Here is a 144,179-nt window from a genome sequence, read left to right as displayed (position 1 = left end):
CTATTAGGAGCTAAGTCATTATGTTTCATGGCTTCAGGATCTTGATACTGTCAAGAAAAATTTTCTTACTGCACTTAGAAATGTTAGTACTGAAAACGTGCGACCAATAGTGTTCGTACTGAACTACGGTCACATCTATTTAGGAAAGATGGTAAGATTTCTACTATTTGTCCTCAGTTATCTTTTGCATACATTATTTTTTAAGCTAAACTTCATTGCTAAGTATGTTACTATACGATGTTGTTCAACAGGGACTCCCGAAGAATGTTGTGCCTGATTGGATCGAGACTAAAGGTACCATGAATATTGTTAGCTTATGGCCAAGATATCCTATAATGCACTTTAGTGCATTCAAGATTTCTAATAGCAAGGAATGCTTAATAGTGAAAGACTGGAGCAAAATTGTGAATGATCACAGAGAAGTACTAGGGGGCAGCAATCAGAAGCGTAGCCCACGATTAGGAGACATGTTCATATGCATGCTCTAACTTGATGAAGGAGGAGTGTTATACATGTTTTATGTTATTTTACCTGAGAGAGAGCAGCAACAGGAGTGATTAGCTAGCTAGAAATAAGTTTGAAGATGATGATGTGCTACACTATGACTATGATTTTTCAATAGCTAGTGTTCATGGTAATGACTATGATGATTATTATTAGCTAGTGTTGGTGGTGATTAGCTAGCTAGAATGAGTTTGAAGATGATGATGTGCTACACTATGACTATGGCGATTAAATAAATACTGTTGGTGGTAATGACTATGATGATGATTAAATAGCTTGTGTTGGCGGATTAGATTCAAGTGGAGGCAACATGTGGTGCACATCTAAAGTACTACTAGTCCAAACTAGAACAAGTTTGGATTAGTAGTATACTTTTGACATGCACCACATATTGCCTCCACTTGAACCTAATCCACCTTCATTTGACACACTGTTATGGACATAATGATATAAACCTCATAATTGCTATTGTACCAAAATTTGTATAATGGCGTATAAATACACTAAAAATGAAAAAAAGTGTACTAGTAGCGATGGATAAAAAAACGCTACAACTAGCTAGATTAGCAGCAGCGCGGGACAGAACAAGCGCTGCCGCTATGTGTCTTAGCAGTAGCGCTTGTCGCACGCGCTACTGCTAAGTAATAGTTGTAGTGCCTTATTGGTAGCGCGGCTGCCCGTGCTACTAGTGGGCTTTAAACCCGCGCTACAACTAGGGTTTTCCCTAGTAGTGTATCATCACAATGAGTAGTAGGAGCAACATCATTTGAGAGGGATGCCTTTTTACCTTTGCTTCTCCGTCTTTTCTTTTTCTTCTCCACATCATGTGTGGGTTTAACCCTCTTTTTGGAGCTCCTTATTAATGAGATTGGTTGAATAGAAAGCTCCTCCTCGTTACCTGATTCATCATAAGAAATAATAGGAGGATATTGGGAAGTCTCTTCCCTTTCATTAGTATTCTCTTCATCTTCTATTTGTTTTCTTGTTTTTATGTAATTGGCAATATAAGGATTTTCAATGCAATTCACCACACAATACATATAAATTTCCTCTAGATCAAAATCAAGAACTTTATCAAGGGCAAATTCCGGAATATCCTTAGTTATACGTTTCATTTCTTCATAACCCAGAAGCAAACTAAGTTCATTATGATGCGCAAGGGAAATCAAGTCATCACAATTTTTGGACACGATTCGATCATGAAACAATTTGCATTGGATATTTAAATGATCACGTTCATTGCAAAGTTCACAAGGATGGAAACGAAATTTTAAATCTTTAGCACAAGCATCTAGCCTTTCCTGCAACCATTTAATTTCTAAATACTTATGCCTCTTGCAAAATCTACCTTCCCTATTTGGTGTGTACTTGCAAACTCTATGCACTCCACAAAAATTGGCGTGCTTATATGAGATATCTTCATCATGACTAGTGCAATCATCATTAGTACTATGGATATTCAAAGAGTTCATACTAACAACATTGCAATCATGCTCATCATTCAAAGATTTAGTGCTAAACATTTTAATGCATTCTTCTTCTAGCATTTTGGCACAATTATCGGAATCCTTACTTTCATGAAAGACATTAAAAAGATGAAGCATATGAGGTACCCTCAATTACATTTTTTTGTAATTTTGTTTTATAAACTAAACTAGTGATAAAACAAGAAACAAAAAGATTCGATTGCAAGCTCTAAAGATATACCTTCAAGCACTAACCTCCCCGGCAATGGCGCCAGAAAAGAGCTTGATGTCTACTACACAACCTTCTTCTTGTAGATGTTGTTGGGCCTCCAAGTGCAGAGGTTTTTAGGACAATAGCAAATTTCCCTCAAGTGGATGACCTAAGGTTTATCAGTCCGTGGGAGGCATAGGATGAAGATGGTCTCTCTCAAACAACCCTGCAACCAAATAGCAAAGAGTCTCTTGTGTCCCCAACACACCCAATACAATGGTAAATTGTATAGGTGCACTAGTTCAGCGAAGAGATCGTTATACAAGTGCAATATGGATGGTAGATATAGGTTTTTGTAATCTGAAAATATAAAAACAGCAATGTAACTAATGATAAAAAATGAGTGTAAACGGTATTGCAATGCTAGGAAACAAGGCCTAGGGTTCATACTTTCACTAGTGCAAGTTCTCTCAACAATAATAATATAATTGGATCATATGACAATCCCTCAACATGCAACAAAGAGTCACTGCAAAGTTGATAATAGCGGAGAACAAACGAAGAGATTATTGTAGGGTACGAAACCACCTCAAAGTATTATTCTTTCTAATCAATTTGTTCAAGAGTTCGTACTAGAATAACACCTTAAGACACAAATCAACCAAAACCCTAATGTCACCAAGATACTCCAATGTCACCTCAAGTATCTGTGGGCATGATTATAAGATATCCATCACACAATTTCATATTCATCTATTCAACCAACACAAAGAGCTTCAAAGAGTGCCCCAAAGTTTCTATCGGAAAGTCAAGATGAAAACGTGTGCCAACCCCTATGCATAAGTTCACGAGGTCACGGAACTCACAAGTTGATCACCAAAACATACATCAAGTGGATCACATGATATCCCATTGTCACCACAGATAAGCACATGCAAGAAATACATCAAGTGTTCTAAAATCCTTAAAGACTCAATCCGATAAGATAACTTCAAAGGGAAAACTCAATTCATCACAAGAGAGTAGAGGGGAAGAAACATCATAAGATCCAACTATAATAGCAAAGCTCGCGATACATCAAGATCATGCCAAATCAAGAACACGAGAGAGAGAGAGATCAAACACATAGCTACTAGTACATACCCTCAGCTCCGAGGGAGAACTACTCCCTCCTCGTCATGGAGAGCGCCGGGATGATGAAGATGGCCACCGAAGAGGGATTTCCCCCTCCGGCAGGGTACCAGAACGGGTCGAGATTGGTTTTTGGTGGCTACGGAGGCTTCTGGCGGCGGAACTCCCGATCTAGGTTATGTTCTGGAGGTTTCAGTATATATAAGAGGTTTTGGCATCGAGAACAAGTCAAGGGTGGCTCCGGGCTGTCCACGAGATAGGGAGGCGCGCCCAGGGAGGTTGGCGCGCCCCCACCCTCGTGGGCAGCCCGGGACTCTTCTAGCCCAATTCTTTTACTCCATGTCCTTCTTCTGGTCCAAAAATAAGTTCCGTGAAGTTTCAGGTCAATTGGACTCCGTTTGGTTTTCCTTTTCTGCGAAATTCAAAAACAAGGAAAAAATAGAAACTGGCACTGGTCTCTAGGTTAATAGGTTAGTCCCAAAAAGCATATAAAAAACCATATAAATGCATATAAAACATCCTAGATGGATAATATAATAACATGGAACAATCAAAAATTATAGATACTTTGGAGACGTATCAGTTACCATATTTTCTTTCACAATCCTACCATTTTTTGCAGCGTGTCCCTTGCTATGCAATAGAATCTATAGTGCACAATCTTTCCCTTTACATAAATCAAGACTGCAGTGATGTCATACTGAACACAAACCATGGATTTACAATCGTTGCTACTATAAGTCTTGATGAAAGTGGTGAGTCCCATTTTGGCACTTGCCTCTGGAAAGAAATTTCTAAGTTTTATGTACTGAAAGTTGGCACTATAATTGCACTGCACATAAATGGCCTGTTCATGAGATATATGCTAACTTTCCTGACGATATCATTGATACGTCTCCAACGTATCTATAATTTTTTATTATTCCATGCTATTATATTATCCATCTAGGATGTTTATATGCATTTATATGCTATTTTATATGATTTTTGGGACTAACCTATAAACCTAGAGCACAGTGCCAGTTTCTAGTTTTTCCTTGTTTTTGAGTATCGCAGAAAAGGAATATCAAACGGAGTCCAATTGACGTGCCATTTTTTGATGATTTTTATGGACCAAAAGAAGCCCCCGGAGTAAAAGAGTTGGGCCAGAAGAGTCCCGGGCCGTCCACAAGGTTGGGGGCGTGACCTACCCCCCCCCCCCCCCCGGGCGCGTCGCCCTATCTCGTGGACGACTCTGGGACCCCCTGACTTGTTCCCGACGCTAAAAATTCCTATAAATACAGAAACCTCCAGAGAATAACCTATATCGGGAGTTCCGCCGCCCCAAGCCTTCGTAGCCACTAAAAACCAATCTAGACCCGTTCCTGCACCCTGCCGGAGGGGGAACCCCTCTCCGGTGTCCATCATCATCATCCCGGCGCTCTCCATGATGAGGAGGGAGTAGTTCACCCTCGGGGCTGAGGGTATGTACCAGTAGCTATGTGTTTGATCTCTCGTGTTCTTGATTCGGCACGATCTTGATGTATTGCGAGCTTTACTATTATAGTTGTATCTTATGATGTTTCTCCCCCTCTACTCTCTTGTAATGGATTGAGTTTTCCCTTTGAAGTTATCTTATCGGATTGAGTCTTTAAGGATTTGAGAACACTTGATGTACGTCTTGCATGTGCTTATCTGTGGTGACAATGGGATATTCACGTGATCCACTTGATGTATGTTTTGGTGATCAACTTGCGAGTTACGTGACCTCATGAACTTATGCATAGGGGTTGGCACACGTTTTTGTCTTGATTCTCCAGTAGAAACTTTGGGGCACTCTTTGAAGTTCTTTGTGTTGGTTGAATAGATGATTTTGAGATTGTGTGATGCATATTGTATAATCATACCCAAGGATACTTGAGGTGACATTGGAGTATCTAGGTGACATTAGGGTTTTGGTTGAGTTGTGTCTTAAGGTGTTATTCTAGTACGGACTCTAGGATAGATCGAACGGAAAGTATAGCTTCGTGTTATTTTACTACGGACTCTTGAATAGATCGATCAGAAAGGATAACTTTGAGGTGGTTTCGTACCCTACAATAAGAGCATCTCCAGCCGCGCCCCCAACAAGGCCCCACAAGTGATTTTTTGGCCGCCAACGCTGAAAAATCGGCCCAGTCGCGCCCCTAAAGGCCCAATTTTCGCCGGCTCCGGCCGAAATTGGCGCCGGCGGAACCAGGCCGAACCCGGCGCGCCGCGGGCGCTTGGGGGCACCGTCCGAATCGTTTTTGGCACGAAAGTCGGTGGGCCTTCCTTGGCAGCGACTCGGCTCTTCCCGCGGCGAATCAATGCCAAAGCTGCCGCACGCTGCCATGCCGGTCAACCTCCTCCATTGATGCCTCACGGGCGGCGCAGTGAAGACCAGACAATGCGCGTCCCTCTCCCGCCACGCGTAACACGGAGGCCACATGTACCCACGGCGCCTCCGCCTATATAAGCCGCCCCCAGCGCGCCGGTGATGCACAAACTCTCCACCGCCGACACCCCATTCCTCCACCGTCCCTCCCTCTCCTCTCGCCATTCCAGTTCAACCATGGCCGAGCGCTTCCCAGGCGACGGCGCGGCGGTGAAAGGCTTCGGCCGACGCCACCTCCACGAGGATGAAGCTCGGCTCCTCTATGAGGCCAATTACCCGGTCCCGCCGGACATGTGGGTGCCCAGGGCATGGAGGATCAGCGCCGGCGGGGTCCCGGTGCCACCACCGCCCACTGGGGCGGCGCGGCGCATGGAGATTGCGCGTATCCGCACCTCTCTGCCGCAAGCGGCGATGGAAGGCCTGCAGTACGTCCCCGACAGCCCATTTGGGAGCCCTACTTTCATCGCCGTCACGCCGAGCAGCTCGAAGCCACCAACGGCGTATTGCCCTTCGAGACGCTCGACTCCGAAGGCCACCGCCGATGGTGGGGCATGCCCGGCCGCACGCTCGAGGCCGTCCTTGATTACATCATGGGCCGCAACATGCCCAAGCTGGAGTTCCCCGCTCCCCCGTCCTTCTCCCGCCGACGTGGGAGCTCGTGGGCACCGACGCGCATGGACCCTGGGGCGTCCTCCTCCTCGTCCATCCACTCGTCCGGCTCTCCCTGCCTCCGCCCATCAAGCCAGAGCCCCAGGACATGCCGGTCAGCCACCGCACCCGCAGCTCCGGCGTCCGCATCGCCGACTCCTCCCCCGCCTCTGGTTGCCTGGAGCCCAGCCTACCCACGGAGTATGAGGATATAGCCCGGCGCGGCTTATCTGACAAGGAGGCCCTACAGTGGGCGCGGGACGACTACCTCCACGACGAGATGGTCCGACAGCGCCGGGCCCTGGAGGACATAGCCGCCCGCAAGCGCGGGCGTGAGGACGAGCACGGCGTGGTGATCCTCGACAGCGACAAGGAGGAGGACGCCCCCGGACCGTCCAACCCATCACGCTAACCTGGGGAGGGGTGCAGCAGGGACGGCGGCCGCGGAGGAGGCGACGACGACGACCACGACGACGGCGGCGACTACACGAATTTCTACAGGCTCCTCGGCATGTAGAGCTTCAAGAGCGAGGAGCGGCGAGGAGCGGCGAGGCTGACGGTGGGCCTAGTAGCTTTTTTTTCCTTTTTTGTAAAATATTTTAAATATGTATGAACTCGCCGAAGTTTGGTTGAATTTGCGCCTAGTTTGCGAAGATTGGTTAAATTCGCGCCTAGTTTGTGCTTTTCAAAAAAATGTGTGGGCGCCGCGACTGGGGGGCATCACGCCCCCAACATGCGGTTTTCGCCGGTGCGCCCCTAGGGGCGAGTTTTAGCGCCTCTTGGGGGGCCAACGGCTGGAGATGCTCTAATCTCTTCGTTTGTTCTTCGCTATTAGTGACTTTGGAGTGACTCTTTGTTGCATGTTGATCGATAGTTATATGATCCATTTATGTTATTATTGTTGAGAGAACTTGCACTAGTGAAAGTATGAACCCTAGGCCTTGTTTCGAAGCATTGCAATACCGTTCTCGCTCACTTTTATCATTAGTTACCATGCTATTTTTATATTTTCTGATTACAAAAATCTATATCTACCATCCATATTGCACTTGTATCACCATCTCTTCGCTGAACTAGTGCACCTATACAATTTACCATTGCATTGGGTGTGTTGGGGACACAAGAGACTCTTTGTTATTTGGTTGCAGGGTTGCTTGAGAGAGACCATCTTCATCCTACGCCTCCCACAGACTAATAAACCTTAGGTCATCCACTTGAGGGAAATTTGCTACTGTCATACAAACTCTGCACTTGGAGGCCCAACAACGTCTACAAGAAGAAAGTTGTGTAGTAGACATCAAGCTCTTTTCTGGCGACATTGCCGGGAAGGTTAGCACTTGAAGGTATATCTTTAGATCTTGCAATAGAATCTTTTACTTTCTTGTTTTATCACTAGTTTAGTCTATAAAAGAAAACTACAAAAAATGGAATTGAGGGTGCCTCATATGCTTCATCTTTTTAATGTCTTTCGTGAGAATAAGGATTCAGATAATTCATTGTGCTCAGGTGCTAGAAGAAGAAATCTATAAAATGTTTGGCACTAAATCTTTGTATGATGAGGATCATTGCAATGTTGTTAGTATGAATTCCTTGAATACCCATGATGCTAATTATATGCAAAGCCACAAGCTTGGGGATTCTATGTTTGATGAAGATGATATTTTTTGTCCCCCAAGTTTTGATGAGCAAATTTATTATGATGATAGCATGCCTCCTATTTATGATTATTATATTGATGGAAGTGGGTTTGGAAGAGTGTCAACTTTAGGAAGTAATGATCCCACTATTTTGGAGAATGTTGAATCTTATTGTGATAATTATGAAAGTGGATTTGGAGAGGTCATGACTTTATTTGGTGATGAATCCACTATTTCGGAAGAGGTTCCAATTGATTATGAGAACAAAGTTGCTATCTATGATGATTATTGTGGTGACATGTATGCTATAAAGAATAATTATAACCATGAAACTTGTCATCATGATTTTAATTTTCAATTGGATTATGCCTCATATGATAGTTATTTTGTTGAGTTTGCTCCCACTATTCTGAATTAGAAGAATTGTGCTTATGTGGAGAGTAGTAAAATTCTATGCTTGTGCATCATGACAATAATACTTTATGTGATGGTTATATTGTTGAATTCATTCATGATGCTACTGAAAATTATTATGAGAAAGGAACATATGCTTTTACATATTGCAATAATATCAGGTTTCCTCTCTATGTGTTGAAAATCTTTAAGTTATCCTTATTTTACCTTCCTATGCAAGTTGATTCTTGTTCCCATAAATTGTTTGCTCACAAAATCCCTATGGATAGGAAGTGGGTTAGACTTAAATATGTTTGTCATATTCTTCATGATGCTCCCGTTATGTTTCAATTCTTATCTTTTATGTGAGCATCATTGAAATCATCATGCCTAGCTAGCGGCGTTAAACGATAGCGCTTGTTGAGAGGAAACCCAATTTTATTTTTGTCCTTTACTTTTTGTTCCTATTTAGTAATAAATAATTCATCTAGCCTCTGTTATGATTGTGTTTTTTATGTTTTAATTAGTGCTTGTGCCAAGTAAAGCCTTTAGGATCTTCTTGGGTGATTATTGTTTGATCTTGCTGATAAAAACAGAAAGTATGCGCTCACGAAAATAATTTTCATTTTTTATCAGAGAGCAATAAAATACCAATTCCAACTGCAGTAGATCACTATACAAATTATTTAGGTCATCCTAATTTTTCAGAAGTTTTGGAGTTACAGAAGTATTCAAAATCTCCAGATTACTACAGATTGTTCTGTTTTTTGACAGATTCTGTTTTCATTGTGTTGTTTGCTTATTTTGATGAATCTATGAGTAGTATCGGAGGGTATGAACCATAGATAAGTTGGAATAAATTAGATATTACACCAATATGAATTTAGAATGAGTTCACAATAGTACCTAAGTGGTGATTTGTTTTCTTATACTAACGGAGCTTACGAGTTTTCTGTTAAGTTTTGTGTTGTGAAGTTTTCAAGTTTTGGGTAAAGATTCGATGGACTATGCAATAAGGAGTGGAAAGAGCCTAAGCTTGGGGATTCCCAAGGAACCCCAAGGTAATATTCAAGGACAACCAAGAGCCTAAGCTTGGGGATGCCCTGGATGGCATCCCCTCTTTCGTCTTCGTTCATCGGTAATTTTACTTGGAGCTATATTTTTATTCACCACATGATATGTGTTTTGCTTGGAGCATCATTTTATTTTATTTAGTTTTGCTTGCTGTTTGAATAATATCCCAAGATCTGAAATTCTTAAATGTTAGAAAGTCTTCACATAGTTACATAATTATTCGACTACTCATTGATCTTCACTTATATCTTTCGGAGTAGTTTGTCATTTGCTCTAGTGCTTCACTTATATCCTTTTAGAGCTTGGCGGTGGTTTTATTTTGAAGAAATAGATGAACTCTCGTGCTTCACTTCTATTATTTTGAGACTTTAGAACAACATGGTAGTTTTCTTTGGTTATGAAACTAGTCCTAATATGATGGGCATCCAAGATGGGTATAATGAAAACTTTCATATAGAGTGCATTGAATACTATGAGAAGTTTGATACTTGATAATTTTTTTGAGATATAAAGATGGTGATATTAGAGTCATGCTAGTTGAGTAATTGAAATTGAGAAATACTTGTGTTGAGGTTTGCAAGTCCCGTAGCATGCACATATGGTAACCGTTGTGTGACAAATTTGGAGCATGAGGTGTTCTTTGATTGCAATTCTGAGTGGCGGTCGGGGACGAGCGATGGTCTTTTCCTACCAATCTATCCTTGATGACTTGTAGATTTTTGCGATAAGTATGTGAGTTCTTTATGACTAATGTTGAGTCCATGGATTATACGCACTCTCACCTTTCCATCATTGCTAGCCTCTTCGGTACCGTGCATTGCCCTTTCTCACCTCGAGAGTTGGTGCAAACTTCGCCGGTGCATCCAAACCCCGTGATATGATACGCTGTATCACACATAAGCCTCCTTATATCTTCCTCAAAACAGCCACCATACCTACCTATTATGGCATTTCCATGGCCATTCCGAGATATACTGCCATGCAACTTTCCACAGTTCCGTTTATTATGACACGATCCATCATTGTAATATTGCTTTGCATGATGATGAAGTTGACATAGTATTTGTGGAAAAGCCACCTTCATAATTCTTTCATACATGTCACTCTTGATTCATTGCACATCCCGGTACACCGCCGGAGGCATTCACATAGAGTCATATTTTGTTCTAAGTATCGAATTGTAATTCTTGAGTTGTAGGTAAATAAAAGTGTGATGATTTTCATTATTAGAGCATTGTCCCATGTGAGTAAAGGATGATGGACACTATGATTCCCCCACAAGTCGGAATGAGATTCCGGATGAAAACTAAAAAATAAAAAAGGGGCCAAAAAAGAAGAGAAAAAAGGCCCAAATAAAAAATGAGAGAAAAAGAGAGAAGGGGCAATGTTACTATCCTTTTTCCACACTTGTGCTTCAAAGTAGCACCATGATCTTCATGATACAGAGTCTCTTATGTTGTCACTTTCATATACTAGTGGGAATTTTTCATTATAGAACTTGGCTTGTATATTCCAATGATGTGCTTCCTCAAAATGCCCTAGGTCTTCGTGAGCAAGAAAGTTGGATGCACACCCACTTAGTTTATTTTGTTGAGCTTTCATATATTTATAGCTCTAGTGCATCCGTTGCATGACAATCCCTACTCCTTGCATTGACATCAATTGATGGGCATCTCCATAGCCCGTTGATTTGTCGTGTCAATGTGAGACTTCTCCTTTTTTGTCTTCTCCACACAACCTCCATCATCATATTCTATTCCACCCATAGTGTTATGTCCATGGCTCGCGCTCATATATTGCGTGAAAGTTGAAAGAGTTTGAGAATACTAAAGTATGAAACAATTTCTTGGCTTGTCATCAGGGTTGTGCATGATGGGAGCATTTTGTGTGACGAAAATGAAGCATGGCCAAACTATATGATTTTGTAGGGATGAGCTTTCTTTGGCTATTTTATTTTGAGAGGACATAATTGCTTGGTTAGTATGCTCGATTCATTTACCTACCCGAGGACGAGCAGGAATTAGGCTTAGGGTTGCTTGATACGTCTCCAATGTATCTATAATTTTTTATTGTTCCACGCTATTATATTATCCATCTAGGATGTTTTATATGCATTTATATGCTATTTTATATGATTTTTGGGACTAACCTATTAACCTAGAGCCCAGTGTCAGTTCCTGTTTTTTCTTCTTTTTTGAGTATCGCAGAAAAGGAATATCAAATGAAGTCCAATTGACATGCCAATTTCGATGATTTTTTATGGACCAAAAGAAGCCCCCAGAGTAAAAGAGTTGGTCCAGAAGAGTCTCGGGCCGTCCACGAGGGTGGGGGTGCGCCCTACCCCCCCCCCCCCCGGCATGCCGGCTTATCTCATGGACGACTCGGGGACCCCCTGACTTGTTCCCGACGCAAAAAATTCCTATAAATATAGAAACCTCCAGAAAATAACCTAGATCGGGAGTTCCGCCGCCGCAAGCCTTCGTAGCCACCGAAAACCAATCTAGACCCGTTCCGGCACCCTGCTGGAGGGGGGAATCCCTCTCCGGTGGCCATCTTCATCATTCCGGCGCTCTCCATGTTGAGAAGGGAGTAGTTCACCCTCGGGGCTGAGGGTATGTACAAGTAGCTATGTGTTTGATCTCTCTCTCTCTCTCTCATGTTCTTGATTCGGCACGATCTTGATGTATTGCGAGCTTTGCTATTGTAGTTGGATCTTATGATGTTTCTCCCCCTCTACTCTCTTGTAATGGAGTGAGTTTTCCCTTTGAAGTTATCTTATCGGATTGAGTCTTTAAGGATTTGAGAACACTTGATGTACGTCTTTCATGTGCTTATCTGTGGTGAAAATGGGATATTCACGTGATCCACTTGATGTTTGTTTTGGTGATCAACTAGCGAGTTCCGTGACCTCGTGAACCTATGCATAGGGGTTGGCACATGTTTTCGTCTTTATTCTCCGGTAGAAACTTTGGGGCACTCTTTGAAGTTCTTTGTGTGGTTGAATAGATGATTCTGAGATTGTGGGATGCATATCGTATAATCATACCCACGGATTCTTGAGGTGACATTGGAGTATCTAGGTGACATTAGGGGTTTGGTTGATTTGTGTCTTAAGGTGTTATTCTAGTACGAACTCTAGGATAGATCGAACGGAAATAATAGCTTCCTGTTATTTTACTACAAACTCTTGAATAGATCGATCAGAAAGGATAACTTTGAGGTGGTTTCGGACCCTACAATAATCTCTTCGTTTGTTCTCTGCTATTAGTGACTTTGGAGTGACTCTTTGTTGCATGTTGAGGGATAGTTATATGATCCAATTATGTTATTATTGTTGAGAGAATTTGCACTAGTGAAAGTATGAACCTTAGGCCTTGTTTCGAAGCATTGCAATACCGTTTTCGCTCACTTTTATCATTAGTTACCTTGTTGTTTTTATATTTTCAGATTACAAAAAACCTATATCTAGCACCCATGTTGCACTTGTATCACCATCTCTTCGCCGAACTAGTGCACCTATACAATTTATCATTGTATTGGGTGTGTTGGGGACACACGAGACTCTTTGTTATTTGGTTGCAGGGTTGCTTGAGAGAGACCATCTTCATCCTACGCCTCCCACGGATTGATAAACCTTAGGTCATCCACTTGAGGGAAATTTGCTACTGTCCTACAAACCTCTGCACTTGGAGGCCCAACAACGTCTACAAGAAGAAGGTTGTGTAGTAGACATCAATCATCCATCCAGACATTGTTCGAAGTAAGTTTTCTTTTCAAGTATCTGCATGTTGACTTACCCAGCAATATCAAATGAATCATGTAGTATTTAAGCAACCAATTGTTATTCCTTTTTCTTACTATATTCCTACCTAATAACTTCTAGTTACCAATTGTCCTGTTTTAACTAAATATTCCCTGTACTCGCACTTCTATCAGAAAGCGCCGCTGACAAGGTGACTCCGGAGGTGGAGAACGGGGCTGCCAACAAGCGGAGGTGGGGCGAGTAAGAACCGCAAGCGACTCCAGCAGGCCTAGACATCATCAGCAGCCTCCCTGATGATATGTTGACAGTCATCATCTCCCTCCTCCCAATCAAATATGGGGCGTGGACAACCATCATTTCCCGGCGGTGGCGCCCCCTATGGAACTCCACCCCTCTCGACCTCATCGACAACCACGAGCTCTGCATGGTTATCGCAAAAGCTTGGATGCGTTCTCCAAGATCCTCGGCAGTCACCTTGGCCCAACCAAAGGCCTTAGAATGGGCAAGTTTTGTTCCAACGGCAAAGACTGATCCAAGCTTGACGACTGGTTCCGATCCATTGCCCTAGATCAGCTCAAGGAGCTCACTTTTGATGATGGGCATATGTGCTCCCTGACAACGTCCGCGCTCTGCCTCGCGCCCACACTGCACATCACCAAGTTCAGGAACTGCCATCCCCCTTAATGACGCGCCCACTCTTATTCTACCACGACTGAAGCACCTCGAGCTTATCACCGTCTGCCTCCCAAATAGTGACATGGAGCGCCTGCTCCATGGCTGTACTGCACTCGAGTACCATCGTCTTCAGGAGAACAATGGGTTGAGTAGCTTCCACATCACCTCCATGACTCTCCAGACTATTTATGTGTGTTGCTGGTGCAACAGGAAGACATCACAAGATGTGTACCACAGTATTGTCATTGAGGACACACATGCACTTGAGAGATTACTTGTAGTTGATCAAGAAGGTCCAACAAGAATCAATGTCATTTTCCGCGCCGAAATTGACAGTGGTGGGCTACTCGTCTGACAAATACTCCGAACTTGTTATTGGATCCACATCCGTTCAGGTACAATAGTCGCCTTCTACCTCTCCTTCTACACATTAACAATATTTCTAATTTTGAAGATGTTTGTTCGTCTGTCATCCAGAAAATGATTCCGACAAGCTTGACCCCGAAACTGCGCAGAGTAAAGGTCTTGGCACTAGAATCTATCGGCCCCAACCTGGAGCAAGTTGTCAGTTTCCTGAGATGCTTTCCGTGCCTGGAGAAGCTATATATCGAGGTGATGTTCCTTTGCTGTTAAATGTTAACCATAAGGGAGTTTAATTTGTGACACCTTTTTCCAAGTTTACAATGACAATGTACTACAATTTTTAAAGGATTCTTTTGGAGGATTTCAGTACATACACGCCCCCCCATATTGGTTGCTTGAACCATATGGTTACAATCCATAAGCATTTCTCCTTTGGATTCATCTATATTAGTTTTCTCAGGGAACTTTTCATCCACTCCAACCTCTTGTGAAGAAGGCTACATTTTTCTAGAATGTAATCAAATGTCCATGTTAATCATGTTAGGTCGAAGATGGCATGTTAGTGCATTTTACAAATCCTGCAAACCAAATAGGCATGTAGTAGTGTTCAAAACTGCATGTAAGCACTAACACGTTTTTTCTTTTGAGATAAGATTAGGCCCAATGGTGGACAATGTGATACAGTATAACAATCACGTCGAATGCCTAGATCTAAATCTCTCGGAAATTACTTTGAACTCCTACCGAGGGACCTTACCGGAGATTATATTCGCCAGGTTCTTTGTTGTCAGAGCAAGGGTGTTGAAGGTAATGAGGTTTGCCCTACATTTATTTCGCAAAAATGAATGGTTTGTTGATCAGTGCCGGTGCCTGTGGCAGAATGGAATAGGCTCCGAAAATGTTGAATTTCATTTTGGAACTTCAGATGATAGAGTAATCGGAAGTCATCGTGTCAACCCCATACATGACTTCTTAGTGGCTGACCCCTTTGCAAAAATTATGAGGTTTCGAAACCAGACTTAGAAGTGGTAATATTAGTTTGAACCTCTCTGATATCCATGTTCAGCGGATCAGCACGGGCGTTTGCAGCTGATGAGCTGAATTTCATTTCTAATATCAGTTTGAACCTTGTAATCTTCGAACTTGAGCCATATAACTCTGGAATTTGAACCTTGTAACATTTCAAGCTTTTGTGGTACAATATATTGTTGAAATGGCATCGTATGAGACTCGTATATTGGTAGCACTAGTTTGATCTTAATATGCAATGGTCTTAGATTTTATTAACCATTCTCGAATCTGTTTACCTTGTCGGTCTCACAACACACGATCTGTATAGCTAACTCGACTGCGATCTTCGACATTATTGCACACAGTTGGTTTCTTCAACCATGTGCCTTGTAGAGCGCAGAATTAATTCTCGCACTCGAGTGTCCATCATCACCCTTCTGTGTAACTTTGACCTCATCACCCACAGGTAAAATTATGACCGAAGTCATTCCACACACTTCGCTTTTACAAAGCTTTTTGCCAATAAACACCCACAATTTGTCCCTCTTCTAGCCGAGGCATGGCCAAACTAGCCGAGCGGGAAGCTAGCGCTGTAAACTATGCAGTAGCGCGGGAACAAGCTCGGATGATACATTTGGTGCCTCTTCAAGCCCACGCGTGGTCAAACGAAACGTGCGCGATGTGGTGTTGTCAAGCGTGCCCTGGAATCTGCCACTATGAACGCCGTGAATAGACATGACGATTACAGGCTGTTCGACCCCCATTTATTACATCAACCATTTAACCCTTGTGTCAACCTTTAGATCGCGCCCCACCGTTTCAAGAAGCACACCCACCATGAGAAATTCTTAGAGGGTATCCTGCGCGGCTCCAATGGCGCTCCGAGCGGCTGCCGACGATGAGCAGCAGTTCACCATGCATGCCGTGGTGGACACCCACAGAAGGTTCACGGACCTCTCGGTGGTGTACACCAACGACCTGGTCTGGGTGGAGCACTCCATCCACATCATGGAGCCGTTGCTTGCCAAGGAGAAGTACAAGGTGGTCTGGTTCAACCTCGAATACACCCGCGCTCATGCCGGGTCTCGTCCCAAGGTCGTCGTCGCCCAGATGTGCTTGCGCCACCACGTCCTCATCTACCACTACTACCTGGGCACAAGGCCTTGCGAGCATTTCGCCAGGTATGTCAATAGCCCCTACTACATGTTCGCTACGGTGGACATCACCAACGATGTAAAGGCGCTAGAGAATTCGGGCATCACCTGCCAGAATCTTGTCGACATCCAGGGCCAATACAAGATCTGGGAGAGCAAGGAGCATGAGAAGGACTCACTGGTTCACCTCGCCGAGGCCATCATTGACCCCTACTACAGAGACATGAAGGATTCCTACAACAAGGACAAGCGTGCCTGGCAGTCGGCCTGCATGGAGATACTCGACAAAGCTCAAGTCGTGTACATGGCCAAGGAGGCGTACACGGGCTACGACATGTACAGGCGGATCGTTGATATGAGGAAGTGCCTCCTTCCCCAAAACGGCCAGGGATCCAGCCGGAAGCAGAGCAATGTCAAGCGTCATCGCAACAATAAGTAGATGATTAGATCCTCGTTTCTCCTAGTTTAGTATGCATGTAATTGCTTACTTTGGTGTGTGGAAATGTTATGTGTGTAGTAACTTGTGTAATTGTATTCTTAATTTGGTTATGCAATGCTATCTTTTTAAGTATATATGTTGATGCTCTGTAGACAGAGCGTACATGTTGTGCAGACAAATAAAATCACATCACACACGGACTAAACAATGGAACCCGTCGGTGATGTTTTCATTAATCACTCACAATTGTATACTAGCAATCGTTTGCTCACAACACACATGACTTGTTAGCAGGAATCGTCTGTGTTGTTATAGGTCTTCCCACATGTTTCCGATTATAGACTTGTTTGCCACGTATCACCCACATCTTGTTATATTGAATCATTTCTGTTCTCCTGGCTCAAAGCAAACAGTTCATCCGAGTGAACCGCATGCCGTATATCGCACACACCTTGATCTGACTGACTATTTTTTTGTGTTGCCTAATCACAAACAGTGCATCCAAGTGAACCGTATGTTGTATATCGCACACACCTTCATCTGGTTGTCCATTTCTTTTGTTCCTCCTCATCACAAATAGTTAATTGAACTGAACTGTATGCCTTGCATCGCACACGCAACTAAAATATGAACCATGTTTGATGCATCTGCCATCGGAAACGTTTTGCACCTTTTTGACGGTTTTTTACACCACGGTTTGCGATTATTGCATCGCACACAGTTTCGCCTAAGGTTCTGTGATCGTAGTGTCGCGTTAGTAGCATCCTGTAGTTGTGTACTACTACCAATCCTATACTCCTTTGCCAGGAACCATTTTTGCTCTATTCAGTCATAGTTCTTAGATGGGATTTGGACAGTGCAGCTCCATCCAAACCTCTCCCACACAGCCGAGCATGAGCTTCTCTTGCTGCATCAGCTCGTCGCGGATACAGTTCCTGATGGCATACACAAGGACACGCGCACCCCCTCCGTGTTCGCTAAACAGATCAGCACATGCTACTTCTACCGGCTGCTGACATTCCGAGGAGTCAACCGCGTTTTCCATAGTTGGGTATGGGATGCGTTGATCCCCTTGAAACACAAAACATTTCTCTGGCTGGCCTTTTGGGGCCGTCTCAACACTAGGGATAATATGGTCAAGAAACATTGGTCTACGATTGCCCTGTACGCGGACTGCGATATTTGCTCTGTAGTGGAATCATTTCATCACTTAGTGCTGCACTATCGAGCGGCAACTGCCCTATGGCATCGGTTGCTCCTGGCCCCTTTGGCATGCCGATTACCTGGCATCATATCTTTTGTTCAACAAGCCGCCTCTCACCTAAGGTTCAAACGTAAATGAAATGTGGATTTTGCCACTTGTGCTATCACTCTCTAGCATGCACGAAATGACTGAGTTTTCAACTCATGCTCATGGACATATTCCTCCATCAGGTTCTATGCAGCGGATCTGATCCTCCTTTGGCGCTGCAAAGCTATAAAGCAGTAGGATAAGGACGATCTCATGTTCTAGGGCAACTTAATCGCTGGATAGTATTTTCTATGTAACTTTCTCCCTTCCTCCTCACTTCTATCCACTCTCTTTTGTTTGCTTTTGTGGCCTTGCACCAAGGTGCATCCCACAAGCTTCATGTAACTGCTACATTGTTCATCAGGCTTCAGCCTGCTTTGAAATATAAGGTTGGCACTGTGCCATCTTTTTATTTTCAAAAAAATGTGCCTCCCAGGATCTAATGGAATAGCAGCTTTGGCCAAAACATGTGCTTCAACATTGAACTCATGCTTCTGATGGACTATATGCACTCCTTGAAAGCCTTGCATCTTCTTCTAGATTTCCTTTATAATCATTTCCGACATCCCTCCAGGCATCCCTTTGTGAACTCCTTGTACATTCTCAATAGTAGCTACACAATCCGTTGATAATACAACCTGCCGGCAAGCTAAGTCAGCTACTAAAGACAAACCCTCGCTGCAGGCTAGCGCTTCAAGGATCTCGGGTGGGTTAAATATGCAAAACGTACTGCTGAAGATCCCAAGTATTCTTCATGCTCACTTCGACTCACAGCCGCAATGGCTCCCTTGTCTCCATGACTGCCCACTACTGCATCAACATGGATTTTCACTGAACCCTGGCTTGGAGCAGTCCATCTACGACCAACATGTGAAGGGAACACATCACACGAACCATGCTGCCTTCCTCCTTGGTCCTTCTCTTTATCTCTTATGGGTCGCTAGGGGCTTCCTTGAGGAAGTGAAAAAAAGATAATCACTTGGGGGATCAAATTCAAGCCCTCCCCAATGAAAAGCCACAACAACCAACATTGTTGATTTCTCAAAAAAAAAGCAGCCAACATTGTTGCTCCCGTCCAATTGCAGCTTGTTTACCGAAGTCTTTGGACTATTTCTTCTAACAGAGATTGATACAATGATGAAGGTGTTTCCAAGAGATTTTATTGTAATTCTTAGCTATAGGAGTTACTTTGTATTTTCTTGGATCTTAGATCCGAATCAGTGTACTTGTAATTGTTATGAGTATGAAAAAAATTACAGGTGTTTCAAAAAAAGCCAACCGAGCTAGCATCTGATTGTGAGGTTGTATTGATATTTTCTGTTGAATAATCCCAACTTGCCCCTTAACCCAATTCCCACAAGTTTATATACGTTCGCAAATTGTTGGGGCAGCCGACGAACTTATGTTGAGCAAATTCTACAAAATTGTATTTCATTTGCTTCTTTGAGTTTGCATCATGCATCATCATGAGTAACTTCAGTAATCTAGTTTTATATAAGTTTATACAAAATTTTGCTTGATCGTCATGTGCAGAGGTAATTCTACATTTTGAAGGAAGTTTTTCGCTTGGGAAACAAAGGTAGTTGATTTTGATCGAAATATATTTCTTTTTCTCAATTCCTTGTGTAATCTATGGACACGGCATATATTTGATCAATAATCTGGTGAAAACTGTATACATATCTAAACAATATCATTTTTTGTATTTTAAAGATCAACATTGTAACCCAGCAGTTTCACATCAATGAAAAGATAAGAAAGGCACGAGCAGATGTAGTATGCATGCCGGCAGGTAAACTCTCGAGTGCCACACAAGGCCTCAAATTTATTTTATAATATTCATTGCAACACATGAGATCTTTTGCACGCACAATTATAATGAACAACATATGTGTTTTACACTAATAAACATTCATCTTTTTCAGTTGCAACTTGCAACGCACGGACATTTGAGCTAGTAAAAACTAATTCTATTAATTTTGTTTAGCACTCAAACAACACCCCTGTAATGGAGAAACAGACTCCTACACGAACGCACAGAGTATTTTTTTTCTAAGCGGTCAAACGAGTGCCCCTCCACGACTCTATTACGTTGATGGCCTAAGTAGACAGGTTGAAAGAAAAAGATGCGAGTACCCCTTCATACGTGCTACTCGTGGGCTCTCAGCTAGGGTTTTCTCCGTCTCTCGCCGGCGTCGCCGCCGGTCCGCCTCTTCTCCTATGGTCCTAGGACCATGGAGGCACACTGGATCATGTCTCATGTCAGCGAGATAGCTCCATTTTAGGTGTTTCTTTCAGTTTTGTTAGGGTTTGTACCATGGTCAGGAAGACGATACATAAGCGACTTCTTAAAGATGGAATAAGGTTGTTCCCGCCTAGCACCTGTTTCGAGAACGCTTCTAGTGTCGTCGGAGGATGTGTGGAGGTATGTCTCCAGTGGATCTCTGGGATTTGACCGGCGTTTGTCTTTGCTGGATCCAATCTTCGTTCGTCTGTGTCCGTGTGTCTGCAGGTCAGATCCTTCTGATCTACTCTTCTTCTTATCAGCAGCAGTTGTTGTTCTGGTGTGCTAATCTGATACGTCCATTTTGCATCATGCTTTTATATCAATATTTATTGCATTATGGGCTGTTATTACACATTATGTCACAATACTTATGCCTATTCTCTCTTATTTTACAAGGTTTACATAAAGAGGGAGAATGCCGGCAGCTGGAATTCTGGGCTGGAAAAGGAGCAAATATTAGAGACCTATTCTGCACAGCTCCAAAAGTCCCGAAACTTCATGGATGATGTTTTCCAAATATATAAAAAACATTGAGCGCAAGAACTTCACCAGGGGGGCACACCCTGCCCACGAGGGTGGGGGCGCGCCTGTAACGCCCTTGATGCGGCTATATCTCCCATGTGTCGAAGCACGACTTAGAGGCATAACCGCATTGAAAGCAATGTCGCAAGTGAGGTAATCTTCACACAACCCATGTAATACATAAGGGAAAGAGATACATAGTTGGCTTACAATCACCACTTCACACAATACATGAATAAAACATTACATCAACCAGATACAATCAAGGTCCGACTACAGAACCAAAATAAAAGAAGACTACCACAAATGCTACACAGATCCCCGATTGTCCCAACTGGGCTCCACTACTGATCAACTGGAAACTGAACAACATAACAAACATGATCTTCATCGAGCTCCTCCTTGAGCTCGGTTGCGTCACCTGCACGGTATCATCGGCACCTGCAAGCTGGTTTTGGAAGTATCTGTGAGTCACGGGGACTCAACAATCTCACACCCTCGCGATCAAGACTATTTAAGCTTATAGGAAGGGTAAAGGTATGAGGTGGAGCTGCAGCAAGCGACTAGCATTTTGGTGGCTAACATGCGCAAAGAGAGCGAGAAGAGAAGGCAAAGGCACAAGCGACAAACTATGATCAAGAAGTGATCCTAGAACAACCTACGTCAAGCATTACTCCAACACTGTATTCACTTCCCAGACTCCGCCGGAAAGAGACCATCACGGTTACACACGCGGTTGATGTATTTTAAATTAAGATAAGTTTCAGGTTTTCTACAACCGGACATTAACAAATTCCCATCTGCCCATAACCGCGGGCATGGCTTTCGAAAGTTCAAATCCCTGCATGGGTGTCCCAACTTAGCCCATCACAAGCTCTCACGGTCAACGAAGGATATTCCTTCTCCCAAGACAATCCGATCAGACTCGGCATCCCGGTTACAAGACATCCTCGACAATGGTAAAACAAGTCCAGCAAAGCCGCCCGAATGTGCTGACAAATACTGATAGGAGCTGCACATAACTCGTTCTCAGGGCACACTCAGATGAGACATCCTACGAGTAAAACCAACCCTCAAGTTGCCCCGAGGTGGCCCCGCAGTCCACTCGGTTCGGACCAACACATAGAGAAGCATTGGCCCGGGGGGTTGGGGGGTTAAAATAAAGATGACTCTTGAGTCCGCGAAACCCAAGGGAAAAGGCTAGGTTGTTAGTGCAAATGGTAAAACCAAGGTTGGGCCTTGCTGGAGGAGTTTTATTCAAAGCAAACTATCAAGGGGTTCCCATTATAACCCAACCGTGTAAGGAACACAAAATCCGGGAACATAACACCGATATGACGGAAACTAGGGCGGCAAGAGTGGAACAAAACACTAGGCACAAGGCCGAGCCTTCCACCCTTTACCAAGTATATAGATGCATTAATTAAATAAGAGATATTGTGATATCCCAACAAAATATCCATGTTTCGACATGCAACAAACTCCAATCTTCACCTGCAACTAACAACGCTATAAGAGGGGCTGAGCAAAGCGGTAACATAGCCAAACAACGGTTTGCTAGGACAAGGTGGGTTAGAGGCTTGGCTTAACAATATGGGAGGCATGATAAGCAAGTGGTAGGTATCACAACATAGGCATAGCAAAAGAGCGAGCAACTAGCAAGCAAAGATAGAAGTGATTTCGAGGGTATGGTCATCTTGCCTGCAAAGTTCTCCGAGAAGACGAAAGCTTGATCCTCGTAAACGTACTCAATGGGTCCTCGAACACGAACTCGTCTCCCAGCTCTACTCAAGCAAGAACACAAGCAAAAGGAACACAATCAACCACGTGCAATGCTCAAACAACATGATGCAACCATGGTATGATATGCGGGATGCGATATGTGATGCATATGCATGATTTGGAAAGGAATGATTGAACCTGGCCTCAACTTGGAAAACCAAGAGTGCCACTGGAAAGGGGTGGTGATTTCGGTTGAAATCGATATAAAGATCACCGGAATCGGATGCACGGTTTGGAAATGGCAAGCAAAACAAATATGGCACCGGTCTGCGATTAACAGCACGAGGCCATCTAAATGCATGAAGAATAACATGCTAAAGCACTCCAACATGACAACAAAATACATGGCACGGATCCACTCATGATGCTTGACAAAAGATGAACACTGAGCTACGGCTAATTCACTCATTAACAGGTTCAAAAACGCATGGCAAAAGTGCAAAAGATAACAGGTTTCAGACAGTGAAATTAACAGCATGTCGGGAATTTATCAGCAGGAAGCAATGTTTAGAGCACGAAAACTATATGCTACAGGAACATATCATGGCAAAGCAAGGCATGTCATGAAGCTACTCAAAGCATACAACAAAAGTCCCTTAGTGACCATAAGCCAAAAGGGATAAGAAATACAATTGCAAGCATGTGAACATAGCAAAAACATAAACAGATTCAGACGTAGTGAAAAACTGGAGCATGGCAAAATAGATAACGAGTAGGCATGTTTACGAGCTCGATGCACTCACTACGAGGCATTGCATGACAAACTAAGCATACACCCAGCAAATAGACATGGCATAGAAGCTAGACATGGCAAGAACAACATCATAGCATGCACGGATCAACAACAACAAGCTCGGCAAAATTGCTAAACATGTTAACAATCTGCCAGGAACATTTTATAGCAAAAGAAGAGCTCGATTGACTGAAGCTAGGGTGCTCCATAATTGCAAACAAAGACATGGACGGATAGAGCACAACATTATCTACACAACATCCTTACTGATCATGGTCAAAAGAGGCACAGATCACTAGGAATCAATATGGACATATGGCATAAAAATAATGACAGGGCAAGGACTTTGTGAAATTCTAAGTCCCTGAAAACAGCATCATTGAGTAATCTACTTTGCATGCTTGTGCTAGTCACCACCAAGATCACAAATATACATGGCATACACCGCTGTAAAGATGGCATGGCATTCTTTAAAACATATGTAGAGCTCAGGATGATAGCATGCACACATTAATCATGGCAAAAATGACAAAAGTGCATTTGCTGAAACAGATCTGAAACTATCATCACATAGCCCTCTTCCAACAGCATTTCGGGCATCAAGATGAGCTCAAATGAAAATGATGCAATGATATGAAATGATGTACTCTTCGAGACGAACATTTTGATATGCTACACGCACGAATCGGAGCAACGGTGATGAAGTTATGACATGATGAAGATGCCCAAAAAATACTGGGGACTTAGTGGAAATATACCCTCGCGAAAAGTCAACCCGGGACGGAACGAAGCAGGATGACGAGATCCGGGCGGAGGGAGGCTTTTGGATGGCAGGGTTGGTGGATCTGGTCCCGATCCACGGGATCTCGCCAGAGTGGAGGAAGACGCCGGCGATGACGAGGTCGCCGGAGCTCGGCAGCTCGGTGTCGGGCCGCACGGTGCCGTGGCGGTGCGGCACAGAGGGCGAGTGGCGGCGCGGGCGCGGCGGTGGCGGCGTGCGGCTGCGCCGGCGATGGTGGCCCGCGGTGGCGAGGGCGCATGGCAGCGGGGAAGCCGGCGGCCAGGCAGGCGGGAGCGCCGGCGAGCAGGCACGGGCAGAGCTGCGCGCCGGCGAGCGGGCGCACTCGGGCGGAGGCGGCGAAGCGGTTCGGGCCCGGGCGGGCCTGCCCTATGCCCGGCGGGTTGCGGCGGCGGGGAGGAGAGAGAGGAGGAGGCGCGGGATGAGGTGGCGCGCACTGATTGGAGGAGAGTGGCGGCGGGGCGACGTGGCGGATGCTGATTCGCCGGAGTGAGGTGGCCGGCTGGGGTGGACGCGCCCGGCGCGGACGGACATGTCCGACAGCGCGGAGGGAGATGGATCTAGGGTTTGATCTGCGCGAGATTTTAGGAGGGAGACACATATTTATAGGTAGAGGGAGCTAGGAGAGTCCAAATGAGATGCGGTTTTCGGCCACGCGATCGTGATCGAACGACCTAGATGATGGAGGAGGTTTAGGTGGGTTTCGGGCCACTTTGGAAGGGTGTTGGGCTGCAACACACACGAGGCCTTTTCTGTCCCTCGGTTAACCGTTGGAGTATCAAACGAAGTCCAAATGGCACGAAACTTGACAGGCGGTCTACCAGTGGTAAACCAAGGCCGCATGGAAAGTCTCGGTCCAATCCGATAATGTTAAACACCCGCACACGAAAAGAGGTAGAAAGGGACACCGGAGGACATAGGAGCGCCGGAATGCAAAACAGACAACGGGGAAAATGCTCGGAAGCCTGAGACGAACATGTATGCAAATGCGATGCACATGATGACATAATATGAGATGCATGACACGCAAGAAATGACAAGGAAACACCAGCGAATAACTGGAAGACACCTGGCACATCGGTCTCGGGGCGTTACAACACTCCACCACTACGAGAGGATCTCGTTCCGAGATCTAGAATGGCACCGGAGGGAAAAATGGAGGAAGAAGATAAGCGGGAAAACTAAGTTGCTTCTTTGACAAATGAGTGAAACCACGAACCTTGAAAGGTTAAGCCATTTCGAGAAAAGAATACAATGGAGATGAACGAAGTTGAAAACACTCCGTTAGGAAAGAGGAACAGGGAAGAACAACTTCGGGCAGCACTCCGATTGAAAAGAAAAGGAATTGAATAAGAACTTGATAAGATGAGAAGATACTTGATGAAATCACAACACTCTGCCTCCGGAACTAAAGAATAGAAGATAGATAATTGAAATAGGAGAATGGAGAAGAAAATGCCAACTTCTGCCACAAAAGAGTTTGAAAAGGCATCTTTAGGAGAAGGGTCCAACGGAGTTATTGGAAACCCAACAACGAAAAGATAGGCTTGAAGTGGGCTTATGGAAAACATCTGGAAATCTTGAGGTGAAATTCTGCCACTCACGGAAAAACAATAGATTGGCTTGATATCAAAAATGAGACGAGAAACTTATTCACCGTAAGGATAAAAGACGAACTTGGGTCCTTTATGAGCACCATAAATAGCAACAATCCTTAGGGAAGGCTTTAGGTGAAATATAACCCAAGATAACTCCAACGAAGAGGATGATGGATTTAAAATATCTCATTCTTAACAACATGTGAATCATGAAACATGAACTCAAATTATCAAGAATGACATAATACAACCTCCAAAGATACGGACGAAAGAATAGCACTCGGATTGCAAGATGAAGAATGCATGAGCTCATCTGAAAAGAATCTCGATGAACACTTCGAAAATGAAATAAATCCTTAATGAAACATCATGTAGAACCTCCATGAAGAACTTCGGTAAACAAAAGAATGATCAAACGAAAGGAAAGAGAAGTTGAAAACACAAGGTGAATCCTTGTAATGATTTAGATGAATCCCCGTGGTGATATGATTGAGAGAGGTTGGAACTCCGGGAAAAAGAGAAGATGAAACAATTGAAATCAGGAATTTGATGAGCCTCTGGAATAGGGAATTGAGTTCACTCGATGAAACAAGAATAAGAATTACATTATGCTTATCCTTCACCAATTAAATTGATGACAATCAACGGATTTGGCATACTACTTATTCTCGTAGAAAGGATTAAGATAGATATAGCGTCAACTTGAGAAGGTCTTCGACGAACCACCGGTAGGATTGGAAAGAATGAGTGAATTGATATGATAACAAAGGAAGGGAAATCTTGAACGAACCACCATAAGAATTGGAAATGAATAAAATAAAGGGATGAATCACCGGGTAAGAATTATGAAATGAACGAAGATATTTGAGACAATCTAGATACATGAGAACGAAGCGATCATGAACAGAATAGCGAATATATGAGCGATGCACCGGTAAGATTTAGAGAAAGAGAGCTGAAAGCTGAGAATGAATAAACCTGAATTGATGGACTCTGGATAATCAAACTGAAAAGGACTCCTGAATTTCTTCGGATGGGTGAAAAAGTTCTCACAGTCGAAAACAATTATGAGAGGATGGTATCAAGCTTGAACTACGCATCTCTGAGAGAATGGATAAGATTGAAGAGAAATTCTTCTTTGGTCTTCAAATGATGAGAATGACGACGAGAAACACCACCAAGAATTGTTGAGATACTCCGGGATGAAAATTAGAAAGGTTGAACCAACGATGAAAGAATTTGAAAGGTCTTGGAGAAAGACATTTGACTGGTGATAATTCATTCTTACGTCAAACTTCGAAAAGAATTTGGGAGTAACTCCGGGAAAATAGAAGAGTCAGGTAAGATCCTGGGGAAAGACAAGTGGGTTAGGACCCACTCAAGAGAAAACACCGTTGAACGATTTAAAAGAGAGAATGCACCGGTTGAATTAAATGGCTTGAATGAGATAACAATCTCGAAAGAGCTTGAATGAATGAGAGTAAGCAGTAGCATCTTCTGAGATATCTTTAGCACTCCGGAACAAATGAATAGTGAGAAGTGAATTATTATGCGGTGCACCGGCATGAGAACACATTTGAAACAAGGAAAAAGGGATATGATCAACAAAGCTTGAATTGAAACCACCGGAGAAGAAAAAGAACGAAGAAACTTCACATCCATAAGATGGATACTTGATAAAGAAAACCGAGTCCTTGAAGAACCAAGGGTGGGAGGGAGAGACAACAAAGACAACTTGGGATGGATGAAACAAGCACCGTTGACGAAACTGAGATTGGATCTTGCAAATGTTGAAATGATCGGATCCAATTGAAGAGAGACACGTTGGTTGAAAAGGATTGACATGACAATCTCGATTATCATGAAGGATTGGTATCCACATAGAAATATGAGAACACCACTTAGAAAAGGTATGGAATCAACATTTGACTTCGAAGCAACTTGAATACCACAACTCAAAACAAATCAAAGGATTGGCTTGCAGAATAAGCCGGAACAAATATATGATAGAGATTTCGTCCGAAGTTTTCGTGGTGGGGCCTACACGGGCTCGATCGTACAGCACCATCATGTACAAGGCAGTGCACATGGCATACGAAGCGTCCCAGAGTCAGCATAGCCAAGGACTCTTTAAGACACAACGAGACCACTGTAAAACCAACCGTGAATAGGCGGACCACTAGACGTCGAACCCCAATTTCGTATCATACATCTGTCGAAAAGATATCCTAAGAGCTACTTGAATTCCCACTTATAAACTCCCGAAACTTTCCGGTATGCAATCAGGTGTTGGGGATACAGGGGAAGCATAATATCTCACCCAAAACTAGCAAATCCTACATCCAGCTGTATCCATCCTTCAACACATAACCAAGAAACCTTCGGAAATCATTTACCTCAACCTTCGAAAAGCATCTGTTATACGAGTTATGGCAATACTCCCGAACTCCCGCCCCAGTACTGGGTGGCGTCAAGGTTATCTCACCAACAACTGCATAAAAGAGATTTTCGATGTCGGCAAAACTCAGGTAGTCCAGAATCTCAATGATAAAATTGTGACGACAACACCTCAGAGCTCAACTCCCCGGGACACTGCCACAACCCCTAAATGTCAGGAGGTACCAAGAACAATGTTCTTGTCACAAAACCATCGGAACGATTCCAAGATACCCGCGTGAACATAAATTTTTTTTAGTGAAATTTGGGAAGAGAAGAGTCAAAACTCTACGTCAGGATGCCTCACCAGAGCGACAAAGGGACTGAGGAGTAAAAAGAATCCTACTCTCCGATATATATAATCCTAAATGACTCAGAACATTTTTCAAGACTCAACAACGCCAATGATTCAATCAAGTAGGGGGCTCCTAAGGTCGGGGAAAGCTCTGATTACCAACTTGTAATGCCCTCGATGCGGCTATATCTCCCACGTGTCGAAGCACGACTTAGAGGCATAACCGCATTGAAAGCAATGTCCCAAGTGAGGTAATCTTCACACAACCCATGTAATACATAAGGGAAAGAGATACATAGTTGGCTTACAATCGCCACTTCACACAATACATGAATAAAACATTACGTCAACCAGATACAATCAAGGTCCGACTGCGGAACCAAAATAAAAGAAGACTACCCCAAATGCTACATAGATCCCCGACCGTCCCAACTAGGCTTCACTACTGATCAACTGGAAACTGAACAACATAACGAACACGATATTCGAGCTCCTCCTTGAGCTCGGTTGCGTCACCTGCACGGTATCATCGGCACCTGTAAGCTGGTTTTCGAAGTATCTGTGAGTCACGGGGACTCAACAATCTCACACCCTCGCGATCAAGACTATTTAAGCTTATAGGAAGGGTCAAGGTATGATGTGGAACTGCAGCAAGCGACTAGCATTTTTTGTGGCTAACATGTGCGCAAAAGAGAGCGAGAAGAGAAGGCAAAGGCACGAGCGACAAACTATGATCAAGAAGTGATCCTAGAACAACCTACGTCAAGCATTACTCCAACACCGTGTTCACTTCCCGGACTCCGCCGGAAAGAGACCATCACGGTTACACACGCGGTTGATGTATTTTAAATTAAGATAAGTTTCAAGTTTTCTACAACCGGACATTAACAAATTCCCATTTGCCCATAACCGCGGGCAAGGCTTTCGAAAGTTCAAATCCCTGCAGGGGTGTCCCAACTTAGCCCATCACAAGCTCTCATGGTCAACGAAGGATATTCCTTCTCCCAAGACAATCCGATCAGACTCGGCATCCCGGTTACAAGACATCCTCGACAATGGTAAAACAAGTCCAGCAAAGCCACCCGAATGTGCCAACAAATCCCGATAGGAGCTGCACATAACTCGTTCTCAGGGCACACTCAGATGAGACATCCTACGAGTAAAACCAACCCTCAAGTTGCCCCGAGGTGGCCCTGCAGTCTACTCGGTTCGGGCCAACACTTAGAGAAGCACTGGCCTGGGGGGTTAAAATAAAGATGACCCTTGAGTCCACGAAACCCAAGGGAAAAGTCTAGGTTGTTAGTGCAAATAGTAAAACCAAGGTTGGGCCTTGCTGGATTGTTTTATTCAAAGCGAACTGTCAAGGGGTTCCCATTATAACCCAACCATGTAAGGAACGCAAAATCCGGGAACATAACACCGATATGACGGAAACTAGGGCGACAAGAGTGGAACAAAACACTAGGCATAAGGCCGAGCCTTCCACCCTTTACCAAGTATATAGATGCATTAATTAAATAAGAGATATTGTGATATCCCAACAAAATATCCATGTTTCGACATGGAACAAACTCCAATCTTCACCTGCAACTAACAACGCTATAAGAGGGGCTGAGCAAAGCGGTAACATAGCCAAACAATAGTTTGCTAGGACAAGGTGGGTTAGAGGCTTGGATTAACAATATGGGAGGCATGATAAGCAAGTGTTAGGTATCGCAACATAAGCATAGCAAAAGAGCGAGCAACTAGCAAGCAAAGATACAAGTGATTTCGAGGGTATGGTCATCTTGCCTGCAAAGTTCTCCGAGAAGATGAAAGCTTGATCCTCGTAAACGTACTCAATGGGTCCTCGAACACGAACTCATCTCCCAGCTCTACTCAAGCAAGAACACAAGCAAAAGGAACACAATCAACCACGTGCAATTCTCAAACAACATGATGCAACCATGGTATGATATGCGGGATGCGATATGTGATGCATATGCATGATTTGGAAAGGAATGATTTAACCTTGCCTCAACTTGTAAAACCAAGAGTTCCACTAGAAAGGGGAGGTGATTTCGGTTGAAATCGATATAAAGATCACCGGAATCGGATGCACGGTTTGGAAATGGCAAGCAAAACAAATATGGCACTGGTCTGTGATTAACAGCATGAGGCCATCTAAATGCATCAAGAACAACATGCTACATCACTCCAACATGATAACAAAATATATGGCAGGGATCCACTCATGATGCTTGACAAAAGATGAACACTGAGCTACGGCTAATTCACTCATTAATAGGTTCAAACAAGCATAGCAAAAGTGCAAAAGATAACAGGTTTCAGACTTGGTGAAATTAACAGCATGTCGGGAATTTATCAGCAGGAAGCAATGTTTAGAGCACGAAAACTATATGCTACAGGAACATATCATGGCAAAGCAAGGCATGTCATGAAGCTACTCAAAGCATACAACAAAAGTCCCTTAGTGACCATAAGCCAAAAGGGATAAGAAATACAATTGCAAGCATGTGAACATAGCAAAAACATAAACAGATTCAGACGTAGTGAAAAACTGGAGCATGGCAAAACAGCTAACGAGTAGGCATGTTTACGAGCTCGATGCACTCACTACGAGGCATTGCATGACAAACTAAGCATACACCCAGCAAATAGACATGGCAAGAACAATATCATAGCATGCACGGATCAACAACAACAAGCTCAGCAAAATTGCTAAACATGTTAACAATCTGCCAGGAACATTTTATAGCAAAAGTAGAGCTTGATTGACTCAAGCTAGGGTGCTCCATAATTGCAAACAAAGACATGGATGGATAGAGCACAACATTATCTACAAAACATCCTTATTGATCATGCTCAAAAGAGGCACGGATCACTAGGAATCAACATGAACATATGGCATAAAGATAATGATAGGGCAAGGACTTAGTGAATTTCTAAATCCCTGAAAACAACATCATTGAGTAAGCTACTTTGCATGCTTGTGCTAGTCACCACAAAGATCACAAATATACATGGCATACACCCCTATAAAGATGGCATGGCATTCTTCAAAACATATGTAGAGCTCAGGATCATAGCATGCACACATTAATCATGGCAAAAATGACAAAAGTGCATTTGCTGAAACAGATCTAAAACTATCATCACATAGCCCTCTTACAATAGCATTTCGGGCATCAAGATGAGCTCAGATGAAAATGATGCAATGATATGAAATGATGTACTCTTCGAGAAGAACATTTTGATATGCAACACGCACGAGTCGGAGCAACGGTGATGAAGTTATGACATGATGAAGATGCCCAAAAAATACTGGGGACTTAGTGGAAATATACCCTCGTGAAAAGTCAACCCGGGACGAAATGAAGCGGGATGACGAGATCCAGGGAGGATGGAGGCGTTTGGATGGCGGGGTTGGTGGATCTGGTCCCGATCCACAGGATCTCGCCGGAGTGGAGGAAGACGCCGGCGATGGCGAGGTCGCCGGAGCTCGGCGGCTCGGTGTTGGGAGGCGCGATGCCGTGGCGGTGCGGCACTGAGGGCGAGTGGTGGCACGGGCACAGCGGTGGCGCGCTGCGGCGGCGTGCGGCTGCGCTGGCGATGGTGGCCCGCGGCGGAGAGGGCGCATGGCGGGGGGGAAGCCGGCGGCGAGGCGGGCGGGAGCGCCGGCAAGCAGGCGGCAGCGGAGCTGCGCGCCGGCGAGCGGGCGCACTAGGGCAGAGGCGGCGGAGCGGTTCGTGCCCGGGCGGACCTGCCATGGGCCCGGCGGGCCGCGGCGGCAGGGAGGAGAGAGAGGAGGTGGCGCAGGATGAGGTGGCGCGCGCTGATTGGAGGAGAGCGGCGGCGGGGCGACGTGGCGGATGCTGATTCACCGGAGTGAGGTGGCCGGCTAGGGTGGACGCGCCCGGCGAGGACAGACTTGTCCGGCGGCGCGGAGGGAGTTGGATCTAGGGTTTGATCTGCGCGAGATTTTAGGAGGGAGACACATATTTATAGGTAGAGGGAGCTAGGAGAGTCCAAATGAGGTGCGGTTTTCGGCCATGCGATTGTGATTGAACAACCTAGATGATGGAGGAGGTTTAGGTGGGTTTTGGGCCACTTTGGAAGGGTGTTGGGCTGCAACACACACGAGGCCTTTTCGGTCCCTCGGTTAACCGTTGGAGTATCAAACGAAGTCCAAATGGCATGAAACTTGACAGGCGGTCTACCAGTGGTAAACCAAGGCCGCATGGCAAGTCTCGGTCCAATCCGATAATGTTTAACACCCGCACATGAAAATAGGTAGAAAGGGACACCGGAGGACATAGGAGCGCCGGAATGCAAAACGGACAACGGGGAAAAAGCTCGTAAGCCTGAGATGAACATGTATGCAAATGCGATGCACATGATGACATAATATGAGATGCATGACACGCATGCAATGACAAGGCCACAACAGCAAATAACTGGAAGACACCTGGCACATCGGTCTCGGGGCGTTACAGCGCCCTACCCCCCTGGGCGCGCCCCCTACCTCGTGGGCCCCCTGGTGGCCCTCTGGTGACCATCTTTTGCTATATGGACTCTTTCCATGGAAAACAAATCATAAGCCATCTTCTCGGACAAAACTCCACCCCCACGAGGCAGAACCTTGGCGGAACCAACCTAGGGTTCTGGTGGGGCTGTTTTGCCGGGGAAACTTCCCTCCCGGAGGGGGAAATCATCGCCATCGTCATCACCAACTCTCCTCTCATCAGGAGAAGGCAATCTCCATCAGCATCTTCATTAGCACCATCTCATCTCAAAACCCTAGTTCATATCTTGTATCCAATTCTTGTCTCCAAGTCCGGGATTGGTGCTAGTAGGTTGCTATTAGTGTTAACTACTCCTTGTAGTTGATGCTAGTTGGTTTAATTGGTGGAAGATCATATGTTCAGATCCTATATGCACATTAATACCCCTCTGATTATGAACATGTTTATGCTTTGTGAGTAGTTACTTTTGTTCCTAACGACATGGGAGAAGTCTTGCTATTAGTAGTCATGTGAATTTGGTATTCATTTGATATTTTGATGAGATGTATGTTGTCTCTCCTCTAGTGGTGTTATGTGAACATCGACTACATGACACTCCACCATTATTTGGGACTAGAGGAAGGCATTGGGGAGTAATAAGTAGATGATGGGTTGCTAGAGTGACAGAAGCTTAAACCCTAGTTTATGCGTTTCTTTGTAAGGGGCTGATTTGAATCCATATGTTTCATGCTATGGTTAGGTTTACCTTAATACTTTTATTGTAGTTGCGGATGCTTGCAATAGAGGTTAATCATAAGTGGGATGCTTGTCCAAGTAAGGGCAGTACCCAAGCACCGGTCCACCCACATACCAAATTATCAAAGTACCGAACGTGAATCATATGAATGTGATGAAAACTAGCTTGACGATGTTCCCATGTGTCCTTGGGAGCGCTTTACATCATATGAGAATTTGTCCAGGCTTGTCCTTTGCTATAAAAAGGATTGGGCCACCTTGCTGTACCTTATTTACTTTTGTTACTTGTTGCTCCTTACAAATTATCTTATCACAAAACTATTTATTACCACTTATTTCAGTACTTGCAGAGAATACCTTGCTGGAAACCACTTATCATTTCCTTCTACTCCTTGTTGGATTCGACACTCTTACTTATCGAAAGGACTATGATAGATCCCCTATACTTGTGGGTCATCAAGACTCTTTTCTGGCGCCGTTGCCGGGGAGTGAAGCGCCTTTGGTAGGTGGAATTTGGTAAGGAAAAATTTATATAGTGTGCTGAAATTTACTGTCACTTGTTACTATGGAAAGTAATCCTCTAAGGGGCTTGTTCGGGGTATCTTCACCCTGACCAGTAGAGCAAAGAGTTGCTCCTCAACCTACGGAACCTACTGAAAATGAAAATGCTTGCTTTGAAATTCCTTTGGGTATGCTAGAAAAACTGCTAGCTAATCCTTTTTTAGGAGATGGAACAAAACATCCTAATGAGCATCTAATATATGTGGATGAAGTTTGTGGATTATTTAAGCTTGCAGGTGTACCTGGAGATGTTGTTAAGAAGAAGGTCTTCCCTTTATCTTTGAGGGGAGATGCATCGACATGGTATAGGCTATGTGATGATATGGTGTCTTGGAACTGCAAACGATTGAAATTGGAATTTCATCAAAAGTTTTATCCTATGCATCTTGTTCATCGTGATCGCAATTATATATATAATTTTTGGCCTCGCGAAGGAGAAAGCATCGCTCAAGCTTGGGGAGGCTTAAATCAATGTTATATTCATGCCCCAATCATGAGCTCTCAAGAGAAATGATTATTCAAAAATTTATGCTCGACTTTCTGGTAACAATCGCACCATGCTTGATACTTCTTGTGCTGGCTCTTTTATGATGAAGACTATTGAATTCAAATGGGATTTATTGGAAAGAATTAAACGCAACTCTGAAGATTGGGACCTCGACAATGGTAAGGAGTCAGGTATGACACCTAGTTTTGATTGTGTTAAATCTTTTATGGATACCGATATTTTCCGTAAATTTAGCACTAAATATGGACTTGACTATGAGATAGTAGCTTCTTTCTGTGAATCTTTTGCTGCTTATGTTGATCTCCCCAAGGAGAAGTGGTTTAAATATCATCCTCCCATAGAAGTAAAAGTAGTTGCACCTATTAAAGTTGAAGAAAATACTATTACTTATAATGATCCTATTGTTCCTACTTCTTATGTTGAGAAACCACCTTTCCCTGTTAGGATAAAGGATCATGCTAAAGCTTCAACTGTGGTTCGTAAAAGCAATATTAAAACATATACACCTCCTGAGCAAGTTAAAGTTGAACCTAATATTGCTATTGTTAAATATCTCTTGTTTGATAATATAGATGGCCATGTTATTTATTTCTATAATGAAACTGCTAGAATAGCTTAACCCCGTGATACAGATAAACCTAGACCTGTGGTAGGCATGCCTATTATTTCTGTTAAAATAGGAGATCATTGTTATCACGGATTATGTGATATGGGTCCCAGTGCTAGTGCAATACCTCATTCCTTATACAAAGAAATTATGCATGATTGCACCGGTTGAGTTAGAAGATATTGATGTTACAATTAAACTTGCTAATAGAGATACTATTTCACCAATGGGAATTGTTAGAGATGTTGAAGTCTTGTGTGGGAAAACTAAATATCCTGCTGATTTTCTTGTTCTTGGTTCCCCACAAGATAGTTTTTGTCCCATTATATTTGGTAGACCCTTCTTAAATACTGTTTATGCTACCATGGATTGCACAAGAGATGTTGTTACTGTCGGTTTAGATGATATGACTCATGAATTTAATTTCTCTAAATTTAGTAGACAACACCATGAAGAAGAATCACCTAGTAAGGATGAAATTATTGGTCTTGCTTCTATTGTCGTACCTCCTAGTGATCCTTTAGAACAATATTTGCTAGACCATGAAAATGATATGTTTATGAATGAAAGAAGGGAATTAGATGAAGTATTCTTTAAACAGGAACCTATTCTGAAAAACAATTTACCTGTTGAAATCCTAGGGGATCCTCCTCCACCCAAGGGTGATCCCGTGTTTGAGCTTAAACCGTTACCTGATACTCTTAAATATGCTTATCTTGATGAGAAAAAGATATACCCCGTTATTATTAGTGCTAACCTTTCAGAACATGAAGAAGAGAGATTATTGAAAATTCTGAAGAAGCACCGTGCTGCTATTGGGTATACTCTTGATGATCTTAAGGGCATTAGTCCCACTCTATGTTAACATAAAATTAATTTGGAAGAAGATGCTAAACTAGTCTGTGATCATCAACGCCGTCTGAATCCTAAAATGAAAGAAGTGGTAAGAAAGGAGATACTAAAGCTCCTTGAGGCAGGTATAATTTATCCCGTTGCTGATAGTAAGTGGGTAAGTCATGTCCATTGTGTCCCTAAGAAGGGAGGTATTACTGTTGTTCCTAATGATAAAGATGAATTGATTCCTCAAAGAATTATTACTGGTTATAGGATGGTAATTGATTTCCGCAAATTAAATAAGGCTACTAAAAAGATCATTACCCCTTACCTTTTATCGATCAAATGCTAGAAAGATTATCCAAACATACACATTTTTGCTTTCTAGATGGTTATTCTGGTTTCTCTCAAATACCTGTGTCAGCCAAAGATCAATCAAAGACTACTTTTACATGCCCTTTTGGTACTTTTGCTTATAGACGTATGCCTTTTGGTTTATGTAATGCACCTGCTACCTTTCAAAGATGCATGATGGCTATATTCTCTGACTTTTGTGAAAAGATTTGTGAGGTTTTCATGGACGACTTTTCCGTCTATGGATCTTCTTTTGATGATTGCTTGAGCAACCTTGATCGAGTTTTGCAGAGATGTGAAGAAACTAATCTTGTCTTGAATTGGGAAAAGTGCCACTTTATGGTTAATGAAGGTATTGTCTTGGGGCATAAAGTTTCTGAAAGAGGTATTGAAGTTGATAAAGCCAAGGTTGATGCTATTGAAAAGATGCCATGTCCCAAGGACATCAAAGGTATAAGAAGTTTCCTTGGTCATGCCGGTTTTTATAGGAGGTTCATTAAGGACTTCTCAAAAATCTCTCGGCCTCTGACTAATTTATTACAAAAAGATATACCATTTGTCTTTGATGATGATTGTGTAGAAGCATTTGAAATACTTAAGAAAGCATTGATCTCTGCACCTATTGTTCAGCCACCTGATTGGAATTTACCCTTTGAAATTATGTGTGATGCTAGTGATTATGCTGTAGGTGCTGTTCTAGGACAAAGAGTTGATAAGAAACTAAATGTTATTCAATATGCTAGTAAAACTCTAGACAATGCTCAAAGAAATTATGCTACTACTGAAAAAGAATTCTTAGCAGTTGTATTTGCTTGTGATAAGTTTAGACCTTATATTGTTGATTCTAAAGTAACTATTCACACTGATCATGCTGCTATTAAATATCTTATGGAAAAGAAAGATGCTAAACCTAGACTTATTAGATGGGTTCTCTTGCTACAAGAATTTGATTTACATATTGTTGATAGAAAAGGAGCTGAGAACCCCGTTGCAGACAACTTGTCTAGGTTAGAAAATGTGCTTGATGACCCACTACCTATTGATGATAGCTTTCCTGATGAGCAATTAAATGTCATAAATGCTTCTCATACTGCTCCATGGTATGCTGATTATGCTAATTACATTGTTGCTAAGTTTATACCACCTAGTTTCACATACCAGCAAAAGAAAAAGTTCTTCTATGATTTGAGGCATTACTTTTGGGATGACCCACATCTTTATAAAGAAGGAGTAGATGGTGTTATTAGACGTTGTGTACCTGAGCATGAACAGGAACAGATCCTACGCAAGTGTCACTCCGAAGCTTATGGAGGACACCATGCTGGAGATAGAACTGCACATAAGGTACTGCAATCTGGTTTTTATTGGCCTACTCTCTTCAAGGATGCCCGTAAGTTTGTCTTATCTTGTGATGAATGTCAAAGAATTGGTAATATTAGTAGACGTCAAGAAATGCCTATGAATTATTCACTTGTTATTGAACCATTTGATGTTTGGGGCTTTGACTATATGAGACCTTTTCCTTCCTCTAATGGATATACACATATTTTAGTTGCTGTTGATTACGTTACTAAGTGGGTAGAAGCTATTCCAACTAGTAGTGCTGATCATAACACTTCTATTAAAATGCTTAAAGAAGTTATTTTTCCAAGGTTTGGAGTCCCTAGATATTTAATGACTGATGGTGGTTCACATTTTATTCATGGTGCTTTCCGTAAAATGCTTACTAAATATGATGTTAATCATAGAATTGCATCCCCTTATCACCCTCAGTCTAGTGGTCAAGTAGAATTGAGTAATAGAGAACTCAAATTAATTTTGCAAAAGACTGTTAATAGGTCCAGAAAGAATTGGTCCAAGAAACTTGATGATGCACTATGGGCCTATAAAACTGCATATAAAAATCCTATGGGTATGTCTCCGTATAAAATGGACTATGGAAAAGCATGTCGTTTACCTCTCGAACTAGAACACAAGGCTTATTGGGCTATTAAAGAACTTAATTATGATTTTAAACTTGCCGGTGAGAAGAGGTTATTTGATATTAGCTCACTTGATGAATGGAGAACCCAAGCCTACGAAAATGCCAAGTTGTTTAAAGAAAAAGTTAAAAGATGGCATGACAAAAGGATACAAAAGCGTGAGTTTAACGTAGGTGATTGTGTATTGCTATACAACTCTCGTTTAAGATTTTTTGCAGGAAAACTTCTCTCTAAATGGGACGGTCCTAACGTTATTGAGGAGATCCACCGTTCCGGTGCCATAAAAATCAACAACTTCGAAGGCACAAATCCGAAGGTGGTGAACGGTCAAACCATCAAACACTATATCTCAGGTAATCCCATAAATGTTGAAACCAATGTTATTGAAACCGTAACCCCAGAGGAATACATAAGGGACACTTTCCGGAACGTTTCAGACTTCGAAAAGGAATAGGTATGTGGTACGGTAAGTCAATCGACTCTAAAACAGTTTTAAGGTAATATTTCTCCGTTTTGGAATATTTAGAAAAATAGAAAAATAAGCAGTAGTCCGGAAAGGACACGAGGGCTCCACGAGGGTGGAGGGCGCACCCTACCCCCCTGGGCGCGCCCCCCTACCTCATGGGCGCCTCGTGCGCTTTCTGGACTCCATTTTCTTACAGGACACGTATTTTGGTCAGTAAAAATTCATTATATAACCTCCCGGGGGTTTTGACTCCCGTATCACGCAAAAATATCTTGTCTTTGTTTTGAGCTGTCCTGCTGCGGACAGAGCAACATGTCATCCCAGGATTTGGAAGGAGAAAGCTATGTGGTTGATTACCTTGCAGACCCTAAGGTCTATGGGGATGTGGAGCATTATGGTTGGACTACGGAAGAGGAAGAAGACTATGAACCTAAAGGAAAGGAGGAGACGAGCTTAGATGAAGATGAAGTCCCACTACCTCAACCTGGGGACATGCATGTGGAGTTCAAAAAGTCAAGCCTCCCGGATAGAGTAAAGAAACCTAAGATCGAGTTTATCCCTTTTCGCCTCTTGTAGGAAAACAAGCAGGAACTATGCAAAAAGATACGGAGCCTGGAACAGGAAATTGAGGACCTAACGGACCAAAATTCTGTCCTCAAACACAAATTAAGGAAGAAGCCTACGCCATCAACAAAATCACCACTGTCTCCTCCAACAAAGAAGAATTGAGTATCTGGTATGGGCACTCCACTTGGCGACTGCCAAGCTTGGGGGAGTGCCCCGGTATCGTATCACCATCACTTTTATCTTTACCATTTTTCTTAGTTCGATCCTTTTGGTAATATCTTGATCTAGTAGAATGAAAGTTCTTAGTATGAACTAGTTGTGAGTTTTTCTTTAGTATCCTCCTATGTAATCGAGTCCGTGAGCTATATAATAAAGATTAGTGTTGAGTCAAGGGCTTGATTATTTTGCCATGATCCTAAGTGAATAAAAGAATAGAGAAAGAAATAAAAAGAAACAAAGAGATCATGTGACTCTTATGGAGAGTAATGATGAATAAAAGTTATTGAGGGTTGACAAACATAGTTTTGGTCATCGTTGCAATTAATAGGAAGTAATAAAGAAAGAGAGCTCTTCACATATAAATATACTATCTTGGACATCTTTTATGATTGTGAGCACTCATTAAAATATGGCATGCTAAAGAGTTGACATTGGACAAGGAAGACAACATAATGGGTTATGTTTTCTTACATCTGAGACAAATTATATTGTCTTGGATCCTCCAACATGTTGAGCTTGCCTTTCCCCCTCATGCTACCCAAATTCATTGCACCAAGTAGAGATACTACTTGTGCTTCCAAATACCCTTAAACTAGTTTGGCCATGAGAGTCCACCATATCTACCTATGGATTGAGTAAGATCCATCAAGTAAGTTGTCATCGGTGCATGCAATAAAAATTGCTCTCTAAATATGTATGATTGATTGGTGTGGGAGAAATAAGCTTTATACGATCGTGTGATAAGGAAGTAATAAAAGCGACAGACTGCATAATAAAGGTCCATATCAAAAGTGGCAATATAAAGTGACGTTATTTCACATTAGGATTTTGTGCATCCAACCATAAAAGCGCATGACAACCTTTGCTTCCCTCTGGGAAGGGCCTATCTTTTACTTTTATCTCCTATACTGCAAAAGAGTCATGGTGATCTTCACCCTTCCTTTTTACATTTTATCCTTTGGAAAGCACAATATGTTGGAAAGATCTTGGTATATATGGCTAATTGGATGTAATTTTTCATGAACTATTACTGTTGACATTACCATTGAGGTAAAACGTTGGGAGGCAAAACTATAAGCCCCTATCTTTCTCTGTGTCCGATTAAAACTCCATACCCATAAGTATTGTGTGAGTGTCAGCAATTGTGAAAGACTATATGATAGTTGAGTATGTGGACTTGCTGAAAAGCTCTTATACATTGACTCTTTCCTATGTTATGATAAATTGCAATTGCTTCAATGACTGAGATTATAGTTTGGCAGTTTTCAATGAAGTTTACGATTCATACTTGATATTGTGATTGAATTATTACTCTAGCATAAGAAATCATATGATAAGAATTATATAAGTTGCTGCTCTAAGAATGATCATGATTCCCTCATGTCTGTATTTTATTTTTATCGACACCTTCATCTCTAAACATGTGGACATATTTTTCGATTTCGGCTTTTCGCTTGAGGACAAGCGAGGTCTAAGCTTGGGGAAGTTGATATGTCCATTTTGCATCATGCTTTTATATCAATATTTATTGCATTATGGGCTATTCTTACACATTATGTCACAATACTTATGCCTAATCTCTCTTATTTTACAAGGTTTACATAAAGAGGGAGAATGCCGGCAACTGGAATTCTGGGCTGGAAAAGGAGCAAATATTAGAGACCTATTCTGCACAGCTCCAAAAGTCTTGAAACTTCACGGATGATGTTTTCCAAATATATAAAAAACATTGAGCGCAAGAAGTTCACAAGGGGGGCCACACCTTGCCCACGAGGGTGGGGGCGCCCTACCCCCCTGGGCGCGCCCCCTACCTCGTGGGCCCCCTGGTGGCCCTCCGGTGACCATCTTCTGTTATATGGACTCTTTTGATGGGAAAAAATCATAAGCCATTTTCTCGGATGAAACTCTGCCGCCACGAGGCGGAACCTTGGCGGAACCAATCTAGGGTTCTGGCGGGGCTGTTTTGCCGGGGAAACTTCCCTCCCGGAGGGGGAAATCATCGCCATCGTCATCACCAACACTCCTCTCATCAGGAGAGGGCAATCTCCATCAACATCTTCATCAGCACCATCTCATCTCAAAACCCTAGTTCATCTCTTGTGTCCAATTCTTGTCTCCAAGTCCGGGATTGGTGCTAGTAGGTTGCTAGTAGTGTTAATTACTCCTTGTAGTTGATGCTAGTTGGTTTAATTGGTGGAAGATCATATGTTTAGATCCTATATGCACATTAATACCCCTCTGATTATGAACATGTTTATGCTTTGTGAGTAGTTACTTTTGTTCCTGAGGACATGGGAGAAGTCTTGCTATTAGTAGTCATGTGAATTTGGTATCCGTTCGATATTTTGATGAGATGTATGTTGTCTCTCCTCTAGTGGTGTTATGTGAACGTCGACTACATGACACTTCACCATTATTTGGGCCTAGAGGAAGGCATTGGGAAGTAATAAGTAGATGATGGGTTGCTAGAGTGACAGAAGCTTAAACCCTAGTTTATGTGTTGCTTCGTAAGGGGCTGATTTGGATCCATATGTTTCATGCTATGGTTAGGTTTACCTTAATACTTTTGTTGTAGTTGCGGATGCTTGCAATAGAGGTTAATCATAAGTGGGATGCTTGTCCAAGTAAGGGCAGTACCCAAGCACCGGTCCACCCACATACCAAATTATCAAAGTACCGAACGCGAATCATATGAATGTGATGAAAACTAGCTTGACGATATTCCCATGTGTCCTCGGGAGCGCTTTACATCATATAAGAGTTTGTCCAGGCTTGTCCTTTGCTATAAAAAGGATTGGGCCACCTTGATGCACCTTATTTACTTTTGTTACTTGTTGCTCGTTACAAATTATCTTATCACAAAACTATTTGTTACCACTTATTTCAGTACTTGCAGAGAATACCTTGCTGGAAACCGCTTATCATTTCCTTCTGCTCCTCGTTGGGTTCGACACTCTTACTTATCGATAGGACTATGATAGATCCCCTATACTTGTGGGTCATCATGGTCCTATGAGGCCTTAGCACGACAACTTCCCGACTGTCTACTACAATAATGTTTGCCTGACTCCGAATGAGGGAGGGATGATGACGGCGCCACGCCTTCGACTCGCTCCAGTGTTTGTAGGACGTGTTTGGTAGGCTGCATATACCTCAGCCAGGCCTGAGCGGGAAGAAAATGGCCCGTTAGGTTACCCCATTCACTATTGGGTCTACATGGCACGACCATTAAAGCACCTCTGGCCCTGCATCCAGAGGAACACTCAAATCGGCCATTTTTGCGGAGCTAGGCCCGCGCGATGCAACCCAAGGCACGTGGGTGTGGGCGGTTGCACGCGTGGATGCGGTCCCGAGAGGTCACGTTGTTTTCAAATGCGTCAACATAAATTACCCTCACTGCTCTCTCCCCTCTTCCCCACTCACACTGGCAGCGGCGACCACCGGAGCTCTAGTGCGAATCGATCCAAGATGGCGGCAACCACCGGAGCGACTGTAGACCTCCACCGGAGCGCATCGTCCATGGCGGTAAGTCCTCGTCCTCTCTGTAGATTAATTGCTTTTGACTCAGGCTAGATTAGATTAGAGCACGTGATTGAAGAGTTAGGGAGGGTGTCGGTATCAAAACCAGCGGATCTCGGGTAGGGGGTCCCGAATTGTGCATCTAAGGCGGATGGTAACAGGAGGCAGGGGACATGATGTTTTACCCAGGTTCGGGCCCTCTTGATGGAGGTAAAACCCTACGTCCTGCTTGATTATTCTTGATAATATGAGTAGTACAAGAGTTGATCTACCACGAGATCAGAGAGGCTAAACCCTAGAAGCTAGCCTATGGTATGATTGTATGTTGTCCTACGGACTAAAACCCTCCGGTTTATATAGACACTGGAGGGGGCTAGGGTTACACAGAGTCGGTTACAAGGAAAGAGATCTACATATCCGTATTGCCAAGCTTGCCTTCCACGCCAAGGAGAGTCCCATCCGGACACGGGACGAAGTCTTCAATCTTGTATTTTCATAGTCCAACAGTCCGGCCAAAGGATATAATCCGGCTGTCCGGATACCCCCTAATCCAAGACTCCCTCAGTAGCCCCCGAACCAGGCTTCAATGACGTCAAGTCCGACACGCAGTATTGTCTTCGGCATTGCAAGGCGGGTTCTTCTCCAAATTTTGAATGTTTGTTAAGCGGTGTCCGGCCCCATAAATGTTGGACCTCTTGGCTTCTGTGCCCAATAAGGGCTACCTCCCATGCGTCGAATGAATACGAGGAGCCAGGGCATTTTTACATTCGCCCCCCTAGCCAGATAAATAAATTGTCTATTAAAGGGATGGGGATTCTTAGATCCAATCCATATCATCCTCCCCCAGCGAGAATCCATCGGAGCGCGCTTCGGAAAAATCCACTCCAGCATGACCGACCTCCGCAGCTCCTCCTCCCGCCCCCGTAGCCCTAAGTCCGGTGATTGGGAGAGGTGTTCTGTCCCACACAGTCGATTAGTCGAACTGCAGACTAAGGGATTTCTCCCTCCAGCGTATATGGTTCCCGTCCGAGCCGGGCTCGCCACCTACAATGGCGGGGAGCAAGCGGAGAGCTTCCCCAGCCCCTCTATGGGGGAGCGGGTATGCCTTGTTCCTTACTTATTAAGGGGGCTCAGATTTCCAATTCATCTGTTCCTCCATGGGCTCCTGGAGTTTTACGGCCTCCAACTGCATAATTTCACCCCTGCTTCCATATTACACATCGCCGGCTATGTTGCCCTCTGCAAGTTATTCCTGGGTTGTGAGGCTCATTTCGAGCTGTGGAAAAGGTTATTTTGCCTCGTCCCCCACACACAGGAGGGATCACTTTATCAAGTGGGCGGAGCCGAAATATGGCGCATCGCCGAAACCGGATATCTGTCCGGTACTCCGAAGAAGACGTCCGAGGACTAGCCTTTGGAATGGTTTTATATGGAGGGTGTCCCCCTTCCGGAACCTGTTCGGCGGGGTCTTCCTAAGTTCAACAATGCTCCTCTGAAGAAACGCCGAAGCTGGCACCCACGGAGCCCCCAGGAGGAAGACAACGGAGAAGTCCTTTACCTAATGAACCGGATTAAAGCGCTGGCTCAATCAGGATTGACAGTAATCGAGTTTATGTCAATATGCATAATGCGGGGAGTGCAGCCACTTCAATATCGAGGGCACCCCCTGCGGTATTTTAACGGGGAAGACGATTCCACCCATTGCGGGCGTAAGAGTCCGGACAATGCTGCTGCTTTAGCAAAAATCATGTCCGAGCTGTTCAAGGGAGAGGAAGACGAGTTCATCCGCATCAAGCCACGGGATGGATTCTCCATGTACAACCCTCCAAGCTGGGTGAGTTATATCCCCTTACTCCCATTCTTCCCACATTCTTTATCGTAGGTACTCACCTTGCCATTTTATGGCAGGAACTGCGAAAAGCCATAAGGGAGGTCAACAGCCCATCCCCACAACCAGAGGACCCCGACCGGGCCCTCGGTCCTAGACTTGAAGAAGATCCGGACATATTCTTGGAGCTGATAGACCGGCGGTCCTATCAATTGAGCTGTGATGACGCCATGGTGGCCATTATGGCCGACTATCCCGAACTGCTCCCTGCGTCACTCGTAAGAAAAAACAAAATCCCAACTCCAAAAACTAGGATCCCCTTTTAGATACTTCACGTACCATATACATATGGTGTTTTACAGGAAAGGCATTCGGGACACCGTGCCGAACCCGCAGCAACTCGCCAATAAGAGGCACCGAGGCCGGGTAGGCCAAAAAGGAAGGCGGTCAGGACGGAGATGCCGGCGCAGAGGTATGAAAAAAACCCTGCTCTGTGGTTATCGTCTTTCTCAAAATGTAATGACGTCCATGTTTCTTTAACAGAAAAAACGCTCGCCGGAATATGTCCGGTGAGGCTGCCGATCATGCTTCCACCAGTCGGGCTCCAGGACCGGACATAGAGGCGGACGCCGGATACTCCCTTTACAGAGGATGCGGATAGACTATCCGCTACAAATTCAGAAGTGGAGAGCGCCATGAATCATAGGCGCCGCCGGGCCGTACTCCGTGACGCCTGCTTCTCACTAGAGGCATTTGATGCCTTCAATTCTGGAGACGCGTACCTCCGTGTTGCTCAAAATGGTCTAGCCAGAGCCACGGACCAGTATGTAAGGGATGTATGGGTAAGCAAATCTGACGATTATATGTATCAGTAGCCCCTGAGACTTGAAATAGTTGGCAGAACTGATTTAAGGATCATCTATTGGGCAGGTTCTTACAGAGAAGAATACTCGACTGTCACAGGAGCTGGAGGAATGCAAGACCCAACTTCGGGCTGCCGTTGCCGCATTGAAGGAACCTAAAAAGTCCTCAGCTGGTAACATTTCTTTCCAAGAATGATAGGTACCATATAGCGTGCGGTGTGGCTGCAGATCTAATAATAGATATTGCAGATGAATCCAGAGAGAATACGGAGGACCAGCATGTCGTACGACAGCTAAAGGCTGGCGACCGCATGCTGACTGAGGTCAGGCGGGAGAAAAACAATCTCTAAGACGCCAATACCAAGCTGAGCGTGGAACTGAAGGATGTTCGAGCCCAGCTTGCGGACTCCGAGAAGGAGAATAAGCGGCTTCGACGCTGCATTTTGAGTAAGTGCTTGGATGAACCCTTAAAAGGGGGCGGCCGGAAGCTGGCTAACAGAATTATGTCTGCAGGTATGCTGACGGGTCGTCCTGCGGAGGAGATGCCCGGGTTTGCGGGTGATCTTCTATCCGAGCTCTCACGACTGCACGAACAAGTTCTGCAGGTGATGCAAGGTATTGCCCAGGCCTTGTGGCCATCCATCTCCCTGCCAGAAGGCATTAGAGAGCTTGCGAAGAATCTCAAGGGAGCACGGTGGCGATTCCGATTATGGAAGATATCGGCCTGCCGTCAAGGTGCCAGGGAAGCCTGGGCCATGGTGAAGACGTGGTATACCAAGGCTGACCCAAACCACATGGTCGAGGTCGGACATGTGGGGCCCGATGGGAAAGAGATCCCCATTAGCTTAGTGTATGGGCAAGTAGAATTAGCCGCAAAGTATTCCCAATAGGATTGTAGGCTAGACAACCTGTTGGATGGTATAGAAGAGGAATTTAGTCAGTCTACATGACTATGTAATTAAAGTGACATGTATAATGCCTTCTAGCCGGATTGTAAATCATTTGTCATGGCGGACCTTTTTGCTTCAACCTCAGGACCCGATAGTCTGGAGTGTGTCCGAATACCCGCTCAGTTATATAAGAACCGGGGTATGCGTGGAAACCAGGCGTAGGGGTCATTAGTGCTTGAACTGACAAGTATCCAACTAGTTACGTTATATTACATGGGTAGTAAGAAACATCTTCCACGGAGAATAGTTCCGTTAGGGGTTCCTTTCCCTGGGTACGCATGCCCTAAAGTGCATGTCCGGACTGCGAGAGGACACGCAGGCAAAAACATCTGGGGGCACGTATGGAAAATAAATAAAAATCATCTTTTGTTCACCGACCGAGTATTCCCTTAAGAACGCTAGCTTTCGGCTTCACCCAGTCTGAGGTACACATCCGGCTGACCCGGCAGTAACAATCGCAGAGGTGCTCCCCTTATGCCCTAGCCGAATTAACGGGAACGTAGGGCATAAATACAAGAGCCAGGCAACCCAGCTTGGCCAAAACTTAAGTCATATCGATGCATATAATGGTGAAGAAAAGGTACATGCGGAAGAATAACACATGTGCGGGGCATGAAGCACAGATAAATAATTAAGCTTCTGTGTAAGAAGCCCCCAGGTATAATGGGCGCAGTTAGCGCGTTAATAGTGTGCAATGTGCTATTGCAGTCCAGGGTGAGAGGAACTAAAACCTGGGATTGTTGCACCAAGCTAAAGTAGCTATTCGGCCTTGGCCCTCCTGGCCATAGATGATCCACTACGGACCTCATGGAAAGTCCGGATAATCTATGGAGCTCGGCCCAACCGGTCAATCGCTCATTCAGCAACAGCGGACGGACTGGAGCGTGAAACTGTGACCAGAACAGCTTCTCCACTTCAGGACCCTTCTGATCCTTGAAGTACTCGGCCGCATCAGTAGCACTTGCAGCCAAATCCATGTAATCGTCCGCAGAACTCCATAGCCGGTCTAGAGGAGCATATTTTGGATCTCCGAATTTAGTCCATAACAAGAAGGACTTCCTAGAAACGATATCCGCAGCTTGATTCAGCTCCTCCTTCGCCGCTCTAATTTTGGAGCGGGCTTCCTTGGTAGCCACCCGGGCCTTCTCCAGGTTCGTCGCCTTCGCCCGGTTTTCTTCTTCAAGAAACCGGTAACGGTCAGCAGCATCTTTTAACTCCATGGCCATCTTGGCAATTTTTTCTTTGCTCTCGCAATGTGCGGCATGTTCGGCCCTTAAACCCTCGGCCGCCTTTAAAGCGGCCGCATTGCTGCTCCTTGCGTGCTCCTTGGCTCGGGCAAGCTCCACCCGAAGGGTCTCCACGGTGGCAGCTCCATCTGCAGTCACAACACATTAAAGATACTGGCATCATGCTGCTCTTACTATGTGACGATCACCAGAAAAATCACTGACCCTGTGCCTCGTCAAGCCGCTTGTTGACAAGCACGATGTCGGCATCTGCCGCATCCAGTTGCCGTTTCAGTTCGGCAAACCCATGAATCCGGCTAGCCACCGGAGCTTCCACCACCTGCACATAAAGGCAGTCTGGTTATTACCTAGGACTATGATCCTCTGTTTGCCGCCGTTTTCGACGTCAACTAGAGTCTCAGGGGCTACTATCTACACAGGGCACATCTAAAAATACGCGGTACTATCAAAAATGCACATCATTTTACATACCTCAAAATTCGTTAGTAGACTCATAAAGGCTTCATGCAACCCGCTTTCGGCGGACGAAATCCTTTCAATCATCGTACCCATCAACGTGTGATGCTCTTCTGAGATAGCCGCTTGCTCCAGCAGATCCCTCAGTACGACCGACCGCACACCAGACGGTGTCGGACTCTTTTGATTGCTCTCTTCGAGAGCCGGATGCTGAGGACTTCGGGTGGCCATAGGATTACCTTCTGGCCTTGCCGGATCTAGAGAAACCCTCCGCGACGACACCTCGGGGTCACCCGCTTCGTGAGGCGGTGTGGCAGGGGGAGGTGTTTCGCTCTCCATCATCTCTGGAAGAAGATCCCCCGAAGACGAGCTCTGCTGAGAAGGGCTAAGATCCGAACTGCGAGACAAATGCTTCGATTATTTTCCTCAGAAGTAAAGCAATATATTTTTGTTATTAAGTACCTTTTTACTTATAGCTCGGTGGAGGGCTGGTCCCCTTGAGGGCATATTACGGCCAGGGAATCCCCCAGGGCAGGACCCTCCGGTGGAGATTTCTTCCCCCGTTTGGAGGCCATTGTCTCCGGGTCCTCAAAGGCGGTTCTCTTCCTTCCCTGGGGAGAGGAAGTTTCAGTTCCTCCTCCCCGGCTAATCTCCTTCGTGGAGGCGCTAGCCTCCTTGTTCCCCCCCTTTATCCTCTACTGAGGGTGCTTCATAAGGCGCGATCTCCAGCATCCTGGTTAGCACGGGATTTGGTGAGGTCTCAGGGAGGGGGGCCGGACACCTGATCAACTTTGCCTTCGCTATCCAATCCTGGACCAAGAGAGGTTTTTATTTTTTTAGGGCAACATTGCTATAAATAAAACAGACAATGTGTTCGGATGCGGGGCCACTTACTTGGGTATCCGGGTGATTGCAGCTCAGACCTGCATCCTCGGTGATGTCTGGACACATTATTTGTGGTTCGAAGAACAATTCGTACCTCTCTTCGTGCGTCATGCCGAGGAAATGTTGGATAGCTTGCGGTCCTTTCGGGTTGAATTCCCACATGCGGAGGGGCTGGCGTTTGCAGGGCTGGACTTGACGGACTAGCATAACTTGCACCACCATAACCAGACTGATATCTCTCTCGAAGAGATCTCGGATACGGCTTTGCAGCATTGGCACGTCCTTGGCTGGACCCCAGCTCAGCCCCCTGCTGATCCACGACATCAGTTGTGGTGGGAGGCCTGAGCGAAAGGCGGGGGCAGCTACCCACTTGGCACTTCGGGGAGCTGTGATGTAGAACCACTCCCGTTGCCACAATCCGGACACCTCTGGGAAGTAACCCTCAGGCCATGGAGCGTCAGCAATTTTGCTTATTGAAGCGCCTCCGCACGCCACGTGCTGCCCCTCGATCATCTTCGGCTTCACATCGAAGGTCTTGAGCCATAGGCCGAAGTGAGGGGTAATGCGGAGGAAGGCCTCACATACGACAATAAATGTCGAGATGTGAAGAAGGGAATCCGGGGCCAGATCGTGAAAATCTAGCCCGTAACAGAACATGAGACCCCTAACAAAGGGATCCAGAGCGAGGCCTAGTCCTCAGAGGAAGTGGGAGATGAACACGATGCTCTCGTTGGGTTTGGGAGTAGGGACGACCTGCCCGCGGGCAGGCAACCGATGCAAAATTTCGGCGGTCAGGTATCTGGCCTCTCTCAACTTCTGGATATCTTCCTCCGTAACGGAGGAAGGCATCCACCAACCTTGAAGGTTGGATCCGGACATAGTTGAAGGTCCGAGGTGCCTAAACCTGAGCTTTGGGTGTTGGAACTCGATGCGAGAGGCGGATTCGATTAAGATAGAGAGGAAAAGGCCTTGTCCCCTTTATAAAGAGGGTGAATATCAAGCGTCCTCCTCGTGGCCGCTTGGGACTTGCCTAAGATTTAGGAGTCCTACTAATAGGCGCGGTTGGGTTACCCACGTCCGTATTAATGGGAATCCCGTAATAAGGGGACACGATCTCTGCTTCGACAAGACGTGCCAAGGAAACCGCCTCGCGAAACACGCTGAGATAGGTTAGGAAAAACGATTCGAATAAAGACATGGCTGTGGTGTGATGTCACACTACAGGGTACGTCAGCAGATTAAATTTGTGTAAATATTATTCCCTCTACGGTGGTATGTGGAACTTATTTTGCAGAGCCGGACACGATCCTTGTGTTCAAAATCTTCTATGAAGTATTCGAAGGAGGAACCTACCTTGCAATGCCAAAGATAATCTGCGCGTCGGACTCATCGTCATTGAAGCCTGGTTCAGGGGCTACTGAGGGAGTCCTGGATTAGGGGGTATCCGGACAGCCGGATTATATCCTTTGGCCGGACTGTTGGACTATGAAGATACAAGATTGAAGACTGTGTCCCATGTCCAGATGGGACTCTCCTTGGAGTGGAAGGCAAGCTTAGCAATACGGATATGTAGATCTCCTTCCTTCTAACTGACTCTGTGTAACCCTAGCCCCCTTCGATGTCTATATAAACCGGAGGGTTTTAGTCCGTAGGACAACATACAATCATACCATAGGCTAGCTTCTAGGGTTTAGCCTCTCTGATCTCGTGGTAGATTGACTCTTGTACTACTCATATTATCAAGAATAATCAAGCAAGACGTAGGGTTTTACCTCCATCAAGAGGGCCCGAACCTGGGTAAAACATCATGTCCCCTGCCTCTTGTTACCATCTGCCTTAGATGCATAGTTCGGGACCCCCTACCCGAGATCCGCCGGTTTTGACACCGACAAAGGGCATTGAACACATTGGGGGTGGAGGATTTCCATCAGTCGATTATGCATCGATGGGTACTAGGGCTCATAGGTTATTTTTCGATTACATTGGAGGTGGGGATTGGGGTACAAACTTGCTTGTCTAGTCGCGACGACCCTAGAGTCGCGTCGACTGGCGGGGGAGAGGGGGCGTAGTCATCTTATTTTCTTCCTCACAGTCTTTGTCCTTGTTGTCTTTGTCAAGAACGATGGGTCTTGCACGGTCGCCTGCCCTCGACGCCCTAGCCACCATCTTCACCTCGTCGTTGTCGACCTTCGGCGAGCCAAACGCCCTACTCCAGTATGCCATGGCACGCTGGTCTTGAGGCGCCTTGTACTAACTGTACTTGGCCCATCTTGCCCGCTGTCGAGCGTCGCCAGAGTCTACATGATTCATGGCCCAGCGCAGGATGTCCACTGACATTGCGCCCTTGGCTGGGTTTGGAATTGGTGTCTGCTACTTTTTGAGCTTGCGTTGCTTTTTCCCTTGAAGAGGAAAGGGTGATGCGGCAAAGTAGAGATAAGCATTTCCCTCAGTTAAGAACCAAGGTATCAATCGAGTAGGAGGTGCAAGCAAGTCTCCAATATATGCACCTGCACAAACTAATAAACACTTGCACACAACGCAAAAAAGGGGTTGTCTATCCCTTCGCGGTCATGAATAAGAGTGAGATCTAATAGAGATAGTATAAAAGATAAATAAAAGAGCAAACTAAAGTAAATATAAATAAAGTGAAACAAGGTATTTTTGGGTTTTTTGGTTTATAGATATGAAAATATATGATGGAAAATAGACCCGGGGGCCATAGGTTTCACTAGAGGCTTCTCTCTTGAAAGAAAACATACGGTGGGTAAACAAATTACTGTTGAGCAGTTGATAGAAAGGTGCATAGTTATGATGATATCTAAGGCAATGATCATGAATATAGGCATCACGTCCATGACAAGTAGACCGGAACGATTCTGCATCTACTACTATTACTCCACACATTGACCGCTATCCAGCATGCATCTAGAGTATTAAGTTCATAAGAACGGAGTAAAACTTTAAGTAAGATGACATGATGTAGAAGGATAAACTCAAGAAATATGATATAAACACCATCTTTTTATCCTTGATGGCAACAGTATAAGACATGACTTGCTACCCCTTCTGTCATTGGGTGAGGACACTGCAAGATTGAACCCAAAACTAAGAACCTCTCCAATTGCAAGGAAAACCAATCTAGTTGGCCAAACCAAACCGATAGTTCGAAGAGAAATACAAAGATATCTTAATCATGCATAAAAGAGTTCAGAGAAGACTCAAATAATATTCATATATAATCTAATCATAAATCCATAATTCATCGGATCTCAACAAACGCGCCGCAAAAGAAGATTACATCGAATAGATCTCCAAGAACATTGAGGAGAACATTGTATTGAAGATCAAAGAGAGAGAAGAAGCCATCTAGCTACTAGCTATGGACCCGTAGGTCTGTGGTAAACAACTCACGCTTCATCGGAAGGGCAACAAGGTTCATGTAGAGGCTCTCCGTGATCGAATCCCCCTCCGGCAGGGTGCCCGAAAAGGCCCCAATAGGGGATCTCACGGGAACAGAGGCTTGCGGCGGCGGCGGAAAAGTATTTTGGTGGATGCTTCTGATGTTTGGGGAATATTTGAGAATATATAAAGGTGGAACTAGAGTTAGGGGACACCCGAGGGGCCCACAAGCCCTCAGGGCGCTTAGGACTCTTCTAACCCTCTCTCCAAGTCACGTATGTGTCTTCTGGTCCAAGAAAAATCACCATAAAGTTTTATTCCCTTTGGACTCCATTTGATATTCCTTTTCTCTAAAACCCAAAAATAAGGAAAAAAAACAGAAACTGGCACTGGGCTCTGGGTTAATAAATTAGTCCAAAATAATGTAAAATAGCATATTAATGCATATAAAACATCCAAAATAGGTAATATAATAGCATGGAACAATCAAAATTTATAGATACGTTGGAGACGTATCAAGCATCCCCAAGCTTAATTCATGCTCGTCCTCAAGTAGGTAAATGATAAAAATAGAATTTTTCTGTGTGGAATGCTACCTAACATATTTATCAATGTAATTTTCTTTGTTGTGGCAAGAATATTCAGATCCATGAGATTCAAAAAAAGTTTAATATTGACATAAAAACAATAATACTTCAAGCATAGTAATAAAACAATCATGTCTTCTCAAAATAACATGGCCAAAGAAAGTTATCCCTACAAAATCATATAGTCTGGCTATGCTCCATCTTCATCACACAGAGTATTTCATCATGCACAACCTCGATGACAAGCCAAGCAATTGTTTCATACTTTTGATGTTCTCATACTTTTTCAACTTTCATGCAATACATGAGCGTGAGCCATGGATATAGCACTATAGGTGGAATAGAATATGGTGGTTGTGGAGAAGACAAAAAGAAGGAGAAAGTCTCACATCAACTAGGCAAATTAATGGTCTATGGATATGCCCATCAATCGATATCGATGCAAGTGAGTAGGTATTGCCATGCAACGGATGCACTAGAGCTATAAGTGTATGAAAGCTCAAAAAGAAACTAACTAGGTGTGCATCCAACTTGCTTGCTCACGAAGACCTAGGGCAATTTGAGCAATCCTATCATTGAAAATATACAAGCCAAGTTCTATAATGAAGAATTCTCACAAGTATATGAAAGTGACAAAATAAGAGACTCTCTATCGTGAAGATCATGGTTCTACTTTGAAGCACAAGTGTGGAAAAAGGATAGTAACATTGTCCCTTCTCTCATTTCTCTTTTTTCGTTTGGGCTTCTTTGGCCTCTTTTATTTTTTATAAAGTCCGGAGACTCATCCCAACTTGTGAGGGAATCATAGCTTCCATTATCCTTTCATCACATGGGACAGTGCTCTAATAATGATGACCGTCACACTTTTATTTACTTACAGCTCAAGAATTACAACTCGATACTAGAACAATATATGACTCTATATGAATGCCTCCGGTGGTGTACCAGGATGTGCAATGATCCAGTGTAGCAAGGATATCAAACGGACAAGCCATGAAAACATCATGCTAGCTATCTTACAATCATGCAAAGTAATATGACAATGATGGTATGTGTCATAATAAATGGAATGGTAGAAGTTGCATGGCAATATATCTCGGAATGGCTATGGAAATGCCATAATAGGTAGGTATGGTGGCTATTTTTAGGAAGGGTATATGGTGGGTTTAATGCACCGGCGAAATTTGCGCGGTACTAGAGAGGCTAGCAATGGTGGAAGGGTGAGAGTGCATATAATCCATTGACTCAACATTAGTCATAAAGAACTCACATACTTATTGCAAAAATTTGTTAGCCATCGAAACAAAGTACTGCACACATGCTCCTAGGGGGATAGGTTGGTAGGAAAAGACCATCGCTCGTCCCCGACTGCCACTCACAAGGAAGACAATCAAAGAATAAATCATGCTCTGACTTCATCACATAACGGTTCACCATACGTGCATGATACGGGAATCACAAACTTTAACACAAGTATTTCTACCAATCCACAATTACTCACTAGCATGACTCTAATATCACCATCTTTATATCTCAAAACAAATGCAAGGAATCAAACTTCTCATATATTCAATGCTCTTTACATGAAAGTTTTTATTATATCCCTCTTGGATGCCCATCATATCAGGACTAAATTCATAACCTAAGCAAATTATTGTGTTGTTTAAGACTCTCAAAATAATATAAGTGAAGCATGAGAGTTCAACAATTTCTATAAAATAAAACCACCACCGTGCTCTAACAAGATATAAGTGAAGCACTAGAGCAAACTGCCTAGCTCAAAAGATATAAGTGAAGCACATAGAGTATTCTAATAAATTCATGATTAATGCGTCTCCCTCTCAAAAGGTGTGTACAGCAAGGATGTCTTTGGAAAATTTAAAAGCAAAGACTCATATCATACAAGACGCTCCAAGTAAAACACATGTCATGTGATGAATAAAAATATAGCCTCAAGTAAATTTACTGATGGATTGAAGACGAAAGAGAGGATGCCATTCGGGGCATCCCCAAGCTTAGATGCTTGGTTGTCCTTGAATATTACCTTGGGCTTCCTTGGGCATCCCCAAGCTTAGGATCTTGCCACTCCTTATTCCGTTGTCCATCACATCTTTACCCAAAACTTGAAAACTTCACAACACAAAACTCAACAGAAAACTCGTAAGATCTATTAGTATAATAAAATAAATCACCACTTTAGGTATTGTTGTGAACTCATTGTAAATTTATATTGGTGTTATATCCACTGTATTCCAACTTTTCCATGGTTCATGATGACCCACAAGTATAGGGGATCAATCATAGTCCTTTCGATAAGTAAGAGTGTTGAACCCAACGAGGTGGAGAAGCAAATGACAAGTGGTTTTTAGTAAGGTATTCTCTGCAAGCACTGAAATTATAAGAACGAGTAGTTTGATAGAAAGATAATTTGTAACTCGCAAGTAATGGTAAAGGTAACAAAAGTGAGGCAATGTAGCCCAATCCTTTTGAGGCAAAGGATAGGCCAAAACGCTCTCTTATGATAAGCAAAGTGTTCTTGAGGGTACACGGGAATTTCATCTAGTCACTTTCATCATGTTGGTTTGATTCGTGTTCACTACTTTGATAATTTGATATGTGGGTGGACCGGTGCTTAGGTGTTGTTCTTACTTCAACAAACCTCCTACTTATGATTAAACCCCTCGCAAGCATCCGCAACTACGAGAAAAGTATTAAGATAAAATCTAACCATGGCATTAAACTTTTGGATCCAAATCAGCCCCTTACGAAGTAGCGCATAAAATAGGTTTTAAGCTTATGTCACTCTCGCAACCCATCATCTAATAACTACTCCACAATGCATTCCCTTAGGCCCTAATAAGGTGAAGTGCCATGTAGTTGACGTTCACATAACACCACTAAGGGAATCACAACATACATATCATCAAAATATCGAACACATATCAAGTTCACATGATTACTTGCAACAAGATTTCTCCCGTGACCTCAAGAACAAAAGTAACTACTCACAAATGATAATCATGCTCAAAATCAGAGGGGTATTAAATAGCATAATGGATCTGAACATATAATCTTCCACCAAATAAACCACATATTAATCAACTACAATATGTAATCAACACTATTAGTCACCCACAAGCACCAATCTAAGGTTCCCGTACAAAGATTGAACACAAGATATGAACTAGGGTTTGAGAAGAGCTGGTGATGTTGAAGATGTTGATGGAGATTGCCCTCCCCAAGATGGGAGAGTTGTTGGTGATGACGATGACGTGATTTCCCCCTCCGGGAGGGAAGTTCCCCCGGCGAAATCGCTCAGCCGAGGGGCAAAAGTGCTCCTGCCCAAGTTCCGCCTCGAGACAGCGGCGCTTCGTCTCGAACGTCCTCTCCTTATTTTTCTAGGTCAAAATGACTTATATACCAGAAGATGGGCATCGGAGGTGAGCCGAGGAGGGCACAATCCACCAAGGCACGCCTGGGGGCCCTGGTGCGCCTAGGTGGGTTGTGCCCACCTGGTGGGCCCCTCTGGTAGTTGTTTGCTCCAATAATTCTTATATATTCCATAAAAAATCTCTGTGAAGTTTCAGCTCATTTGGAGTTGTGCAGAATAGGTGGCCTGGCATAACTTTTTTAGGTCCTTGATGGCAACAATAAAATACGTGCCTCGCTACCCCTTCTGTCACTGGGAGAGGACAACGCAAGATTGAACCCAAAACTAAGCACCTCTCCCATTGCAAGAAAAAACAATCTAGTTGGCCAAACCAAACCGATAGTTTGAAGAGAAATACAAAGATATCTTAATCATGCATAATATAGTTCAGAGAAGACTCAAATAATATTCATAGATAATTGATAACCCACAAGTATAGGGGATCACAACAGTTTTCAAGGGTAGAATATTCAACCCAAATTTATTAATTCGACACAAGGGGAGCCAAAGAATATTATCAAGTATTAGCAGCTAAGTTGTCAATTCAACCGCACCTAGAAACTTAATATCTGCAGCAAAGTATTTAGTAGCAAAGTAATATGATAGTGGTGATAACGGTAGCAAAAGGTAACATAAGTAAAAGTAATGTTTTTGGTATTTTGTAGTGATGATAGCAAATAGCAACAGGAAAGTAAATAACCGAAGAACAATATATGGAAAGCTCGTAGGCAATGGATCGATGATGGAGAATTATGCCGGATGCGGTTCATCATGTAACAGTCATAACCTAGGGTGACACAGAACTAGCTCCAGTTCATTGATATAATGTAGGCATGTATTCTGAATATAGTCATACGTGCTTATGGAAAAGAACTTGCATGACATCTTTTCTCCTACCCTCCCGTGGCAGCATGGTCCTTACGGAAACTAAGGGATATTAAGGCATCCTTTTAATAGAGAACCGGAACAAAGCATTAACACATAGTGAATACATGAACTCCTCAAACTACGGTCATCACCGGTAAGTATCCCAATTATTGTCAGGTTAACGGATCATAACACATAATAGGTGACTATAGACTTGCAAGATAGGATCAAGAACACTCATATATTGATGAAAACATAATAGGTTCAGATCTGAAATCATGGCACTCGGGCCCTAGTGACAAGCATTAAGCATAGCAAAGTCATAGCAACATCAATCTCAGAACATAGTGGACACTAGGAATCAAACCCTAACAAAACTAACTCGATTACATGATAGGTACCATCCAACCCATCACGGTCCAACAAGCCTACGATGGAATTACTCACGCACGGCAGTGAGCATCATGAAATTGGTGATGGAGGATGGTTGATGATGACGATGGCGGCTGATTCCCCTCTCCGGAGCCCCGAACGGACTCCAGATCAGCCCTCTCGAGAGGTTTTAGGGCTTGGCGGCGGCTCCGTATCGTAAAACACAATGAATTCTTCTCTCTGATTTTTTTTCTCCTCGAAACTCAATATATGGAGGTGGAGGTGGAGTCGGAGAGGCAACAGGGGGCCCATGAGGTAGGGGGCGCGCCAGGGCGCGCTCCCCACCCTCGTGGCAAGGTGGTGCCCCCCTAGGCCTTCATCTTTGGCAGGTATTTTTCTTATTTTCTGAAAAGTGTCTCCGTGAAGTTTCAGGTCATTCCGAGAACGTTTGGTCCTGCACATAAATAACACCATGGTAATTCTGCTGAAAATAGCGTTAGTCCGGGTTAGTTCCATTCAAATCATGCAAGTTAGAGTCCAAAACAAGGGCAAAAGTGTTTGGAAAAGTAGATACGTTGGAGACGTATCAACTCCCCCAAGCTTAAACCTTTTCTTGTCCTCAAGCAATTCAGTTGACAAACTGAAAGTGATAAAGAAAAACATTTACAAACTCTGTTTGCTCTTGTTGTTGTAAATATGTAAAGCCAGCATTCAAGTTTTTAGCAAAGATTATAACTAACCACATTCACAATAACACATAGGTTTCAAGTTTACTCATATCAATAGCATAATCAACTAGCGAGCCATAATAATAAAACTCGGATGACAACACTTTCTCAAAACAATCATAATATGATATAACAGGGTGGTATCTCGCTAGCCCTTTCTAAGAATGCAAAACATAAATGCAGAGCACCTTTAAATACCAAGGACTGACTAGACATTGTAATTCATGGTAAAAGAGATCCAGTCAAGTCATACTCAATGTAAACTAACAATAATGAATGCAAATGACAGCAGTGCTCTCCAACTGGTGCTTTTTAATAAGAGGATGATGACTCGGCATAAAAGTAAATAGATAGGCCCTTCGCAGAGGGAAGCAGGGATTTGTAGAGGTGCCAGAGCTTGGTTTTGAAACAGAGGTGAATAATATTTTGAGCGGTATAATTTCATTGTCAACATAACAACCAAGAGATGGCGATATCTTCCATGCTACACACTTTATAGGCGGTTCCCAAACAGAATGGTAAAGTTTATACTCCCCCTTCCACCACAAGCATCAATCCATGGCTTACTCAAAACAACGAGTGCCTCCAACTAACAAGAGTCCCAGGGGAAGTTTTGTTTGCAATTATTTTGATTTAGTTTGCATAAAGCATGGGACTGGGCATCCCGGTGACCAGCCATTTATCTCGTGAGTGAGGAGCGGAGTCCACTCCTCTTGAGAATAACCCTCCTAACATGGAAGATACAGACAACCCTAGTTGATACATGAGCTATTCGAGCATACAAAACAGGATATTTATTTGAAGGTTTATAGTTTGGCACATACAAATTTACTTGGAACAGCAGGTAGATACCGTATATAGGTAGGTATAGTGGACTCATGTGGAATAACTTTGGGGTTTAAGGGATTGGATGCACAAGTAGTATTCATGCTTAGTACAGGTGAAGGCTAGCAAAAGATTGTGAAGCGGCCAGCTAGAGAGCGACAACAGTCATGAACATGCATTAAAATTAATCAACACTGAATGCAAGCATGAGTAGGATATAATCCACCATGAACATAAATATCGTGAAGGCTATGTTGATTTTGTTTCAACTACATGCATGAACATGTGCCAAGTCAAGTCACTTAAATCATTCAGAGGAGGATACCACCCTATCATACCACATCATAACCATTTTAATAGCATGTTGGCACGCAAGGTAAACCATTATAACTCATAGCTAATCAAGCATGTCATAAGAAACTATGATCTCTAATTGTCATTGCAAACATGTTTATTCATAATAGGCTGAATCAGGAACGATGAACTAATCATATTTACAAAAACAAAAGAGGTCGAGTTCATACCAGCTTTTCTCATCTCAGCCAGTCCATCATATATCATCATAATTGCCTTTCACTTGCACGACCGAACGTTGTGAATAATAATAATAGTGCACGTGCATTGGACTAAGCTGGAATCTACAGATATTCAATAAACAGGAGAAGACAAGGCAATAGGGCTCTTTTGTCAGATCAACAATAATGCATATAAGAGCCACTTCAACAATTTAATCATGGTCTTCTCCTATCGACCCCTAAGGAAAAGAAAAGAAATAAAACTATTTACACGGGAAAGCTCCCAACAAGCAAAAGAAGAACAGGAAATATTTTTGGGTTTTCTTTTTAATTACTACTACAAGCATGGAAGGTAAATTAATTAAAAGCTACAACCAATTTTTTGGTTTTTCTTAAGGTTTATTAAACACACAAGAAAGCATAAAAAGGAAATGAACTAGCATGGATGATACAATGAAAAAGTATGAGCACCGACATCTAGCAATGAGTGTGTGAGCATAAATGTAATGTCGGTGGGAAATACGTACTCCCCCAAGCTTAGGATTTTGGCCTAAGTTGGTCTATGGCCACGGCTGGCCTAGCTGATATCCATAATAATAGTTGGGGTCCTACTGTGGTGCAAACGAGGAAGACTCCGATTGCCACTGGTTGACAATCATCTCCGGATCCCACTGGTAATTAGATTGTCGTGAAGGATCAAATTGTGGTTCCGACTCTGGCTCCTCGGCTGGTGCAGGGTTCCGGTAGGCGTGGATAGCCGTCAACGGAACAAGGTACGTGCCTATAGTCAAATCAAACAAAGAAGGAGCAGGCAAGGTAATAGTCTCAGGATGATGTTTATTAAAGAAAAATTGATATTTAAGCTCTCCTTCCCTATTCTTAACAATAAAATCATGTGCTACCATACTTTTATAATCTAAATAAACATGAGGCAGCACCTTCTCTTCCTTCTCATAATTCCTAATAGGTATGTTAAAATGTGCAGCTAGGCGTGTAGCATAGATGCCTCCAAAGATGGGGCCCTTGGTACGGTTCAGACTTAACCGTTTCGCAATAATGCTGCCCATACTAAAAGAGTTATCACCATATAAACCGTGGTGCAAAATAATAATATCAGGGATACTCAGGTTTCCACAGTTTCCGCGACCAATTAAGCAGCGACTAGCAAATAATGCAAAATAACGTAAAACAGGAAAGTGTATGCTAGTGATTCGTGCATCGGAAACCTTCCTTGTTTCCCCTATAGTGATAGTGTCAATAAATCCCTCCACATCATCACGATGTGGTTCTTCTGTATTGCCCTCAAAAGGGACTAAATAAATCCGACAGAAATCATAAAGTGACATTTCCTTATGCTTATCATATAAATAAAACTCCACCGTAGGTGGTGAGCTCCTAGAATGGAAATGAAAGTTTTGCACAAAGATATTTGTGAGCAAGAGATACTGATCGCATTGGTCGTGGAGGAAAGCGGTAAGGACTGCAGTCTGAGCCAATTCATGAAAATCTTCATAAATCCCGGCTGCTCTTAAGAAATCCTCGGAAGGCCATTCACACGCCTGAACCTCCGCGGTGCGAGGCATATTATACTTAGGCTTCGGTGCCTTTTCCTTCGAGCTTTGGCTCGATGAGCCCCTCAAAAGTCTCCTCATCATTTTCTAAAAAATTCTGAAATTTTTAGTAAGTTCAAAATAAAAGTAAACCAAACTCAATAATATTGATAGTAACTACTCCTACAAGTGCCTAGGGCCTATATCATGCATCAAAACTACTTTTGACCATATAAATTTGACATGCAAGCTCAAGAACAGGGTCACCTAAGCAGCAAAAATTTGCAATGAATAAAGCACTAGAACAAAAACCAATTGGACCAATGGAGGATTCACATACCAAGGAACAATCTCCCCAAGCAGTTTTGTGAGAGGTGCTTTGAGCAAGGAGATCGAAAATGGTAGCAAAACGAGCTTGGACTTGGGTTTGAGCTGGTTATTCGTGTTTGGGGAAGGAAGAAGGAGTGTATGGGTGAAAGGATAAGTGGAGGAGGGCCACCATGGGCCCACGAGGTAAGGGGCGCGCCCTCCACTCTCGTGGCAAGGTGGTTGGCCCCCCTGGTGTGTTCTCTGTTCCATAAATACTCAAATATTCTAGAAAAAAATCATATTTAAATTTCAGGGCATTTGGACAACTTTTATTTTCGAGGTATTTTTATATTGCACGGATAATCAGATAACAGACAAACAAATATTTATTTTAATTTTATTTAATATAAATAACAGAAAGTAAAAGTGGAGTACAGAAGGTTGTGCCTTCTAGTTTCATCCATCTCATGATCATCAAAAGGAATCCACTAACAAGGGTGATCAAGTCTTGTTAACGAACTCATTCCGGATAACATGGAATCGGAGAAATTTCGAATAACACTATGTTACCTCAACGGGGATACGCACATCCCCAATAACAAGAATATCATATTTCTTCTTGACAGTAGGAAGAGAAAATTCAAAACCTCCAAATATAATCGATGGAATTTTTCCAATAGAGTTGATACTATGAACTTGAGGTTGTTTCCTCAGAATGTGTACCGTGTGCTCATTACCATTAACATGAAAAGTGACATTGCCCTTAGTGCAATCAATAACAGCCCCTGCAGTATTCAAAAAGGGTCTTCCAAGAATAATAGACATACTATCATCCTCGGGAATATCAAGAATAACAAAGTCCGTTAAAATAGTAACATCTGCAACTACAACAGGCACATCCTCACAAATACCGACAGGAATAGCAGTTGATTTATCAGCCATTTGCAAAGATATTACAGTAGGTGTCAACTTATTCAAATCACATCTACGATATAAAGAGAGAGACATAACACTAACACCGGCTCCAAGATCACATAAAGCAGTTTTAACATAATTTCTTTTAATGGAGCATGGTATAGTGGGTACTCCTGGATCTCCAAGTTTCTTTGGTATTCCACCCTTAAAAGTATAATTAGCAAGCATGGTGGAAATTTTAGCTTTCGGTATCTTTCTTTTATTTGTAATAATATCTTTCATGTACTTATCATAAGGATTGGTTTTGAGCATATCAGTTAATCGCATACGCAAAAAGATAGGTCTAATCAGTTCAGCAAAGCGCTCAAAATCCTCATCATCCTTTTTCTTGGATGGTTTGGGATGAAAAGGCATGGGTTTCTAAACCCATGGTTCTCTTTCTTTACCATGTTTCCTAGCAACAAAATCTTTCTTATCATAACGTTGATTCTTTGATTGTGAGTTATCAAGATCAACAGCAGGTTCAATTTTTATATCATTATCATTACTAGGTTGAGAATCATCATGAACATTATCATTAACATTACCACTAGTTTCAGGTTCATTACCAGGTTGTGTTTCAGCATCAGAAATAGAAATATCATTTGGATTCTCAGGTGTTTCAACAATAGGATCACTAGAAGCATGCAAAGTCCTATCATTTTTATTTTTCTTCTTTTTAGAAGAACTAGGTGCATCTATTTTATTTCTCTAAGAATCTTGCTCAATTCTCTTAGGGTGGCCTTCAGGATACAAAGGTTCCAGAGTCATTCTACCAGTTCTAGTAGCCACTCTAACAGCATAATCATTATCTTTACTAATCAATTCATTGAGTAAATCATTTTGAGCTTTAAGTACTTGTTCTACTTGAGTGGTAACCATAGAAGCATGTTTACTAATAAGTTTAAGTTCACCTTTAACGTTAGCCACATAATCACCCAAGTGTCCAAGCATATTAGAACTATATTTTAATTGTCTACCAAAATAAGCATTAAAATCTTCTTGCTTAGCCATAAATTTATCAAACTCATCTAAGCATGGGCTAGCAATTTGAGTAAAGGGGATTACAGCTTTATCATATTTATAGAGAGAATTTACCTTTACTACCTGTGTCGGGTTATCAAGACCACGAGTTTCTTTAATGGGTAAAGGATTAAGATTATATGTTTCTTCAACAGGCGGTAAATTAAGACCGTGTATTTCTTAATAGGAGGTAAATTCTTAACATCTTCAGCTTTAATACCCTTTTCTTTCATAGATTTCTTTGCCTCTTGCATATCCTCGGGACTGAGAAATAGAATACCCCTCTTCTTCGGAGTTGGTTTAGGAATAGGCTCAGGAATTGGCTCCAGAAGTGTCCAATTATTTTCATTTTTCAACATATTATTCAATAGAATTTCAGCTTCATCCGGTGTTCTTTTCCTGAAAACAGAACCAACACAACTATCCAGGTAATCTCTGGAGGCATTGGTTAGTCCATTATAAAAGATATCAAGTATTTCATTTTTCTTAAGAGGATGATCAGGCAAAGCATTAAGTAATTGGAGAAGCCTCCCCCAAGCTTGTGGGAGACTCTCTTCTTCAATTTGCACAAAATTATATATATCCCTTAAAGCAGCTTGTTTCTTATGACTAGGGAAATATTTAGCAGAGAAGTAATAAATCATATCCTGGGGACTACGCACACAACCAGGATCAAGATAATCAAACCATATCTTAGCATCACCCTTTAATGAGAACGGAAATATTTTAAGGACATAAAAGTAGCAAGTTCTCTCATCTTTAGTGAATAGGGTGGCTATATCATTCAATTTAGTAAGATGTGCCACAACAGTTTCAGATTCATAACCATGAAAAGGATCAGATTCAATCAAAGTAATTATATCAGGATCAACAGAGAATTCATAATCCTTATCAGTAACAAAGATAGGTGAAGTAGCGAAAGCAGGGTCGGGTTTCATTCTAGCATTTAGAGATTGCTTACTCCATTTAGCTAATAATTTTTTAAGTTCAGTTCTATTTCTCCAAGCTAAAATGGCTAAAGAAGCATCTTGATCAAAAACATAACCCTTAGGAATAACAAGTGGTTCTTCATCATCACTTTCATCAGTATCATCAGATTCAATATTTTCAATTTCTCTAGCCCTAGCAAGTTGTTCATCAAGGAAAGCACTAAGTGGCATAGTAGTATCAGGCATAGAGGTAGTTTCATCATAAGTATCCTGCATAGCAGAAGTGGCATCATCAATAACATGCGACATATCAGAATGAATAGCAGAAGCAGTTGTAGGTGTCGCAAGCTTACTCAAAACAGAAGGTGAATCAAGTGTAGAGCTAGATGGCAGTTCCTTACCTGCCCTCGTAGTTGAGGGATAGATCTTGGTTTCTGGATCTCTGAAATTCTTCATAATGATAAGCAGATATATATCCCAGGTGACTCAAAGAATAGATCTATGCTCCCCGGCAGCGGTGCCAGAAAATAGTCTTGATAACCCACAAGTATAGGGGATTGCAACAGTTTTCGAGGGTAGAGTATTCAACCCAAGTTATTGATTCGACACAATGGGAGCCAAAGAATATTCTCAAGTATTAGCAGCTGAGTTGTCAATTCAACCGCACCTAGAAACTTAATATCTACAGCAAAGTATTTAGTAGCAAAGTAATATGATAGTGGTGATAACAGTAGCAAAAGGTAACAGTAGTAAAAGTAATGTTTTTGGTATTTTGTAGTGATGATAGCAAATAGCAACGGGAAAGTAAATAAGCGAAGAACAATATATGGAAAGCTCGTAGGCAATGGATCGGTGATGGATAATTATGCCAGATGTGGTTCATCATGTAACAGTCATAACCTAGGGTGACACAGAACTAGCTCCAGTTCATTGATATAATGTAGGCATGTATTTCGAATATAGTAATACATGCTTATGGAAAAGAACTTGCATGACATCATTTCTCCTACCCTCCCGTGGTAGCGGGGTCCTTACAGAAACTAAGGGATATTAAGGCCTCCTTTTAATAGAGAACCGGAACAAAGCATTAACACATAGTGAATACATGAACTCCTCAAACTATGGTCATCACCGGTAAGTATCCCGATTATTGTCACTTCGGGGTTAACGGATCATAACACATAATAGGTGACTATAGACTTGCAAGATAGGATCAAGAACACTCATATATTGATGAAAACATAATAGGTTCGAATCTCAAATCATGGCACTCGGGCCCTAGTGACAAGCATTAAGCATAGCAAAGTCATAGCAACATCAATCTCAGAACATAGTGGACACTAGGGATCAAACCCTAACAAAACTAACTCGATTACATGATAGATCCCATCCAACCCATCACCGTCCAGCAAGCCTACGATGGAATTACTCACGCACGGCGGTGAGCATCATGAAATTGGTGATGGAGGATGGTTGATGATGACTATGGCAACGAATTCCCCTCTCTGGAGCCCCGAACGGACTCCAGATCAGCCCTCCCGAGAGGTTTTAGGGCTTGGCGGCAGCTCCATATCGTAAAACGCAATGAATTCTTCTCTCTGATTTTTTTCTCCCCGAAACTCAATATATGGAGGTGGAGTTGGAGTCGGAGAGGCAACAGGGGGCCTACGAGGTAGGGGGCGCGCCCTAGGGGGGCAGGCACGCCCCCCACCCTCGTGGCAAGGTGGTGGCCCCCTAGCCTTCATCTTTGGCAGGTATTTTTCTTATTTTCTAAAAAGTGTCTCCGTGAAGTTTCAGGTCATTCCGAGAACGTTTGCTCCTGCACATAAATAACACCATGGTAATGCTGCTGAAAACAGCGTCAGTCCGGGTTAGTTCCATTCAAATAATGCAAGTTAGAGTCCAAAACAAGGGAAAAGTGTTTGGAAAGGTAGATACGTTGGAGACGTATCAATAATCTAATCATAAATCCATAATTCATTGGATCTCAACAAACGCACCACAAAAGAAGATTACATCGAATAGATCTCCAAGAACATCGAGGAGAACATTGTACTAAAGATCAAATAGAGAGAAAAAGCCATCTAGCTACTAGCTATGGACCCGCAGGTCTGTGGTAAACTACTCACGCTTCATCGGAAGGGCAACAAGGTTGATGTAGAGGCCCTCCATGATTGAATCCCTCTCTGACAGGGTGCCGAAAAAGGCTCCAAGATGGGATCTCATAGGAACAGAGGCTTGTGGCGGCGGAAAATATTTTGGTGGACGCTTCTGATGTTTGGGGAATATTTGAGAATATATAGAGGTGGAACTAGGGTTAGGGGATTCTCGAGGGGCCCAAAAGACTAGGGAGCGCCCCCGTTCCCTATAGGCTTGTGGCCTCCTCAGGACTCTTCTGGCCCTATCTACAAGTCACATAGGTGTCTTCTGGTCCAAGAAAAATCATCATAAAGTTTTATTCCGTTTCGACCCCGTTTGATATTCCTTTTCTGTAAAGCTCAAAACAAGGAAAAACAAAACGGGCACTAGGCTCTGGATTAATAAGTTAGTCCCAAAAATAATACAAAATAGCATATTAATGCATATAAAACATCCGAAACAGATAATATAATAGCATGGAACAATAAAAAGTTATAGATACGTCGGAGACGTATAAGTGTTTTCAGCTCGTCGTCCATAGCCTTATTCATCACAGCATCAGCCTCCTTATGCATGTCATCGATGCTGCTGATGTTCGAGCACACTTTCATGGTGTGTTCAAACTTCTTGCGGTCACCGAGCGAGCACCCAAGGAAGAAGGCTCTCCATCCAATGCCCTAGGGGAAGGGTTGGGGTTGGAGTTGGAGTTCATGGCGAGGGAGAGGTGGTGAAACAAAGAGGTGGAAGAGGAGAGGTGGTGAAACAGAGGGGGTTTGAGTGTGGTGTTGGTGTAACACCCACAATGCGTCTATATCTCCCACGTGTCGGGGCACGACTTAGAGGCATAACTGCATGGTAGGCTTGTCGCAAGAGGGGTAATCTTCACACATCCCATGTACTGAATAAGAAAGGGATAAAGAGTTGGCTTACAATCGCCACTTCACACAAACACAAGTTAAACATACATCATCCAGATTACAATCAAAGGTCTGACTACGGAACCAAAATAAAGGAAGACAACCCCAAATGCTAGATACCCGATCGTCCCAACTGGGCTCCACTACTGATCAACCGGAAAAGACGCATAACAACGATCAAGATCTTCATCGAGCTCCCACTTGAGCTGGGTTGCGTCACCTGTACTGGTATCATCGGCACCTGCAACTTTTTGGAAGAATCTGTCAGTCACGAGGACTCAGCAATCTCACACCCGCAAGATCAAGACTATTTAATCTTATGGGTAGGATAGGGTAATGAGGTGGAGCCGGAGCAAGCACTAAGCAATATGGTGGCTAGCATACACAAATAAGAGCGAGAAGAGAAGCAACGCAACGGTCGAGAAGCTATAAGTGATCAAGAAGTGATCATGAAGCTACTTACGTTCAAGCATAACACCGAACTCCACCGGAAAGAGACCATCACGGCTACACACGCGGTTGATGCATTTTAATTAAGTCGAGTGTCAAGTTCTCTACAACCGGACATTAACAAATTCCCATCTGCCACATAACCGCGGGCACGGCTCTCGAAAGTTTAAACCATGCAGGGGTGTCCCAACTTAGCCCATCACAAGCTCTCACAGTCAACGAAGGATATTCCTTCTCCCGGGAAGACCCGGTCAGTCTCGGAATCCCGGTTACAAGACATTTCTACAATGGTAAAACAAGACCAGCAAGACCACCCATTGTGCCGACAAATCCCGATAGGAGCTGCACATATCTCGTTCTCAGGGCACACCGGATAAGCTAAGCGTACAGGTACCAACATAACCCAAGTTGCCAAGGGACGGTCCCGCATGGTTCTCTAGTTTGGACCAACACTCAGAGGAGCACTGGCCCGGGGGTTTAAATAAAGATGACCCTTGAGTCTACAGAACCCAAGGGAAAAGGCTTAGGTGGCAAATGTTAAAACCAAGGTTGGGCCTTGCTGGAGGAGTTTTATTCAAAGCGAACTGTCAAGGGGTTCCCATAACACCCAACCGCGTAAGGAACGCAAAATCAAGGAACATAACACTGGTATGACGGAAACTAGGGCAGCAAGAGTGGAACAAAACACTAGGCATAAGGCCAAGCCTTCCACCCTTTACCAAGTATATAGATGCATTAAAGTAAATAAGAGATAATAATGATATCCCAACAATATCCATGTTTCGACATGGAACAAGCTTCATCTTCACTTGCAACTAGCAACGCTATAAGAGGGGCTGAGCAAAAGCGGTAACATAGCCAAACAACGGTTTGCTAGGAAAGGTGGGTTAGAGGCTTGACATGGCAATATGGGAGGCATGATATAGCAAGTGGTAGGTAGCGCGGCATAGCAATAGAGCGAACAACTAGCAAGCAAAGATAGAAGTGATTTCGAGGGTATGGTCATCTTGCCTGAGATCCCGCGAGGAAGAAGAACAAGCCCATGAAGAAGACAAACGGATGTTGACGGTGTCCTGGACTAGGGGGTACTCACCACGTCATCTCCCGATCTGTTAGATTGGGCCGAGGACCCCCATGGTCGTATACTCATGGGCCAGTTCGGACAGCTGCCGCATACAAGGAAGATTCCACAAGACTTGGCGATCAAGACAAGGACTTCTCCCCACCGGCATATTTGGCTAGGACTCTTGTTATCCTAGGCCTCTGGTGCATTAAATAAACCAAGGCCAGGCTAGTCGATAGATATAGAACACACAATCATACCATAGGCTAGCTTTTAGGGTTTAGCCTCTACGATCTCGTGGTAGATCAACTCTTGTAATACTCATATCATTAAGAACAATCAAGCAGGACGTAGGGTATTACCTCCATCAAGAGGGCCTGAACCTGGATAAATATCGTGTCCCCCGCCTCCTGTCACCATCGATCCTAGACGCATAGTTCGGGACCCCCTACCCGAGATCCACCGGTTTTGACACCGACATTGGTGCTTTCATTGAGAGTTCCGCTATGTGATCAGCAAAAGGATTAATGGCTCGCCAGCAGGTCAACTGCGACACCGGCTTCTTCGTCACCGGCTCGGCCGGTCACCTTGGCTAGACCGAGGACTGTGCCCTACCTCCGATCATCATGTTCGTATGAGTGCCTTCATTAACATCAACTTCGATCTCTATCAAGATCACGGAGGAATCATCCAGGGAGCCCAGGGGCTCAACGTCAACATTGCCCTCGGGCGACCGTGCTGTTTTTCCGAACAGCGAACTTGTATCTGCCGCCACCGCCTCCTCCAGTGTTGTTTTAACGATTGCTTCGGTGAAATTGTGCGGAATTGAGTCTACAACAACCCTAGAAAAATTCATCAAGTTTTGATGGAGGAATCTCTGGCAATCCGCGATATACCGGAGCCTTGTCAAATCTGGACGGGAATCTAGACGAGTTTAGGGCGTGGTGTCCAGCTTCTAGCTCGGACGTTCTTTGGAAGATCCAACCGTTGATCGGCTATGGAATTCTTATATCTACCAACCCTCAAAATTTCAGCTCGATCCGACCGTCCAAACTTCGGGAACCTTCCGATTAGTGCATCACTTTTCGGATTTGTTTTCTGCGCGAAAACGAATCTGACCCGAGTTCGTCTTTTTTATAAACGGGATTTCAGACATCCTTTTTGAAGGAAGTTTTGTATGGGGTATTGTGTTTTGTTTCCGAACACATCTGACTAACTTTAAAATCTTTTGAACATGATCTTCACCATCATGCTGGTGTCAAAGCAGTCTGGCAATATTGCTCCACGGCTGCCGACCTGCGCTAGACACGTCGTCACTTTGCTGAGCCGAGCTCAACTTCTTCGGATCATCATCTCGGCGAGCCGAACAGGAGTTCAGCATCGCGAAGGATAAATCATCACGAATATCGCCGCCCCACGGATTACACGGAGCGGGCATCGCCGCACGGTCACTTCATCAAGCCGGCATTGACCACGTCACAACCTGCATCGGCAGGGCCGCACTGTTGCTCCTTCAAGCCGGTGTCCATCACGCCGACCTACTTCGACTCATCGGCTGACATCGAGGCTTCGACATCTCGGTTGGACTGGGGGCTTCGCCATCTCTTCATCAACCTACTCCCGAGACTTCGGCGTCACTAGCCGACCAACTCTGTCACGTTAGTTGGACCGAGGGCTTTGCCTCGGCAAGCCAACCTTTGCCAGCATCGCCATGCCGTCGCTTTATCGCCATCTAGCAATGGGTGTGCAGATCGAGTCCCAATTTTGGGAATCACCTTTCTTTGGATTGCTACAACAAATAAACCAGGTGCTATTAATCCTAGTATTTTTTTGCTTTTTTGGGTTCATTTTTCCCAAGGAATTATTACTCTCGTTTGTCCATCATATGTACGCGGGTCTATCAAATGGTGGCCGCATTAACGATGATCGCATGGTGGTTCGGTCAGTTTCCGTATATAGTCCGGCGAACACCGCATCCGGAACTCGGACCGACCTGTGAATTCAGGCTTTGCCACGCCTTTACCGCATCACGCCGACGCCCGGCATCGACATTGACTTCGGCGCCAGGCCATATTTCTTTTATTGCTCACTTTGCATAAATTATTTATTATGTAACGATTTTTTTACTATTATCTCCGGTTTGCACCATATTTTGTGCATAGGAAAATGATTCGGGTTGGGCAGTATCGTCAACTCGGCGTCCTGACATACCATGCCACCTCAGCTAGACGGGCGGCTTCGCCAACACTTCATTACCCCATGCCGGGGACTTTGGCATCACTCTGTCGGCCTGCATTTACCGTGCTATATCACCACTTCGGAGTGCCGAGCTCTTTGCTCCGCCACCTTGGGACCCGCTTGGGGGATGGAACCTTGTCCCGCATCAAGCTCAGACCGTGTCATCAATACCAAACACATTAACCAGCTAAGTTGCCTTCATGCTCAAATTTTTAACTTGTGTTCAGTTCGACCAAGCATTATACCTTTTTGGAAAAAAGTTGCTTGTAAAAAATCTCCTTGTCAAAACTTTGTTTGTGACACACAAATTCAAATACCCCGTTTACTTAGGGGCTTCCTTTATGAATATTTTCCTCTTGCATATGATTATACTTGTACGACTTCGTTCCTTGTTCGTGTATTACGCCACAATATGCACCACATTGACTTAAGCGATTTGCAAGCTGGGTTGCCTCGCTCCTGTGTTTACCCCTACGTTCCCGATTGTTCGGCTACGGAGTAAAGGGAGCACCTCTGCGATTGTCACGATCGGGTCATCCGAGCCGGACCTCAGGCTGGGTGAAGCCGAAAGCTAGCGCTCTTATTGTTTTCAATTATGGTCGGCACAGAATGGAACTCATGAGTACAAAAAATCTATTGCACAAGTCTCATAGTAACAATGAGCACCAAAGAAAGGTATCGGTGGGGGTACTATTTTCTTCGAAGATGCTTCTTACACTCCGTCAGTAATATAGCATAAGTTCTCTGAGCGCGCTTTGTCTGTTACAGCCTTATGGTCTGATTGCCTGGTTATCGGAAACACTGTCGATATTCTCGATAGGTGGAGTACATAACACTTTTCGGCCCTTGACCGAAGAGGGACAAGCTGACGGTCGGTTAAGACGCGTATAAAGTTTGGGTGAACACAGATATGATATAAGTACTTTGGTACATACAATCATTATACATAAAATTCTTTTACCCAAGTCACTTGGGGACTCTTAAATTTATATGAGCCGTTTTATAGTAAGTGTTCTTCTTCTTAGTCACCGCAAAGTTTTTATTATTATTATTATTTATCACTCCTTTTTTCGACACGAGTGTGTGGTCACTAGCCGGGGAGCCTAATTTCCCTCTCAAAGCCGTTAGAGTTTAGTTTGCTAAACTGGCCTAAAGAGAAGTACTCCGCCTTCGGGATAGGAGGTTGAAGCCATAGGCTGACCCGCTTGAAGTCTTTAGATAGGATGTGTCATGTTAAAACACGACAGAAGCACTTTTTTCTAAAGTCCAATTTTCATATTGGCACTGAACACTTGATCTTGTTCGGACGTCAGGTTTTCACTGACATTTTTTTGGTTTTCCAAGCCTATGGCACTTTTTAACTATTTGTGTGTTCCCAGCATAAGTCTCGCAGTGCAACGCCGGACACCTTTAGAGATTCGGCAAAAACATTATCGGACACTACTATATATGCATCGGTTTCGAATTGTGTCTTCGGTTAATAGTTGGGTTGCCCGGCTCCTGTGCTTTCCTCCTATGTTCCACTTTGTTCGGCTAGGTGTGCAAAGGGAGAACCACTGCGAATGTGCTTCCAGCTTGCATGGTTAAGCACCTCAGTGGAGAAAGCTGAAAACTGATTGTCACAATAGGCGTAAACTGGTCAGCGATCCGATGACTATGTTAAATGACGGGCCGTTCATAACATTGGCCGAAGTGTTTACAGGTTGACCTCGGATGTCACCGAACACTAACCGGGGGCTCATAGCTAGCTTCCCCAGTTTAAAGCTCCTATGACTACGCGAAAGTTATAAACCCCGCATATCTGATTGCCTCATTTCCGCTAACACAACCGCCTTCGGGCACCGAGACGTCGGCTAAGGGTTGTTTTGTTATTGCGGAAACACCCTGTGTAGTATCTACCAAGCGGTAGAGGCTGACGATGGGCCACTTTCAACTGATAAACGGTCGCAATGGAGTCAAAATAATGATGTAAAGTACTTGGATACATAGAATCATTACACATAATCTATGATTTTACTCTGGATATCAATCCTTAATTCGACCACCCGTGCCCACATTAAGGCTCGGGGGCTATTGGGATTTGTGCTCATTATTTACAAATATTAGAGGGGCACATCGATCCCCTGATCTGGTGTTGCCACCCGACCGGTGTCTCGGGGGCTACTGTATTGCCTATTCGATGCAGAAAATTCAAAGGGCTCAGTGTTCGGCTTGATCGAACTATGGGAAAGCGCATCTTCGGACAACAATAAGTACCATCTGGACCTATCTGGCATCAAGCTAATATATCACGGTGACTTCTCACGACCCTCTCTCAGGGGCCCGTTCGCCAATCACTATTATCTCTAATATATTACACTACGTTTTTTATTCCTATGTATGCTGTCGAGCTAGGAGTTGATCCTCAGGCCAATTTCGCGCATCGACCTGAGTCTCAGGGGCTACTGGGAATAGCGGTTTTATGCTTGCCTTCAGGTGCATCTCGGGTTTTAGACTGATACACACCTTGAGGGCTACTTGATATACATCGGCAGAGAATAAACTGCACCAGTTAAAAATATTCACAAAAAATCAGCCCACGGTCGGGGTGGTGCACCACCTTGGAAGCAGTCCGGCATAAAGCTCGGGCACTAGCGGCTAGCTCCATAGAGGGCATTTCTGGCATTAAGCTCGGGTAAACTCCTTCAACTTTTTTGGACCAAGATGATCTATGACATCTTGGATATAGTCCGCGTTGGAGCTTGGACACAATCCGGCGTTGGAGCTCGGATACACTTCAGCGTTGGAGCTCGGAAGCAATCCGGCATTGGTGCTCGACTGCAAAAGATACCTTGAATGCAGTCCGGCGTTAGAGCTCGGATGCAAGAGGACACTGCCTCCCGGGAACAACTTTAAACCTGAGGTGTGGCATAAAATAACAAGGCATTGATAAAGGACGGAAACTTAAAGGGGCTCCTCGGATACCCGATGTATAAACTCTTCGGATGCACTTCGGCGATCCTCATGATCGAAGATGAGAAGATTTGTTGAACCAGTTTTCAAGACCGACGACCGAAAATGAAGAACAGTTCGGAAGAATCGAGGAGCGTCCCTAACTTGAAGACCGGTTCAGGGGGCTACTGACAGTGTCTTGGACTAGGGGGTACTCACCACGTCATATCTCGATCTATTAGATTGGGCCGAGGACCCCCATGGCCGTATACTCATGGCCAGTTCGGACAGCTGCCGCATACAAGGAAGATTCCACAAGACTTGGCGATCAAGACAAGGACTTCTCCCCACCGGCGTATTCGGCTAGGACACTTGTTATCCTAGGCCTCTGGTGCATTATATAAACCGAGGCTAGGCTAGTTGATAGATATAGAACACATAATCATACCATAGGCTAGCTTCTACGGTTTAGCCTCTACGCTCTCGTGATAGATCAACTCTTGTAATACTCATACCATCAAGAACAATCAAGCAGGACGTAGGTTATTACCTCAATCAAGAGGGCCCGAACCTGGGTAAACATCGTGTCCCCCGCCTCCTGTTACCATCGATCCTAGATGCACAGTTCGGGACCCCCTACCCGAGATCCGCCAGTTTTGACATCGACAGACATAGTCGAATGAATTCTCACACCTCTAGAACGAAACCGAAACTAATGAGAGAAGCAACCGGGAAAGAAGCAAACAACATGGTAAACAACCATCACATAATCATGGCATGATGCACAATCAAGTATGATGCATGTCTGGTTTAAATATGCATGGCATGGCAAAGTGCACAAACAATACTACAAATTAAGTGGAGCTCAATATGCAACAAGTTGCACATTGACGAAACACCACATCAATTATTTAGTTCTCTCTTGTTTATGTACCCAACAATATAAAATGTTGTTAAGCACGGCAAGAGGCGAAGCATATGAAAACTACACAGTTAGGCATTTTAAATGAGGCCGGAAACATCAAACAACAATTCCGGTAAACCCTCATGTGCATTTAGCAATTTAAAGTAAACAACAATTTAAACATTTAAATGTTGTTATCATGATGCGGATGACATGTTCAAGTTTATGCAATTTTATGAAAATGTTGACATGAGCATATTATGAAGCATTTGTCATCGTGGCGAAAACGGAAGGGGTGCCATGGCAACAAATCCAAAAATGATGCCACGGCAACATATCGGTTCTGGTAGCTCATGGAGATACCGGTGCAAAAGGAAAAGTGACGGAAGCGTGTCATGCAAGGATGGTGGGGTTCTCCCAGATACCGGGTTCCCACATGTCGGTGACAAGGCAAAAGAGGGGCAACAACTAACGTTCACGGGCAGATACAACATCCAAACATGCATCTCATAAAACACATGCATTCGTCCATGGGTCAAAGTCTCAGCGGTTATACCTTCGAAGTGTGCAAACAGGACGGTTCGGGTTCATAGTGGAAGTAGACGTTCTCGCGATGTAGTGGAAATAGTCGTTCACGGAAGTCATGGGAGTAGTAGTACACGTTTGTTTTTAGAGAGGTGCTTGACGCATCTAAGGTTTCCGAAGGCGACGGTAGTGGAACTTGGCAAATCCGAGTTCTTTGGAGGTCGTCATCGAACTTGGTCAAATACATGATGTGGGTAGACGTTCACTCGACGGCCTTCGGCAATGATAGTTGTACACGGGTCTTCGGCCATGGTAGTAGTCGTACAACATTTTCGTAGATGTTCGGGGTCATCGGTAGAGGTACTTGTTGCATCTCCAGACGTAGTCGACCTTGGTGTATCCAAAGGGTACTTGTGGTCTTGAGGGTCGACGGTAGTTGTACACGGGTCGAGGTGCTTGGTGTTCTTCTCGATGTAGTGGAAGTACTTGACGCATCATCCGATGTCCTTGGGGTATCGGCTGTAGACTTGGTGCTTGGCGGCCAACAATTTGTTAACCAACAACGTGTACAGGAGACGAAGAGGTCTCTTGCGATCTTCCGGTCAACGTGAACAGGAGGCGGCCCCGACCCGTGGACCTGGCGTTTGACTGAATTCGAGTCCACGGGGACAAACTGGCGAGCTGCTGCTGCTGTTCGAGGCGAAGCAGGGGCACGGGTCAGGCGAAGTGGAGGCAGCAGCGGCGGGGCTTGGGGCTGACGATGAGGATCCTAGCGAGTACGACGTTCTCCAATGAGGTGGCGACGGACTTGGAGTGCAGGGGTGCCGAGGCACTGAGCTGCTGCTGTTCGATGCAGAGAGAGACAGCCAGGGGATGTGGAGGAGGCCAGGAAGACGGGGAGGTCGAGGCCGGTAGTGCTACAGCATGCAGGCACAGCGGCTGGACGTCACGGCGGATGAAGCAGGGAGGCAGAGGAGCGGGATGGTGTTTGGCGGTGGTCTGCAGTGGTACTGGTGGCCAGCGGGCTTGCGAGTAGATGACGAAGCAGCGGTGCCGCGGCGCCGGGAATGGGCGCGGGATGAGGCGTAGGGGTTGCAGGCTCCTGGTGGAGGTCGGCGGCGGCGTCGCAGGGCGGCGGGGCAGAGGCAAGGCCGGCGAGGTGGACATGGGGCGGTGGAGCCGTAGGTGAGGAAGCAGAGGCGCAAGTAGCACCATGGCGGCACGAGCAACGAAGCAGCAGCGGCGCTGGCGTCGGGCCATGCGGCAGGGAGGCGAGGAGGTGAAGAGTGATGCAGGCTCCATGAGAGGAGCCTGGAGGGCTCGAGCGAGGGAAGGATCGAGAGGGAGATGGGAAACGATCGGGAGAGAGCGAGGCTCTCCTGTGGCGGTGCGCTGCAGGAGACGAGGGAAAGGAGTGGGGGTTCGGGAGAGGGTTAGAGTTAGAGTTAGGTTAGAGGGGAGAGAGAGAGATGGGCCTTGGCCCATGGTGGGTAGGCCTGGCGCTGCAGAGGGAAGCTGGGCCTCGACTGGAACTCTCCTCCTCTGTTGTTTCCTCTTATCCATTTATAAGATATAAATGGAACTTGCATAAATGCACAGAGAGGTAGCAGTGGAATTAGGGAGAGACAAAAATAGTTTCGGAGTCCTTGGAATATGATTAATTAAAGAAAAGTGGTGTGAGGATTTTACAGACTATAAATTTAAACATGTTCGGATTTAATCCAAACTTGCATGAATTTATAACCTAACCAAACCGAACCCAAATGGGCTTAATTTTTATAGGATGGCCCTACATAATAGATATGATTTATGGGCACAAGATGAACATTTATGGAGGATGTAAGAAAACCAAACATAATGAATTGAGTTCAATATGTTGAATTCGGAAACCCTATCAATGAGTTCTGGTTGGGACAAAATTTTAGAGGGTGGCTGGACATGTAAAACTTGCATTAAGAAGAGGGTTGGGGTAAGAATTGGAGAAGTGGAAATGCAACTCAAATAGAGGAAGAGCAGGGAACGAAGGAAGTAGCATTTTGGGATTTGGAAACTTGGGCGAAACCAAGTTGAAGTTGAGCAATGAGTAAAATACAAAGGATCAAAGAGAAGGAGTTGCAATGCACATGATGCTCATGGAAACATGAATGACCAAATGCAATATGACAAGAGATATGCATGGCAATGCAATATAACCGATGATGAACATGATGCAAGAAGCATAATATGACAATGGGACTCATCATGATTATGGCATAAACATATAGAAATGAAATATGCAGAAACATTATGATAATGCAACAAACATAGCAAACACACGACAACAACTAAGATAAAAGGAAAGCATCTAGAGCATCGGTCTTAGGGCGTCATAGCTAGGTTAGTAGGGTAGGTTAATATAGGAGCGTCAGGCCGATATGAATGAATGCTGGCTATTGAACTACGTGCTATTCATAATGCAGATGGACAAGGGCAAGGTTGTCGTGTCACCATTGGAGAAGGGCAAGGAGGTTGTGCCTGTTGGGAAACGTAGCATGCAATTTCAAAAATTTCCTATGCTCACGCAAGATCTTTCTAGGATATGCATAGCAACAAGAGGGGGAGAGTGTTTCCACGTACCCTCGCAGACCGAAAGCGGAAGCGTTTGACAAGGCGGTTGATGTAGTCGAACTTCTTCTCGCTCCGACCGATCAAGCACCGAACATACGGCACCTCCGAGTTCTGCACGCGTTCAGCTCGATGATGTCCCTCGAACTCTTGATCCAGCAAAGTGTTGAGGGAGAGTTCCGTCAGCATGACAGCGTGGTGACGGTGATGGTGAAGTGATCCGCACAGGGCTTCGCCTAAGCACTACGTGAATATGACTGGAGCCGTAAACTATGGAGGGGGCGCCGCACACGGCTAACAATTGTTGATGTTTTTGTTCTAGCAGTGCCCCCCCCCCCCCACATATATATATAGGTTGAAGGGGAGGAGAGGCAGCCAAGGGAGTGCCCCAAGTAGGAGAAATCCTACTTGGGTGCCTCCCAATTCGCCCTCCCCCCTTCCATATTCATCCGGAGGGGGAAGGAAGGAGGAGGGGGAGAGAAGGAAGGGGGAGGCCGAATTGCTCCCCTTCCTTTATCTCTTCCCCTCTTTCCTTCCCCCCTTATTTCGGCCGACATGGGGTGCACCAGCCCCCTAGGGGCTGGTCTATCCCCTTCTTGGCCCATTAGGCCCATGTAGTTGCCGAGGGGATGCCCGGAACCCCTTCCAGTGACCCGATATGTATCCGGCACCCCCGGAACACTTTCGGTATCCGAATATCATCATCCAATATATAAATATTTACCTATCGACCATTTCGAGACTCCTCATCATGTCCGTGATCTCATCCGGGACTCCAAACAACATTCGGTCACCAAATCACATAACTCATATAATACAAAATCGTCATCGAACGTTAAGCGTGCGGACCTTACGGGTTCGAGAACTACGTAGACATGACTGAGACACCTCTCCGGTCAATAACCAACAGCGAAACCTGGATGCCCATATTGGTTCCCACATATTCTACGAAGATCTTTATCGGTTGTACCGTAATGACAATATACGTTATTCCCTTTGTCATCGGTATGTTACTTGCCCGAGATTCGATCGTTGGTATCTTCATACCTAGTTCAATATCGTTACCGGAAAGTCTCTTTATTGTTCTGTAATACATCATCCCGCAACTAACTCATTAGTCACATTGCTTGCAAGGCTTATTATGATGTGCATTACCGAGAGGGCCCAGAGATACCTCTCCGATACTCGGAGTGAAAAATCCTAATCTTGATCTATGCCAACCCAACAAACACCTTCGGAGATACCTGTAGAGCATCTTTATCATCACCAAGTTACATTGTGACGTTTGATAGCACACAAGGTATTCCTCCGGTATCCGGGAGTTGCATTATCTCATAGTCAAAGGAATATATATATATATATATATATATATACACCTACTAATAAAGCAAGGTGCGTTTCTCCAATTTTTTCATCCGTTCACCAGAGTTTTTTTTACTATTCGAGGTGGTACTAATTCTTTTTGCATACATGTGCTACAAAAAGAAATACGATTTGTTCAGAATTTCATACATGGGCCACGCGTTGCAGCCCAGTAGAGGCAGCCCACTTATTTCCTTACCAACGCAGAGGGGACAATACTATTTGCCGCATGCAGTGATAGATAGTTGGAGCTTCGACAGATAGCCCTCGACTGGGCCGTCCCTTTTTCCTTTTTCTATGTTATTTTCTATTTAATTTTTATGTTCCTTTCTCTTTTTTCTTTCTTTTTTCTTTTTTCTTTTTCATTTTAAGTTATTTTTTTACTTTTTTGATAAATTAATATTTTTAGAATTGTTTTTAGAATTTCAATTTTTGTTCAAAGTTTTGAATAAATGTTCAGAATTTCAAAACTATATTCCCGTTTTTAAAATGTCAGATATTCAAAAAAAATCTTGTTCCAAAATTTGTTCAAAATTCAAAAAATGTTTGTGTTTTACAAAATTGTTCGAGATTGAATAAAACATATATTTTCAAAAATGTTCCAAATTCGAAAAATGTTCTTATTGTAGTGAAACGTTCATGAATTCAATATAAAAATATTTTAAATAACCCCATATTGCTCTTTACATATAGTTGTACCAATTTATAAATGTGTGTGAAACCACATGTAGTAATAAGATGTATGAAGTATGGATCTATTAACCCGGATGAAGGATGGATGAATTGGCACGTGAGCTAGCTGGAAAAGGACACATTTTTTAATGAAAATAAATATTCCTATTTTTTTCCAAAAAATTGTACTTTCCAAAACTGTTCAAGATTCTTAAATAATTTGCATTTTAGAAAATTCTCCAAATTTAAAAAATATTCTTGTTTTAGAGAAATTTTCACTAAATCAAATATTGTTCACGTTTAAAAATTACACATTTTCTAAAATTGTTTTGAATGCTCAAAACCTTTTCCCGTTTGTTCTTCAATTGTTCACATATTAAAAAATGCTCGTGTTCTTATAAAAGGTTCATGTTTTTGAATAATGTTCGTGAATTTTAGAAAATGTTGCAAATTGAAATTTAGTTTCTGTACTTCTGAAAAAGTATGGAACTTTGAAAAAACAAATCGCAGTTTTTGAAAACTGTTCGGGATTTTAAAAATTGTTCATGTTTCCAAGAATATACGGCAATTCATAATAATTATTAGTTTTTGAAAAGTTGAAAAAAGAAGTAATCATAGAATGTTTCGAATCTGATGCTACGGTATGTTCTTAAATATTTACGTTGGCCATTGGTTAGGAGGACGTGTTTGTTCCAGTGAATGGCAGCACTATGTCGGGTGTTTGAAATCGTGAGTACGATCCTTCAAATCATCTTTTTTACTGGATTTTTACTCACGCCTTACAAATATAGGTCGATTCGGTGTCTGAAAATTTCACACCCTACGCAATTTAGCCAGCCAAACTACCTAGGAAATAAGGAAGAACACATTTTCAATAGTCCCATATTGCTCGTTTACATACACTCATAACAATTTATATACATGTGCGAAACTATATGTAGTAAACTGAATGAAGGATGGATGAATTAAGCCGGATGAAGGATGGATGGATTAGTAAGAGAGCTTTCTAAAAAAGGAATTAAATCCAGTACGTGAGCTAGATGAATGGATTGCTAGCTGAACTATAAACAAAAGGGAGCTAAATTTCTCAAGGATTCCTACTCGAGGCAAAGAGAAGAGAAGACCCGACTACGTGAGCTAGATGCATGAAAAAGAAAAGATTCGGCGACCTCCCACATTATGGAACTTTAACCTTAAATCCCCTCGACTAATGAATGCAAAAATAGTGAAGTACAATTAACTCCGGTTGTACATACGAGTGGCTTGTACATCGAAAAGAGAAGACCCGCCTCATTTCCATATTATTGAACTTCATGCCTTAAAATCCCCTCGAATGAATGAAAAAATATATTAAATAATTCATGGACCTTCTCTGGCATGCGATGACCTAATAATACCCATAAATCCACTCGATCAATGAATGAAAAAATAGCGGATAGATTACTTCACAGGCGGCGAAACCCAGAACCAAAATGTTCCTTCTTGACGTGCACATTGGGTTTTTCTTGGACATATAATTATCACTAATTAAGTGCACACTATATTTCCTCCCGTTGCAACGCATGGGCATATGTGCTAGTATATATAACATGAATAAAGCTATAGCAATAAAACTGAATGATCAACATGCTAAGCTAATGGATGGGTCTTGTCCATCACATCATTCTCTTAATGATGTGATCCCATTATCAAATGACAACTCATGTCCATGGTTAGGAAACCTTAACCATCTTTGATCAACAAGCTAGTCAAGTAGAGGCTCACTAGGGACTCAACGTTTTGTCTATGTATTCACACATGTATTAAGATTTTCTGGTCAATACAATTCTAGCATGAATAATAAACATTCATCATGATATAAGGAAATATAAAATAACAACTTTATTATTGCCTATAGGGCATATTTCGTTCAGTCTCCCACTTGCACTAGAGTCAATAATCTAGTTCACATTGTTGGGGAACGTAGTAATTCGAAAAAATTCCTACGATCATGCAAGATCTATCTAGGAGATGCATAGCAACGGGAGGGGAGAGTGTGTCTACATACCCTTGTAGACCGAAAGCGGAAGCGTTATGTTAACGCGGTTGATGTAGTTGAATGTCTTCACGATCCAACCGATCTAAGTACCGAATGTACGACACCTCTGTGTTCAGCACATGTTGAGCACGATGACGTCCCTCGAGCTCTTGATCCAGTAGAGGGTCGAAGGAGAGTTCCGTCAGCACGACGGCGTGGCGATGGTGTTGGTGATGTGATCCACACAGGGCTTCGCCTAAGCACTACGACGATATGACCAAGGTGGTAAACCATGGAGGGGGGCACCGCACACGGCTAAGAGAAATCTTGGCCTGCCTTTGGGGTGCCCCCCGCCCCCGTATATAAAGGGGGATGAGGAGGTGGCCGGCCCAAGGGGGACGCGCCAAAGGGGGGGTCCTACTTGGACTCCTAGTCCAAGTAGGATTCAGCCCCCCTCCTTCCAATCAACGAAAACGGGAAAGGAGGGAGAGGGAGAAGGAAAAGGGGGCTGCACCCCCCAACCCTAGTCCAATTCGGTTTGGGCTTGGGGCGCGCGTGTGCCACCTCTTGTGGCAGACTCCATCTCTCCACTATGGCCCAATAGGCCAATTAACTTTCCTAGGGGGTTCCGGTAGCCTCCCGGTACTCCAAAAAATCCCCAAACCTTATAGAAACCATTCCGGTGTCCGTACATAACCTTACAATATATCAATCTTTACCTCTCGACCATTTCGAGACTCCTCGTCATGTATGTGATCTCATCCGGGAATCTCAACAAACTTCGGTCACCAATAACTCATAATACAAATCTTCATCAAACGTTAAGCGTGCAAACCCTACGGGTTCGAGAACTATGTAGACATGACCGAGACACATCTCCGGTTAATAACCAATAGCGGAACCTGGATGCTCATATTGGCTCATACATATTCTACCAAGATATTTATCGGTCGTATCATCATATCTAGTTAAATCTCATTACCATCAAGTCTCTTTACTCGCTCCATAATGCATCATTTTGTAACTAACTCATTAGTCACATTGCTTGCAAGACTTATAGTGATTTGCATTACCAAGAGGGCCCAGAGATAACTCTCCGATACTCGAAGTGACAAATCCTAATCTCGATCTATGCCAACTCAACAAACATCTTCGGAGACACATGTAGAGCACCTTTATAATCACCCAGTTACGTTGTGACGTTTGATAGCACACAAGGTGTTCCTCCGGTATTCGGGAATTGCATAATCTCATAGTTAGAGGAATATGTATAAGTCATGAAGAAAGCAATAGCAATAAAACTAAATGATAATTATGCTAAGCTAATGGATGGGTCTTGTCCATCACATCATTCTCAAATGATGTGATCCCGTTCATCAAATGACAGCACATGTCTATGGTCAGGAAACTTAACCATCTTTGATTAACGAGCTAGTCAAGTAGAGGCATAATAGGGACACTTTGTTTGTCTATGTATTCACACATGTAATAAGTTCCCGGTTAATACAATTCTAGCATGAATAATAAACATTTATCATGATATAAGGAAATATAAATAACAACTTTATTATTGCCTCTAGGGCATATTTCCTTCACACATCACCATGTGATTTAACACTAATAGTTCACATCTTTATGTGATTTCACATCACCATGTGACCAACACCCAAAGGGTTTAGTAGAGTCAATAATCTAGTTCACATCGCTACGTGATTAACACCCAAAGAGTACTAAGGTGTGATCATGTTTTGCTTGTGAGAGAAGTGTAGTCAACGGGTCTGCCACATTCAGATCCATATGTATTTTGCAAATTTCTATGTCTACAATGCTCTGCATAGAGCTACTCTAGCTAATCTCTCCCACTTTCAATATGTATCCAGATTGAGACTCAGAGTCATCTGGATCGGTGTAAAAGCTTGCATCGACGTAACTCTTTACGACGAACTCTTTATCACCTCCATAACTGAGAAATATTTCCTTAGTCCTCTTAGGTAACTAAGGATAACTTTGACCGTTGTCCAGTGATCCACTCCTGGATCACTATTGTACCCCCTTTCCAAACTCATGGCAAGGCACACAATACGTCTGGTACACAGCATAGCATATTTTATAGGACTTATGGCTGAGGCATAGGGAATAACTTTCATTATCTCTTTATCTTCTATTGTGGTCGGGTTTTGAGTCTTACTCAACTTCACACCTTGCAACACAAACAAGAACCCTTTCTTTGACTAATCTATTTTGAACTTTCTTCAAAATCTTGTCAAGGTATATGCTTTGTGAAAGTCCTATCAAGCGTCTCGATCTATCCCTATAGATCTTGATGCCCAATATATAAGTAGCTTCACTGAGGTATTTCATTGAAAAATTATTATTCAAATATTGTCATAGAAACGTTACGGCAGATGTCCTAGTGTGAGGACTTAGTCGTGAGGCCAACGCATCTATGTGGTATCTTGAGAGGGGTTGATCGGGAGAGAGGCAACACACAAGACAAGAATTTAGACAGCTTCGGGCCCCGGGAAACATCATCCGGTAATAGCCCTACATGTTGTTTGTGGCTAGGTCTCATTATGCTAATGAGGGAGACGTCATAAATCTGGCTCTCGTCTAGTTGTGTCTAGCCTTAACGATTATTTTCTTGCCCCCCTCTCATGGGGTGCCCCGCCCCTCCTTATATAAGATGAAGGGGCGGGTTACATGTAAAATCAAACTTGGATTAGGACTTAACCTATTTTGACATCTTACCATAGGCTTCTCACCATGGGCTTCTTAACGTCTTGGGCTTCTTAACGTCTTGGGCTTCTAAACATAAGCCGATTTACAATCCGGCTTACAATCTGGCTTAACTGTCTGGCTTAACTGTCCCGCTTACATGATTGTGTCTGCCGGCTTACAATGCTTGACTATGTCTGCCAGCTTACATGACTGTGTCTACCGGCTTACAATGCTTAACTATGTCCACCGGCTTAACCTGCTTAACTGTTCTCACCGGCTTAACCTGCTTAACTGTTCCCGCTGGCTTATAGTCTGTCGGGTCACCAATGAAACATCAAGTCCCAGCCGGGTTATATCTCCGGCCGGGTCACACCGCGGGGTATATCCCCGACATTAGCCCCCGGTTTAATTTGGATTCATCCATGTTAAGCTGATCCTGTAAAACAAACACAAGAACAATTTTGACAGATTATGCTCTGGGTTAAGAACTCTTGTAAGCCGGCACCTGATCATCCTTAAGTCCTTGTCATTTCCTTCTTGTGGGAAGTCCGGGTCAATATACCAGCTTCATAATCAATTTGCTGGCATTGGTTTCTCACAGAAAAAATTGTGAAGAATATTGTGTTGGGGAACGTTGCAGAAAACAAAAAATTTCCTATGGTTTCACCAAGATCCACCTATGATTTCATCTAGCAACAAGTGATCGGATTGCATCTACATACCTTTGTAGATCACGCACGGAAGCGTTCAAAGAACGGGGATGAGGAAGTCGTACTCGACGTGATCCAAATCACCGGAGATCCTAGCGCCGAACGGACGACACCTTCGTGTTCAACACACGTACGGTCAGCGTGATGTCTCCTCCTTCTTGATCCAGCAAGGGGGGAGGAGAGGTTGATGAAGATCCAGCAGCACGACGGCGTGGTGGTGGATGCAGGGGTCACCGCAGCAGAGCTTCGCCGTTCTACTACGAGAGGGAAAGGTGTAGCAGGGGAGAGGGAGGCGCCAAGACTCAAGGGTGCGGCTGCCCCTCCCTCCCCCCTTTTATATAGGACGTCCTAGGGGGTGCGCCGGCCCTAGGAGATGGGATCTCCTAGGGGGGCGGCGGCCAAGGGGTGGAGTGCCCCCAAGCCAGGTGGGCCCCCCCCCCCACCCTAGGGTTCCCAACCCTAGGCGCATGGGGTGGGCCAAGGGGGGCGCACCAGCCCACTATGGGCTGGTTCCCCTCCCCACTTTGGCCCATGGGGCCCTCCAGGATGGGTGGCCCCACCCGGTGGACCCCCGGGACCCTTCCGGTGGTCCCGTTACAATACCGGTGACCCCCGAAACTCTCCCGATGGCCGAAACTGCACTTCCTATATATAATTCTTCACCTCTGGACTATTCCAGAACTCCTCGTGACGTCCGGGATCTCATCCGGGACTCCGAACAACTTTCGGGTTACTGCATATTATATCTCTACAACCCTAGCGTCACCTAACCTTAAGTGTGTTAACCCTACGGGTTCGGGAGACATGTAGACATGACCGAGATGGCTCTCCGGTCAATAACCAACTGCGGGATCTGGATACCCATGTTGGCTCCCACATGCTCCTCGATGATCTCATCGGATGAACCACGATGTCGAGGATTCAAGAAACCCCGTATACAATTCCCTTTGTCAATCGGTACGTTACTTGCCCGAGATTCGATCGTCGGTATCCCAATACCTCGTTCAATCTTGTTACCGGCAAGTCACTTTACTCGTACCGTAATGCATGATCCCGTGACCAGACACTTGGTCACTTTGAGCTCATTATGATGATGCATTACCGAGTGGGCCCAGAGATACCTTTCCGTTATACGGAGTGACAAATCCAAGTCTTGATCCGTGTCAACCCAACAGACACTTTCGGAGATACCCATAGTATACCTTTATAGTCACCCAGTTACGTTGTGACGTTTAGTACACCCAAAGCACTCCTACGGCATCCTGGAGTTACACGATCTCATGGTCTAAGGAAAAGATACTTGACATTGGAAAAACTCTAGCAAACGAACTATACGATCTTGTGCTAAGTTTAGGATTGGGTCTTGTCCATCACATCATTCTCCTAATGATGTGATCTCGTTATCAATGACATCCAATGTCCATAGTCAGGAAACCATGACTATCTATTGATCAACGAGCTAGTCAACTAGAGGCTTACTAGGGACATGTTGGTGTCTATGTATTCACACATGTATTACGATTTCCGGATAACACAATTATAGCATGAATAAAAGACAATTATCATGAACAAGGAAATATAATAATAATCCTTTTATTATTGCCTCTAGGGCATATTTCCAACAGTCTCCCACTTGCACTAGAGTCAATAATCTAGTTACATTGTGATGAATCAAACACCCATGGAATTCTAGTGTTGATCATGTTTTGCTCTAGGGAGAGGTTTAGTCAACGGATCTGCTACATTCAGGTACGTATGTACTTTACAAATATCTATGTCTCCATCTCGAACATTTTCACGAATGGAGTTGAAGCGACGCTTGATGTGCCTTGTCTTCTTGTGAAACCTGGACTCCTTGGCAAGTGCAATAGCTCCAGTGTTGTCACAGAAGAGTTTGATTGTCCCCGACGCATTGGGTATGACTCCTAGGTCGGTGATGAACTCCTTCACCCAAATTGCTTCATGCGCTGCCTCCGAGGCTGCCATGTACTCCGCTTCACATGTAGATCCCGCCACGATGCTCTGCTTGCAACTGCACCAGCTTACTGCCCCACCATTCAAAATATACACGTATCCGGTTTGTGACTTAGAGTCATCCAGATCTGTGTCGAAGCTAGCGTCGACGTTACCCTTTACGACGAGCTCTTCGTCACCTCCATAAACGAGAAACATTTCCTTAGTCCTTTTCAGGTACTTCAGGATATTCTTGACTGATGTCCAGTGTTCCTTGCCGGGATTACTTTGGTACCTACCTACCAAACTTACGGCAAGGTTTACATCAGGTCTGGTACACAGCATGGCATACATAATAGAACCTATGGCTGAGGCATAGGGGATGACACTCATCTCTTCTATATCTTCTGCCGTGGTCGGACATTGAGCTGAGCTCAATTTCACACCTTGCAACACAGGCAAGAACCCCTTCTTAGACTGATCCATATTGAACTTCTTCAATATCTTATCAAGGTATGTGCTTTGTGAAAGACCTATGACGCGTCTTGATCTATCTCTATAGATCTGGATGCCTAATATATAAGCAGCTTCTCCAAGGTCCTTCATTGAAAAACTCTTATTCAAGTAGGCCTTAATGCTGTCCAAAATCTCTATATCATTTCCCATCAAAAGTATGTCATCTACATATAATATGAGAAATGCTACAGAGCTCCCACTCACTTTCTTGTAAACGCAGGCTTCTCCACAAGTCTGCATAAACCCAAACGCTTTGATCATCTCATCAAAGCGAATGTTCCAACTCCGAGATGCTTGCACCAGCCCATAAATCGAGCGTTGGAGCTTGCACACCTTGTCAGCATTCTTAGGATTGACAAAACCTTCCGGCTGCATCATATACAATTATTCCTTAAGGAAACCATTAAGGAATGCCGTTTTGATGTCCATTTGCCATATCTCATAATCATAGAATGCGGCAATTGCTAACATGATTCGGACGGACTTCAGCTTCGCTACCAGTGAGAAAGTCTCATCGTAGTCAACCCCTTGAACTTGTCGATAACCCTTAGCGACAAGCCGAGCTTTATAGATGGTCGCATTACCATATGCGTCTGTCTTCTTCTTAAAGATCCATTTATTTTCTATGGCTCGCCGCTCAACGGGCAAGTTAGTCAAAGTCCATACTTCGTTTTCATACATGGATCCTATCTCGGATTTCATGGCTTCCAGCCATTTGTCGGAATCTGGGCCCGCCATCGCTTCTTCATAGTTCGAAGGTTCACCGTTTTCTAACAACATGATTTCCAAGACAGGGTTGCCGTACCATTCTGGTGCGGAACGTGTCCTTGTGGACCTTCGAATTTCAGTAGGAGCTTGATTAGAAGTATCTTGATCATCATCATTAACTTCCTCTCTAATTGGTGCAGGCACCACAGGAACATTTTCCTGAGTTGCGCCACTTTCCGGTTCAAGAGGTAATACTTCATCAAGTTCTACTTTCCTCCCACTTACTTCTTTCGAGAGAAACTCCTTCTCTAGAAAGGATCCATTCTTGGCAACAAAGATCTTGCCTTCGGATCTGAGGTAGAAGGTATACCCAATAGTTTCTTTAGGGTATCCTATGAAGACGCATTTTTCCGACTTGGGTTCGAGCTTTTCAGGTTGAAGTTTCTTGACATAAGCATCGCATCCCCAAACTTTTAGAAACGACAGTTTAGGTTTCTTCCCAAACCATAATTCATACGGTGTCGTCTCAACAGATTTCGACGGAGCCCTATTTAAAGTGAATGCGGCAGTCTCTAAAGCATAGCCCCAAAATGATAGCGGTAAATCGGTAAGAGACATCATAGATCGCACCATATCTAATAGAGTGTGATTACGACGTTCAGACACACCATTACGATGAGGTGCTCCAGGCGGCGTGAGTTGTGAAACTATTCCACATTTTCTTAAGTGTGTGCCAAATTCGTGACTCAAGTATTCTCCTCCACGATCTGATCGCAGGAACTTGATTTTCCTGTCACGTTGATTCTCAACCTCACTATGAAATTCCTTGAACCTTTCAAAGGTCTCAGACTTGTGTTTCATTAAGTAGACATACCCATATCTACTCAAGTCATCAGTGAGGGTTAGAACATAACGATAACCACCGCGAGCCTCAACACTCATTGGACCGCACACCTCAGTATGTATGATTTCCAATAAGTTGGTTGCTCGCTCCATTGTTCCTGAGAACGGAGTCTTGGTCATTTTACCCATGAGGCATGGTTTGCATGTGTCAAATGATTCGTAATCAAGAGACTCTAAAAGTCCATCTGCCTGGAGCTTCTTCATGCGTTTGACACCTATGTGACCAAGGCGGCAGTGCCACAAGTATGTGGGACTATTATTATCAACCTTACATCTTTTGGTACTCACACTATGAATATGTGTAGCATTACGCTCGAGATTCATTAAGAATAAACCATTCACCATCGGAGCATGACCATAAAACATATCTCTCATATAAATAGAACAACCATTATTCTCGGATTTAAATGAGTAGCCATCTCGTATTAAACAAGATCCTGATACAATGTTCATGCTCAAACTTGGCACTAAATAACAATTATTGAGGTTCAAAACTATTACCGTAGGTAAATGTAGAGGTAGCGTGCCGACGGTGATCACATCGACCTTTGAACCATTCCCGACACGCATCGTCACCTCGTCCTTCGCCAGTCTCTGCTTATTCTGCAGCTCCTGCTTTGAGTTACAAATGTGAGCAACTGCACCGGTATCAAATACCCAGGAGCTACTACAAGTACTGGTAAGGTACACATCAATTACATGCATATCACATATACCTTTCGTTTTGCCGGCCTTCTTGTCCGCTAAGTATTTGGGGCAGTTCCGCTCCCAGTGACCACTTTCCTTGCAATAAAAGCACTCAGTCTCGGGCTTGGGTCCATTCTTTGGCTTCTTCCCGGCAGCTTGCTTGCCGGGCGCGGCAACTCCCTTGCCGTCCTTCTTGAAGTTTTTCTTACCCTTGCCTTTCTTGAACTTAGTGGTTTTATTCACCATCAACACTTGATGTTCCTTTTTGACTTCTACCTCTGTTGATTTCAGCATTGCAAATACTTCAGGAATGGTCTTTTCCATCCCCTGCATATTGAAGTTCATCACAAAGCTCTTGTAGCTCGGTGGAAGCGACTGAAGGATTCTGTCAATGACCGCGTCATCCGGAAGATTAACTCCCAGCTGAGTCAAGCGGTTATGTAACCCAGACATAGTGAGTATGTGCTCACTGACAGAACTATTTTCCTCCATCTTACAGCTAAAGAACTTGTCGGAGACTTCATATCTCTCGACCCGGGCATGAGCTTGAAAAACCATTTTCAGCTCTTCGAACATCTCATATGCTCCGTGTCTCTCAAAATGCTTTTGGAGCCCCAGTTCTAAGCTGTAAAGCATGCCGCACTGAACGAGGGAGTAATCATCGATACGTGTCTGCCAAGCGTTCATAACGTCTTGTTCTGCAGGGAGAACAGGTGCGTCACCTAGTGGTGCTTGTAGGACATAATCTTTCTTGGCAGCTATGAGGATGATCCTCAGGTTCCGGACCCAGTCCGTATAGTTGTTGCCATCGTCTTTCAGCTTGGTTTTCTCTAGGAACGCGTTGAAGTTGAGGACAACATTGGCCATTTGATCTACAATACATGCTGTAAAGATTTTAGACTAAGTTCATGATAATTAAGTTCATCTAAATCAAATTATTCAATGAACTCCCACTTAGATAGACATCCCTCCAGTCATCTAAGTATAACATGATCCGAGCTAACTAGGCCGTGTCCAATCATCACGTGAGACGGACTAGTCAACATTGGTGAACATCTTCATGTTGATTGTATCTTCTATACGACTCATGCTCGACCTTTCGGTCTTCTGTGTTCTGAGGCCATGTCTGTACATGCTAGGCTCGTCAAGTCAACCTAAGTGTTTGCATGTGTAAATCTGTCTTACACCCGTTGTATGTGAACGTTGGAATCTATCACACCCGATCATCACGTGGTGCTTCGAAACAACAAACTGTCGCAACGGTGCACAGTTAGGGGGAACACTTTCTTGAAATTATTATGAGGGATCATCTTATTTACTATTGTCGTTCTAAGTAAACAAGATGCAAAAACATGATAAACATCGCATGCAATCAAATAATAATAGTGACATGATATGGCCAATATCACATAGCTCCTTTGATCTCCATCTTGGGGCTCCATGATCATCTTGTCACCGGCATGACACCATGATCTCCATCATCATGATCTCCATCATCATGTCTCCATGAAGTTGCTCGCCAACTATTATTTCTACTACTATGGCTAACACGTTTAGCAATAAAGTAAAGTAATTTGCATGGCGTTTCTCAATGACACGCAGGTCATACAAAAAATAAAGACAACTCCTATGGCTCCTGCCGGTTGTCATACTCATCGACATGCAAGTCGTGATTCCTATTATAATAGCATGAACATCTCATACATCACATATATATCATTCATCATTCATCACAACTTTGGCCATATCACATCACAAAACACTTGCTGCAAAAACAAGTTAGACGTCCTCTAATTGTTGTTGCAAGTTTTACGTGGCTGCAATAGGGTTCTAGCAAGAATGTTTTCTTACCTACGTGAAAGCCACAATGTGATTTGTAAACTTCTATTTACCCTTCATAAGGACCCTTTTCATCGAATCCGCTCCAACTAAAGTGGAAGAGACAGACACCCGCCAGCCACCTTATGCAACTAGTGCATGTTAGTCGGTGGAACCGGTCTCACGTAAGCGTACGTGTAAGGTTGGTCCGGGCCGCTTCATTCCACGATACTGCTGAAGCAAAATAAGACTAGTAGCGGCAAGAAAGTTGACAACATCTACGCCCACAACAAATTGTGTTCTACTTGTGCAAAGAGAACTACGCATAGACCTAGCTCATGATGCCACTGTTGGGGAACGTTGCAGAAAACAAAAAATTTCCTACGGTTTCACCAAGATCCATCTATGAGTTCATCTAGCAACAAGTGATCGGATTGCATCTACATACCTTTATAGATCACGCGTGGAAGCGTTCAAAGAACGGGGATGAGGAAGTCGTACTCGACGTGATCCAAATCATCGGAGATCCTAGCGCCGAACGGACGGCACCTCCGTGTTCAACAAACGTACGGTCAGCGTGACGTCTCCTCCTTCTTGATCCAGCAAGGGGGGGAGGAGAGGTTGATGAAGATCCAGCAGCACGACGGCGTGGTGGTGGATGCAGGGGTCACCGCAGCAGGGCTTCGCCGTTCTACTACGAGAGGGAAAGGTGTAGCAGGGGAGAGGGAGGCGCCAAGACTCAAGGGTGCGGCTGCCCCTCCCTCCCCCCCTTTTATATAGGCCCCCTAGGGGGTGCGCTGGCCCTAGGAGATGGGATCTCCTAGGGGGGCGGCGGCCAAGGGGTGGAGTGCCCCCCAAGCCAGGTGGGGCGCCCCCCCCCCCCACCCTAGGGTTCCCAACCCTAGGCGCATGGGGTGGGCCAAGGGGGGGCGCACCAGCCCACTATGGGCTGGTTCCCCTCCCCACTTTGGCCCATGGGGCCCTCCGGGATGGGTGGCCCCACCCAGTGGACCCCCGGGACCCTTCCGGTGGTCCCGGTACAATACCGGTGACCCCCGAAACTCTCCCGATGGCCGAAACTGCACTTCCTATATATAATTCCTCACCTCCGGACTATTCTGGAACTCCTCGTGACGTCCGGGATCTCATCCAGGACTCCGAACAACTTTCGGGTTACTGCATATTATATCTCTACAACCCTAGCGTCACCGAACCTTAAGTGTGTAGACCCTACGGGTTCGGGAGACATGTAGACATGACCGAGATGGCTCTCTGGTCAATAACCAACTGCGGGATCTGGATACCCATGTTGGCTCCCACATGCTCCTCGATGATCTCATCGGATGAACCACGATGTCGAGGATTCAAGCAACCCCGTATACAATTCCCTTTGTCAATCGGTATGTTACTTGCCCGAGATTCGATCGTCGGTATCCCAATACCTTGTTCAATCTCGTTACCGGCAAGTCACTTTACTCGTACCGTAATGCATGATCCCATGACCAGACACTTGGTCACTTTGAGCTCATTATGATGATGCATTACCGAGTGGGCCCAGAGATACCTTTCCGTTATACGGAGTGACAAATCCCAGTCTTGATCCGTGTCAACCCAACAGACACTTTCGGAGATACCCGTAGTATACCTTTATAGTCACCCAGTTACGTTGTGACGTTTGGTACACCCAAAGCACTCCTACGGCATCCGGGAGTTACACGATCTCATGGTCTAAGGAAAAGATACTTGACATTGGAAAAACTCTAGCAAACAAACTATACGATCTTGTGCTAAGTTTAGGATTGGGTCTTATCCATCACATCATTCTCCTAATGATGTCATCTCGTTATCAATGACATCCAATGTCCATAGTCAGGAAACCATGACTATCTATTGATCAACGAGCTAGTCAACTAGAGGCTTACTAGGGACATGTTGGTGTCTATGTATTCACACATGTATTATGATTTCCGGATAACACAATTATAGCATGAATAAAAGACAATTATCATGTACAAGGAAATATAATAATAATCTTTTTATTATTGCCTCTAGGGCATATTTCCAACATATTGGCCTTGAAATACTCATCTGATTTTCAGCCGGCTTGAAGATGTAGATCTCTATTATATTCATATCACGTGTAGCCCCCAAGGGTCGGGTCATTATGCAATAATGAGCAGGGACTTTGTAAATATGGTCATGTAGACTTGAGCAGCAACGTGTAGCCCCCAAGGGCCGGCTCAGTAAGATAATACTGAGCTGGGACTTTGTATATAATTCATTGATCATAACATCACATGATGTAATCTCCACCATGGGGCTTGAACCCACATCCATAAGGTTAAGAGCTTTGTACTCTACCAACTGAGTAGTGGATCTTTCAATATAATGGACTGAGGCTTATGTACCTTGAATTTTTTTACAGGAGCAATTGGTAGCCCCAAAGGGCCGGCTCATTACAATGGGATGAGTCGGGTCTTCAATAAGTTGATCAAAAAATGACTTTACATTAGCCTCCAAGTGCCATGGTGCATGCTGGCAGTGACATGGGACTTGTATATTTGATGTAATCTCAATTTGAATAATGTAGCTCCCAAGTGTCGGGCCATAAGCCTGCAGCGACTCGGGACTATTCTCTCCATTGTAAAAATAAATCATGTCCATTAATAAAATAATAACCATTGCGCTGAAGCAACTTTGAAGACCTCCATCATAATATTGGCTATTGATAACCATAGTAAAAATCCAGCCATGTTGGCTATTAAAGATTTGAATAATATAATCCGGTTTGGAAAACCTGTTCCTGTGATATTGAATCGTACTGTCGGTTTAGGATACCTGTGCGGTAAGGGTGATAACCCAATCTTTAGAAGCCAAAACTTCCAAATGTTTATGATTGTCATATATGGCGACTTATCATTCAAAGTCAAGCCAAGCTAATCGAAACCACATATATGCTTCAGATATGAACAAAAAGGTCTCAAGACAAAACCAAAGATTGTTTTCAAAAAACTTAAGCAAAACAAAGAAAAATTGAGGCTTTTGATTCAAATACAATCAGTAAACCAGACCAAAAGGGGTTAAGCTAGGATTCGAATACGATCATGGAGCCCCCTAGTGGCTTTGGCATTGCGCCGATCAAGAGGGTACCGACAGCTATGTTCTCTTTGGTTCGAATACGACCTATGTTTGAACAGGAAGCCCCCAAATGACCTTGAGAGTTTTTTAACGACTCTCATTCGAATACGATCAAAGTTGGACCCAAAAGGGATTAAGCTATGATTCGAATACGATCAAGAAGCCCCCTAGTGGGTTTGGCATTGCGCCGATCAAGAGGGTACCGACAGCTATGTTCTCTTTGGTTCGAATACGACCTATGTTTGAACAGGAAGCCCTCAAATGACCTTGAGACTTTTTAACGACTCTGATTTGAATACGATGAAAGTCGGACCCAAAAGGGGTTAAGCTAGATTCAAATACAATCAACCCCCAATGGTCTTTTGAAGCAGGGTACCTATGTTTGAGTTGTGCCTTGCAACAGACTCTCTTTGGTCCCTTTAATTTTTCCTGAGAACTCGAGCTTTGCAAGAGATAAATTCTTCTTGAACCGGAATTTTTTTCAGACAACCTTTAAACAGGCAACATTTATTGAGCTATGTCCATGTAGCCCTCGAGTCTTTAAGACGACTCAATGAGTTGACTTGAGATTCTCACAGTTGATCGTGATATAGACCGGTTTGAGTCCTACATGGGAGAACTTGCAAGCCAGAATAATTCTCTTTTAAAGAAAACAATATGTAATATGAAAATATACTAGATGTATTTCACATGATACGTCAAGCCAGTAATTATCAGTCGTAGAGTTGCAGCAACGATGATAGAGGTGGCGGCTTAAAGCGCGACACGGGGCGGCTCGGAAGGGATTTTCCAGGTCATGTTGACCATTGATTTTTTTTTCAACCGGCTCTCACATAAGCACCCGACCCCCTCCTCTTTTTTTAGTCTCATTTTCTTCGGGCGTCTTGTCACATCTGTTGAGGAGCAGACAGAAGCATAGGCCAGCACATGCGAGCGGTTTGTGACCAGGGCGGGTCAACGAGGCGCGACGGTGTACGCGGCCGCGGCAGAGGAGGCACCAGGCGCAGCCGTGCAGGACGGCGTGGGAGGCCAACGCGGATGGCGACCGCTGCAAAGGGGCGGGCGGCAAGGCAACGACTCAGCAGCGGAGGCGGGACTCGGAGGCCGCCGACCGTGGCCGCAGCAGCAGCAACGGTGACACGCGCGGATGGAGGATAGGTGCAGCGACTCGCGGAAGTGGGAGATGAGCAGCGACGGCTTACGGGCGAAGCAGCGGACAGGTTCAGGGCGGCTCATCCGCTGTAATTGACGCGAGCGGCGGCTCAGAAGCGAAGGCGACGCTCGGAGGCAGCCGGCCGTTCCAGAGGAGACATCAATGAGGTAGAGTACGGTAGCGGCTTGCGGAGGTGGAGGCGGCGAGGCAACGGCGGCTCGGGGCGCGGGCGGCGGAGCAACCGGCGCTGCGTCGCAAGCATATGGAGGCGGCTTGCTGCAAGGAAAAGAGCAGCACGGGAGCTCGGCTGAAGCGGCGAAACCACAGTAGAGGCACAATGCGGCATGCGAGAGGCGAGCGAGGCCAGCAGAGGCCGGTCGCGAGGTCGGGCAGGCGGCTTGACCAGCACCGAGGTGGCTGAGCGAGGCAGTGAGGCGGCAGCCGGCAGGCAACGGCGACTCACAGCAGAGACGGTGGTTGGTAGTTTGAGACAACAATTGAAACCGCGATGGAGGCGAGGCTGGAGCGCCTCGGAATCCGGCCATGGGAACGGCGGCTCAAGAAGTGTCAGGCGGCAGAAGACCGGCAGAGGTGAACGTTTTGTCAGCGTCTGACTTGAAGACGGCCAGTGGAGGCAACCGACGGCGAGGGCCGGCCGAGCAGGGCTACGACGGCGGCCAGCGGCTGGGACTCCGATGGTGGCAGCTCAGCGCAATGGAGTTTATCTCGGTGTTATGAAGGAGAGGCACAACAAGGAGGCTTCGATTAGAACAAGCTGGAGATGACGCAGCGTGGCGGCTCTCCGTAGAAGCAGGTGAAGGCGCGCTGAGGCGGGGAGGCCAACGGCGGAGACCTGAGTCTACGGCCAAGTCCGTTTTCTGGGTCATGCGTTTTTACCAAATCCACGCCCGCCTCAAGCCCTCAACCTCCGGGTATTGGCTCTTTCCTTTTCTCTTAGCCCAATCTTGTCTTATCCTCTGTATTGATACTCCCAAATCATAATCTTCACGTGGATAGCAAACAAACCCACGCGGGTGCCATCAAGCCCCATTTAGAACTAGTCAAACATGTGGACACCATGGATGGGAAATCTTGTGTAAATACTAATGGTACCTTTTTTTCTTTGATCCTCACGCCATGGATTTGGACGGGGCATATAACACTCCGTGCACATGAGGCACTGCTGCATATAGCTGCGAATCAAGCGATTAGTCATGAGTCAACAGAACTACCGGGCCTAGCCATCATGCACTGCGGTTGACCGGTGACTGCTGTATTTCTGTCTGGAGACACCAAGCTTGGAGCAGATCGACGGTGCGTCGGTTCATAGGAGCAACTCCTTGATATACTCATGTTAATATGGGCTTGGCCTGTTGGGAACGTAGTGATTTCAAAAAAAATTCTACACACACGCAAGATCATGGTGATGCATAGCAACGAGAGGGGAGAGTGTGATCTACGTACCCTTGTAGACCGACAGCGGAAGCGTTAGCACAATGCGGTTGATGTAGTCGTACGTCTTCACGGCCCGACCGATCAAGCACCGAAACTACGGCACCTCCGAGTTTTAGCACACGTTCAGCTCGATGACGATCCCCGGATTCTGATACAGCAAAGTGTCGGGGAAGAGTTCCGTCAGCACGACGGCGTGGTGACGATCTTGATGTACTACCGTCGCAGGGCTTCGCTTAAGCACCGCTACAATATTATCGAGGATTATGGTGGAAGGGGGCACCACACACGGCTAAGAATATGATCACGTGGATCAACTTGTGTGTCTATGGGGTGCCCCCTGCCCCCGTATATAAAGGAGTGGAGGAGGGGAGGGCCGGCCCTCTCTATGGCGCGCCCTAGGGGAGTCCTACTCCCACCGGGAGTAGGATTCCCCCTTTCCTAGTCCAACTAGGAGTTCTTCCATGTAGTAGGAGTAGGAGACAAGGAAGGGGAAGAGGGAAGAGAAGGAAGGAGGGGGCGCAGCCCATCCCCCTAGTCCAATTCGGACTAGGCCTTGGGGGGGGGGGGGGGGGGCGGCGCCTGCCTCTCCCTCTCCCCTAAAGCCCAATAAGGCCCATATACTTCTTCTCCCGTATTCCCGTAACTCCCCGGTACTTCGAAAAATACCCGAACCACTCGGAACCTTTCCGATGTCCGAATATAGTCGTCCAATATATCGATCTTTACGTCTCAACCATTTCGAGTCTCCTCGTCATGTCCCCGATCTCATCCGGGACTCCGAACTCCTTCGGTACATCAAAACTCATAAACTCATAATATAACTGTCATCGAAACCTTAAGCGTGCGGACCCTACGGGTTCGAGAACAATGTAGACATGACCGAGACACGTCTCCGATCAATAACCAATAGCGGAACCTAGATGCTCATATTGGCTCCCACATATTCTACGAAGATCTTTATCGGTCAGACCGCATAACAACATACGTTGTTGTTGGGGAACGTAGTAATTTTAAAAAATTTCCTACGCACACGCAAGATCATGGTGATGCATAGCAACGAGAGGTGGAGAGTGTGATCTACGTACCCTTGTAGATCGACAACGGAAGCGTTTGGTTGATGTAGTCGTACGTCTCCACGGCCCGACCGATCAAGCACCGAAACTACGGCACCTCCGAGTTCTAGCACACGTTCAGCTCGATGACGATCCCCGGACTCCGATCTAGCAAAGTGTCAGGGAAGAGTTCCGTCAACACGACGGCGTGGTGACGATCTTGATGCACTACCGTCGCAGGGCTCCCCCTAAACACCGCTACAATATTATCGAGGACTATGGTGGAAGGGGGCACCGCACACGGCTAAGAATATGATCACGTGGATCAACTTGTGTGTCTAGGGGTGCCCCCTGCCCCCGTATATAAAGGAGCAAGGGGAGGAGGCCGGCCGGTCCTATAGGCGCGCCAAGGAGGAGTCGTCCTCCTAGTAGGAGTAGGACTCCTACTAGGAGGGGGAAGAAGTGGGGAGGGAGAGGGAAAGGGGGGCGCCGCCCCCCTCTCCTAGTCCAATTCGGACCAGGGGGGGAGGAGGCGCGTGGCCCACCTTTGGCTGCCCCTCTCTCTTTCCACTAAGGCCCATATGGCCCATTACTTCTCCCGGGGGGGTTCCGGTAACCCTCCGGCTCTCCGGTTTTCTCCGAAATCACCTGGAACACTTTCGGTGTCCGAATATAGCCGTCCAATATATCAATCTTTATGTCTCGACCATTTCGAGACTCCTCGTCATGTGCGTGATCACATCTGGGACTCCGAACTAACTTCGGTACATCAAAACTCATAAACTCATAATATAACTGTCATCGAAACCTTAAGCGTGCGGACCCTACGGGTTCGAGAACAATGTAGACATGACCGAGACACGTCTCCGGTCAATAACCAATAGCGGAACCTGGATGCTCATATTGGCTCCTACATATTCTACGAAGATCTTTATCGGTCAGACCGCATAACAACATACGTTGTTCCCTTTGTCATCGGTATGTTACTTGCCCGAGATTCGATCGTCGGTATCTCAATACCTAGTTCAATCTCGTTACCGGCAAGTCTCTTTACTCGTTCCGTAATACATCATCTCGCAACTAACTCATTAGTTGCAATGCTTGCAAGGCTTATGTGATGTGCATTACCGAGAGGGCCCAGAGATACCTCTCCGACAATCGGAGTGACAAATCCTAATCTCGAAATACGCCAACCCAACATGTACCTTTGGAGACACCTGTAGAGCACCTTTATAATCACCCATTTACGTTGTGACGTTTGGTAGCACACAAAGTGTTCCTCCGGCAAACGGGAGTTGCATAATCTCATAGTCATAGGAACATGTATAAGTCATGAAGAAAGCAATAGCAACATACTAAACGATCGGGTGCTAAGCTAATGGAATGGGTCATGTCAATCAGATCATTCACCTAATGATGTGATCCCGTTAATCAAATAACAACTCTTTGTTCATGGTTAGGAAACATAACCATCTTTGATTAACGAGCTAGTCAAGTAGAGGCATACTAGTGACACTCTGTTTGTCTATGTATTCACACATGTATTATGTTTCCGGTTAATACAATTCTAGCATGAATAATAAACATTTATCATGATATAAGGAAATAAATAATAACTTTATTATTGCCTCTAGGGCATATTTCCTTCAGTCTCCCACTTGCACTAGAGTCAATAATCTAGATTACACAGTAATGATTCTAACACCCATGGAGCTTTGGTGTTGATCATGTTTTGCTCGTGGAAGAGGCTTAGTCAACGGGTCTGCAACATTCAGATCCGTATGTATCTTGCAAATCTCTATGTCTCCCACCTGGACTAGATCCCGGATGGAATTGAAGCGTCTCTTGATGTGCTTGGTTCTCTTGTGAAATCTGGATTCCTTTGCCAAGGCAATTGCACCAGTATTGTCACAAAAGATTTTCATTGGACCCGATGCACTAGGTATGACACCTAGATCGGATATGAACTCCTTCATCCAGACTCCTTCATTTGCTGCTTCCGAAGCAGCTATGTACTCCGCTTCACATGTAGATCCCGCTACAACGCTTTGTTTAGAACTGCACCAACTGACAGCTCCACCGTTTAATGTAAACACGTATCCGGTTTGCGATTTAGAATCGTCCGGATCAGTGTCAAAGCTTGCATCAACGTAACCTTTTACGATGAGCTCTTTGTCACCTCCATATATGAGAAACATATCCTTAGTCCTTTTCAGGTATTTCAGGATGTTCTTGACCGCTGTCCAGTGATCCACTCCTGGATCACTTTGGTACCTCCCTGCTAGACTTATAGCAAGGCACACATCAGGTCTGGTACACAGCATTGCATACATGATAGAGCCTATGGCTGAAGCATAGGGAACATCTTTCATTTTCTCTCTATCTTCTGCAGTGGTCGGGCATTGAGTCTTACTCAACTTCACACCTTGTAACACAGGCAAGAACCCTTTCTTTGCTTGATCCATTTTGAACTTCTTCAAAACTTTGTCAAGGTATGTGCTTTGTGAAAGTCCAATTAAGCGTCTTGATCTATCTCTATAGATCTTAATGCCTAATATGTAAGCAGCTTCACCGAGGTCTTTCATTGAAAAACTCTTATTCAAGTATCCCTTTATGCTATCCAGAAATTCTATATCATTTCCAATTAGTAATATGTCATCCACATATAATATCAGAAATGCTACAGAGCTCCCACTCACTTTCTTGTAAATACAGGCTTCTCCAAAAGTCTGTATAAAACCAAATGCTTTGATCACACTATCAAAGCGTTTATTCCAACTCCGAGAGGCTTGCACCAGTCCATAAATGGATCGCTGGAGCTTGCACACTTTGTTAGCTCCCTTTGGATCGACAAAACCTTCTGGTTGCATCATATACAACTCTTCTTCCAGAAATCCATTCAGGAATGCAGTTTTGACATCCATCTGCCAAATTTCATAATCATAAAATGCGGCAATTGCTAACATGATTCGGACAGACTTAAGCATCGCTACGGGTGAGAAGGTCTCATCGTAGTCAATCCCTTGAACTTGCCGAAAACCTTTTGCGACAAGTCGAGCTTTGTAGACAGTAATATTACCGTCAGCGTCAGTCTTCTTCTTGAAGATCCATTTATTCTCAATTGCTTGCCGATCATCGGGCAAGTCAACCAAAGTCCATACTTTGTTCTCATACATGGATCCCATCTCAGATTTCATGGCTTCAAGCCATTTTGCAGAATCTGGGCTCACCATCGCTTCTTCATAGTTCGTAGGTTCATCATGATCTAGTAGCATGACTTCCAGAACAGGATTACCGTACCACTCTGGTGCGGATCTCACTCTGGTTGATCTACGAGGTTCAGTAGTATCTTGTTCTGAAGTTTCATGATCATCATCATTAGCTTCCTCACTAACTGGTGTAGGTGTCACTGAAACAGTTTTCTGTGATGCACTACTTTCCAATAAGGGAGCAGGTACAGTTACCTCGTCAAGTTCACTTTCCTCCCACTCACTTCTTTCAAGAGAAACTCCTTCTCCAGAAAGTTTCTGAATTTAGCAACAAAAGTCTTGCCTTTGGATCTGTGATAGAAGGTGTATCCAATAGTTTCCTTTGGATATCCTATGAAGACACATTTCTCCGATTTGGGTTCGAGCTTATCAGGTTGAAGCTTTTTCACATAAGCATCGCAGCCCCAAACTTTCAGAAACGACAACTTTGGTTTCTTGCCAAACCATAGTTCATAAGGCGTCGTCTCAACGGATTTTGATGGTGCCCTATTTAACGTGAATGCGGCCGTCTCTAGAGCGTATCCCAAAACGATAGCGGTAAATCAGTAAGAGACATCATAGATCGCACCATATCTAGTAAAGTACGATTACGACGTTCGGACACACCATTACACTGTGGTGTTCCGGGTGGCGTGAGTTGCAAAACTATTCCCCATTGTTTCAAATGTACACCAAACTCGTAACTCAAATATTCTCCTCCACGATCAGATCGTAGAAACTTTATTTTCTTGTTACGATGATTTTCAACTTCACTCTGAAATTCTTTGAACTTTTCAAACGTTTCAGACTTATGTTTCATTAAGTAGATATACCCATATCTGCTTAAGTCATCTGTGAAGGTGAGAAAATAACGATATCCGCCACGAGCCTCAATATTCATCGGACCACATACATCTGTATGTATGATTTCTAACAAATCTGTTGCTCTCTCCATAGTACCGGAGAACGGTGTTTTAGTCATCTTGCCCATGAGGCACGGTTCGCAAGTACCAAGTGATTCATAATCAAGTGGTTCCAAAAGTCCATCAGTATGGAGTTTCTTCATGCGCTTTACACCGATATGACCTAAACGGCAGTGCCACAAATAAGTTGCACTATCATTATCAACTCTGCATCTTTTGGCTTCAACACTATGAATATGTGTGTCACTACTATCGAGATTCAATAAAAATAGACCACTCTTTAAGGGTGCATGACCATAAAAGATATTACTCATATAAATAGAACAACCATTATTCTCAGATTTAAATGAATAACCGTCTCGCATCAAACAAGATCCAGATATAATGTTCATGCTTAACACTGGCACCAAATAACAATTATTTAGGTCTAATATTAATCCCGAAGGTAGATGTAGAGGTAGCGTGCCGACTGCGATCACATCGACTTTGGAACCGTTTCCCACGCGCATCGTCACCTCGTCCTTAGCCAATCTTCGCTTAATCCGTAGTCCCTGTTTCGAGTTGCAAATATTAGCAACAGAACCAGTATCAAATACCCAGGTGCTACTGCGAGCATTAGTAAGGTACACATCAATAACATGTATATCACATATACCTTTGTTCACCTTGCCATCCTTCTTATCCGCCAAATACTTGGGGCAGTTCCGCTTCCAGTGACCAGTCTGCTTGCAGTAGAAGCACTCAGTTTCAGGCTTAGGTCCAGGTTTGGGTTTCTTCTCTTGAGTAGCAACTTGCTTGCTGTTCTTTTTGAAGTTCCCCTTCTTCTTCCCTTTGCCCTTTTTCTTGAAACTAGTGGTCTTGTTGACCATCAACACTTGATGCTCCTTTTTGATTTCTACCTCCGCAGCTTTCAGCATTGCGAAGAGCTCGGGAATAGTCTTATTCATCCCTTGCATATTATAGTTCATCACGAAGCTCTTGTAGCTTGGTGGCAGTGATTGGAGAATTCTGTCAATGACGCAATCATCTGGAAGATTAACTCCCAATTGAATCAAGTGATTATTATACCCAGACATTTTGAGTATATGCTCACTGACAGAACTGTTCTCCTCCATCTTGCAGCTATAGAACTTATTGGAGACTTCATATCTCTCAATCCGGGCATTTGCTTGAAATATTAACTTCAACTCCTGGAACATCTCATATGCTCCATGACGTTCAAAACGTCGTTGAAGTCCCGATTCTAAGCCGTAAAGCATGGCACACTGAACTATCGAGTAGTCATCAGCTTTGCTCTGCCAGACGTTCATAACATCTGGTGTTGCTCCAGCAGCAGGCCTGGCACCCAGCGGTGCTTCCAGGACGTAATTCTTCTGTGCAGTAATGAGGATAATCCTCAAGTTACGGACCCAGTCCGTGTAATTGCTACCATCATCTTTCAACTTTGCTTTCTCAAGGAACGCATTAAAATTCAACGGAACAACAGCACGAGCCATCTATCTACAATCAAGCATAAACAAGCAAGATACTATCAGGTACTAAGTTTCATGATAAATTTAGGTTCAATTAATTTACTTAAAGAACTCCCACTTAGATAGACATCCCTCTAATCCTCTAAGTGATTACGTGATCCAAATCAACTAAACCATGTCCGATCATCACGTGAGATGGAGTAGTTTCATTGGTGAACATCACTATGTTGATCATATCTACTATATGATTCACGCTCGACCTTTCGGTCTCCGTGTTCCGAGGCCATATCTGTATATGCTTGGCTCGTCAAGTATAACCTGAGTATTCCGCGTGTGCAACTGTTTTGCACCCGTTGTATTTGAACGTAGAGCCTATCACACCCGATCATCACGTGGTGTCTCAGCACGAAGAACTTTCGCAATGGTGCATACTCAGGGAGAACACTTCTTGATAATTAGTGAGAGATCATCTTATAATGCTACCGTCAATCAAAGCAAGATAAGATGCATAAAAGATAAACATCACATGCAATCAATATAAGTGATATGATATGGCCATCATCATCTTGTGCTTGTGATCTCCATCTTCGAAGCACCGTCGTGATCACCATCGTCACCGGCGCGACACCTTGATCTCCATCGTAGCATCGTTGTCGTCTCGCCAATCTTATGCTTCCACGACTATCGCTACCGCTTAGTGATAAAGTAAAGCATTACAGCGCGATTGCATTGCATACAATAAAGCGACAACCATATGGCTCCTGCCAGTTGCCGATAACTCGGTTACAAAACATGATCATCTCATACAATAAAATTTAGCATCATGTCTTGACCATATCACATCACAACATGCCCTGCAAAAACAAGTTAGACGTCCTCTACTTTGTTGTTGCAAGTTTTACGTGGCTGCTACGGGCTTAAGCAAGAACCAATCTTACCTACGCATCAAAACCACAACGATAGTTTGTCAAGTTGGTGCTGTTTTAACCTTCGCAAGGACCGGGCGTAGCCACACTCGGTTCAACTAAAGTTGGAGAAACTGTCACCCGCAAGCCACCTATGTGCAAAGCACGTCGGGAGAACCGGTCTCGCGTAAGCGTACGCGTAATGTCGGTCCGGGCCGCTTCGTCCAACAATACCGCCGAACCAAAGTATGACATGCTGGTAAGCAGTATGACTTATATCGCCCACAACTCACTTGTGTTCTACTCGTGCATATAACATCAACATATAAAACCTAGGCTCGGATACCACTGTTGGGGAACGTAGTAATTTCAAAAAATTCCTACGCACACGCAAGATCATGGTGATGCATAGCAACGAGAGGGGAGAGTGTGATCTACGTACCCTTGTAGATCGACAACGGAAGCGTTAATGGTTGATGTAGTCGTACGTCTCCACGGCCCGACCGATCAAGCACCGAAACTACGGCACCTCCGAGTTCTAGCACACGTTCAGCTCGATGACGATCCCCGGACTCCGATCCAGCAAAGTGTCGGGGAAGAGTTCCGTCAGCACGACGGCGTGGTGACGATCTTGATGCACTACCGTCGCAGGGCTTCGCCTAAGCACCGCTACAATATTATCGAGGACTATGGTGGAAGGGGGCACCGCACACGGCTAAGAATATGATCACGTGGATCAACTTGTGTGTCTAGGGGTGCCCCCTGCCCCATGTATATAAAGGAGCAAGGGGAGGAGGCCGGCCGGCCCTACAGGCGCGCCAAGGAGGAGTCCTCCTCCTAGTAGGAGTAGGACTCCTACTAGGAGGGGGAAGGAAGTGGGGAGGGAGAGGGAAAGGGGGGCGCCGCCCCCCTCTCCTAGTCCAATTCGGACCAGGGGGAGGAGGCGCGCGCCCACCTTTGGCTGCCCCTCTCTCTTCCACTAAGGCCCATATGGCCCATTACTTCTCCCGGGGGGGGGGTTCCGGTAACCCTCCGGCTCTCCGGTTTTCTCCGAAATCACCCGGAACACTTCCGTGTCCGAATATAGCCGTCCAATATATCAATCTTTATGTCTCGACCATTTCGAGACTCCTCGTCATGTCCGTGATCACATCCGGGACTCCGAACTAACTTCGGTACATCAAAACTCATAAACTCATAATATAACTGTCATCGAAACCTTAAGCGTGCGGACCCTACGGGTTCGAGAACAATGTAGACATGACCGAGACACGTCTCCGGTCAATAACCAATAGCGGAACCTGGATGCTCATATTGGCTCCTACATATTCTACGAAGATCTTTATCGGTCAGACCGCATAACAACATACGTTGTTCCCTTTGTCATCGGTATGTTACTTGCCCGAGATTCGATCGTCGGTATCTCAATACCTAGTTCAATCTCGTTACCGGCAAGTCTCTTTACTCGTTCCGTAATACATCATCTCGCAACTAACTCATTAGTTGCAATGCTTGCAAGGCTTATGTGATGTGCATTACCGAGAGGGCCCAGAGATACCTCTCCGACAATCGGAGTGACAAATCCTAATCTCGAAATACGCCAACCCAACATGTACCTTTGGAGACACCTGTAGAGCACCTTTATAATCACCCATTTATGTTGTGACGTTTGGTAGCACATAAAGTGTTCCTCCGGCAAACGGGAGTTGCATAATCTCATAGTCATAGGAACATGTATAAGTCATGAAGAAAGCAATAGCAACATACTAAACAATCGGGTGCTAAGCTAATGGAATGGGTCATGTCAATCAGATCATTCACCTAATGATGTGATCCCGTTAATCAAATAACAACTCTTTGTTCATGGTTAGGAAACATAACCATCTTTGATTAACGAGCTAGTTAAGTAGAGGCATACTAGTGACACTCTGTTTGTCTATGTATTCACACATGTATTATGTTTCCGGTTAATAAAATTCTAGCATGAATAAAAAATATTTATCATGATATAAGGAAATAAATAATAACTTTATTATTTCCTCTAGGGCATATTTCCTTCAGTTGTTCCCTTTGTCATCGGTATGTTACTTGCCCGAGATTCGATCGTCGGTATCTCAATACCTACTTCAATGTCATTACCGGCAAGTCTCTTTACTCGTTCCGTAATACATCATCTCGCAACTAACTCATTAGTTGCAATGCTTGCAAGGCTTATGTGATGTGCATTACCGAGAGGGCCCAGAGATACCTCTCCGACAATCGGAGTGACAAATCCTAATCTCGAAATACGCCAACCCAACATGTACCTTTGGAGACACCTGTAGAGCTCCTTTATAATCACCCAGTTACGTTGTGACGTTTGGTAGCACACAAAGTGTTCCTCCGGTAAACTGGAGTTGCATAATCTCATAGTCATAGGAACATGTATAAGTCATGAAGAAAGCAATAGCAACATACTAAACGGTCGAGTGCTAAGCTAACGGAATGGGTCAAGTCAATCACATCATTCTCCTAATGATGTGATCCTGTTAATCAAATAACAACTCTTTGTTTATGGTTAGGAAACATAACCATCTTTGATTAACGAGCTAGTCAAGTAGAGGCATACTAGTGACACTCTGTTTGTCTATGTATTCACACATGTATTATGTTTCCGGTTAATACAATTCTAGCATGAATAATAAACATTTATCATGAAATAAGGAAATAAATAATAACTTTATTATTGCCTCTAGGGCATATTTCCTTCAGTCTCCCACTTGCACTAGAGTCAATAATCTAGTTCACATCACCATGTGATCTAACATCAATAGTTCACATCTTTATGTGGTTAACACCCATAGTTCACATCGATATGTGACCAACACCCAAAGGGTTTACTAGAGTCAGTAATCTAGTTCACATTGCTATGTGATTAACACCCAAAGAGTACTAAGGTATGATCATGTTTTGCCTGTGAGAGAAGTTTAGTCAACGGGTCTGCCATATTTAGATCCGTAAGTATTTTGCAATTTTCTATGTCTACAATGCTCTGCACGGAGCTACTTTAGCTAATTGCTCCCACTTTCAATATGTATCCAGATGAAGACTAAGAATCATCCGGATCAGTGCCAAAACTTGTATCGACGTAACCCTTTTACGACGAACCTTTTGTCACCTCCATAATCGAGAAACATATCCTTATTCCACTAAGGATAATTTTGACCAATGTCCAGTGATCTACTCCTAGATCACTATTGTACTCCCTTGCCAAAATTAGTGTAGGGTATATAATAGGTCTGGTATACAGCATGGCATACTTTATAGAACCTATGGCCAAGGCATAGGGAATGACTTTCATTCTCATTCTATTTTCTGCCGTGGTCGGGCTTTGAGTCTTACTCAATTTCACACCTTGTAACACAGGCAAGAATTCTTTCTTTGACTATTCGATTTTGAACTACTTAAAAATCTTGTCAAGGTATGTACTCATTGAAAAAAACTTATCAAGCATCTTGATCTATCTATATAGGTCTTGATGCTCAATATGTAAGCAGCTTCACCGAGGTTTTCTTCGAAAAAATCCTTTCAAACACTCCTTTATGCTTTGCAAAATAATTCTACATTATTTCCGATCAACAATATGTCATACACATATACTTATCAGAAATGTTGTAGTGCTCCCACTCACTTTCTTGTAAATACAGGCTTCACCGCAAGTCTGTATAAAACTATATGCTTTGATCAACTTATCAAAGCGTATATTCCAACTCCGAGATGCTTGCACCAGTCCACAAATGGATCAGTGGAGCTTGCATATTTTGTTAGCACCTTTAGGATTGACAAAACCTTCTGGTTGCATCATATACAACTCTTCTTTAAATCCATTAAGGAATGTAGTTTTGTTTATCCATTTTCCAGATTTCATAAAAATGCGGCAATTGCTAACATGATTTGGACAGACTTAAGCATCGCTACGAGTGAGAAAATTTCATCGTAGTCAACACCTTGAACTTTGTCAAAAACCTTTTTCGACAAATCTAGCTTTGTAGATAGTAACACTACTATCAGCGTCCGTCTTCCTCTTGAAGATCCATTTATTTTCTATGGCTTGCCGATCATCGGGCAAATCCATCAAAGTCCATACTTTGTTTCTCATACATGGATCATATCTCAGATTTCATGCCTCAAACCATTTCGCGGAATCTGGGCTCATCATCGCTTCCTCATAGTTCGCAAGTTCGTCATGGTCTAGTAACATGACTTCCAGAACAGGATTACTGTACCACTCTGGTGCGGATCTCACTCTAGTTTACCTACGAGATTCGGTAGTAACTTGATATGAAGTTACATGATCATCATCATTAGCTTCCTCACTAATTGGTGTAGTAGTCACAAGAACAGATTTTTGTGGTGAACTATTTTCCAATAAGGGAGAAGGTACAATTACCTTATCAAGATTTCTACTTTCCTCCCACTCACTTCTTTCGAGAGAAACTCCTTCTCTAGAAAGGATCCATTCTTAGCAACGAATGTCTTGCCTTCGGATCTGTGATAGAAGGTGTACCCAACAGTCTCCTTTGGGTATCCTATGAAGACATATTTCTCCGATTTGGGTTTGAGCTTATCAGGATGAAACTTTTTCACATAAGCATCACAACCCAAAACTTTAAGAAACGACAACTGTAACACCCTCGATGCGACTATATCTCCCACGTGTCGAGGCACGACTTAGAGGCATAATCGCATTGAAGGCATATGTCGCAAGTTAGGCAATCTTCACAACATCCCATGTAATATATATGTAATAAAAGGGGAGATAACATAGTTGGCTTACACTCGCCACGTCAATCAAGTACATAAATAACATTACATCATCCAAACACTCATGGCCCGACTACGGCGCCAATATAAAAGAGAACCCAACATGCGACACGGTCCCGATCACCCCAACTGGGCACCACTACTGATCACAGGAAAGGAAACATAGTAACGTTGAGAGTCTTCGTCGAACTCCCACTTGAGCTCAACGCGTCTCCTGGAGCGGAATCATCAGGCCCTGCATCTGGTGTAATAGTAATCTGTGAGCCACAGGGACTCAGCAATCTCGCACCCTCGCGATCAAGACTATTTAAGCTTATAGGTAAGGCAAGGTAAAATATGTGGAGCTGCAGCAAGCGACTAGCAAATATGGTGGCTAACTTGTTCGCAAAAGAGAGCGAGAAGAGGAGGCAAAGCGCGAGCGAGAAACTAGAGAGCAACCTGCGCAAACATTACTCCAACACCGTGTCCACTTCCCGGACTCCGCCGAGAAGAGGCCATCACGGTAACACACTCAGTTGATTCATTTTAATTAAGTTAAGGTTCAAGTTATCTACAACCGGACATTAACAAATTCCCATCTGCCCATAACCGCGGGCACGGCTTTCGAAAGTTCAAATCCCTGTAGGGGAGTCCCAACTTAGCCCATGACAAGCTCTCACGGTCAACGAAGGAATAGACCTCCTCCCAAGATGTTCCGATCAGACTCGGTATCTTGGTTCTTCAAGACACTTCGACAGGTTAAAACAAGACCAGCAACACCGCCCGAATGTGCCGACAAATCCCGAGAGGAGCTGCACATATCTCGTTCTCAGGGCACACTCAGATAGGTCAAGCTACGAGTAAAACCAACCCTTGAGTTTCCCCGAGGTGGCCCCGCAGGCTTCCTGGTTCGGACCAACACTCAGAGGAGAACTGGCCCGGGGGGGTTAAAATAAGATGACCCTCAGGCTCCGGAAACCCAAGGGAAAAAGAGGCTAGGTGGCAAATGGTAAAACCAAGGTTGGGCATTGCTGGAAAAGCTTTAATCAAGGCGAACTATCAAGGGGTTCCCATTATAACCCAACCGCGTAAGGAACGCAAAATCCGGGAACATAACACCGATATGACGGAAAACTAGGGCGGCAAGAGTGGAACAAAACACTAGGCGAGAGGCCGAGCCTTCCACCCTTTACCAAGTATATAGATGCATTAAGATAACATGGCAAAATAATGATATCCCAACAAGTAAATAAATGTTCCAACAAGGAACAGCCTCCAATCTTCACCTGCAACTAGCAACGCTATAAGAGGGGCTGAGCAAAGCGGTAACATAGCCAATCAACGGTTTGCTAGGACATGGTGGGTTAGAGGTTTGACATGGCAATTTGGGAGGCTTGAAAGCAAGTGGTAGGCATCGTAGCATTGGCATAGCAAAAGAGCGAGCAAACTAGCATAGCAAAGATAGTAGTGATTTCGAGGGTATGATCATCTTGCCTGCACAGTTGTCAGAGTTGACTGGATCCTCGAAAGCAAACTCAACGGGCTCCTCGTTAGCGAACTCGTCTCCCGGCTCTACCCAAACAAGACAAACAAGCAACAAGGACACAATCAACCACGTGCAAGGATCAAACAATATGATGCAAAGATGATATGCTATGCGGGATGCGATGCGGGATGCATATGCAAGATGTGACAGGAAATGCATGAACCTGGCCTCAACTTGGAAATCCAAGTGTGCCACTGGAAAGATGAGATGAAATCGCTTGAAAACGATATAAAGAACGCCGGAATCGGAGTTACGGTTTGGAAATGGCAAGCGATTCAAATATGACACCGGTCTGCGATTTACAGCAAGTAGCCATCTAAATGCAATGAGATGAACATGCTACAGCACCCAAACATGACAACAAAATACATGGCAGGGATGCATTCAAGATGCTTAACAAAAGTCTAGCACTGAGCTACGGCCAATTCATCCATTAACAGGTTCAAACAAGCATGGCAAAAATGCATATGGCAAACAGATTTCAGACTTAGTGAAATTAACACTTGTCTGGAATTTCAGATCAGGTAGCACTCTTCGGAGCAACAAAACTACATGCTACAGGACCTGAACATGGCAAAGTAAAGCATGGCATGGAGCTACTCAAAGAGCTTAACAAAAGTCCCTTAGTGACCTTGAGCCAAAAGGGATCAGAAAATACAATTGCAAGCATGTGAACATAGCAAAAACATAATCAGTTCTCAGACTTAGTGAAAACTGGCACATGCTGAAACATAACTCAAGTAGGCATGTTTACGAGCTCGATGCACTCACTACGGTGCAAGTCATGACAATCTAAGCATACACCCATCAAGAATACACAAAATGCAAGCTAGACATGGCAAGAACAATATCATAGCATGCACGGATCAACTACAACATCATCGGCAAAATTGCAAACAAGTTGACAATCTGCCCAGATTCACAAAGTAGCAAAAGTAGAGCTCGATTGACTCAAGCTAGGGTGCTCCAAAATTGCAAACAAATACATGGATGGATAGAGCACTACAATATTAACAAAACATCCTTACTGATCATCCTCAAAAGAGGCACGGATCACTAGGAAACAACATGAACATAAGACCATATGAAATAAACAGCTCAAGGACTTAGTGGAAATGCTAAGTCCCTGAAATCAGAATTACCAAGTGCACCACTTTGCAAGCTTGCACTAATCACCACACACATCACAAAAATACATGGGTTGCACCTCTGGAAAGATGACAAAACCCTTAACAAAACATATGTAGAGCATCAGGGCATATCATGCACACAATAATCATGGCAAAAATGACAAAAAGCTAAATGGAGCAGCAGATCTGACAATTATCTCAAGTAGCCCTCTTCTAACAGCATTTCGGCCATCAAGATGAACTCAAATGAAAATGATGCAATGGAATGAAATGATGTACTCTCTGAGATGAACATTTTGATATGCTATATGCCCAAAACAGAGCTACGGATGCAAAGTTATAGCATGATGAAGATGGGCACATGGATTAGGGTTTCGAGAGAAAAAGTCAACCCGAGGAGATATCTTCAGATCTGGATCGCACGCGGATCGAGGTTCAACGGAGGAGTCGCCGGAGTTCTTGCCGTACTTGACGAAGGTGACGGCGGACCCGGGCGAGGAGGGCGGCGGGCGGCCGGAGAGGTCGCCCGACGCCGGCGGTCACCGGGCAACACACACGAACGCTCTAGATGATGGAGAAGGCTTAGGTGGGTTTTGGGCCAAATTGGAGGGGTGTTGGGCTGCAACACACACGCAAGGCCTTTTTGGTCCCTCGGTTAACCGTTGGAGTATCAAACGAAGTCCAAATGGTACGAAACTTGACAGGCGGTCTACCGGTAGTAAACCAAGGCCGCTTGGCAAGTCTCGGTCCAATCCGGAAATGTTTAATCCCCACACACGAAAGAAAAGGTAGAAATGGCCACCGGAGGAGAACAAAGCGCCGGAATGCAAAACGGACAACGGGGAAAATGCTTGAATGCATGAGACAAACACGTATGAAAATGCAATGCACATGATGACAAGATATGAGATGCATGACAACGACAACAACACACGGAGACAAAACCCGAACCCGAGAAAAAAAATAACTTAACGCCGGAAACGGCAAGAGTTGGAGTACAAATTGGGAAAGTTACATCCGGGGTGTTACAACACTCCACCACTACGAAAGGATCTCGTCCCGAGATCTAGGACTGAAAGAACGTCGGGTACTCAGAACGGAGGTGATCCTCGCGTTCCCAGGTAGCTTCACGGTCGGAATGGTGTGACCACTTGACTTTGAGAAATTTGATTGACTTGTTGCGAGTCTTGCGTTCAGTCTCTTCAAGAATAGCAACTGGGTGCTCACGATAAGAGAGATCTTCTTGGAGCTCAATGTCCTCGAAGTTGACGGTGCGGTCAGGAGTCTTGAAGCACTTTCGAAGCTGAGAGACATGGAACACGTCATGAACATTTGCAAAGTTTGAAGGAAGCTCGAGTTGATAGGCGAGATCGCCTCTCTTGCTGACAATCTTGAAAGGTCCCACGTATCTAGGGGCAAGCTTCCCTTTGATACCGAAGCGACGAGTACCTTTCATAGGAGAGACGCGGAGGTAAACATGATCTCCGATCTCGAAAGCCAAATCACGGTGCTTACTATCATAGTAGCTCTTCTGGCGGGATTGGGCTGCTTTGAGGTTATCACGAATGACTTTGCACATTTCCTCTGCCTCTGTGATTAAGTCATTACCCAAAAGCTGACGTTCACTGGTTTCAGACCAGTTGAGAGGGGTACGGCACTTCCTGCCATACAGAATTTCAAATGGGGCCTTGCCCGAACTTGCTTGAAAACTGTTGTTGTAGGAGAATTCAGCATAAGGAAGACAATCCTCCCACTTCATGCCGAAGGAGATCACACAAGCCCTGAGCATATCTTCAAGAATCTGGTTGACACGCTCGACTTGACCGCTAGTTTGAGGATGGAAAGCTGTGCTGAAGCGGATGTTGGTGCCCATGGCCTTCTGAAAAGAATCCCAAAACTTGGATGTAAAGATGCTGCCACGGTCTGAAGAGATCACTTGTGGAATACCGTGCAGAGAGACAATTCGAGAGGTATAGAGTTCCGCCAATTGAGCTGCAGTGATCGACTCTTTGATAGGCAGAAAGTGAGCCACTTTGGTGAGTTTGTCGATGACAACGAATATAGCATCATTGCCACGCTTGGACTTTGGAAACCCAGTCACGAAGTCCATTTCAATGTGGTCAAACTTCCATTCTGGAATGGCAAGAGGTTGGAGGAGACCAGCTGGCCTTTGGTGTTCTGCCTTCACTCTTCTGCAGACATCACATTCATTCACGAATTGAGCAATCTCGCGCTTCATTCGAGTCCACCAATAAGCCTGCTTAAGGTCCTGATACATCTTCGTGCTCCCAGGGTGGATGGAGAGGAGAGAATTGTGAGCCTCGTTCATGATCACTTTACGGAGGTCACCTTTGGGTACAACAATACGATCCTCGAAGAAGAGAGTGTCCTTGTCATCAAGGCGGTAGCACTTGTACTTGGGTTGACTCTTGGCAATCCCAATCTTCACCTTTTTCACCATAGCATCAAGAAGCTGGGCTTGGCGAATCTGGTCTTCCAAGGTAGGAGAGACTTGAAGGTTGGCGAGGAAACCTTGAGGAACAACTTGCAGATTAAGTTTGCGGAAAGCTTCACAAAGCTCGGGTTGATAAGGCTTGAGAATCAGACTGTTGCAGTAAGCTTTCCTGCTCAATGCGTCAGCAATCACATTGGCCTTGCCTGGAGTATACTCGATACTCGGATTATACTCTTGAATCATTTCGACCCATCGAGTTTGCCTGAGGTTGAGATTAGGCTGAGTGAAGATGTACTTGAGACTCTTGTGATCAGTGAAAATGTCCACTTTTCTTCCCAATAGAAGATGTCTCCAAGTCAAAAGAGCATGCACAACTGCCGCCAACTCGAGATCATGAGTGGGGTAGTTCTTCTCATTAGGCTTCAACTGGCGAGAGGTATAAGCAACAACTTTCTTCTCTTGCATCAATACTGCGCCAAGACCTTGGAGAGAGGCATCACAAAAGACCTCGTACGGCTTGGATTCATCAGGCGGAGTCAGAACTGGAGCAGTGATCAATTTCTCTTTCAAAGTGTTGAAAGCAATGTCACACTCCGGAGACCAAACGTACTTGACGTGCTTCTGGAGAAGATTAGAGAGAGGCTTCGCGATCTTAGAAAAGTTTTCAACGAATCTTCGGCAATAGCTTGCGAGACCGAGGAAGCTACGGAGTTGCTTCACGTTCTGAGGAGGTTCCCAATTCACAATTGCAGACACCTTCTCAGGATTCACGGCAATGCCCTTGGCAGAGATGATATGACCAAGATAAAGAACCTCATCGAGCCAAAATTCACACTTGGAGAACTTGGCGTAGAACTGATGTTCCCTGAGCTTATCGAGAACCAAACGCAAGTGCTTGGCATGATCTTCCTTGTTCTTCGAGAAAACCAGAATGTCGTCGAGATAGACCAAAACGAAGTCATTGGTGTAGGCGTTGAAGATGAAGTTCATCATGCGAGAGAACGTCGGAGGAGCGTTGACGAGGCCAAAAGACATGACAGTGTATTCATATGAACCATAGCTTGTCCTGAAAGCCGTCTTGGGAATATCTTGCTCACGGATTCGAATCTGATGATAACCCATACGGAGATCAAGCTTGGAGAATACTTGGGCACCTTTAAGTTGTTCGAACAGCTCATTGATGTTGGGAAGTGGGTATTTGTTCTTGATGGTCTTCTTGTTCAATGGACGGTAATCAACACAAAGTCGGTCCGTTCCATCCTTCTTCTTCACAAAAAGAACACCACAACCCCACGGAGAAGAACTAGGCTGGATGAGACCCATTTTCTCTTGAATATCGAGTTGTTTCTTCAGCTCCTTCAACTCTTCAGGTCCGAGCTTGTAAGGGCGTTTGCACACAAGTTCCGTGCCAGGCTCAAGATCAATAAAGAATTCAACTGGCCGGTGCGGAGGCATTCCTGGAAGCTCTTCTGGAAATACGTCTTGATATTCGCAAACGACTGGAATCTGCGAGATAGCATCCAGTTCACCCTTCTCATTGAGAGAAAACAGACGGATGGTATCATCACGAGCGGAGAAGACAATTACATCCTCAGACGAATGAGTCAATTGAATCTGCCTGGCTGCACAATCAAGCTGAGCCTTGTGCTTAGAGAGCCAATCCATTCCGAGAATTAGATCAATATCCGAGTTACCAAGAACCATTGGGGAAGAAAGGAACTTGTAGTCGCCCAATGTGATAGTAACATCTGGCACCTCCAGACTTGCACTCAAACATTTGCCAGGAGAAACGATATCCATTTCTTTACCCAAATGAGAAGAAATGAACTCATGCTTGGTAAAAAATGGCTTTGACATGAAACAATGCGATGCACCAGTGTCAAAAAGAACTCTTGCAGGAATATCATTAACAGGAAGATTACCCATTATGACATCTGACGAATCCTCTGCCTGAGCTGCATTCATCAAGTTGACCTTGGCGTGCTTGGGGTTATGCTTGACTACAGCTGTACTTGCCAATCTGACAGGAGGAGGAGGGGGAAGACGCCTCTGGTTGAAACACTTGTTGGCATAGTGACCCTTCTGTTGGCACTTGTTGCACGTGACCTCTGAAAGCGGACGGTGATACGGAGCACTCGATCTTGGAGCTTGAGACGAAGTCTTGTTCTGAAAGCCAGGGTTGGGTGGGTGGGAAGATCCACTGCCACCTTTGCTCTTCTGCTGATACGGCTGACGGAACGGAGGAGGAGGAAGCCAATACTTCTGCTGCTTGGCCACTTGAGTAGAGGAAGAAGGAGTAACATCTCTGACTCGCTTCTTGGAAGCATCACACCTCAACTGAGCAGCCTCTTGCTTCAGTGCCATGTTGTAGAACTCATCGTATCTCAAGGGCTCGAAGAGAACAAGAGCTAGCTGAATTTCTTCTCTGAGACCACCCCTGAACTGGTATATCATGCTCTTCTCATCAGGGACGTCCTGCTTGGCAAAGCGGGCGAGCTTCTGAAACAACTTGTTGTAGTCATAGACAGACAAAGAGCCTTGCTTCAGGTTGCGGAATTCCTCACGCTTGCTTTCAACCACGCTCTGAGGGAATATGATGAGCTCGGAAATCTCGACGGAAATTCATCCCAAGTGATAACACGTCCACCTCTGGAATCCTTGTACTGCTGGAACCATTCTGCAGCTTGATCTTTGAGTTGGAAGGAAGCGAACTTGACAAAGTCCTCAGGCCTGACGTTACTGCACTCGAAATGCTTGCACAGATCCACAAGCCAATCGTCAGCATCGGTTGCCTCAACACAATTGCTGAAAGTCTTTGGCCCGTTAGCAAGGAACTGGTTGAGTGTAGCAAAGTGATTCTGATTGTTGCCTTGGTTCCCTTGGTTGCCTTGATTGCGCTCTTGAAGAATTTGCATGATCAACTGTGTGTTTGCATTGGTTGCGGCCATCACAGCTTGCCATGCCTCCGGAGGAGGTGGAGGTGGTGGCGGATCAGGATTCGGAGTCGTGCGCGTTGGAGGAGCCATCCTGAAGAGGTTGACATCCATTAGCACATTGATAGACAAATATTGAAGCTGAATCCAACGGAATGAAAATTGCAACATATAGTCTTCACATCCGAACAAAATGAACGAATGCATTCCTCTTGAAATGGTCACATATCCATAAATTGAGAAGCCACTTAGAATTAAGGTAGAGAAATAAATCAACAAGGTACGGATCAAGAACGAATAATCGGTAAGAAATCCCAATCTCAAACCAATATCCGTGGAAGAAGAACTAGAGCTACTAGAATTCCCACCTATGAAACTCCCGAACCTTTCCGGTTATGCAATCAGGTGTTGGGGATACAGGGGAAGCATAATATCTCACCCAAACTAGCAAATCCTACATCCAGCTGTATCCATCCTTCAACACATAACCAAGAAAACTTCGGAAACCATCTACCTCAACCTTCGAAAAGCATCCGTTATACAAGTTATGGCGATACTCCCGAACTCCCGCCCCAGTACTGGGTGGCGTCGAGGTTATCTCACCAACGAACTGCATAAAAGAGATTTTCGATGTCGGCGTACTAAACTCAGGTATTCCAGAACTGCAACGATAAAATTATGACGACAACACCTCAGAGCTCAACTCCCCGGGACACTTCCACTAAACCCCTGACAGGAGGCACCAAGACAATGTTCTCATCATAAAACCATCGGAACGATTCCAAGATACCCGCGTGATCCTAAATTTTTTTAGTGAAATTTGAGAAGAGAAGAGTCAAAACTCTACGTCAGGATGCCTTACCAGAGCGATGAGGAGACTGGGAAGTAAAAAGAATTCCTAAACTCTCCGATATATAATTCCTAAATGACTCAAAACATTTTTCTAGACACAACTCGGCCGCTAAAAACGATCAAGCAATGGGGCTCCTAAGGTCGGGGAAGGCTCTGATTACCAACTTGTAACACCCTCGATGCGACTATATCTCCCACGTGTCGAGGCACGACTTAGAGGCATAATCGCATTGAAGGCATATGTCGCAAGTTAGGCAATCTTCACAACATCCCATGTAATATAATAATAAAAGGGGAGATAACATAGTTGGCTTACACTCGCCACGTCAATCAAGTACATAAATAACATTACATCATCTAAACACTCATGGCCCGACTACGGCACCAAAATAAAAGAGAACCCAACATGCGACATGGTCCCGATCACCCCCAACTGGGCACCACTACTGATCATCAGGAAAGGAAACATAGTAACGTTGAGAGTCTTCGTCGAACTCCCACTTGAGCTCAAGCGCGTCTCCTGGAGCGGAATCATCAGGCCCTGCATCTGGTGTAATAGTAATCTGTGAGCCACAGGGACTCAGCAATCTCGCACCCTCGCGATCAAGACTATTTAAGCTTATAGGTAAGGCAAGGTAAAATATGTGGAGCTGCAGCAATCGACTAGCAAATATGGTGGCTAACTTATTCGCAAAAGAGAGCGAGAAGAGGAGGCAAAGCGCGAGCGAGAAACTAGAGAGCAACCTGCGCAAACATTACTCCAACACCGTGTCCACTTCCCGGACTCCGCCGAGAAGAGGCCATCACGGTAACACACTCAGTTGATTCATTTTAATTAATTAAGGTTCAAGTTATCTACAACCGGACATTAACAAATTCCCATCTGCCCATAACCGCGGGCACGGCTTTCGAAAGTTCAAATCCCTGCAGGGGAGTCCCAACTTAGCCCATGACAAGCTCTCACGGTCAACGAAGGAATAGACCTCCTCCCAAGACGTTCCGATCAGACTCGGTATCTCGGTTCTTCAAGACACTTCGACAGGTTAAAACAAGACCAGCAACACCGCCCGAATGTGCCGACAAATCCCGATAGGAGCTGCACATATCTCGTTCTCAGGGCACACTCAGATAGTCAAGCTACGAGTAAAACCAACCCTCGAGTTTCCCCGAGGTGGCCCCGCAGGCTGCCTGGTTCGGACCAACACTCAGAGGAGCACTGGCCCGGGGGGGTTTAAAATAAGATGACCCTCGGGCTCCGGAAACCCAAGGGAAAAAGAGGCTAGGTGGCAAATGGTAAAACCAAGGTTGGGCATTGCTGGAAAAGCTTTAATCAAGGCGAACTATCAAGGGGTTCCCATTATAACCCAACCGCGTAAGGAACGCAAAATCCGGGAACATAACACCGATATGACGGAAACTAGGGCGGCAAGAGTGGAACAAAACACTAGGCGAGAGGCCGAGCCTTCCACCCTTTACCAAGTATATAGATGCATTAAGATAACATGGCAATATAATGATATCCCAACAAGTAAATAAATGTTCCAACAAGGAACGGCCTCCAATCTTCACCTGCAACTAGCAACGCTATAAGAGGGGCTGAGCAAAGCGGTAACATAGCCAATCAACGGTTTGCTAGGACATGGTGGGTTAGAGGTTTGACATGGCAATTTGGGAGGCTTGAAAGCAAGTGGTAGGCATCGTAGCATTGGCATAGCAAAAGAGCGAGCAAACTAGCATAGCAAAGATAGTAGTGATTTCGAGGGTATGATCATCTTGCCTGCACAGTTGTCAGAGTTGACTGGATCCTCGAAAGCAAACTCAACGGGCTCCTCGTTAGCGAACTCGTCTCCCGGCTCTACCCAAACAAGACAAACAAGCAACAAGGACACAATCAACCACGTGCAAGGATCAAACAATATGATGCAAAGATGATATGCTATGCGGGATGCGATGCGGGATGCATATGCAAGATTGACAGGAATGCATGAACCTGGCCTCAACTTGGAAATCCAAGTGTGCCACTGGAAAGATGAGATGAAATCGCTTGAAAACGATATAAAGAACGCCGGAATCGGAGTTACGGTTTGGAAATGGCAAGCGATTCAAATATGACACCGGTCTGCGATTTACAGCAAGTAGCCATCTAAATGCAATGAGATGAACATGCTACAGCACCCAAACATGACAACAAAATACATGGCAGGGATGCATTCAAGATGCTTAACAAAAGTCTAGCACTGAGCTACGGCCAAATCATCCATTAACAGGTTCAAACAAGCATGGCAAAAATGCATATGGCAAACAGATTTCAGACTTAGTGAAATTAACACTTGTCTGGAATTTCAGATCAGGTAGCACTCTTCGGAGCAACAAAACTACATGCTACAGGACCTGAACATGGCAAAGTAAAGCATGGCATGGAGCTACTCAAAGAGCTTAACAAAAGTCCCTTAGTGACCTTGAGCCAAAAGGGATCAGAAAATACAATTGCAAGCATGTGAACATGGCAAAAACATAATCAGTTCTCAGACTTAGTGAAAACTGGCACATGCTGAAACATATCTCAAGTAGGCATGTTTACGAGCTCGATGCACTCACTACGGGCAAGTCATGACAATCTAAGCATACACCCATCAAGAATACACAAAATGCAAGCTAGACATGGCAAGAACAATAGCATAGCATGCACGGATCAACTACAACATCATCGGCAAAATTGCAAACAAGTTGACAATCTGCCCAGATTCACAAAGTAGCAAAAGTAGAGCTCGATTGACTCAAGCTAGGGTGCTCCATAATTGCAAACAAAGACATGGATGGATAGAGCACTACAAGATTAACAAAACATCCTTACTGATCATCCTCAAAAGAGGCACGGATCACTAGGAAACAACATGAACATATGCCATATGAGATAAACAGCTCAAGGACTTAGTGGAAATGCTAAGTCCCTGAAATCAGAATTACCAAGTGCACCACTTTGCAAGCTTGCACTAGTCACCACACACATCACAAAAATATATGGGTTGCACCTCTGGAAAGATGACAAAACCCTTAACAAAACATATGTAAAGCATCAGGGCATATCATGCACACAATAATCATGGCAAAAATGACAAAAAGCTAAATGGAGCAGCAGATCTGACAATTATCTCAAGTAGCCCTCTTCTAACAGCATTTCGGGCATCAAGATGAACTCAAATGAAAATGATGCAGTGGAATGAAATGATGTACTCTCTGAGATGAACATTTTGATATGCTATATGCCCAAAACGGAGCTACGGATGCAAAGTTATAACATGATGAAGTTGGGCACATGGGTTAGGGTTTCATGAGAAAAAGTCAACCCGAGGAGATATTTTCAGATCTGGACCGCACGCGGATCGAGGTTCGACGGAGGAGTCGCCGGAGTTCTTGCCGGACTTGAAGAAGTCGACGGCGGACCCGGGCGAGGAGGAGGGCGGCGGGCGGCCGGAGAGGTCGCCGGACGGCGGCGGTCACCGGGCAGCGGGGCGGCGCGCACCGGGCGGCAGGGCGGCGCCGGGCGGAGGCGGCTGGAGGCGGCGGCGACCGGGCGGCGGGGCGGCGATGATGGCGCGGTGGCGGCGCAGTCCGGCCGGGCGGGGTCGGGCGTGAGGAGGCGAAGGGCGGCGGCGCGGGGAATGGGCTCGGGCGCTGGATCTGGGCTTCCCGGCCCGCGGCGACGGCGAGCGGCGGGCGCCACGTGGCACGCCCGCAGTGGCTGCGGGCGGCGGCGTGCAGGTCGGACACGTCCGACTCGGCGCGGACGTTGTCCAGCGGCGCGAGGAGGAGCGGATCTAGTGTATTTGACGAGGGGGATCCGGAATTTCGGGGAGAGACCTATTTATAGGCATAGAGGGAGCTAGGAGAGTCCAAATGAGGTGCGGTTTTCGACCACGCGATCTTGATCGAACGCTCTAGATGATGGAGAAGGCTTAGGTGGGTTTTGGGGCAAATTGGAGGGGTGTTGGGCTGCAACACACACGAGGCCTTTTTGGTCCCTCGGTTAACCGTTGGAGTATCAAACGAAGTCCAAACGGTATGAAACTTGACACGCGGTCTACCGGTAGTAAACCAAGGCCGCTTGGAAAGTCTCGGTCCAATCTGGAAATGTTTAATCCCCACACACGAAAGAAAAGGTAGAAATGGCCACCGGAGGAGAACGAAGCGCCGGAATGCAAAACGGACAACGGGGAAAATGCTCGAATGCATGAGACGAACATGTATGCAAATGCAATGCACATGATGACAAGATATGAGATGCATGACAACAACAACAACACACGGAGACAAAGACCCGAACCCGAGAAAAATAAATAACTTAACGCCGGAAACGGCAAGAGTTGGAGTACAAATTGGGAAAGTTACATCCGGGGTGTTACAACAACTTTGGTTTCTTGCCAAACCATAGTTCAGATTGTGTCGTCTCAACGGACTTAGATGGTGCCCCTTTTTAACGTGAATGCAGCTGTCTCTAATGCATGATCCCAAAACGATATTGGTAAATCGGTAAGAAACATCATAGATTGTACTATATCCAATAAAGTACGGTTATGACGTTCGGACACACCATTATGCTGTGGTGTTCCAGGTGGCATGAGTTTGTGAAACTATTCCACATTGTTTTAATTGAATACCAAACTCGTAACTCAAATATTCGTCTCTGCGATCAGATCGTAGAAACTTTATTTTCTTGTCACGAAGATTTTCCACTTCACTCTGAAATTCTTTGAACTTTTCAGACTTATGTTTCATCAAGTAGATATACTCATATCTGCTTAAATCATCTGTGAAGGTTAGAAAATAATGATACTTGTCGTGAGCTTTAATATTCATCGGACCATATACATCAGTATGTATGAGTTCCAACAAATATGTTGCTCGCTCCATTGTTCCGGAGAAAGGAGTCTTTAGTCATCTTGCCCATAAGGCATGGTTCACAAGCACCAAGTGATTCCAAAATCCCATCAGCATGGAGTTTCTTCATGCGCTTTACACCAATATGACCTAAACGGCAGTGCCACAAATAAGTTGCACTATCATTATTAACTTTGCATCTTTTGGCTTCAATATTATGAATATGTGTAACACTACGATCGAGATCCAACAAACTATTTTCATTGGGTGTATGACCATCGAAGGTTTTATTCATGTAAACAGAACAACAATTATTCTCTGACTTTAATGAATAACCGTATTGCAATAAACATGATCAAATCATATTCATGCTCAGCGCAAACACCAAATAACACTTATTTAGTTTCAACACTAATCCCGAAAGTATAGGGAGTGTGCGATGATGATCATATCAATCTTGGAACTACTTCCAACACACATCGTCACCTCACCCTTTACTAGTTTCTGTTTATTCTGCAACTCCCGTTTTGAGTTACTACTCTTAGCAACTGAACCAGCATCAAATGCCGAGGGGTTGCTATAAACACTAGTAAAGTACACATCAATAACACGTATATCCAATATACCTTTGTTTACCTTGCCATCCTTCTTATCCGCCAAATACTTGGGGCAGTTCCACTTCCAGTGACCAGTCCCTTTGCAGTAGAAGCACTTAGTCTCAGGCTTAGGATCAGACTTTGGCTTCTTCACTTGAGCAGCAACTTGCTTGCCGTTCTTATTGAAGTTCCCCTTCTTCCCTTTTCCCTTTTCTTGAAACTAGTGGTCTTGTCAACCATCAACACTTGATGTTTTTCTTGATTTCTACCTTCGTTGATTTCAGCATCACGAAGAGCTTGGGAGTTGTTTCCGTTATCCCTTGCATATTAAAGTTCATCAGGAAGTTCTACTAACTTGGTGATGGTGACTAGAGAATTCTGTCAATCACTATCTTATCTGGAAGATTAACTCCCACTTGATTCAAGCGATTGTAGTACCCAGACAATCTGAGCACATGCTCACTAGTTGAGCGATTCTCCTCCATCTTTTAGCTATAGGACTTGTTGGAGACTTCATATCTCTCAACTCGGGTATTTGCTTGAAATATTAACTTCAACTCCTGGAACATCTCATATGGTCCATGACGTTCAAAACGTCTTTGAAGTCCCGATTCTAAGCCATTAAGCATGGTGCACTAAAATATCAAGTAGTCATCATATTGAGCTAGCCAAACATTCATAACGTCTGCATCTACTCCTGCAATAGGTCTATCACCTAGCGGTGCATCAAGGACATAATTCTTCTGTGCAGCAAAGAGGATAAACCTCAGATCACGGATCCAACCCGCATCATTGCTACTAACATCTTTCAACACAATTTTCTCTACGAACATATCAAAATAAACACAGGGAAGCAACAACGCGAGCTATTGATCTACAACATAATTTGCAAAATACTACCAGGACTAAGTTCATGATAAATTTAGGTTCAATTAATCATATTACTTAAGAACTCCCACTTAGATAGACATCCCTCTAATCCTCTAAGTGATCACGTGATCCAAATCAACTAAACCATGTCCGATCATCACGTGAGATGGAGCAGTTTCATTGGTGAACATCACTATGTTGATCATATCTACTATTTGATTCACGCTCGACCTTTCGGTCTCCGTGTTCCGAGGCCATATCTGTATATGCTTGGCTCGTCAAGTATAACCTGAGTATTCCGCGTGTGCAACTATTTTGCACCCGTTGTATTTGAACGTGGAGCCTATCACACCCGATCATCACGTGGTGTCTCAGCACGAAGAACTTTCGCAACGGTGCATACTCAGGGAGAACACTTGTTGATAATTAGTGACAGATCATCTTAAAATGCTACCATCAAACTAAGCAAAATAAGATGTATAAAAGATAAACATCATATGCAATCAAAATATGTGACATGATATGGCCATCATCATCTTGCACCTTTGATTTCCATCTCCAAAGTACTGTCATGATATGTATCGTCACCGGCATGACACCATGATCTCCATCATCTTGATCTATATCAATGTGTCGTCATGTGGTCGTCTCGCCAACAATTGCTCTTGCAACTATTGCTATCGCATAGCGATAAAGTAAAGCAATTATTGGACGCTTGCATCTTATGCAATAGAGAGACAACCATAAGGATTTTGCCAGTTGCCGATAACTTCAACAAAACATGATCATCTCATACAACAACTTATATCTCATCACGTCTTGACCATATCACATCACAACATGCCCTGCAAAAACAAGTTAGACGTCCTCTACTTTGTTGTTGCAAGTTTTACGTGGCTGCTACGGGCTTAGCAAGAACCGTTCTTACCTATGCATCAAAAACCACAACGATAGTTTGTCAAGTTGGTGCTGTTTTAACCTTCGCAAGGACCGGGCGTAGCCACACTCGGTTCAACTAAAGTTGGAGAAACTGACAACCGCCAGCCACCTGTGTGCAAAGCACGCCGGTAGAACCAGTCTCGCGTAAGCGTATGCGTAATGTCGGTCCGGGCCGCTTCATCCAACAATACCGCCGAACCAAAGTATGACATGCTGGTAAGCAGTATGACTTATATCGCCCACAACTCACTTGTGTTCTACTCGTGCATATAACATCAACACATAAAACCTAGGCTCGGATGCCACTGTTGGGGAACGTAGTAATTTCAAAAAAATTCCTATACACACGCAAGATCATGGTGATGCATAGCAACGAGAGGGGAGAGTGTGATCTACGTACCCTTGTAGACCGACAGCGGAAGCGTTAGCACAACGCGGTTGATGTAGTCGTACGTCTTCACGGCCCGACCGATCAAGCACCGAAACTATGGCACCTCCGAGTTTTAGCACACGTTCAGCTCGATGACGATCCCCGGACTCCTATCCAGCAAAGTGTCGGGGAAGAGTTCCGTCAGCATGACGGCGTGGTGACGATCTTGATGTACTACCGTCGCAGGGCTTCGCCTAAGCACCGCTACAATATTATCGAGGATTATGGTGGAAGGGGGCACCGCACACGGCTAAGAATATGATCACGTGGATCAACTTGTGTGTCTATGGGGTGCCCCCTGCCCCCGTATATAAAGGAGTGGAGGAGGGGAGGGCCGGCCCTCTCTATGGCGCGCCCTAGGGGAGTCCTACTCCCACCGGGAGTAGGATTCCCCGTTTCCTAGTCCAACTAGGAGTCCTTCCATGTAGTAGGAGTAAGAGACAAGGAAGGGGAAGAGGGAAGAGAAGGAAGGAGGGGGCGCAGCCCCTCCCCCTAGTCCAATTCAGACTAGGCCTTGGGGGGCGCGGCCTGCCTCTCCCTCTCCCCTAAAGCCCACTAAGGCCCATATACTTCTTCTCCCGTATTCCCGTAACTCCCCGGTACTCCGAAAAATACCCGAACCACTCGGAACCTTTCCGATGTTCGAATATAGTCGTCCAATATATCGATCTTTACGTCTCGACCATTTTGAGACTCCTCGTCATGTCCCCGATCTCATCCGGGACTCCAAACTCCTTCGAAGATGAAAACTCATAAACTCATAATATAACTGTCATCGAAACCTTAAGCGTGCGGACCCTACGGGTTCGAGAACAATGTAGACATGACCAAGACACGTCTCCGATCAATAACCAATAGCGGAACCTGGATGCTCATATTGGCTCCCACATATTCTACGAAGATCTTTATCGGTCAGACCGCATAACAACATACGTTGTTCCCTTTGTCATCGGTATGTTACTTGCCCGAGATTCCGTCGGTATCTAAATACCTAGTTCAATCTCGTTACCGGCAAGTCTCTTTACTCGTTCCGTAATACATCATCTCGCAACTAACTCATTAGTTGTAATGCTTGCAAGGCTTATGTGATGTGCATTACCGAGAGGGCCCAGAGATACCTCTCCGACAATCGGAGTGAGAAATCCTAATCTCGAAATACGCCAACCCAACATGTACCTTTGGAGACACCTGTAGAGCTCCTTTATAATCACTCAGTTACGTTGTGACGTTTGGTAGCACACAAAGTGTTCCTCCGGTAAACGGGAGTTGCATAATCTCATAGTCATAGGAACATGTATAAGTCATGAAGAAAGCAATAGCAACATACTAAACGATCGAGTGCTAAGCTAACAGAATGGGTCAAGTCAATCACATCATTCTCCTAATGATGTGATCCCGTTAATAAAATAACAACTCTTTGTCTATGGTTAGGAAACATAACCATCTTTGATTAACGAGCTAGTCAAGTAGAGGCATACTAGTGACACTCTGTTTGTCTATGTATTCACACATGTATTATGTTTCCGGTTAATACAATTCTAGCATGAATAATAAACATTTATCATGAAATAAGGAAATAAATAATAACTTTATTATTGCCTCTAGGGCATATTTCCTTCATGGCCAAGGGCGGCAGATATGACATTTGAATCACCAAACACCTCAGAAGTTGAAACGAATCCTCCGCTGTGGATGCGATTGCTTCATACGCAGTTCTTTCAATCGAAAACAGGGCTTGTATCGACTCGGCGGTGACTTACGGCAGGGCGAGGCCGGCTCTACACGGCCCAGAGGTGGTGGCTCGGCGTTCCAGCGCGAGGTCGGGGGGCCGGCAGCTGTGGAGGCGCACGGCTGTGCGGGGTCCAGAACCGGCCGTGGTGAAGGCGTAGAGGGAGGCCGGCTTGCAGCTGCGGGGATGACCCGGAGCATGGCAACAATCGGAGAGGCGGCAACTTAACATCAGCTCGCGAAGGCCAGCGATGTACCCGCGGCAGAGGGAGAGGCGGACGACAGGTGAGACCCGGCAGCTCAGGCCGCAGCCACGTACGCGACCAAGCGCTGAGGCAAGGATACACAGAGGCAGAGCCAATCATACGGAGCCGCGACGGGTTAAGGCGGAGGCGAACCGGGCCTGGTCACAGCCAGTGGGCGGCTTAGTGGCGGCCATGAAGGAAACGTGATGCCGGCCACGGCAGAAGAGGCGCGAGGGCGACCCGGCGGCCGGGTGCGGCCGCGGGCGGCTCAACATGCCACAGCGGCTCATCTCGGAGGCAACGGCGAGGCGGCCCAGATCGATTTGGACGCGGTGGCTTAAAGCAGTCAATCCGGATCGTAGTTGGCTTGACCCTCCACGCTAACAGATTCTCTGCGAGCAGCAATCAGCCGGGTTTCTCTCAACAATCCGGGTCATCTAATTGATGTTTCGTTTATTGACTGTAGCATAGAACAATTGTTTCCAGATTCGCCGGGTCGCCGGGTCACGTTTATCCCCGTGTAACCCTAATTTCCTTTTGACCTCAAATCTCAAAGATTGCAAATCCAAACTGATGAATTCAAAGCTGACGTAGATCTTTCCAATCTGGCTCCTCTTCATTGAAAAAATTACAAACTTATCGATCCTTGTGAGAGATCCCTTCAAGAACTCAATGTTGGAAATATGCCCTAGAGGCAATAATAAATTGGTTATTATTATATTTCCTTGTTCATGATAATCGTTTATTATCCATGCTAGAATTGTATTGATAGGAAACTCAGATACATGTGTGGGTACATAGACAACACCATGTCCCTAGTAAGCCTCTAGTTGACTAGCTCGTTGATCAATAGATGGTTACGGTTTCCTGACCATGGACATTGGATGTCGTTGATGACGGGATCACATCATTAGGAGAATGATGTGATGGACAAGACCCAATCCTAAGCCTAGCACAAGATCATGTAGTTCGTATGCTAAAGCTTTTCTAATGTCAAGTATCATTTCCTTAGACCATGAGATTGTGCAACTCTTGGATATTGTAGGAGTGCTTTGGGTGTGCCAAACGTCACAACGTAACTGGGTGACTATAAAGGTACACTACAGGTATCTCCGAAAGTGTCTGTTGGGTTGGCACGAATCGAGACTGGGATTTGTCACTCCGTGTAACGGAGAGGTATCTCTGGGCCCACTCGGTAGGACATCATCATAATGTGCACAATGTGATCAAGGAGTTGATCACGGGATGATGTGTTATGGAATGAGTAAAGAGACTTGCCGGTAACGAGATTGAACAAGGTATCGGGATACCGACGATCGAATCTCGGGCAAGTATTGTACCGCTAGACAAAGGAATTGTATACGGGATTGATTAAGTCCTTGACATCATGGTTCATCCGATGAGATCATCGTGGAGCATGTGGGAGCCAGCATGGGTATCCAGATCCCGCTGTTGGTTATTGACCGGAGAGTTGTCTCGGCCATGTCTGCATGACTCCCGAACCCGTAGGGTCTACACACTTAAGGTTCGATGACGCTAGGGTTATAGGGAAAGTATGTACGCGGTTACCGAATGTTGTTTGGAGTCCCGGATGAGATCCCGGACGTCATGAGGAGTTCCGGAATGATCCGGAGGTAAAGATTTATATATGGGAAGTCCTGTTTTGGTCGCCGGAAAAGTTTCGGGTTTTATCGGTAATGTACCGGGACCATCAGAGGGGTCCGGGGGTCCACCAAGTGGGGCCACCAGCCCCGGAGGGCTGCATGGGCCAAGTGTGGGAGGGGACCAGCCCCAGGTGGGCTGGTGCGCCCCCCCACCAAGGCCCAAGGCGCAAGGGAGAGTGGAAGGGGGCAAACCCTAGGCTCAGATGGGCCTAAGGCCCACCTAGTGGTGCGCCCCCTCTCTCCCCCTTGGCCCCCCCCCCTAGATGGGATCTAGGGCTGGCCGCCACCCCTAGGGGTGGAAACCTAGGTGGGGGCGCAGCCCCTCCCCTCCCCCTATATATACTTGAGGTTTTGGGCTGCCAGAGACACAATTCAATCTCCTTCTTGGCGCAGCCCTACCCCTCTCCCTCCTCGTCTCTCGTAGTGCTTGGTGAAGCCCTGCTGGAGTACCACGCTCCTCCACCACCACCACGCCGTCGTGCTGCTGCTGGACGGAGTCTTCCCCAACCTCTCCTTCTCCCCTTGCTGGATCAAGGCGTAGGAGACGTCACCGGGTTGTACGTGTGTTGAACACGGAGGTGCCGTCCGTTCGGCACTAGGATCATCGGTGATTTGGATCATGACGAGTACGACTCCATCAACCCCGCTCACTTGAACGCTTCCGCTTAGCGATCTACAAGGGTATGTAGATGCACTCTTCTTCCCCTCGTTGCTAGATTACTCCATAGATTGATCTTGGTGATGCGTAGAAAATTTTGAATTTCTGCTACGTTCCCCAACAGTGGCATCATGAGCTAGGTCTATGCATAGTTACTATGCACGAGTAGAACACAAAGTAGTTGTGGGCGTTGATTTTGTTCAATATGCTTACCGTTACTAGTCCAATCTTGATTCGGCGGTATTGTGGGATGAAGCGGCCCGGACCGACCTTACACGTACTCTTACGTGAGACTGGTTCCACCGACTGACATGCACTAGTTGCATAAGGTGGCTAGCGGGTGTCTGTCTCTCCCACTTTAGTCAGATCGGATTTGATGAAAAGTGTCCTTATGAAGGGTAAATAGCAATTAGCATATCACGTTGTGGTTTTTGCGTAGGTAAGAAACATTCTTGCTAGAAACCCATAGCAGCCACGTAAAACATGCAAACAACAATTAGAGGACGTCTAACTTGTTTTTGCAGGGTATGCTATGTGATGTGATATGGCCAAGAAGAATGTGATGAATGATATGTGATGTATGAGATTGATCATGTTCTTGTAATAGGAATCACGACTTGCATGTCGATGAGTATGACAACCGGCAGGAGCCATAGGAGTTGTCTTTATTTATTGTATGACCTGCGTGTCATTGAACAACGCCATGTAATTACTGCACTTTATTGCTAACCGGTAGCCATAGTAGTAGAAGTAATAAGTTGGTGAGACAACTTCATGGAGACACAATGATGGAGATCATGATGATGGAGATCATGGTGTCATGCCGGTGACGATGATGATCATGGAGCCCCGAAGATGGAGATCAAAAGGAGCAATATGATATTGGCCATATCATGTCACTATTTGATTGCATGTGATGTTTATCATGTTTATACATCTTATTTGCTTAGAACGACGGTAGCTTAAATAAGATGATCCCTCACTAAAATTTCAAGAGAAGTGTTCTCCCTAACTGTGCACCATTGCGAAAATTCGTCGTTTCGAAGCACCACGTGATGATCGGGTGTGATAGATTCTTACGTTCGAATACAACGGGTGTTGACGAGCCTAGCATGTACAGACATGGACTCGGAACACATGCGAAACACTTAGGTTAACTTGACGAGCCTAGCATGTACGGACATGGCCTCGGAACACGGAGGATCGAAAGGTCGAACATGAGTTGTATAGAAGATGCGATCAACATGAGATGTTCACCGATGATGACTAGTCCGTCTCACGTGATGAACGGACACGGCCTAGTTGATTCAGATCATGTATCACTTAGATGACTAGAGGGATGTCTATCTGAGTGGGAGTTCATAAGATGAACTTAATTATCCTGAACATAGTCAAAAGGTCTTCGCAAATTATGTCGTAGCTCGCGCTTCAGTTCTACTGTTTAGATATGTTCCTAGAGAAAAAATTAGTTGAAAGTTGATAGTAGCAATTATGCAGACAGTAGAAGGCTTATGTCCTTAATGCACCGCTCAATGTGCTGAACCTCGAACGTCGTCTGTGGATGTTGCGAACATCTGACATACGCGTTTTGATGACTACATGATAGTTCAGTGCGTAATGCTAAATGGTTTAAAATTGAGGCACCAAAGACGTTTTTGAAACATCGCAGAACATATGATATGTTCCAAGGACTAAAATTGGGATTTCAGGCTCGTGCCCACATCAAGAGGTATAAGACCTCCGACGATTTTCTTAGCCCGCAAACTAAGGGAGAAAAGCTCAATTGTTGAGCTTGTGCTCAGATTGTCTGAGTACAACAATCATTTGAATCGAGTGGGAGTTGATCTTCCAGATGAGATAGTGATGTTTCTCCGAAGTCATTACCACCAAGCTGCTAGAGCTTTGTGATGAACTATAATATATTAGGGACATATATGATGATCCTTGAGATATTCGCGATGTTTGACACCACAAAAGTAGAAATCAAGAAGGAGCATCAATTGTTGATGGTTGGTGAAACCACTAGTTTCAAGAAGGGCAAGGGCAAAAAGGGATACTTCATGAAACGCCAATTCAGTTGCTGCTCTAGTGAAGAAACCCAAGGTTGAACCCAAACCCGAGACTAAGTGCTTTTGTAATAAGGGGAACAACCACTGGAGCAGAATTACCCTAGATACTTGGTAGATGAGAAGGCTGGCAATGTCGACAGAAGTATATTGGATATGCATTATAATGTGTACTTTACTAGTACTCCTAGTAGGACCAGGGTATTAGATACCGGTTCGGTTGCTAAGTGTTAGTAACTTGAAACAAAAGGCTACGGAATAAACGGAGACTAGCTAAAAGGTGAGATGACGATATGTGTTGGAAGTATTTCCAAGGTTGATCAAATATCGTACGCTCCCTCTACCATCGAGATTGGTATTAAAACCTAAATAATTGTTATTTGGTGTTTGCGTTGAGCATAGACATGATTGGATTATGTCTATCGCGATACGTTATTCATTTAAGGAGAATAATGGTTACTCTGTTTATTTGAATAATACCATCCCAATCGTAGTGATACACATTTTCATGCCAAAGGTATAAGATAGTAATGATAGTACCACACAAATGTGGCACTGCAATTTGAGTCATATTGGTATAAAACGCATGAAGAAGCTCCATGTTGATGGATCTTTGGGCTCACTCATTTTGAAAAGTTTGAGACATGCGAACCATGTCTATTGGTGTATATGCATGAAGAAACTCCATGCAAATGGACCGTTTGGACTCACTTGATTTTGAATCACTTGAGACATGCAAATCATACCACATGGGCAAGATGACTGAAAGCCTCATTTTCAGTAAAATGGAACTAGAAAGCAACTTGTTGGAAGTAATACATTTTGATGTGTGCAGTCCAATGAGTGCTGAGGCATGTAGTGGATATCGTTATGTTCTTACTTCACAGATGATTTGAGTAGATGTTGAGTATATTTACTTGATGAATCACGGGTCTGAATTATTGAAAGGTTCAAGTAATTTCAGGGTGAAGTTGAAAGATCGTCGTGACAAGAGGATAAAAGATCTATGATATGATCATAGAGATGAATATCTGAATTACGAGTTTGGCACAGAATTAAGACATTGTGGAAATTGTTTCACAACTAATACAGCCTGGAACACCATAGTGTGATGGTGTGTCTGAACATCATAACTGCACCCTATTGGATATGATGCATACCATGATGTCTCTTATCGAATTACCACGATAGTTTATGGGTTAGGCATTAGAGACAACCACATTCACTTTAAATAGGGCACCACGTAATTCCGATGAGATGACACCGTATGAACTATGGTTTAGAGAAACCTAAGCTGTCATTTGTTAAAAGTTTGGGGTTGCAATGCTTATGTGAAAAAGTTTCAGGCTGATAAGCTCGAACCCAAAGCGGATAAATGCATCTTCATAGGACACCCAAAAACAGTTGGGTATACCTCCTGTCTCAGATCCGAAAGCAATAAGGGATTGTTTCTAGAATCGGGTCCTTTCTCGAGGAAAAGTTTCTCTCGAAAGAATTGAGTGGGAGGATGGTGGAGACTTGATGAGGTTATTGAACCATCTCTTCAACTAGTGTGTGGCAGGGCACAGGGAGTTGTTCCTATGGCACCTACACCAATTGAAGTGGAAGCTTATGATAGTGATCATGAAACTTCAGATCAAGTCACTACCAAACCTCGTGGGATGACAAGGACGCGTACTACTTCAGAGTGGTACGTAATCCTGTCTTGGAAGTCATGTTGCTAGACAACAATGAACCTACGAGCTATGGAGAAGCGATGGTGGGCCTGGATTCCAAAATGGCTCGAGGCCATATAATCCGAGAGAGGATCCATATATGAAAACAAAGTGTAGACTTTGGAAGAACTACTTGATGGTCATAAGGCTGTTAGGTACATATGGATTTTAAAAGGAAGACGGACAATGATGGTAAGTATCACCATTAAGAAAGCTCGACTTGTTGTTAAGATGTTTTCCGACAAGTTCAAGGAGTTGACTATGATGAGACTTTCTCACTCGTAGCGATGCTAAGAGTCTGTTGGAATTATATTAGCGATTACTGCATTATTTATGAAATCTTGCAGATAGGATGTCAAAACATTGTTTCCTCGATGATTTTCTTGAGGAAAGGTTGTATGTGATACAACCGGAAGGTTTTGTCAATCCTGAAAGATGCTAATAAGTATGCAAAGCTCCAGCAATCCTTCTAAGGACTGGAGTAAGCATCTCGGAGTTGGAATGTATGCTTTGATGAGATGATCAAAGATTTTGGGTGTATACAAAGTTTATGAGAAACTTGTATTTCCAAAGAAGTGAGTGGGAGCACTATAGAATTTCTGATGAATATATGTTGTTGATCAGAAATGACGTAGAATTTCTGGAAAGCATATAGGGTTATTTGGAAAATGTTTTTCAATGGAAAGCCTGGATTAAGCTACTTGAACATTGAGCATCAAGGTCTATAAGGATAGATCAAAACGCTTAATGGTACTTTCAAATGAGCACATACCTTGACATGATCTTGAAGGTGTTCAAGATGGATCAGTCAAAGAAGGAGTTCTTGCCTGAGTTGTAAGGTATGAAGTTAAGACTTAAAGCACGACCACAGCAGAAGAAAGAGGAAGGACGAAGGTCGTCCCCTATGCTTTTGTCATAGGCTCTATACGGTATGCCATGCTGAGTACCGCACCTGATGTGTGCCTTGCCACATATCTGGCAAGAGGGTACAAAGGTGATCTAGGAGTAGATCACCAGATAGCGGTCTAAATTATCCTTAGAGTAATAAGGATATGTTTCTCGGTTATGGAGGTGATAAAGAGTTCGACGTAAAGAGTTACGTCGATGCAAGCTTAACACCTATCCGGATAGCTCTGAGTAGAGATACCGGATGTCGTGGTTCTAACTCTGACAGTGATGTAGGGGGGTATGTATGGAGAGGCTAGATCTTAGCTATGGAGGAGTTGTAAGCACACGAGGATTACGAGTTCAGGCCCTTCTCGGAAGAAGTAACAGCCCTACGTCTCGACTGAATTATGTGTGTATGAATAACAGGGGTGCCAACCCTTGATACTGAGGAGGGGGTGGCTTATATAGAGTTCGCCAGGCCCCTCCAGCCCTCAGTAATGCAAGGTTTAAAGTACATTAAGACTGGGGGTTACTGGTAACGCCCCTAATAAAGTGCTATGATGACCATAAAAGCTACTTAATGACCGACCGTTTGCGTGTAGGGTGACTTTAGATCTCCTGGCAGTCAAGTGATTGCTTCATGGTCGAGTGTCTTGAATCTGTCGAGTGGGATACCTCCAATTCGATTGAAAGGTGACTTCTTCTAGGGATGTCCTTGGGTAGGGTACTTAGGACAGGTCCATGCCCCTATCCTAGGTACATAGCTTCATCATTAGCCCCCGAATGGATCGAGGTTCGAGTGGGGAAGGAGTTGGGGATCTTTCCGACTGGTTCTTCATGTTATATGAACGTCTTGTTTTGGATCAATTGTCACGGATGACGTCGCCAACTTCTTTCAGTCGCCTTGATCCATTCTTGGCCTCTTGTCGAGTGAATTTCTTTACTTGTGAAGTTCCGAGTGACGGTGTGAAAGGGATCTTCTGTTTGACGAGTTGTTCTGCGGCCCACGGATTTTGCGGGATTCGAATTTCGGGAAGCGAGCGGGACGGGGGTGGCCGCAGTAATCGGACTGGATAGGACGGAAGCTCCTCGATCCCCGCGCCACCTTTTTCGCCACGTACCGCGCGCGCGCCCATTGCAGGATTTGATGGGATTGCCTGGGCCTACCAGTCAGCCACTCGGAAGCGACCTCTTATAAGCTGCCGGCTCGGGACCCCCGAATAGTGCGCCTTCACTTTTCCCCCTTCCTTCACAAGATCCTCCGCCACCTCCGCTCCCACCTTGGTGCCGTAGGTCTGTTCGAGCTTCGCCGGGGACGATGGTGAAGGAGAAGACGTCGGCTCTGGAGCGCACGAAGAAGGCGGCGGTGCAGGGGAAGGGGAAGAAGTCCGCTCGGGGCGGATCTTCCTCGAGGACTGCTCTGCCCAAGGATTGGATCCAGGGCGACTGGATGCCATCGGTAATTCGGCAGGATGATCTCGATGATCTGGTCAAGGGGGATTCATTCCCCACGAATCTGCGCGCCTCCCGGGGAAAGAAGTCGAACCCCAGCCTCTTGATGGTGAGTGCGTCCTCCTCGCCACCCATATCGAGCGTGGATTCTCTCTGCCTCCTCATCCTTTTTTCCGGAGCTTCTTGAACTTCTTCGGAGTGCAGCTCCATCACTTTACTCCCAATTCTATTGTGTATCTTGCTGCTTTCGTTTCCTTGTGTGAAAACTTCTTGGGTTGCCGCCCCCATTGGGGACTCTTCAAGCATATCTTCACTTGCCGCTCTCAGTCGGTCAAGAAGGCCAAGTCGAGTGACAAACGGACGCAGGTGATCCAGCTGTGCGGGGGTCTAGCAATCCAGATGAGGGGAAAAAGTTCCTTTCCGTCTATCACTTTTCCCGAGTCAGTCTGTGGGTGGCAGTCGACTTGGTTTTACTGTAAAGACCAGGTGACCCCAGGATAGTCAACTGGGCTTCCCCCTTTTTCTCTGAATCGAGCACAAAAACCTGCCTCTCTGAAAGTGACGCTGGAGGAAAAGGCGCAAGTCAAGGTGTTGGTCGGTCGAGTGGTTCAGCTTGTCCGCGAGGGTGTGACTGGCATGGACTTGTTGGAAGTCTTCCTTCGGAGGCGCATCCAACCGCTTCAGGCTCGTGACCACCCGATGTGGCTGTACTCGGGTCTCGAAGACACCACTCGGATTCACCCAGAGGAGGTCACTAACAAGATGTTGGAAGGGTGGTTGTCGAGTATCACCGGGAACAAGGACAACCCCCAAGGAGCCAGGAGGATTTCTCCACTCGACCAAACATACGAAGTGGACAAGGTCTGACCTTGCGTTTCCGACTGTGATCTTGCTTTCTTTATTTCTTCTTTTTGGATCCGTCAATTGACTTTTGTCTCGTTTGTTGTCCTCTAGGCCACTACTGAGATGTACTCGACACCCAATGGAGCACAGGAGCAGGCCGAGGAAGGAGAGGCGAGTGGAGGCGAAAGTGGAGACGAGGGAGAAGAGTGGGAATCTGACAGCGAAGGAGAGGGGGATGACGACGACGGCTCCAGTGAAGAGGAGGAGGAAGAAGTCGAACCTCCCCGCTCGGAACGGCGATCCAAGCTTACACACGATCCTGCGCGGGAACGTGGTAAGGCGACTATCCCTGTTGGGCAGTCGTCGAAGCGCCCTCGGACCTCATCTCCAGCACCGACAGAAAAAGCTCCCAAGCACCCACGCGCGACGCGTCCAAGCCGCCCAAGGCTCTGCCCAAGATGAAGATGACTGTCCCCACCATTTCTGGGTAATAGTAGAATTTGTTTTCCTTTGTCGAATCGTGACGGACTCTTGGTCGACTCATTGAATAAGCTGACTGACTTTCGAAATTTGCAGTGCTGCCACCTCGGAGATCTCCGCCAAGGACGATGATCAAGAGATGGAAGACGCTGTTACCTCCAACCCCGGTACAATGACTGATGCTCTGCTTTTAGTCGACTGACGATTTCTTATAATTCCGGTCGATTGGATTTTTCTTGTAGCTCCTCCTCATGTCATTGACCTCCCTGATGATGACGACGAAGTGCCGCTAAGGGCGCGAAGGAACAGGAGGGCGTCGGCTGGCAAGACCCCACAAACTACTCCGGCGCCTAAGGCCGCAGTCCGAGAGGGTGGTGATACCACTCGGGTTTCTGTGGCCTTCGCTGAACCTCTGACGAGTGTCCGGCCTTCGACATCGACTGCAAATCCGCCTTCGCTTTTTGCCACACACCACGTCCCTGAGGACCAAGTGGGTGCCGCTAAAGAGGCTATACGCCAGGCGGGGATCATGATGGAGCAAGTGAAGGTGGTTCGGGAAGCCAGCCAAGCAGCTTATGACGTGAGCCCATCAGAGCAACGTCCAGGTCAGTCGATTCACCGCTTGTTCTGTTAGGATATGCTATCTGAAGAATCTCTTTTCCGAAGATCTTTATATCTGTACGCCCACTGGGTGTGTCTATTAATCTTTTTGACGAGTGGGGGCACGCTAAGTGCACCCACTGGGTGTAGTCCCCGAGACTACGGTGGACTGCTGGCAGTCGACTGTAGTCTTTATATTGTGTTGCTTTAGCTGAACTTCTTCACTCGGTCTGGTCAGGCCATGTCGAATGGAACTGTACACGGTCGGCTGCGGGCAGTCGATTTTTTTTGGTCGAACCAGTGGGGGCATGCTTAGTGCACCCACTGGGTGTAGTCCCCGAGACTACTGTCGAATGTTTTTGATTCAGCTGTAGTCTTAGAAACGCCATCATTGTCTCTTGGTTACTCGGAAGCAACTTATCTTGGATGTTTGTCGACTGATTTTTTGCAGAAATCCTGCGAACTTGTGGCTCGCTACACTGAGTTGGAGAACAAACAGATCCAGCTGAACCTTGACTTGAAGCTTGCTCAGGAGAACTTGCAGAAGGCGAGGGACGAAGCAAAAGGTATGGCTGGTGAGCTTTTGTCGACTGTCCTTTCTTTCTGGCCGTCCTCGATGTTGATCTCACTTGCTGTTTCGCAGACAAAATGGAGGAGGCTCTGAAGAAGAAGGATCAAGACCTTGCCGAAGCGCAGAAGGAGGCCCTGAACAAAACGAAGCTTGCTGAAGAAAAACTGGCTTCAGTCGGTACTCTTGAAAAGGAAAACTCCAGGCTGAAAACTGCTCTCGACGCGGCTAATCGAGAGGCCAGCCGTCTGAAGAATGGCAATATAGCTCTGAATGACAAGGCAAGTGAACTGGCGGGGAAGAGGAACGATCTGGAGGCTTATCTCGGTGGACTCGCCAAGAAGCTGTTCGTCATGCTCGAGGGTAATTACTCCGGCCCGACTGACTTGCAGTTACCAAATCTGCGTAGAGCCACTGACTTATCCTTGAATTGTGTTTACAGAATTCTGCCAGAACTTCGAAGAGGAGACCAGTCGAGTGGAGACAGACTTGGACCCCATCAATTCTCCAGTGAAGGACGAGGCTGCTATGAACGTGCTCCGACTGGAATCTCGTGTTGCCGGCATTGTTGACTATCTTGCTCGGTTGAAGGTTGCGATGTCACGGATCGACACGTCGCTCTGGCCTAGGACGACGCTTCAGAATGACCTCGAGTCCCTGATGACTCGACTGAATGAAGTCCCAGGTCGAGTGGCGGAATGGAAGAAATCTTCTGCTAGATGTGGCGCTGACGTCGCTCTGTCTCTGGTCCGCGTCCACTGCAAGGAGGCGCGAGAAGAAAAGTTGGCCGCCATCCAAGTTGCCAATACCAGGAAGCACAACTTTCAAGACTTCATGGAGACTTTCATTGCTGCTGCCACTCGCATTGCAGACGGGATCGACTTGGACGAGTTCGTCGCCCCTTCCAGTCCTCCGCATGAGGAATAAAAACTTTTATGCTTCACTTTAAATTTGCCTCGGAATGCCGAGTGGATTTTGTAACCGTTAAACTCTGTCGAGCTGGAGGCTCGAGTACTTTGATCTGCAGTCTAGAACCTTTGGATCTTATCTGAACTTGATTTATCGTTGAATATCTTCATGAATTATCTGTCGAGCGGAACTTGTTCTTCACTCGAAATAACTTTGTATTTGTGGTGCAACTCCGAAGGAGAAGGTAGCAGTCGATTTGCACCTCGTCGTCCTTGCGGATTGGGATGTGTTCCGTACTTAGGCGAGCACTGGGCTGCAGCTAAGCCTCCGAGTGGAAGGTCTGCTCTCCACTCGGTAGGATTTTAAAAACTTAGGCGAGTACTAGAGTGCAGCTAAGCCCCCGAGTGGGAGGTCTGCTCTCCACTCGATAGGATTTATTTCAAACTTAGGCGAGTACTGGACTGCAGCTAAGCCCCCGAGTGGGAGGTCTGCTATCCACTCGGTAGGATTTTTTCAAACTTAGGCGAGTACTGGACTGCAGCTAAGCCCCCGAGTGGGAGGTCTGCTCTCCACTCGGTAGGATTTTTTCAAACTTAGGAGAGTACCGGACTGCAGCTAAGCCTCCCGAGTGGGAGGTGTGCTCACCACTCGGTAGGATTTTTAAACACTTAGGCGAGCACTGGGCTGCAACTAAGCCTCCGAGTGGGAGTCTGGCTCACCACTCGGTAGGATTTTTAAACACTTAGGCGAGCACTGGGCTGCAGCTAAGCCTCCGAGTGGGAGGTTTGCTCTCCACTCGGTAGGATTTTTAAACACTTAGGCGAGCACTGGGCTACAGCTAAGCCTCCGAGCGGGAGTCTGGCTCACCACTCGGTAGGATTTTTAAACACTTAGGCGAGCACTGGGCTGCAGCTAAGCCTCCGAGTGGGAGGTTTGCTCTCCACTCGGTAGGATTTTTAAACACTTAGGCGAGCACTGGGCTGCAGCTAAGCCTCCGAGTGGGAGTCTGGCTCACCACTCGGTAGGATTTTTAAACACTTAGGCGAGCACTGGGCTGCAGCTAAGCCTCCGAGTGGGAGTCTGGCTCACCACTCGGTAGGATTTTTAAACACTTAGGCGAGCACTGGGTTGCAGCTAAGCCTCCGAGTGGGAGTCTGGCTCGCCACTCGGTAGGATTTTTAAACACTTAGGCGAGCACTGAGCTGCAGCTAAGCCTCCGAGTGGGAGTCTGGCTCGCCACTCGGTAGGATTTTTTTTACAAACTTAGGCGAAACGGATTCGCAGCTAAGCCACCCACTGGGGGATTTCACACGCAAACAAAAGCAACAACAATTATAGGAAAATTTGTAACACTCTTGTCTTTGATAAATAGACTACAGAAGTTTTTCTTATTACATCTCATCCGAGTGAGAATTCAAGTGTGAAAGGGGCGGAGCAGTTCTGCATTCCAAGCTCGTGGCTCATCGATCTGGCGATCGACATTGTAAAGGTGATACGCTCCATTGTGGAGGACTCTGGTGACGATGAAGGGACCTTCCCAAGTAGGAGCGAGCTTGTGTGGTTTCTGTTGATCCACTCGGAGGACCAAATCTCCTTCTTGGAAGGCTCGACTCTTCACATTTCTGGCATGGAATCGACGCAAGTCTTGCTGATAAATGGTCGATCGGATCATAGCCATTTCTCTTTCTTCTTCCAGGAGGTCGACTGCGTCTTGCCGGGCTTGTTCTGCTTCATCTTCGGTATAAAGCTCGACTCGGGGTGCATTGTGAAGTAGATCACTCGGCAGGACTGCTTCCGCTCCGTAAACCAGAAAGAACGGAGTTCTTCCAGTCGACCGATTCGGGGTAGTCCTCAATCCCCACAGAACCGACGGAAGCTCGTCGACCCAAGCGCCTGCTGCGTGCTTGAGATCACGCATCAGCCGAGGCTTTAGTCCTTTGAGAATCAGACCATTTGCCCTTTCTGCTTGTCCATTCGACTGGGGGTGGGCGACCGATGCGTAGTCGACTCGTGTGCCTTGAGAGGCGCAAAAAGCTCTGAACTTGTCTGAATCAAAGTTTGACCCATTGTCGGTGATGATGCTATGCGGGACTCCATATCTGAATGTTAACTCTCTGACGAAACTGATAGCAGTGCAAGCATCAAGATTCTTGATAGGCTTAGCTTCAATCCATTTGGTAAACTTGTCGACTGCCACAAGCACATGTGTGAAACCGCTCCTGCCTGTTCTCAATGGGCCAACCATGTCCAGTCCCCAAACAGCGAAGGGCCAGACGAGTGGAATGGTCTTCAGGGCTGATGCAGGCTTGTGCGACATGTTGGAGTAGAACTGGCACCCTTCACACTTGTCGACTATCTCTTTTGCCATTTCATTCGCTCTTGGCCAGTAAAATCCCGCTCGGTATGCTTTAGCCACAATGGTCCGAGAGGACGCATGATGACCACAGGTCCCCGAGTGGATATCATCAAGGATTATCTGACCTTCTTCTGGTGTTATACACTTCTGACCGACTCCAGTCGCGCTTTCTCTATACAACTGTCCCTTTATGACTGTAAAGGCCTTGGATCG

This window comes from Triticum aestivum, chromosome 7A (assembly GCF_018294505.1).
Source record: "Triticum aestivum cultivar Chinese Spring chromosome 7A, IWGSC CS RefSeq v2.1, whole genome shotgun sequence".
NCBI lineage: Eukaryota > Viridiplantae > Streptophyta > Magnoliopsida > Poales > Poaceae > Triticum > Triticum aestivum.
This window is presented reverse-complemented; position numbering follows the sequence as displayed.